The sequence below is a fragment of the Patagioenas fasciata genome, chromosome 20, assembly GCF_037038585.1.
Source record: "Patagioenas fasciata isolate bPatFas1 chromosome 20, bPatFas1.hap1, whole genome shotgun sequence".
NCBI lineage: Eukaryota > Metazoa > Chordata > Aves > Columbiformes > Columbidae > Patagioenas > Patagioenas fasciata.
In genome coordinates, this window is record NC_092539.1 from 11,717,564 (window position 1) to 11,857,746 (window position 140,183).

Sequence of the window (140,183 nt, forward strand, 5' to 3'; positions counted from 1 at the left end):
CTGCCCTCAGCCCCTGGAGAAGGGAAGGGAACCAACACACACGAGGCTTGGGAGGCTCACAGATGGATTTGTGCATTTCTTAGATGTTTATGAATGAAATTTGGTGCTGCACTTTGCTAGACGTTCTTCAGACAGTCATGTCCTCGTATTAATCAATATTCCCGAGGTCAGACGTGCTGTCTGGTATGCTCGCCTGGCAGCGCGCCCGCCCGCCCCCCCTCGCTCACGGCTGCTCCGCTGCCTGTTGGCTGCCGGGTGGGAACAGGCGAGCTCTCCGGCGCAGGACACCAGCGTTCACTGACTCGAGGAGCCTGATGAGGTTTCCAGCAGTGAGAAATCAGCCAGGAAAGGTCACCTTAGAAAGCTGTCCTGCTGCCGGCAGGTCCTGTTGGCCCCAGCACCATTTGCCGAGGCTCTTGCTCGCAGGCAGGGGCCACCCTGGGCACAGCGAGCGGGGCTGCGGGACTGGCCTGGCTGCAGGCTCAGCGGGAGGTGGCACGGGAGTAGCAACCCAAGGAGAAGTGCAAGGTAGCTGGATGAGCCTGATGTGTTCCAGCTCACTTTGCAAAGCCTCTGTTACTAACCTTGTGCCTAAACCAACTGTGTTCTCCATGCAGCTGTTGAGACCAGCAAGCCATGTCCCGTTTTGTGCCACACACCTCTGTTCTTACTGCAAAGCAGTGAAGAACATTGCACTCTGAAGGCTGGAGGTGAAACCCTGTTCACTGCAGCCAGGAGTGCAGGACTGGGCACTCAGCAGGGGATCTGCTCCAGCAAACCCAGATGTATATCTGGTGAAGTGGAGCAGGATGTTGAAGCTGTAACATCTTGTGACCTTAATGCTTTCATCTGCAGCAGCAGTGAAAGAGTTAATGCATTAGTTTAAAAGATTTTTAGCATGGGTCTGAACTGATGCTGACAAACCATTATTCATAACTCCTCAGAAACCTGTGGCCTAATTCTTTTCTCTTGCTTTTGTGATTTACAGAATATTACACCAACTGCAAGCACTTTGCAGTTGGATTTTTATTGCATACTCCAAAGTGAAGAATCATGATTCAGGATTCATGATGAGCAAACGTGTTCTGGTGTCTGTACATCCTTTTCATCTTCTCTGCCCCATCCACGGCTGGTGTCAGCTCGGAGCAGGCGCCGCACCGTGTGCGGGAGCAGGCGCTGCCGAAGCAGCTTTGCCATTGCAAGTGTGTGCTGAGGCACATGCGTTGGGAGGAGCACATTTTGGGGCTATTTGGAGACCAACAAGCTCCCTGTCCTGCGCAGCCCGCGCTGGGGTGTGCGCCAGCATCCCGCCCCGGCTCTGGCCGAGCAGCCGCTCGCTTCTCTGATCAGCTCCTTGTGCAAGGTAACGGGCAGGAAGGTTACTGCAGTTGAAATTCAGAAACACCTCCCTCCAAGGGGGTTTGCAAGGGCTACTGTGGCCAGCATGTTGCGAAGGGGTGGTCCGTCTTCCAAAGAACATTTGGGTGCCTTTGCCGCGGCTCTCCCTGGCTCTGGAAGGACAGCTGCAGCAAGAGAATGTTTTTATTATGGACAGGAGAATTATGAGGTACAAACGAGCGTGCACAAGAAGATTAATACATTACTCAGGATTAGCTGCAGTGATGGGTAGCTGTGCTGTGTGCGGCGTTAGCCTGGCGGGACAGACAGGATCCTGCGCAGTGTTTGTCACAGATCAGAAGCACTAGCCCTTTGACAGATGCCACGTAGATCTTCATTTCCAAATTCACCCATCTGAGAAACATCTGTGTGCTTAGGCTGGCAAATCTCAAGGAATGCTCTGCCAAGCAGTCCGCTTCCGCTTTTATAGCTCCATAATCCCCGCTTGGGACTCCTCCTCTGAACAGAGCAGGAGTGTGTGCAGCTCCTCAGGAGAGCGGCGCAGCTCCAGGATAAGTCTGCGAGGAAAAGATTCACGATCAAAAAGCAGCCAGGCCCTTTACAGACAGGGCTCAATAGGTGCTTTAAACAGTTGTAAATAACAGCGAGGAGGAGGGGAACAGATTAAAGAGCTGAGTGCTGAGGTCTGCGCTGGCCTCGGCGCAGCCACGGTGTTTGCTCAGGCACAGCGAGGTGGCCCCAGCACCTCGGCAGCTCATGCGCACGCAGGAGCATCACCTGGTGCCGGGGCGATGTGGGCTGTGCAGCTGTCCCTGTTTGTCACACTGAATCGCAGAGGGCTTCAGGGCTCGGTTTAGGCACCTGATGTTCAGAGACTGCGGGATTTTCCCTAGAAATCCACCACAAAGTGAGCTCTCTTGCAGAATTGTCGGTGGTTTGCTGATCCCGGGTGTGATACAACTGCTTTGTAAACAGCTGGCAATAAGAGTCTGGCCCCTGGGCTGTTAGCCTGGCCTGCACAAGTAAGCTCTCACCTGAAGTGCTGAAACCATGGGGAGCTCTGCCTTGGGAGTGCTAAATCCTAGTTCCAGCGAGCCCAGGTTGCTCGGCCGGGTTGGGCACCCCAGCCCACTCCAGCGCTGTGCAGCCTCCCTCTGTGCGTGACCCTGCCTGCCAGGCGGCGCCCAGCTCAGGTCCGGTTTTCGCTGTGGCTGGCAGGGTGTGTGCTGCCCTTGCTGTGAGTGCGTTCTGCACAGCACCCAGGGCCCCCAGCCGGGCTGCTGCCATCTGGGCGAGCGCACCCCCACCCTGGCGAGCTGTGCTGCCGCAGCACTCGCTGCCTGCATGGGCTGGGACAGCAGCGCAGGGGCTGCCATCGTTTCTGGCTCTGCCCAGGCTCTGTAGCATCATGAATGATACAAAAGGCTAAAAGCACTGTGAGCGCCACTGCAGGGCAGCCAGCTGCTCTCAGGAAAAGCCGGGATTGGTGGCAGGAGGCTTTGTCCCCAGCACATGTGCTGGGAGCGACCCTGTGCCCTTGCAGGAGGAAGAGATGTAAATGGAAGGAGGGCTCGCTCCTCCACTGCTCAGGCTGTGAGGCAGACACAGACAGCAAAGGAACAGGATGGAAAGGAAGAGGAGCCAAGCTGCCCCCTGCCTGCTCTGTAATGGCGTTCTCTGTGCAGGAGGGGTTTGGAGATCTCGGCAGCTGTTTCGTTAACAGTAGAGCACCCGTCTGTGGAGGCACTGCAGTCCTTACCTGGGCCAGGCTTTGGGCAGAACGGCTGTTCCGGAATGCAGCTGGGTGTGACACGGAGTGAACCCCTCTGACTGCAGTGTGGCTCACACAAAGCGCCCTGGTAGGCAGGACAACACTTGATGGGCTGATCAGTTCTTTGCCAGAAACCTCTTGCTTGTCTCAAAGTGGCAGGGAAGGAGCGCAGCGGGGCCTCGGGCGCTGCCTCCTGCGAGGGAGGCAGGGGCCTGAGCGGAGCCTGCGGGGGTCCCTGCTGGAGCCGCTCCCTGAGCTGCTTTGCCGTGAGAGATGGGCTGGAGCTGGATCTGGGCTGTCGGTGCCAGGGCAGTGGCTGCGTGTCCTGCCGCTGCGGTGGTGGGGACGGGGCAGCTCGGTGTGCAGGGAACAGGCCCCTTTTCCAATGCGGGGCTGATCCTGTGCGTCTGTCCTCACGCACAATGAGGTGTAGCTGCATGAACTGAACCCACATGATAAGCATTGAGAGAGCCTCAAGTTTCCATCGGTACTTTTTGTCAGAAAGGTAATTATGCAGCTCTGCAGGATGCGCAAATAGAGATGAACGTGTCAGCAGAACACAGCCTGGATGCCTGTGAGCAAACTGAGTGCTTGATGGGCACAGGGAGATGGAGGCTTCACCATGCTTGCCAGGGGATCTGTTTATTGAACTGCAGGCATGTTTTTCCAAGCTGCCTCTGATTTTGGCATGTGACGCTTCAGGACTCCAGAAGACTTTCTTGGACCTTAACTCCCCGTGATGCTGGAGCACCACGGCCGTTGTGGCAGAGCACAGACAGCTGTGGACGGGGTGTTTGCGGTTCCTGAAGAGCGAGGGCAGCTCCTGGTCTCTGGCAGCAGGTGCTGGCCCTGCCGGCCGCGGGAAGGCGCAGGTACCGCCGGCCGGCGTCCGGAGCAGCGCTGGGGCGTTCCCCGTGTCCCTGCGTTTGGCCCTGTCCCTCAGCCTGCGGGTGAATTCCCTCGCTACCGCGGCTCTTCCTGTGTCTTTATTCTTGCGTGTGCTCCACCCCTTCTGGAGTTATAAAACAAGGCCCATTTCCCCAGGGGATTTTGAATTTGGAGCAGTTCTGGGAAGTCTCTGGGTTTTCCAGACGCAGTCTGCAGCAGTCACTAGGGGGGTTTTATGCTTTTGGTTTTTGTTTCCTTTTGAAAGAAACCTTTGGAGAAGTATTAATAGCCTGAGGGCTGCCCCAATTTTTTCCATTTGTGCAGGCAAAAGCATATTGATGGGGAGGGGCAGAGGCACCCACAGCACCCTCAGGGCTAAAAATCTTTCATAGGAAATTGTAGTTTTCAGAGAGATGAAAGCAGTTCACTCTCATTTTTCTGCAAGTGCACGCAAGGCAGAAGCTGTTCAGGTGTGCTAGTGCTGTCCCGTTGGACTCAGGCTCTGCCTTTGTGGAGCTGGCTCTCTGGGTTTAAAAATGAGATGCTAAGAAAGAATAGGAAAAGTGGTTTGCTTTAAAAAAGTACCCCTGAAAGCAGGTCCCGACAGGCTGACACACAGCAAGGCCGCAGCTGTCCCGCGGGCTCGGCGCGGCGCGGTGGGGCGGGCGGTGGGGCCGGGCTGCTGTGCCGGGCACCTCGTCCCTGCCCATGTCAGCGCCTCTGCTGCGTGTTCTTGTTTCCCCTCTTGCCAACAAGGCAGGCACCGTGTTTTCTTAACATTTGAGGGCATGGTTTATAAACAAGTATTAATGCGCCTTTTAACCTCTTTTTTCATTGTTTAAATTTCAGTTTTTTTGGATGCAAACTCCTTAAATCAGTTCAGTATGCTTTGAGGAGCTCTGCTAGAATTTGAGTTGAATTGCTTCCAACTGGAAACACAACACACCCCCCACCCCCATCAGTGATTTTAATTGACTATCGACTGTGCATGTACTCTTTAGTAACTGAAGTGTGTTCAATACTCAGAGATGCCTTGATTTGGCAGTGATTTGGGTACAGGCATGAAAAAAGGCAAAATATAGAAGCATTATAGCTATGGCTTCACGAGGATTCCCTCTGGATTTAACTGGGGTTCTTGTAAAGCTATGCAGAACTTTGGCAATGCAACTGGAAACAGGTGAGCTCTTGGTGAACCTGCGTGAGTTTTGGTATGACCTGAGTGGCTTTGGGGCTTTGGATGGAAACCAGGCAAAATTCACTGATTTCACCTGTTTCTTCCTTTGAATGTTGAGGCTTATTTTTAGCTTGATACACAAAACCAAATCTGAGGGCTCTGGGTTTCCCTGTTTGGGGCCTTTTGGAATGTGCAGGTTGAAACCCGGTGACTCGAGGGCTGGGCTCTCCTTCCCGGCGGAGCGGTGATGCTCCCCGGGATGGCGCTGCCGGGCATTGGCCTCCGCCGGGGCACGGCGCCTGGGGACGCGTTCATTCGCCACCACGTGCCCGCCCAGCGCGAGCTTGAGCTCCGGGTGTGAGCACAAAAAACCTTATTGAGAGAATGGAAAGTTCACACCTAGGTACCGTGAAACTGCAAGACTTTCTCTTACGAAGTTTAACTGAAGTGAATTCCTCCTAATCCATCCAATATCAAACTGTATGGGTGTGATTTTTGCAGTTGCAACACCACTGGAATGAGACACACAAGCGTGTGCGTGGCCGTGCTCGTCCGGGCTGTCTCGGCAGCTGTGTCTGCCCCGCGGGACCGGGCACGTCTGGCCTGGCACGGGGGCAGCCGTGCGGCCACCACAGCAGATACCCCGATGGCGCTTTCCTGGTAGCTTGAGCAGTGCAGCTACATACCAGCGGGATGTGAGATGTCTTGCTTTTTTCTGCTTGTGTTTATTAGATATTCCTCTGACCTTTCTTCTTTTCCCCAAAGAAGGAAGCTGTGGTTTAGTAGTACAAACACTGCGAGCATGCTAAAGAAATGCCAAAAACATTCAAAACACATGTATGATCCCATGTTAGTTTAGGCTCAGTTTGAAACATGTCGGGTTGCTGCTCAGGGCAGTATCTGGGCCCACACGTAATCTTCTAGAGTTTTACTCCTGCTCACTAAGTTAAATGAAAACCGCCTGCAGTTCTTGTGCCCACACTCCAGGGATGGGGGATGAGCCCCTTGGGCTTCTCCTCTCTAAGCCCAGCTTGGCACCGTTGGGCACAGCGGGTGCCAGCGGCAGTCCCTGCGGTCCCTCAGGGCAGCCCCTCCGTGGGTGCTGCGGGGCCGGTTCCGCAGCCAGAGGCAGGTCCAGGCGCCCTGGACAGCACCCACAGCATGGAGCCACCCTGTGGGTGTCCTGGCTCTTGTGTTCACTCCATTTGCCCTCGTTAGTCAGCGCTGGAGACGAGCACAGGCCAGCCCCAGCTGCAGGTGCTGGAGTTTGCCAACACAACGTTTCCAATTTTGTGATAATTGGCTGCATTCATGATGCCTCATTTATCGTTATCATGAGAGCAGCTGGAGCTCTTTGATCAGTGCGGGGGCACCTAGTGTGACTGAGCAAAAGTGAGGGACAAAGGGGCCCAGGCCAAGGGGGCAGCTCCTGCTGCATGGTCGGTGAGGTGGCAGCTGAGCTTCCAGGCTGTGCCAAGAAACACAAGTGTGAGGTTTCTGTCTGTGTCACACATAGAGGACATGCGCCTCATGTAATTAATTGTCCCCATGGTGCAAATATCTAAAAGGAAATACATAGTTTTGAAGGTGCAGAATGCCTGGACAGCGTGCACGGTGCTCTGATCTCTGGGGAGCAGCTTGGTTTCCTGAATGCATTTTGAACCTACCACTTCTGAGATCCCACTGTTTCCCTAAGCCATTTGCCCATCAGTTACAGAACCCATTTCATAACCCAAAATAAGGTTACCAATGTTTTCTAGTATTTTTTTATTAACCACCTCCACCATCTTGTAATTTAAAGCACCTGTCCATGTACATTTTCCTTCTGACCTACTAAATAACCCTGCATGATACATATAATGAAACTAATGGCTTTTGGATGATGTTGTTGAAAACTGGCTTATGAGAAGTGAGTTGAACGAACCACACTGCAGGAAATCCTTTTCATACCCCCTGGAAACCCAGGCTGGAGCACCTTTCTGCTACAGTGTACAGGGCTGAATTCTTAAACAATTATCACTCACTTTGCACTTGAAAAATGAGGACTGTCTTGTGATTTCCCAGCGTTGTTGGTGTCGCTGCGCAGCCCTTGCTGTGGCATTTTGAGAAACGCCAGAGGCTTTGTGCACCAAGGCGCACACTGAAACCGGCAGCGCTGCCCACCAAAGACAGCCGTGCGAGACTGCCCGCTGCTCCTGCGGCACCTGCTCCTGTTCTTACACAAATAGAAAGCCTTGGCGCTTGGGTTTGGTTTGGGCTGTTTTTCCAAGGAGCAATGTGTAGATTTTCTCCAGCCAGATGAGAAGTAGCTCTGTACTTTTACTCCAGTTACCACTTCAGTATCTCAAAGCACAAGTTCAGGAGACAGGCAAATACCTTTCCAGGCAAGTTGTATAGATCCCATGTAATCTGACTTTTATTTTATACACCTTTAGAGAAACCCTCACAGGGGCATTTTTCATTGATTCTTGTGCATTTCATTTTCCTATTTGGCCGCTTGTCTCTGCCACCAGCCCCAGAGCGGGTGGGAGCGCGGGGACCCTGGTGCCGGTGTGGTGCCGGTGCAGCCGGAGGTGCCGCGGGAGTCCCGGGGCCAGGCGCGGCGTGGATGCCGCTCCGTCCCGCTCTGGAGAGGAGAGCGCTCTGCTGTCCCGCAGCATCTGCTGTGGAGGGCACGGGAAAAGTGGCTGCGTTACCTCAGAGGGGCGATTTTGAGCGTCCTGCCAGCTCGCCGCGCGGTGACCCCGTGTGTGGGCCAGCTCGCCAGCCCTGTGCCGCTGGCCCCGGTGAGCTCCCAGCTCACCAGCCCGGTGTTCCAGGCTCTGATTTCTCTGGCAGGTCTGTCCCGTGGGCTCACGCAGGCAGCCGCTCGTACCGCGTGTCCGCTGCCCGCGAGAGAGTCCTGTGATTATTTTGCTGGTGCAGATACCAGGAGCGTCTGTTACCCCTGGATCAGCCCTCCACAAGCTCAGGGACAGTCCCCGCGGAGCGGCAGAGCCTGATGCTGTGACAGCTGGGCTGGGAAGATCACCAGTCCTTCCCAGAGGGGGAGGCCCTGGAGTTTGGGGTTTGGTTGTGTATTTAGAAGCTATTCTTAGTAACAGTGTAGGATAACACTATCCATAGTTAGTTACAGATTGAGGTTATGTGGTGCCGTGTGGTGGTGTCTGTGGATCATTAGTGACATCCACTTTTGAATTAAATGCAGCGTGAAATACAAATAAATAAGCCATACATTAAGGTGACCATACACAGTGCACCATGCAGGAAAATGGCTTAAAAGAGAGAATCCTGCGAGAAAAACAATCATGAAAGCACAGGCACTAGTCGGAATAGGCACCCCAGACATTCTCACACTCGAAGAGCTCGAGGGGCCATAAGGAGCACCCTGATCAATACTGGATAATGTTCAGTGGGTTTTTCCCCTTTTATGCAAGGTCTTTGAATCTCTAAAGGCTCCAGCACCAGCCTCGAGTCACATCTTGGGCTCTCCAGCCCGCTGTGTGCGCTGTCCCAGTGCAGTAAAGTGGACCCAACACCCCGGAGTTCGGGGAGCCAAGGGTGGGACCAGGTGCAGGGACGGCACAGCGCCTGGCGGGGGAGCGCGGTCTGTGCTGCGCTCACACCCTGCCTGGCTTGGGCAGAGCGTCGTGCTCAGGCGGCGCCCGGCGGACACCCACGTCCACCACTGAGCTCACGGGAGCTTCTGGTTTTTCATGGGAAGCCACCTTTCCCAGCGGCCGGTCAGGCATCGTTAGCTACATCCTGGCAAGGGCCACGGGCCTCTGAGATTTGTCATAGCGAGCAAGAGAAAGATAGTTCAAGAGTTAGGTAATGATGTGCGGTGAGAATTGGAGACTGCAGAGATAAAAGGCAACTAGTAGCAAAGCAAAAAGACTGACACCACTTAAAAGGGCAGGAGAAGTAAAATGGCTAGACACATCATAGCCTTAATAGGAAACACATGAGAGATGCTGATCAGAGAATGCTGGCAAACAGATGAGGCCTCTGAAAAAAGAAAAAAAAGGAGGAAACAGAAAACAAGATGGAAAGATAAAATTTCAAAGCAAGCCCTAAATGGGTAGCAGTTCCAGCTAATAGGAAGACCTGTAGTGATTTTGCCAAGTAGTACACAGAGAAGCTGATGATCATTAACATCTTGATAAATTTATTATCAGACAATTTGGTCCTGTCAATGTCAATTCCTTCCAAGAGACTAGAGATGGTTTTATAATGTGAGTAAAAGCAAGTGAATCCCTAAAACAACCAGTCCTCGTAGTTTACATCTTCATACACTGAACATTCAGGAGCGAGAGCCACCGCAGCCAGAGCGGGGCCGCGGCCGCATCCCCTTCCTTCACCACTCCCCAGCCGCTCCGTGTTCTGCCGCGGCATCGCCTGCCGGCTGCTGGCACAGCTGGGGACGCGCAGCGAGTCCCGCCCCGTGCCACAGCGGCCTGCCCGCTGCGGCTCAGCACCCGCGCGGTGAAAATGGAGACAGGCAGAGGGGCTCCAGCAGCAAGCCCTGTGTCCGTGGGCCCCGGTACCGCTGTGGGGAGCTCAGGGGCAGGTTCCTGCTGGGGCAAGGCTGGGCTGTGTGTTCTGCTGCCAGCAGGGGTTCGTGCAGCACCAAAGCTGCATCTTGGCCAGCCCAGCCCAGCAGGGACCGGAGCCTCTCTCCGTGCACAGAGCCACTGAGCCCTACAGAGAGAAAATCCCATTTAGACAGTTCTGTCTGCTCCTGCACTCCCCCCACGGCTTTCTGGAGAATTTGCAGGTTCTAAAACCATGCTGAAGTCGGTCACAGGGCAGGGATTCTGTACCTCGCAGCTCCCTGTCAGCGGGACACACAAAGGTACAGAAATGTCGGTGAGCGCTGGAGGGGTGGCGGCCGCGCAGGAGGCGCAGCTGCTGCGCTGAGCTCTGTGTGCAGGATGCGTCCCAGCGCAGGCAGCGCCGCGGGGTGGATTCGCTCGCTTGCTTTATGGAGTTGGATATACCTTGATTTTTTTTGTCTTTAATTATTCATGCCTCACACCATGTTTTGTAGAAAGGCTCTGCCACATTCTAAAACTAAAAATAATCTTCTTACATTTTTAATCGGGCTTCGTTATGAATGGCAGATGCTTGAAACCAAAGTGAAAATCATCATCAGTTGTATATATTGGCTAAATTCCTGCTACACTCAAAGCTTGAGAAAAATCAAACACATTTGACAGCTGGGAGAATGAAAGGAAAGGATAAATCTACTCTGACAACATACACCATATTTACCACGAGCTGTTAAACTCCAAGAAGCATCAGCTTTCCCCCAGAATGCCGTCGCTGCCGCGGCAGGGCCGTGGGACACCGTGCCGGTTTCGGGGGAGGTTTGCTCAGCAGAGCGGGCTGTGCGGGTCCCTGTCTGTGGGGCCGTCCGGGCGTTGCGGGTGGGGGGACAGGCAGATCTGCGTCTCCGCTGCGTGGGGGCTCTGGGCAGCGCTCCCGGTCTCACCCACCCGGTCCTGAGCGAGGCCAGCACTGCACGCACAGCGTGGAGTGTTGGACACGTGGATTGCTCCCGAGCTCCTCATTAGCTGCTTGTTTGGCAAAGAGCTACTCTCGTTATCTATAGATAAATGCCTGATAAGCACAACCACTTAGAAAGGCCTCAAGACCAGAGATGTGTTGCAGTGCTTGCTCCAGCTCCTGCACGTGTGAGACAGAGACCACACGATGCTTACGCTTCCCGGTTGCGGAGCGCGGGCCGTGGCGGCTGAGCCGCCGGGATGGGGCTGCTGCACCGCCCGCTCAGCGACAGCGCCCAGCCCCTGCAGCCCTCTAAACACGGCGCGATCAATATCGCTTCGATCGGGGCAGCGAGATGATTTCCCAGTAATTCAAGTACAGAAAGATTAAGTTTCAGCTAACTTGTTAACCTGATTGGTGAGCACTAACTCCAGTGTCACATTTCACCCCCAAATAATTGGGGAATTATGATTTGCATTCATTCCCTCTTTACCTGTGGGTCAGAGGTCTGCTGCGTGTCCTACGGCGTTTGCACAGCTGGTTTGAGGTAGCGGGAGCGCGTCGTGCTCGGGTCGCCGGCGTGGGTCCCGTCCCGCCGGCGTGGGTCCCGTCCCGCCGGCGTGGGTCCCGTCCCGCCGGCGTGGGTCCCGTCCCGCCGGCGTGGGTCCCGTCCCGCCGGCGTGGGTCCCGTCCCGCCGGCGTGGGTCCCGTCCCGCCTGCAGAGCGCGGTGCGGCCTTGGCTCGCTTCTTATCACTGCTGGTTCTGTCGCTATGAAACGTTTACTAGCTTTCTGTTGATACATATTTTATGGTTTGCATTGCTTACAGACTGTCTGTGAAATACATTCCCAAAGAGAACATGGAATAAGAAAAATATGTCTGAAATAGAAATGCACAAGTTACAGAAAAATCCCATTTTACTACCAGACGTTTACAGATTATTATTTGGGTCTGTTTTCACTTGATCTCGTACTATGCAGATTTATTAGGTTACAATTAAATATTGGGGTAAAAGAATCCTGCAAATTAGTGATATCGGGTGTTTATAACGTGATGGTCTGATCTATAGAAATTCTAAATATCTACATCTATTACAATTCAGGTATTTAGCTTTCTACTGAATATGGTCAACCCAGAATTCCAGCATCTTTCACAAAATAATCTGTCTAGAAAGGGCAATAGAAGTGGCTAACCTTATCTAATTCAAAAATGAAGTACAACTTTACCTTAATAAGAAACAACTTGCAGATCTGACACTTCAGTTTGTGGGTTAGCAGAGGAAATTGGTCTTTGTGTCCCTTTGTGACCAGCAGCGCCAGGCCCGGCAGCATCCTCCTCCCCGGGCTCGCCGGCCTCTGCCTTGTGCGCCTTTTCCCGCCAACTCCATTTCGCCCGTGACCCCCGTGCTCCCGCGGGCGCAGGGAGGGACGCGGCTCCCGGACCGGGCTCAGGGCACGTCGTGGAGCTGCGACAGGACGCGCGAGCAACCGTTCACTTAACACCACCGCGAGAAGTTACCCAGAAACTGGCAGCTTTCTGAAGCCTGAGGTTTTCCCACATCTTTATCTCCCATATATATATATATACATATAGTTCCCACGTTACTCCCTCAGTTTGCTTCTCAATCATATCTGAGCCTCTGCAATTACTAACAGGTTTTGCCGGGGTTTCCTGCTCAGGCCGTCTCTGTGAGGCAGCACTGAAATGGTTCTAAAGCCTGCGTTTTAGCGAAACTCTTGCTTGTACTCCTTTTGGGGTACAGCTGGAGAGTCAGATGAGTTAGACTGATCCTAGTTAAGCAGCGCCATGGGCTAAGGTGGGCTCCCCGCTGGTCCCCGGCTGCTGCTCGGAGGCCGTGACTCCCCGCCTGTCCGGTAGCGCGAGGCCTCGGCGGGAGAGCCCGGGGGGGCCGTTCCGGGCAGCGCGGAGAAGCTGCCCCTGGCGCCTGGGCTGGTGCTGAGTGCTTCAGCTGGTGACTCCAGCAGCTCTGTGGGAGCCCAAACAAGCGGCCTGTGCTGGAAACGGGCTTTTGCCAGATGGAGGGAGATTAGATGGGCAGAAAAACTGTATTTTCTAACTTGGAAGCACATTTTGCCAATTATGCAACCTCTTGAAGTCAGTTGCTCGGGAGTGCGTGCGGTGGGTTTGTGCGGGGCCTCGGCCGTGGCGCGGGCAGGGACGCGGAGCGGCGTCTCCTGCCAGTCTCCTGTTGTTTGCAGAGTGGTGCTTTACACAGAGCCCCAGCGCAGACAATGTGTAAACTGTTGGGAAAGAAGAAAATGATTTTGGGTTGAGCGCTTTGTCTGAACTTTGTCCTTTTCTCAAGCAAAAGAAAATATTATTTCACCCTTTAAAGAGCCACACATAATAAGAGGCAAAATGTCAAGACCAATGTTGATATAAACCCCCAAGGAAAACAAACATCTATGTGGCTTCTCCGAAAGGTCTCACTTCCTCACCCCTCTCCCCTAGTTTAAACAGATTTAGTAACAGAGGAGGAAGGGGGGAGGGAGAGCTGCTCCTCCGCACGGACCCAGGTCTCGGTGTCCTCGGTGCAGGGGTCCAGCCCTGCACACAGCACCGGGCCAGGCGCATGTCTGGGCTGGTGACACCTCCGGCTCTCCTGGGAAAGTCCGGGTGCACGAGGCAGGGCGGGGACAAGGCCACAGACCCGGTTTGGCACCCAGGACAGCGCAGCCTCTGCAACAGAAGTGTCCCATGCAGCGCCGGGGGACGGATCCTGCGCAGCGTCCCCATGGGTCGGGACCTGCCGTGTGGGAGCAGACGGGCGCGCTGGGATGGGCAGGCTGTTACCTGTTTGGGTTTGTCGGCTTTTCAAAGAGTGATGTGGGGCTGGAGCTGTTGGCAAGTGGTACTAAGGAGTAAAACTTTGCTTGTACATAGAGTCATTCTATGCTTGTATTGGCTTTAGTCAGCGGTGTTGTGAAGTCTGGCTGCATGTTTAGAGAGCAAGTCGCGCTTCTGTTCCCACCGTGTATGCTCATGGTTCCTGTTGGCCCATCTTTCCTCTTGAGCTCTGCACCCCTCAGCGTCCTGATGCTGCCAAGGGCCGAGGTTTAAGTGGTGTCTGTTCCGTCGCTGGGGACAGGCTCAAGCTGTTCCAGAGTCATGCAGGAGTCAGCCTGAAATAGGAAATTCTCAATGACAATGCTGTTACCAGAAAGCACAGACACAGTAATTCCCACTCACTGCAGCAGTAACTGTCACATGGTGCCACACAAAGTACAGAAATTAATAATTAAAAGCCTCAAACAGGCTTTGGAAGAACTGTGTTATTATGTGCGTCAGAAACAGGATAAATCACAAGCAATTCAGAAGTATATTCCCAGGTTCACTCATAACCATCATGGTATTTGGAGTCCCTTTGGGAGCAATAAACGACAGAGAGTCCATATTATAAAAATAAACATGAACTTAAGTGGCAAGAATTCATTTAAACCGAAAGGGAAAAAGACTTTACTACTTACACTATCAGTTTAACATAAGTAGAGCAAGTTTTACCTTGGCGTATATGCCCAGTGCTGTTAATAGGAGGGAAATGGTTGACAACGTCTGCTCCTCCTTGAAGCTGTTTGCCCCAGGAACAACTATGGCCTTTCTAACTAAATTCTGCAAAATATGAGCCCTCAAAGTGCTTTTAAAAATGAAAATAAAAGGCAAAACGCAGTTCTTTGTGATTCCACCACTTTTATTCGGCCTTTTCTTAAATAAGTGGCTGTGACCCTCCCTATATACAATATTGGGGTTTTATCATAGGTGCCATGGGATTCAATACTGCCCTTGAAGCCGCAGCTTCAGGAGCCCTTGGGCTATATGGGACTCCTGGTGCTCCCTGTAAGATGTGAGGTTCTGGTCCGCGTGCTCGCGGCGGGGAGCTGACGGGGACTCGTGGTACCGGAGAGCAGGAGGCCGACTCAACCATTAGCTATTGATCTCAATGGCTTTTAGCCACATGAGTGGATTTTAAGAGTCTGATTTTGAAGCTTTTTTCCTGAATAAGGATCTTGGCATTTTGCCCTAAACTGCTCCTTTAAGTTTAAATAATAACATGCTTTTCCAAGTTGATTTTCTTTTCTTCCTTTGGTAAAAATGAGCTTAGAACACGGTGCAGCACAGACCAGTGAGGTAACAATGATCAAACAATATCGCTATCCCAAATGGGAAATGCTCTCACCTGTGTGCCGGGTGGTGCAAGGAGGGGCACACGGCTCCTCTGGGTGGTGGGATCCTTAGCAAAAGGGAGAAGAGACCCAGAAGAGCCCAGAGGCAGCCGGAGTGCCGGCACTTGTGCGGGCGGAGCTGCATCCCAGCCGGAACATCGCCCAGGGCCTGAGCAGACACGCGGCCCCGCTGCCCCCAGCCCCGCGTGCCCCGCGCTGCTGCCAGCGCCGCCCTCCTGCGTCTCGGCTGCGTCTCGGCTGCGTCTCGGCTGCGTCTCGGCTGCGTCTCGGCTGCGTCTCGGCTGCGTCTCGGCTGCATCTCGCCTCTGATGTCGGCTCCTCCTCGCAGGCTCCATTTCAATTGGCTCCCTAAACAAATACAGCTCTGATGTGTGGTCTCATAGTGGGTTATTGAACTGGCTCCAAAACGTTTTTCACCAAGCAGCAGCTAACTTTCCTCTGGGTTATTGTACCCTGTAATTCACTTCACACTTCTGATGTAAAAACCCTGCGGGGTAAACATACACAAGCACTTGTCTTTTGCTTGATAGCAGTTTTTTTTCTAATCTCTTGAAGAATTAACCTTAAAATGATTATTGATGGATGACAGAGCATGTCTGGTATGTGCAGCGCTCTGCAAGCGCCTGCAATCTGCTGTGAGGTCAGTAGATGGAGCTAAGGGAGAAAAGAAAGAGTTGCGTGTTGGAGCGTTTCTCCCGCCCTGCAGGTTTCGCTCTCGTTCTGACCCGGTTAGAAAAGTCTCTCATTGAGTTCCTGGTGCTTTGAGAGCAATACAGGCAATAGTTACGTGTAGCTCTGCCAGCACGATACCCAGTGGAAAACAGTGGCTTTTGGAAAGTAAAGACTGGGAAGCAGTTTAGCCTGGGGAACAAAGGGTACAGGACAGGGGCAGTTGTGTTATTTTTCTGGGAAGTGAGAGATGAGGGGAGTCATCTGTGAGGTGGCAATAGGGTTCTGAGCACTGGAGAGTGATTCAGCTGGGCATTAATTGTCCTCAGCATCTCAGAGGATGCACCCGATGTGACAAGGCCGGGAAGCAGATTCAGAGAGCGAGTGCAGTGCTGGTGCTCACAGGGCTGCCCTGGAGCAGCTGCCTTCTCCATGGCCAAGGCAGGGGGTGTGTGGCAGGTGAAATGCATTTTCTGCAGTGGGCTTGCACAAGCTTTCTCTGGGGACCTGCAGTGTGAACCGCCTGAGGGTGGTGAGTGGGAACGCGTTATCCAGCCGTGGGGATGCCGGCGGTGAGCTCAGCACACCCTGCTGCACCGGGCACGTCAGCCTGAAAACTCCTAGCACTGCTCACATCATTAAAGGTGCTCATATGCAAACTTACAGCCCAAAGTCATCCATCAGTTCTGTCACGTTTTGTGATGTCTGATGATCTTTTCCAACCTCATGATGGTGATTTGATTTTACTATACCTTCCCAACAGCACTGTTGTTTTAACATATTGACCATATGAAAACATCAGACAGGAGCCCAGGGGGAGCCCCTGAGACTGCTGCGCGTGGTGCAATACAGAGAACAGACACCTGCGGGTACCTAAGATCTTTTCATGCAAAGAAGTAAAATTTCTGAAGATGTTCTGTTTCTCTAAAAGTATTCGGAAGGTGAATAAAAAGAGTAGCAGGGGGGTATTAAAAAGCCCTCTGAAACTCCAGCCTTTTTTACAGTCCATCACTGCAAACAGATTATTCCTGCAGCGCTCAGATGTGTCAGTCAATGCAACTGGCAAACAAACCGATGCTTTACAGTTGTAATTATCCAAACGTTCTATACTTAGCATGTAAATATTAAATCCTCATAAATAATGTTGTCAGGTCTGTTTGATTTCAACTGCATTGTGTTGTTGTTAAATGAAACAAACGCTGTATTTAAATTTACTCCCCTTGCAGTTCCATTGTTCAACTTTATTTTGATTCCTTTAAAAGATGAAGAGGGAAGCACATCCATCCTATACAGCTGGCTACAGCCAAAATAAATGCACATCAAATGAGTTTATTTAAACAGACATGCTCATAAAATGTTAACAAGACGCCAAATAATTACAGGAAAAGGCTAAAGTCCAACTCCGTATGGAGTCCAAAGGTCTGACTTGTATTTAAGACAGAGATCAAATGAAATATGCATTGATAGTATAACACCAAGTCTTCTATCGTCAGTGATGCATCCATTTTTTCAAGGTCAATAAACTTTGATGTGCTGGTGGAGGTCTATCCAAATCACATCAAACACGCTGCCACAGAACGTGTAGAATAGACCAAAATGGGGTTGTGAATTCAAAATATTTTCATATTATGGGTTTTTTTCTTTCCACTCCCATTTGGACAGAGGGGCTAAGTTGCTTACTGCATTATGGTGCTTTAGATGTTAGTGTTCCTACTGCGGAGAAAATCACACCCTTATTACTTGCAAACTCATGATCCTTGTGTACTTAAACCAGCCCATAGGTTATGCTCCTCACTTTAGGTCCCACGCAGGATTTCTCAGCAGGCGGCTGATGTCACCTGTGAGGTCCCTTCCATGGGACGCCATCCCCAGCCAAGCAGAGAGAGGGCTGAGGGCTTGAGGAGTGGGTCACTGCAGGATTTTGGCTGCTTGTGCTGCTTGTCGTCCGTGTGCGTGAGTGGCACCAGCGAGCGGTGCTGGTGAGTGGTGCCGGTCATTCTGCTGCTTCTTGGGCATCGGGTACCTAACCTTAGCTTGATAGAAGCCTAAGGGCCAAAGAGTTTCTTTGTGCTTAAGGGCTCTGGGCTCTAAATAAATGGTTTATTTTCTCTTCATTTCCATTTCCTACTTGTGGAAAGGGTCACAGCGCTCTCCCCGCGCAGTCCCCTCCCGCTGTCCCCTCGGCGGTGCCAGGCGCAGGTGCCACGCGGAGCAGCGGCGGCTCTGGCCCGGCGCCGTGGGGACAGGCCCTGCGGTGCGCGCGGTGGGCACAGGGCCGGGCGGTGCCGTGGCTGGGCCGGCGTTCCTGCGGGGCCACGTGTGCCCCGGCTGCTGTGGTGCAGGTGCCGGTGGGGGCTCTGTGTCCTGTCTCAGGCTGTGCTGAATCTGTGGATGTTGGGTTGAGAGAAATTCGGCTTTTCTGTGGGTACAGCCACATCCCCAATAGTGCTTCACCTCTGAGGTTAAGAGAGTTGTTTCTTCTTCTGCCTGCAAAGAAAAACTTACAGATGTGATCAGGCAGGAGCCTCTGCTTTGGCCACTGGGAATAAAAATAAAGGATGGTTTAAGATCCGTGACTTTTAAACTGTTCTTATATTTGTAAAGCCAAGTGATGGATTTTGCACACCCAGGCTTAGGCTCCTGAAATGGGCTGCCCTTCCGTGGTGCTTTATAGGTGCATGGAACCGGAGGCGCTGGCGCTCCCGTCCCCACCTGCTGGGGACCCGCGGGGCTCGGCCGCGGCACCGGAGAAACTCGGTTACCGTTTGAATTTCCATTCCAAGTTATGGATCCAGCAGATATTATTTGCGCGCAGTAGTGTCTGTAAATATTCTAGGTGTAGTGATGTAGAATGAAAACCAGAACACATATGTTGGCAGATGCTCCTTTTTAAGGAAACTAAGGCTGAAATTTTTTTTTTTTTGGTGATGCCTGTATGATTCTATATCATTTTAGAATATTTAAACAAGCTTTAAATTGTTTTCCCTGGGTACTGACAGGATTAGAACAGCAGTTTCAGAGGTGAAAGGCCTGTAATTAATACAGTATGCCAATCAAATCCCATCAGTGAAACATATTTCATTAATATTTGGTTTTTTTACTGTTAAGCCCCGTTATAAACATTTTAGCAGTTCACATCTGTCTCTCATAGAACAATTGTAATTTAAATTAAAATGCTTTTTTTTCAAGGTAATTATATTTTAGAAGCACATATTCTTGCTGATGGACATGCAATGTTTTCAGCCGTGCATCTCAGAGCGCTGAGAACTCTGTTTAGCCACCAATAACAACTGCTTTGTGTGTCTGTCACCTGCCAAAAGGAAACAAAATGTTATCCTGAAAATTCCTCTTCGTCTTTGCCATCTTGTGCCCCTGTACATCCCGTTGTCCGTCTCTCCCCAGCCCTTAGCGCTCCAGCTGGGGCAGTTCCAGCCCATCCCTGCGCCGCAGCCCGTGAGCCACCCTGCCCGGGGACAGGGACAGCGCTGGGGTCCCAGGGTCACCGCGGCCGATGGGGACGGACCGGAGAGGTTTGAAACCAACGGCAGCGAGCGGCGGCTGCTCTGGCAACAGAGGCGCCTTAGGAGTTCACAACAAAACGTTAACGGTGTGCAACGCTTCTCCATCTTTTGTGGCCAGTTCAGCTTGAAACTTTGAAATCTTACAGGTTTCACAACTGCCTTTTCCCATTTTAACAGCAGCGTTTTGATATCTTATCAATATCTTGCATTAATGTATCTTATTAATATCTTAATAGCATATTTTACTAATGAACCACACTTTTTCTTAGAATCTTTGATTGCAGTTCCTTTTTCTCACACAAAGCCAAGGAAAATAACCTCTAGAATAAAAGACATTAGACACAACATTTTAAACATACTGCATGCTGTCCAGTCTATGATGATAGCTTGAAATCAGCTAATTGAGGTTTCTTTCTTATGCTCTGCTGTGAAATTCCTCCAAGTGATACAGGACTCTAAATGTGTATGACCCCTAATCCTATCACTTCACCAACTTTCACAGCTGAGGAAAACGGGACGTGAGAGCCCCTTTAACGTGCTGTATTGGCCTCCTGAGTAATCTTATAACCTGTCATGTAAAAAACCGGTATAACAACACATCAACATTCTCAGTCTTCCCCCACTTTTATGAGCAATGGGTTTATTCCTTGACACTAGTAAAAATTAAGACCTAGGCGCTCGTGTGCTGTTAGTATTTAAGAATCTGAGTCTGAGTGTCTGTCCCAGGCGATCCCGGCTCCGCAGCCGCTGTGGGGCTGAGCCCGGGGCTGCAGAGGTGCGGGGCTGCCGGGGGTCCCGGGAGCTCCGCTGGGAGAGCGCGCAGAGCCCGCACAGGGAGCGAGAGGCGAGGCCGCCGCTCTCTTTCCTTTCTCTACTCTCTTTTCCTTAACTCGCCTTACTGAGCGCAGCTCCGAGCCCGGCTGCGCGGGGCCGGGGTCCTGAGCAGGGGCTCTGGACGGTGCAGAGCTCGCCTACAGCGGGGCTGAGCGACTGCGCTGCTCTAACAGCCCCGCTGCTCTAATCGTACCGTTGCAGTCAAAATCAGACATGGAAATGCATTTATCGATGAGTTTATATGACTAGCTGCTTGAGCCTGGGGGTGGGGGGTGTTCTGTTTCCTTGGGTTCAGGTTTTTTGTTTGTTTGGGGATTTGTTCGTTCGGTTGGTTTTTGTTTGGTTGGGGTTGGTGGTTTGGTTTTTTTCTTTGTTTGTTTGGGTTTTTGGTTTGTTTTTGTTTTTTAAATAGAGCTTAAAAATGCTACGGATTGAATAAGAATTTAACTCTCGGTCTTGTGTGAAGTGCACGAATCAGAATTTATGCTATAGAAGTCGCTGCTTCAAAAGCGTCAGATGGTTGTCGGGGGCGGCATGCTGCCCCCCAAGCTTTTGCGTGACCGAGGCTGCAACCAAACGCGTTTACGTCTGCAGGAGTCCCATTGAAAATCAGACTTTGAAATTCTCCATCCAGTGTTCCAGCTATCTGCTTTATAGCCCCTTTTCACCCGGGTTGAAAGGGTGCTCCAGAGCTGTGGTAAATGTGACTCTTTCGGTTCACGTTTATCGGATTGTTCTTAGGGAACAGTTTTCCTCCCCGCATTATGCAAATATTGAACTTCAGAGATACCCGGGGGATCTCTGCTGGAAGAGTAAAACGGAGGCTGGGGCCAGAAGCGGTCGAACAGTCTCCATCTCCCTCTGACCGTTCTCCTCCGTCCTCCTCATGTGAGGTCCAGGACACCTAAACGTGCAATAGAGGCAAAACCGGGCACCAGGAATCCGGTGAAAATGATGCAGATATCTTATTCTGACCAAAATAAAAATGCTAAAATAATTAGAGGAGCAAATCTGTAGTGCGGGGAGGAGTGCCAACTTGGCTCGTCTGTCACTGTCTAAAGCAGGCTGAGGGTGAAAGTGTTTATTGTTCGTGATAACCTTTGAGCCCCGGGATCAGAGGATTTCTTTAAGGAAAACACCTTTAGAATGGATTCTTCTTCAGTCAGATGCTGCATCTGAGTTTATATAAATTCACGTTGCAAGATAACTAGAAATAGTAAGCTTTGTGCTTATTGATAACGGGAGACAAAAGTAGCGCGTTGTTCCGTGCCGCCGGTGTCCCGCACGGCGGGGGCTGCGGGAGCGGTCGGACAGCCCCACTGCGGGCGATGGAGCCCCCGAGGCCCCCGGGGGCTGCTCCGGGTCGTGTCTTGGCAGCACCCAGCGTGGCAGACAGAAACGCCATGCAAGAGAAGGAGAGAGGGCAAGAAAATGCTGCCAGAAGAGCCTGCAGCTTCGTGTGCATCTTCAGAGCGATCAGTTGGCATCAGGTGAGAATAAGTCATGCTGGGGAATTACATCACGCAGGCACTCTGCATGACAAGCTGCCAGGCGTGTGCGTTAGGGAGCTGGGGAGCAGAGCCTGCAACCGAGATGGATCTGAAGCGGAGACAGGCAGAGCAGCTCCGCAGGGCTGGGGCTCTCGGTGGAGCAGGGAGCGCCGAGTCCTCCCCACACAGCTTCTGCTGCTTTCGGGTATTCTTGCAGTTCGTTGAGCGTTATTCTTTCTATGCCGCACGCACACTTCGGCGTTTTGCTTCCCTCTTGTTGTACCGCGTGAGCTTAAGTCCCGAAGCAAATATTTCCACCCCTGCATTCTTTAATGACAGTGCAATAATCACTAATACAAACCAGAAAGCAGCAATCCGCTCCGCTGTTCAAGTGCTCAGAACGGCGAGGTTAGCAGCACTATCTATTTGAGAGGTTTCTGATTTTCCCCATTTTACGTGGTCGTTTTCTGGTTACAAAGTCACTTCAGCAGAGTCACAGCAGAAAAGCTCAACAAAATAATGTAACACAATTATCTACCAACTGCATTACTGCGTTTATTGCTAACTATTAATATATTTATGTAAAAAGTGATAACGTCTTGCAGGGAAAGCCCTCTCGTCTTTCTCTCCAAATACTTTGGTTTTCCACGCCGGCGGATGCCCCGGGCGGAGAGAGAAGGGACCGGCCCGGTCTCCCCGGGACGGCGGGCAGGACGGGGGAGCCAGGGGCAGCGCCGATGGGGCAGGACGGGCAGCCGGGGGTAGCGCCGATGCGGCGGAGGCTCCTGGCCGCAGCCCATCCGCGGGGAGCGCGGCGCTGCGCGGGCGCGCAAAGACGCTCAAAGGGCGAGCCGGCGGCCCGGTGTCCGTGCGGCCCCGGGCCAGGGCCGCCGCCCTACCTGGCCCACGCACCCGCGCCGGCCCCACCGGGGCTCCGGGCGACCGGGGCCGGTCAGGGACGGGTCGGGACAAACATCGGCCGTTGCGTTGTCCCCGTGCGGATAGCTGCGCGACGAGCGGGCTCAGTTGCGCGAGACGCGGAAGGGCCGCGGGCACAGGCGGGGCTCTCTCCGCCCAGCGGACCCTGCGCCGCCGGCCCAGGCGGTCCTGGGAGCAAGGGATGTGCGGAACCGCGGGCGGGCGATGAAGCCGGTTTTGAGGGGAGCCGGCGCCGTCTTGACCGCTCCCAGCCGGCCGCGGCGCCGCGGAGCACGAAGGAGAACGGCTCGGAGCGGCCGCGGTCCGTGCTGCGATCGGCACGGCGGGGAGAGACGTTAGTCGTAACCGTGAGGTTGCTCAGCCCCCGGGCGAAACGATTTCTCATTGTGGGAATGCTCTTTTTTTTTCCCGAAAAACCAAGGGGTTTACACTCATCAATTAAATGTATAGAAATGATCCCGCAGCGCGTCGTCAAAGCAGAGGAGCGGCCAGCTCCCCCACTCGCGAGGAGCGGGAACCCGCTCCCTGCACAGGCGCTCCCGCGGTCGCCCCGGCCCAACGGGCCGCTCGGCACGGGCAGCCCGGACGCACCGGGAGCTGCGGCTGATGCTCGGGGACGGCGGGACCCGCGGTGACCTGTGGCTGCCCCGCGGGTACCAGGTCCTGCGGGGTAACCTGGAGCGGCTGTCCGCACCGGGTTACCGGTGCCGCTCCGCAGTACCTCTCGCTGGCGGCAGCGTCAAGCGCTCGCCGTGCCCGTGGGGCCGGGCCGGGCCGCTTCTGCCGGTCCCGCTTGCCCCGCTGCGGATGTCCGAGGGCCCGGCCCGGCCCCGCGGTCAGCGCCGGCCCGGTGCCCCCGCCCGGGCCGCCCCACGCACCTGCCATTTCGCGGGGAAAAAAGCGGAAAGTTCGGGGTCGCCTCGTCCATTCCCGTCTCTCCGACGCACCGCCCCGTTCACGCCTGTGCGGGAGAGGCGACTCTCCAGAGCGGGTCTCTGCGGGAAGCGCGTACGGCTGACAGGGACAGCCCTCGGCGAGGAGCGCCTAGCTGGCGCTCCCGGCCTCCGCACCTGCCGTGTCCCGGCGTTGGGGAGGCCACCGACTCGGGCACGGCCTCCGCCGCGCCGGCCCAGCCCGTTCCCCGGGACCGGTGGAGCAGTGGGGCTTCGTCAGAACCCCTGGGTTGCCGCGGCGGGGGCCCCGAAGGACCAGGCGGGAGCGCGGACGCTTCTGGCCCGGCCCGGCAACACGGGGGGGGAGCGCCGCCGCCCCCTCCCGCTGCCGGCCGGCGGGGCCGGTGTGGCGGCCCCGCAGATGAAAGGCTGCGCTCGCAGGCGCGCCCCGCGCCGGCAACCCCCTCCTTGCCCCCCCGTGGGTGCACATGTCAGAGTTCACAGACCTGGCTGCTGCCTTTACAACACTGAGCTGTAAAAGAGCGGATATTAAACCCGTATAATGGATCCAACTCCAAGGAGAGGTTAAATTTCCCAGTGAAACGAAAGTATTTGCCCTGAACTGGGAAAAGACATCTCCCTCCCCCCCAGCCCCCCGGGCTGGGATACCCGCGGAGCCGTCAGAGCCTGGCGGTAAACTCTGCCCCCAGCCCTGCACCTGGCACCGGCCGCCGCGGGGACACATGTGCGCGCCACGCCTCTGCCAGCAGCGCCTCGGCCGCCCCGTCGGGTCTCGGCCCGCGCCTGGCGCACAGGGGCCCCGGGAGGCCAAACCGATTGGGAGCAGGAGCGCTTGAGTTTGGTCCGAACTGGACCCAAGAGGCTGCGCAGGGACCCGAGTCCCTGTCTGCCACTGCTGCCTCTGGGCCTCAGCCGTCTGCGCTGGGCACCTCGCAGCACGGCTGCTGCCGGGCTGGGCCGTGCGGCTCAGGGCAGGGGGGCCTGGCGAAGGACGGGGCTGCGCTGGTAACACGGGCCGTGCCCAGACGCGGGGCCGGAGGGGCTGCGTCTGAGCCGGAAGACGGGGGCGCTCGGTGCCCGCCGCCAGCGGAGCCCTCTTGGCGGGCGCGGCCTCTGCGCGTTGTGCCCGGCGCCGGGCAGAGCCGCTGGGCCGCGGCCAGAGGGAGGGCTGCGCAGAGCCGCGCCTGTCGCCGCAGCAGGGACCGGGCGGCGGAGCGGCACCGCTCCAGGGCCCTGGTGCCGAGACCCGACCCGCGGCTGCCGAGGCCCTCGGGCCGGCGAGGAGTCCAAGACCTCCAGTCCCCGAGGCCACACGGCGGGGCGCTCCTCCGGCGGAGGGGGACGCGGAGCCCAGCTCTGTCTGCTGCGCTGCCCTCAAAAATCCACTTAGGAAAGATGAAGGCGTATGCAAATGTGTGGCGCCTCCTTGCTTGTGCCTTTAATCATGGTAAATTGACTCTAGTTCCTCCAGGCCCCCCAAAAATGCACACAGCGCGCACCGCTCCACAGCAGAGCTGGAACTCCCAGCGCGCCGCACACGCACCCGCCGCTTTCCCCGGGGCTTTCTGGCTGCTCGGAGAGGCTCCGGCACTCCGTGTGATCTAGCTTTCTCAGCAATTTTCTTACCCAAAAGCTGCCGTGAAGGGAACAGCGCGCAGAGATAGCATCAAGCTCCCTATATCAAAGAGACCCTGCTTAATTAAAATACCGGCTCGGTGTTCTCCGCCTTCCACGCGGCACTGCCTCCGACCGTGGTCTGCTGGCCTGTTCCCGCCGGGATAGCGCGGGGTTCCCCTGCTCCCCGGGCGGGCACCAAGCGCGGAGGGACCGGACCGCAGACCCCCCGGCTCCAGCCCACCCACCCACGGGCCATGCCAGCCGGGCACCTTGGCGGCCTCGCTGTGGAGCGGCCGTGCCTGGTCCCTGGTGCGAGTCTACCCCGGCGCGGCCCGGTCACCTGCTCCAGGAGGCTGCCGGGCAAGCAGGAACCGTCCCTGTGGCCGGGGCGCAGCCGGTCCGGCGGACCCCGTGGTGGGCGGCTGCGAGGCGCGGGAAGGCTCCGCGTGGTTCACGGCAAGCGTTTGTTTGTGCTACTGAGCAACAGCCCGGTAATTTATTGTTATTGTTATTAGTAACTACACTTTGCAGCTCGCTTACATTTATCCTTCTGAGGCAGGGAGAGCGGGCAGAATCAGTCATCGCCAAGCGCACCCGGCGGCGGCTCTTCCCGGACAGGAAGCCTCCTCACCGAGGCTTCCGGGCCGTCGGGGCCGGGCGGTGTGACGGCCCCCGCACGACGGCCCGGTCCGCAGGGCGCTGCAGCGGCGGCGGCCCGGGAAGATCAGCGCGGAGGCAGTGTGGGGTGGGCACCGCCGCCGAGCGCTCGGTCAGAGCTGCGGCTGCAGAGCCGTTTGGAGAGCGTCCGGCACACGGAGGGAGCTCCGCGCGTCGCCGGCAGAGAGGTCGCCCGAGGGGCGCGCGCCAGCCTCCATCCCGGAGGCTGCACCCGCGACAGGCTCGGTCCCTGTCCGCCGTGCAGCCGGGCTGGTGCCCCCGCGCTCCCCGAGCAGCGGGCGGGTTCTCAGGCAGCGATGCTTCGGCGACGGCCACTGGCGGGCAGGGAAGACCGGGGTTCCACAAGGAAGCGAGGCGCAGAGTCCAGCTGTGGGTGGAGAAACATAGGACGAATTGAGCTGCTGCCTCCGTGGCTGCCCCGCGGGGGTCCCCCGTGCCCCGCCGCCGGGGCGCCGCAGACCGAGCTGGGGACGGGGGCTGTGCACGGCGAGGCGGCAGGTCGGTCCGCCCCGTCTAGAGGCACGCAGCGCCGCTGGCTCCCCGCGGGGCAACACCCGGGCCGGCCAGGCCCGCTCCCGCTTGCCCCGACCCACGGCGCCGGCCCGGGACCGCCCGGCCCTGCGGGCGCTGCTCTCCCCTGCTGACCCCGGCCCGCTCCCGGCCCGGCCCCGCCGAGCCCGCGGGAGCCCCGGCCGTGCCACCACGCGCCGGCAGGGGGCAGGCTGCGCCTGAGGCCCTGCCGCAGCGGGGCCTAGCTGGGCCGGGGTCAACCGAGCCGGACCTAACTGAGCCGGGCCGGGGTCGGCTGAGCCGAGCTGTGCCGTGCCGTGTGCGCTGCGCGGTCACGACCTCCCGTGGTCGGGGTGCACCCCGGACCCGCGGATTCGGCAGCGCACCCCGCGGGGCTGCACGCAGCGCACGGCTGGACCGTACGGTCCGCACCAGGGCAGCAGATACCGCAGCCTGCGGAACAGCCCGTGCCTCGAGGCGTCTTGTATCCCTGGCATCCCGCAAGGACGCGCCGGCGACAGCCGGGAAGGCGGGCGGGGACGGCGGGACCGCGGGGAGCCCGGCAGGGCTGCTCGCATGCAGGGAGCCGGGATGCGCAGGCAGCCTCGCACCCGAGCGGGGACAGCACGCTTACGCAGGGAAAGCGGGGAGTTCCTCTGTTCTCCTTGTCGAGCAGACCGGAGTCCCCCCCGCTGTCCCGAGCGAACACCGAGCAAGGCGGTTCTGTCCCTCACGCATCTGCAGCCCCACGGAGGAGAGGGGTCTCGCCGCCCACTGTCCGCCGAGCGCCCGCGGTGCTCCCCGGAGCGCCCGGCACGGCCTTGCGAATGCACCGGGCAGGAGAAGGAGCGGGGCGGCTCGTCCCGCCGGAGCGGCACTGCGGGAGAGTTCGCGCGAGCACACAGCGCAGCGGCCGCCGAGGCTCCTCCAGCGGGCTCAGCCCTCTGCTCTTTATTCCGGTGCCTCACTCTTCCCTGTTTTATTTAGGAAACGCGGAATTGTGACTGGCTGCATTTCTTGCTCGAGTCTCAACATTAAAACAAAACACCTCAAAACAAAAAGATTTGCCTTGCAAATAAATAGGGAATTAGAACCAAGCCACGGGGAGGTGGGGTTGCGTTTGTCTTGGTTTGGTTTTATTTCTGTGATGGTTTTGTGCGTGGGTGTTTTAATTGTATTTTGTTTTTCGTTAAAAGCACTATATAAACCGAGTGCAACACCTCATCGAATTGTTCTGGGGGTAAGAGGCAGAGATAATAATTATCCGGTGCAGTGTTCGTACCCACACATGGCAAGAAGCAACAAATATTTGGTGTGATATTTCTGAGTAAAAGCCCACGAACAAAGACTGAGTTATTGCTGTGGGTGCGAGCCTGGGAGGCTCCCGCTCTGCTCTCACTGTCCCGCGCAGCCTTGCTCTCGTTTGGTTTTAATTTATTTATTTTATTTTTTATTATTATTTTAAAATGAGAAGTTATGAAAACTACTGCGGAAAGAGAGACTCTAATTTTCCTTGCAATTGTAGAAGATAATTTGATGGAAGCCCTATGTGACGGAAAACACTGAATCCTTACAAGAAAATATGAAGGGAACATAAAAAATTAATGTAAACGAGAAGCTTTTTCTTCAATGATTGAACTCTGTAATCTAAGCAGCTTTTATCTTGATCTTAGAATTAAATAATCATATATTATTTTTTCAGCATTATCTACAAAGGTTTTCAAATTTGTACTGTCCAGAACAAAAATCAAATAAGCTCTATTACTGAAAACCTTTCCCAAAATATTTAAGTAAAACATAATCATTTATTTCAGCGATGTTTCTGTACGAAAACGGCATAAAAAGAAGGCTTTATCTTAAGACCCAGAAAAAGAAGCATTAAGTAATTCAAGTTAACACTTGTCCTGCTTATTAAATATCAATATTTTGGGAGCATTACCAAATAAACTCCCTTCCTTCGGCAGGGTCACAGCACATCATGGGTCACATTAAGAAACTCCGCGCGGAATCCTTTCCGGATTTTTATTTCCTCGGATTTAGATTTTTTTTTTTTTTAGCGGTATCGGCAGAAAAACAAAAACGAAAGGAAAGCCCGAGACGCGGGATTTCAGGCGCTCTCCCTCTAGCACGGGGAGATCGGCGGGTATCGCTTTTCCCATTTGTTTTGTTTTCTAAGACGGAATAAGAGAGCGCAGTGTGTTCAAATACGGCCGTTTCTGTACACGCACATTGTGTGCAAATACACGCACTGCACACACAAACGGAGCCTCTACGCGTTCAAACGCTTTAGCGATTTAAGCGCGTTAACAGCGCAGCGCAGCCCGAGCACTTTTCGGGAAGCGGGATCGAGGCCGCGCCGATCGCTCCCGGGCTGCCGCGGGAGGGTCCCGTATCCTCGGGCCGCTGCTCGGCCCGGGCCGCCGGCCGCTCCCCCGGGGCCGCTGCCCGCCAAGCGCCGCCGGGCCCTCCCGCCGGAGGCCCCGCCGCGACTGTGTGGAGCCGCCCGGTAGCGAAAGGAGGGCGCGGTGCGACCCCCGCGCCACGTCCCGCATCCCCCGCCGGGGCCAGTCGCACCGCCACTGCCCGCGGGACAGACCCGCGTCCCCGGCGGCGTCGGCTGCCCCGAGGGAAGGTCCCGCCGTCACCTGCCCGCGGCCCAGCGGGGACGCGCGCTGCTACCTACCCCGGGCAGGGCAGGAGCCGGGAGCCGCCGTCGGGCCGGGAGCGGAGCGGAGCTGCCGCGGCCCCGCTTCGCCGCGATCCTCGGCGGCCGCGCTCGCTCTCTCCCCCGGCCACGGCCCGCGAGGACGCGCCCCAGGCCCGCTTTGCCCGCAACCGCTCGGTCGCGCCGGCCGCCCCGGGGTGCGCGGAGCCCGCCCGCCCCGCGCTCTGGGCGCCGCCGCGGTTCGGGGGCCGCGGGGGCCCGGCGGGGCCAGGGCACTATTTGACGTCGAGGAGACGGATCACCGCGGCGCAGCGATACGGCGCGCACCAATGGAGTTCAAATGTCAGCAAGTTTGAGGAGGGGTGAGGCGCCGGGGGGTGTGTTCCTCCGCCGCAGCCCCTGCTCTAAACGGCGCGGCTCCTCGGGACGCCGCATGGCACATGGGCTGCGGAGCGCCGGGGAAGCCCCGCCGCCCCGCCCGGCCCCGCCGCTCCGCCCGGCCCGGCCCCGGGAGGGCCCTCCGCGGAGGGCGTGGGGCTCCGGCGAGCAGGTGACACCGCGGGCTGCCCTGCGCCGTGTGCGCGGCATGTGCGCGCCCGTGTAGCGCGGGCTGCCCCCATGGGCAGCGGCGCCGGCTCCTTCCTCTGCCCCCCGTCTCTGGAAGTCCAGGCAGGAAACGCTCCTCATGTCTCCCAGATAAAAATAAAAGCGACTCCCTCTTCCCGGCCGCAGAGTGTCCCCGAGCTCGGCCAGACGCGGGGCTGAGACGGCCCCGCCGCCCGGCAGCGCCTCTGCCCCGCCGCCCCGGAGCGCCGGGCAGCGCCGCCGCCCGCCCCATGGACATCGCAACAGGTCCCGAGTCCTTGGAACGTTGCTTTACGCGGGGCCAGTCGGACTGCTCAAAGATGCTGGACGGTATTAAAATGGAAGACCACCCTCTGCGCTCGGGTCCGGCCACGTTGGGAGTGCTGCTGGGTGAGTTGCCGCTCGTTTCTCGGCCGCGCCAAAAGCAGCCCCGTGTTCCGCTCGGTACCGGGGCTGCGCTCCGGCGGGGCCCGGCCCGGGCTGCTGCGGGCTGCCGGCGGGCGCGGAACCTTTTCACCGACGTTTGCGGGGCGCGAGCTCAGCGGCGGCCGCCAAGCTCGATGTCGCCGAGCTGCGGGGCTGGCCGGGCCGCGCGCCCGCCGGCTGCCGCGGGGCCGGGGTCGGGCCGGGGGAGCGGGGCCGGGAGCGGGTCGGGCCGGGGGAGCGGGGCCGGGACAGGCGCTTCACGCCGCTCTCTGCCCTTCGCAGGGTCGGACTGCCAGCACCAGGCCGTCTGCGAGGGCTGCCAGCGGCCCATCTCGGACCGGTTTCTGATGCGGGTGAACGAGTCCTCCTGGCACGAGGAGTGCCTGCAGTGCGCGGCGTGTCAGCAAGCGCTCACCACCAGCTGCTACTTCCGGGACCGAAAGCTCTACTGCAAGCAGGACTACCAACAGTAAGAGCGCGGCGGGGCAGCCCCGGCCCGGCCCGGGCTGCGGGCTCGGAGCGTGTTTCCGAGCGGGTCGCCGCCACAGTGCTGCAGCCCGGAGCACGGCAGAGCGGGGAAACGCCGCCCCGGGGCCCGCGGCTGCGCGGGTGGCAGCCCCGGCGAGCGGAGACCCGGGCGGCGGCGGGCGGGACTGGAGAAACTTCGAGGCACAGCGCCCGGCCCGAGCAGAGAGCTGCCCCCGCCTCGGGCTCCGCAGCGCTCGGACCCGCTGCGGTCTGGGACCCTGCGGCGCCGTCGGAGGGCAGCAGGCGGCCTGTTCGGGCTCCGAGCCGCCCCGCGCGGCCCTTGCGCCCGGGGCGAGCCCCGTCCCGCCGCCGCCGGGAGCGCCTGGGCGCAGACCTGCGGCCCGGCGGGCTGCCCGGCGGCGGGGCCGGCACGCCCGAGCGGGGCTCGGCAGCGCCGTCGGTGCCCTCCCGCTGCCACCGATCGCCGTCGGGCGCGGAGGGTGCGCGGGCTGGCGCGGCGGTGCCCGCGGGGCCCAGCCGCGGGGACTGGCGCCGGCCGAGCCTCCGCGGCAGGAGGAGCCCGGCGCTGGCTCCGGCCCTGCCGGCCCGGGCGCTGCCCGCGCTTTATTTTATTTAGGCTTTATCCCCAAATGTCAGGCTTTGTTGGGAGGCGGCCTCCCGCCGCGCCGCGTCCCTGCGCGGAGACAGAGCCCCTGCCCCGCGCCGTGTTTGTCCTCCCCTGCAGAAGCCCACTTCATGCTTGTCACCGAAATTGAGGATCCTTTTTGTGCCGGGAGGGGGGCGAACATGGGCACTTCAATCACTAGGACATAATATGGCTCTGCTAGAAGTCTGGCAACAAACAAAGAACAACAACTATTGGTTTGCATCAACTTTTGTCAGGCATTCAGCAGGCTTCCAGAAAGGCCTGAAGTGGCTTAGTGGCAACAATGTGCATTTCATAGCTACAGCATGAAAATCCATCTCCATGGAAACTGGTAGTAAATGCTAACATGACATGCTGAGTATAAATATTGTTAGGGTTATAACTCTTGTATAAATGGCCCAGATAAATGTCCCCCTGTTCAGGAATTACAACAAAACGTGTTATTTCGTACTGCAGCCCTCACCAGCACGCTACCAAAGACTCTGCCGTGGGCCTGGCGCTTCACATGAAAATAACCCGGAGCTCCCCTCCGCTGGGCCGCTGCGATCCTGCGATCCTGCCCTTGCCGGGGCCAGGGCTTCAGCATTAGCTGTATGTTCTCGTGTCCATGTGTAGGGAGCGTGTCCATGGGCTCTGCCTTCTGCTTCTGCACAAAATAAAACACGCTGTGGTAGCTGTAGTTGTAGATCGATGAAACTTCTGCCTCTGTATGTAGAACTACCTTAGGTATTTTATTAATTAGGAAAGAATTAAGAATAGTCTTTAGGCTGCCTAAAAAAACATTATTTGGCAATGTAAATATTTACTTTAGTTAAAAAAATATATATACCCACTAAGTCCCATCTTCAGTTTTTGTAAAATAAGGGATAACGCTTTGCAGCTTAAACAGCAAGATCCTAGAATATTGCTTTGTGAAAACAAAAATGCTTTTCTGACTGAAAATAGACACGTCACTGCTTCAGAACTTTCCTTATTATCCAAGGTGTCCAATTGTATAGGGGGAAACGGGGTAACCAGGCTGACGAGCAATAAAAAGATATCACCATGTTAGCCTTTGTTGAATCCCAGCACCTCGTGTGACATGACATGGTAACCTGCTGTGTGTGCCCTGCGGACTGACAGCAGCCGCGGCTCCAGGGAAGGGGGGGACACGCTAAATCTAAATTTGCTTCTCTGAAATTTTATTAGCCCCAAAGAGCAAACACGTGAACCTGCGCTGGCATTGTTTGTGTGCTTCCTCTGTCTGCTGCCTTTTAGACGCAGAGAAATACTCTCCTATGGTAGCTGAGGTGTGCGAATGGCCGTTGATCGTGCAGGCGGTTTCCGTGGGCCGTGCGGAGTGGACGGTCGGGTTTATCGGTGGGACAGTGGCAGGAGGGCGAAGGCGCGAGCAGCTGTGCCCGTCCCCTCCAGCGGCCGTGCAGCCGCGGCCCCGCGGTGCGCGGGGGCAGTGCCTGTGGCCGAGCAGCTGGCCGTGCAGCGGGGAGACGGGGCCGGGTCGGTGCAGGGGAACACCGGGATCAGCAAATCACACGCTTTGTCTTATCCCGAGTCCTCTAACAGACCTCTGGGGAGAAAAAACAAAAAAGAGGGAGAATAAAGATTATTTAAATATCTTAGTTACTGAAATTTGCTTTAAATAGATGTTGCTGTCCATAGTAATGTAATTTAAAGGTCAGATTTCTCCAGAACTCCCAGGACTATAATCAAGTGCTGTGTGTGTATCTTTGCAAACCGGTGTCTCGTCTTTCTAATGAAAGCAAGCTCCTGATGGGTCAGATATCAGACCTTAAACCTTTCACTGGGTCAGGAGCGGCTCCTGCCCGGCCGCGGACCAGGGTGTCGCGCGTTAGGGGGAAGGCTGAAAACATTTCTCCTTGTTTTGCTGTTAAAAAGCTGTCTGTTTGAAGCTGCACCTATGCTTGGAGGGCCAGAATAAATCCTGGGGAGGTGGATCAGTGGCCCAAGCACAGTTTGAAGTAGTCAGAGGTGCCCAATAAGTGTGTTTTGTCACAGAAATATCGTTGTACATCAGTGGAACCAGCATCTAAGCTGCGTATGTATTTTAGACTCTTTTAATACAAGTAATTCAACACAATCTTTGCACAAGTACACCCTGATTTAATGCAAAGTACTTATTTTGCTAACATGGAGGGTTTTGAGGGTCGCAGGTACATTCGATGGCAGTTTTCAGGGGAGGAGGAGCAGCAGCGCAGTGGCACGGGCGGCTGGCTCCCGTCAGCCGAGCCCTCTGGCTCCAGCGGGGGCTCGGCCGCGTTGCGGGGTTGTTAAACGTTCAACCTTACACGGACTCTTCTTTTTTCTTGAAAAGAAGTTTTCTTTCTGACAAACTGAAACCTCCAGAATGAACGTTGATCACAAATGGGGGTTGCAGCAGTTACATTCCAGGGCTTTGCTTAAATGAATTTATTTGTTGTTCCACTCATAACAGTGCTTCCTGATATAAAATGTTAATAATTATAAATATTAATTTTTTTTTCTATTTGTATATTTTCAGGTTTTTTGTGATTGTGCTGTTTGGTTTGTTTTTATCTCCCTGCTCAGCGTTACATAACGATTTGCCCTAGTTATCGTTGATGTTAAAAAAAGACATGCTGTGTTTCAGGTTACATATTTCATATGTAAGAAGTACATATAATTTCTAGAAGGATCTGTATTCCTCTTCTAGCTTTGAAAATAAAGGCTGTAAAATGGAGCATTTTTTCAAGGGATAGGACAGCAAACAATCAGAGTTGCTATTTAATAATTTTTCATTAACGTATTCTAAGTTTTGCGTAGGGTAGGAAAGAGCAATATCTGGGGTTTTGTGAGATTCCTCAGGGTAGGTCAGGCTATTGGAAAGGACCCGGTGCGTGTTTCTGGGGTGTCTGTGCGCGGTCGCCCTGCGCGTCCCGGGGCTGCCGGGCTGGTCTGCGCGCAGCAGCGGGGGACGCGGTGCCCTGGCCAGACCCGGGACATTCCTGCACACGAGGATAGCGCTGAGGCTGCTGTTTCCCAGCGTGGCGGCGTTTTATATTTGAAATAAGACAAAAGCTTCCTATTAGTGACTGCCCGGTATTCTGGTGAATGGTATTTTTCTCGCAGCGCGGGCTGTGGAATGCAGGCAGGAGCTGCCGCGCGAGAGGTGACTCGAGCTGCCGCGCGAGAGGTGACTCGAGCTCCCACATCCTGCTACATGCAGAACGGGTAACAACTGTTTGCTAACAGGAAGATTTTACCTGTTTTCTGTTTTATTTTTCTTTCTTTCTTTCTTTTTAAATGTTGGTAACTGAGGCGCCCCAGGCGTGGCGTTGCGCTCACCAGTGCCGTCGTTCGTCATCCGAGCCCAGCAGAGCTGCGAGGAGCGGCAGCGTCCCGCTGCCTGTGCTCCGTGTCAGACCGGCTCTCGTCCTTGCGCAGCGTCGTTAGGAAACAGCCTAAGAACGGATTGAAACTCGGGGATGAGAGGTGGCCTGAGCACATGCCCAGGACGTGGAGTAATGATTAAGGTTATGTCATCCACTAAAAACGCCTTTAAAAGCTGCTGAGATACTCTGGCGTTTTTGCTGAAAATCCGACCAGCCCTGCACTATCAGACACACCAGCCCGGTTAAAAATCCTCTGTGCAACGGGGCTGTTGAGCTCTTCGAAGCAATTCCAAACGCGGGAGTGCGGAGGAGAAGTCGCTGTTATTTCTGCCGATGACGTCAGCAGAGCGGCCATGGGCGGGCAGAGCCCCACGGGTCCCCCTCAGTGGGGACCCCCCGGCACTGCAGGGACCCCCGGCCCCGCGGGCTCCTGGGGACACCGCCCGGCGCTGGGCTGAGCGAACACGAGCGGGACCCGGGGCGGAACGTGCTGGAGAATTTGGGGAGACATTTTGGTTTTCTGCTACATTCACGGTAACCGTATTGGACAAAGTAATTGCAGTGGTAATACGTAATTTGTACTAATCCATAGTAGAAAATGATAGGGAGGATCTTTTTGCGATGTAGGCAATATGCAATTAGATTAATAAGAGGATAATTTATAATGCTAACTACTAACCTAAGAAAACATAACCAATAAATATGGAATACACTGCAAAAATATCTTCACTAAATATATAACAAACAGTAACATTTTGTATTCTGTTTAGAAATCATGTATATTATTTTTTTCTATTATTTTTTGGCCTGAACTTTTGAACTAGTTCAAAAGCATACATCACACCTTTTCAACTCTCAATGATATATAAGGATAAAATACTAGAATTAAAATGTCTCAGAGTAATTATGTTGTTAGTGTATTTCAGCTGTAAACCCGTACCCCTCTTGCTTGCCCCCATTGTGGAGCAACGTCCGAAGCACGGCACATCTAATCAGGCTTTCTGCTCCGGTGAATGGGCAAGGTGGGTGCATAGTCACAACGGGAGGGTGTTTAATTTAGTCAGGTAGCTTGACAGATATTCAGGAGGAAAAGCAGTACGCTTTTCACAATGCAGCTGTGGTTTTTATTTTTCATTCCAGACAGAGTTCAGATTTCTGCTAAATCTGCTGCTCCTCGTTGTAGCAGGAATTAATTCCATGTTGTTGAATGTCTCCTCTGCTGGGAGGAGCGGTGCGGCCGGCCCGGGGGTGGCCGGGGGGCTGGGGTCCGCGTGCCCGCCCGTGGGGGTTCGGGTGCCCGCAGCCCCGGGGCGGCGATGGGGGAACCTGCGTTTGGTGCCTTCTCTGTTTGGTTGGCACGAGACTCCCCGCGCTGGTCCGTCCTTGTGGCAGTTTTGGACAAACGTGGTGTGTGAATACAACAGTAACGTTTCCTTATAGTGTTAGAAAGGGATTTTCTACTGCTTGGGCTGCGCGGGCCGTGTCACGAGTTGCATAAAATGCAGATTCACTGTGAACTTTAAACCCCAGAGAGATGGAAAAAGACCACGACAAGGTCCACTACGAAGGGTGTGCTGGGTCAAACAACATCCTTGCAGAAAAACCAGGGATAAACGCTTCTCTTTGGCTACTCTTTTTGGCCTGCGCGGTGTGTCACGTTATTGCTCAAGTGAGGTAAGACAGCAAGTAAATAAATACAAGTGTGGAGTCAATTGTGCAGTAATCTCCAGCAAAGGTAAACAACGCCGGTATTGCTCTTGGACGGGTTAGTGCAGCGAAGAGGGGTTTGGCACCATTGGGGCTGCTTGCATTACTCACCGGGCAAAGATTGACTCACAATGAAATGACAGTTTCTTGTTCGTTACAAAATGTAAAAACTCCACTTTTGTTCTGAAACAAAGAATAAGGTTTAAGTAACAATGTGATGTGAACCTCGAGAGCTGAGTCTCCAGCAGCCAGATAACGAAGTTGGAGCAGTTACTTTGGGTTTACATGAGTGGAAGTAAGAACAGAAATTTCCTTTCTTTAAGTGAAATAAATATATCAAGTGGGCAGGGAATGATTATTGAATATACACCTTGCAGACTGTGTAATTGTGGCATGCTACATCTAAAGCTATGATTAAAACTGGGTTTTGTTTGATAAAAAAGTATTAGAATTCTTTTGAGAAAGCAGAGGTGTTTTCTGAGTTGAGATACTTTAAAAGGTGGAACAGGGAGATTATTTTGCTGCAGCGGGAGCTTTAACAGCACTGGTGGCACTTTTCTCCTTCAGTAACCGAGTACAAAAATATGTGGACAAATTCATATTTAGCTTAAAATAAATGTGGAAAGTAAAGCTAGATGTCTGAGTTTGAGAATAGAGACCATAAGAGAGAAAAAAGTGATAATACTTGTGAAGTAGAACGAGCTGACTTTTGGTTTTAATGTGTTTGTAACTGCGTGCTGTAGAGATCTAAATCTTGCGTGCCTTGTTTGGGCAAATTACCCCGTTTCTAGAAGCCTCTTTAAATGCAACACAAAAGTGCGGCAGCTCTGCTCTTCGACGCTTTGTTTGCCGCTGGTGTGGCCCGGAGGAGCTGCGGCCCGGCGGCGGCGCTCGGGGCCGGGAGGAGCCCCCGCGGGGGGGGCGGCGGCGCTCGGGGCCGGGAGGAGCCCCCGCGGGGGGGGCGGCGGCGCTCGGGGCCGGGAGGAGCCCCCGCGGGGGGGGCGGCGGCGCTCGGGGCCGGGAGGAGCCCCCGCGGGGGGGGCGGCGGCGCTCGGGGCCGGGAGGAGCCCCCGCGGGGGGGGCGGCGGCGCTCGGGGCCGGGAGGAGCCCCCGCGGGGGGGGCGGCGGCGCTCGGGGCCGGGAGGAGCCCCCGCGGGGGGGGCGGCGGCGCTCGGGGCCGGGAGGAGCCCCCGCGGGGGGGGCGGCGGCGCTCGGGGCCGGGCCCTGCGCGGGCCCCTTGCAGAGCAGCGCGGTGCGCAGCGGGCTCCGCCTGCTCCCCACCAGATCACCGGTAGCAAATGTTTTCTCCTTTTATATGACCAACACATACACAGGATAGATGTGTTGCTGTTGCTCTTTATTGGATGCTAAATATGCCTTATAAGTAGAAAGCACCATGTGTAGCATATTATGCAATTTTAATGTAAAAGAAAACCCCTTAAAATGAAGTATCTTGTATGCAACAGTAAGTATCCACTGTCTCGAGAAGGTGGAACACGCGGATCAGTGCAGCCGGGGCAGGATCTGTGACGGGTGCGTGGCCGGCGCTGGGGACGTGGCGGCCGGCGGCACCAGCTGCGCCGCGCGTGGCCGCGCTCCCGCGGAGCTGGGGGTTTCCTCTCAAAACTGTTTGTCCGTGGGCAGCTGAACAAGTAGACGTTTGTGAGATTGTGTTACGGTGAAGGAATTGTTAATATGATTAATTCCAGTTTGTTATTTTGCTGGGTTTGAAATTTTACAGTGATCTTCTTTATAGATACAGCAGAACCGCTATGGTACAAATTGATGAGATGCCCTTAATGTTGACATAAACAAGGAGTAACATGGTTCTTGGGAACTTTATAAGGGTTTGTACTCCGATGCTCCTGTAACAAGCCCATGCGTTTACAGAGAACACTTGTCGTGGAGGTCATTTGGTTTGCTTCCAAAACATAATATATTTTTAATAAGCACAAAATCTTCCTTTGCAAATGTTGACATGAACTTGTGAACATGCAATTCCTGTTGACTTCAATGAGAGCCATCCTTGCTCATCAAAGGAGAGAATTTGGCTCTTGATTTTACTGCAATCAGTGTATTATTTATAATGTACAAGAGTGCACGTGCACTCTCCCAGTAAGAGCTAATGGAATTTATGTGCACATGCTGAGGACCAAATCCTCCTGGTAGCTGTTAGAAAGTTTGCTTTCACGTGTTTGTTCCTTCATGTGACCTGAATCACCGTTCACTGATTACAAAAACAACCAGCACCAAAACAAAACAAAGAATAACAGTCTATATTTTTCTTGCAGTTGCTACTTTTATGATAGGTTATTGTTATGATAGGAAGTAAGCAAATTTGAACTTGCGGAAGAAATTATTAATGTTGTTTTAAAGCATTTGTAGTCACAGCCAGTGGTTACTCGTTCTCTCAGACTGACAGGGACATCGCTGCTTCTCTCCTCTCCTTGCACGCAGGGCGCGGGGGCGCTTGGCGGGTACCAGCGAGAAAGCGCGTTTGCTGTGGAATGGGGGTGGGATGGGACGGGGTGGGATGACCAGGGATGGCCTTTGCGGTCCGGAGGTGCCAGCCCCAGCGGGAACTGGGGTCACTGGGAGCTCCGTGGGCCTGCAGTGTGATGCCTGCCAACACCCATTAGCGAGCGGGGTTACAGTTCTCACTAACGTCAGCTCCACAGAGCAGTTGTTTTCAGCCTGTGGGATCCTGCCCTTTGGCACACTCGTCCTGCCCACAGCTGGCACTTTTCTGTCACCTGCCAGAGCTGTTCCTGCAGCTTCCTGACACAAGCAGCTTCACTGCTTGCTTGTTTTCTCTCTTGTGTCACAACTTTAACCCGCTTTTATGGGGGGGATGCGGGTATGCTTGCTGAGGTTTCTTTTGATAATGCATGTGAAATGAGACGAGTGTTTAATTCTGTATCGTACAAAGAGGTTTATTAGCAAATCACAATAAAGCACCGTAGGAAGTAATGAAAATAAGACAAAAAATGCAAACTGAAACACTGAAATGACCACGGCAGAGGTGAGTTGCCTTCGGCGGGGGGAAGCTGCGTGTGACAGTCGGGTGGCCCCAGCACCATTGAGGGCTGGAGCTGGCAGGGCACACAGCCCCGTTCCGCCTCAGTTACTTCTTCCAGCAGCTGGGAATCCGGGTCCCCGCTCCGTCCCCTGGCGAGTGCAGGACGGGGCTGCGCTGGCTGCTGAGCCCGCCCAGGGCAGGACCCGCGGGCAGGCGGTGGTGGGTGAGCGGGGGTTCCGTGAGATGGGGTCACCTCTGGTGGGTCTGCCTGGGCAGCCACAGGTTTGCATTTCTGACCTGCAGGGGAGAAAGAGCTGACCCTCCCTCTCTGTCCGTGCTGTTAACAATCGTGGTTTGCAGCCTGAGCGTCCGCTCTGTGGAGGTTTGTGAGTCAGTACCTCTCTGTTAGAACTTCAGAGCGCGATCTGCAGAGCGCCGGTGCGCGCAGTGGGCTGCGGCGCTGGCGGAGGTTGGCAGCACATTCCTCCTGCAGCCGTCACCGGCGCGGGAGCGCTCCCTGCACCCAGCAGCTGACGCCGCCAGTTCCTGGGCCCCGGCGGGCGCCTGAGCCGGCAAATCCCGGCTCCCGAGGCTCCCATGAGTAATGCCAGGGAAGCCAATTGCCCCGACGTGCAGCAGCTTGCCGTGCCGTGCAAGGTCAGGTTCCCTGACAGCAAGTGTCTAGAGAGAGCCCAGTGGAGCCGCTCGCTGAAGGTTTTGGGGATGGGACTCTTCACAGGTGAATCCCCCCAGATAGAAGTCGCAGTTTAACGTTGTGAGTTGGCTTCTCAGTTGGATCTTGGCATGGGCTTCATCTGATGACAAGAGAAGTCTGACATGCGGAGCGTGACCCCGTGGGCCAGGTCCCACGCGCTGCCGCCGGCGAGGGAAGCGTGGTCCTCCCCGAGCTCTGGGACAGCAGCTCCCGCGTGCTGGGCGTCCGTCTGCGCCAGGGTGATGCTGCTCTTCTAATGATTCCCTTTCTTGTCAGCCAGGCGTGCCGAGGCTTTGCAGTGTCTGAAGTCTTTCTCACTTTGGTTTGTTTGCACACACGTATGAGAAATTATTTACTTCACTACTTCATTTACCAACGTTTTCCCAAGCTGCAAGGAAGCTCTCTGTACATTTTCCTGTGGAAGTTGAGTGGTTGACAATAACGGTGTTGTAGCCGTGTGCTGTTTGTTCTTATTGCGGCATTCACGTGAGCGCTGATGCTCATGCTGCGATGTCCAGCATGTGCCTTTTGGTTTGTGTGTGTAGGATGACAAGCAACACTGGTTTTTTACAGATGAGGCAGCGATGGGAGTCCTTGTAGTACAGAAGACAGATCATTGTCAGGAGCCATTTCTGAAATGTTGCAAAAGTATAAAGGGAGTAAAGCTATTTGAGGGAATAAATGGCATGTGAAATGTTGCAGCGATACTATCGTATGTTTGAACGTGCAGGCTTGGTGGTTGGAGCTCCAACAAACAAGGGATTCGGCTGCGGGGAGAAGGCGGCGTCACGACCGACAGCGACTGAGTTAGTGGGGGAACAGGCGGAATCCCCACCGAGGGGGTCCCCGCCACAGCCGCTGCCCCTGGCACGAGCTGCCCTGGGAGAGGGTTCCGTGGAGGGTGCAGCGTTTGTATTCCAGCGTCAGCTTCCCATCCTGGCCCTGGGGGGGTCCCTGGGCCCCGGGTGGGCGTCCGGGGAGGCAGACGGTGCTCGGAGCTGCAGCTCCTGCTCCCATGGGCCTTAGAGCCGCGCTGCGTTGGCCCCGCTGCCCGTGCCAGTTCCCCAGCATCGCTTCGTGGGTGTGGAATAAATTAGCCTTGATGGCGCCTGCATTAATTTTATGTGGGAGAATCCCCGGCGATTCCAGGGCAATTACAGGAGAGCAGCCGTGCCCAGCGCTGTGTCGCCCTGCCGAGGCGATGGGAGGGCACGGGGCAGGGCCGGCGGTGCCGCTCCCCGCGGCCCCTCACGGTGACGGCAGCGCGGGCTGGTCCGCAGCCCCATGGGTTGGTCCGCAGCCCCATGGGTTGGTCTGCAGCCCCATGGCTGGTCCGCAGCCTCATGAGTTGGTCCACAGCCCCATGGCTGGTCCACAGTCCCATGGCTGGTCCGCAGCCCCACGGGTTGGTCCGCAGCCCCATGGCTGGTCCGCAGCCTCATGAGTTGGTCCACAGCCCCATGGCTGGTCCACAGCCCCATGGCTGGTCCGCAGCCCCACGGGTTGGTCTGCAGCCCCATGGCTGGTCCGCAGCCTCATGAGTTGATCCACAGCCCCATGGCTGGTCCGCAGCCCCACGGGTTGGTCCACAGCCCCATGGCTGGTCCGCAGCCTCATGAGTTGGTCCACAGCTCCATGGCTGGTCCGCAGCCCCACGGGTTGGTCCACAGCCCCATGGCTGGTCCGCAGCCTCATGAGTTGGTCCACAGCTCCATGGCTGGTCCACAGCCCCATGGCTGGTCCGCAGCCCCACGGGTTGGTCCGCAGCCCCATGGCTGGTCCGCAGCCCCACGGGTTGGTCCACAGCCCCATGGCTGGTCCGCAGCCTCATGAGTTGGTCCACAGCCCCGTGGCTGGTCCGCAGCCCCGCGAGCAGCCGCACTCCTTGGCTGCCCCGGCGGTGGCCCCGGGTGCCCGGCGGTGGCCAAGCTCGCTGTGCTGATCCGTGTCTCACAGAAAGGCTGGAAACCAAGCCCAAGGCAAGGAGCTCTCTTCGTTTTATACGTGTCCTATGAATAGTGGCTGTCTAGTGTAATTGAAGCCTGTTCCGTTTGTGGCTTTCTTCTTACTTAAAGATTCAGCCCATATTTTGGCAGGGGTTTGTCTGAGTGCGTAGCGGATACATTCAGTGATAAGAGCTATAACGTTCAATTTGTTGGATGCCACAAGTAACCTCAGCTTTTTCACCCAGCCGTCTGAGAGCCGATTGCGAGTTGTCGCTCGAGCATGAATCCACACGAACAGGGGCTGCTCACAGCCCCGGATCCAACAACGCGATTTTCATCGCCGTGCCGGTCTTTGGGGAGTCTTCAGCTTCCATCTGGAAGTACCTTCAACCCTTTCCAGCTACGGATCCTGAAATAGCTAGAACAGAGAGAAAACCAAAATTACATGGAGTTTATTGCCATTTCAGAAGGAAAAAAGTGTTTGAAAAAGTTTATTCAGGAAGCCAGGGGAAGTTAAGTGTGAGACATTTGCCATTTCATCAGTCTGTTGGTGATAGCCATTCATGTCAGAAATGGCTTGTGTCATTTGATGCCAAAAATAACACAATTTTCCTCCCCAAAGGCCTATAGGGTTTTTTTGCAATAAATGTTTATTTGTTAATAATATACTTTAAACAGCCCAGTCTTGACCTCAAGTCTCCAGAAGAATCCATCTTCTCTCTGAAAAATCCTACAAAGTTTGTGTAATTTTTTCTGGGAAGGTGTAATTGATGGCGCAGTGAAGGGTGCTGTGTTTGCTTTAACTACTGCAGCTGCGTGGATTAACTGTTTATAAGGGCCTACTGTGCTTTGAATGGCTACTTTCTTAGGTTTCGAGCTTTAGTTGACAGCACTTCCTCATGGTTTCTTGGATTTGCTGAAGTTCGATCAGTAAAGATACATTTCTGTGCTTAGCTCACCCATTGTTTTCCTCATCGCTGCCGCGAGCGCTCTGAACGTCCGTGGGTGCGAGCTGGGGTCGCGGGTCGGCGCGGTGCGGGGCTGTGGACCAGCATGGTGCTGGGTCCCGGATCAACGTGGTGTGGGGTCGCGGACCGGTGCGGTGCGGGGTTGCGGACCAGCATGGTGCTGGGTCCCGGATCAGCGCGGTGTGGGGTCGCGGATTGGTGCGGTGGGGGGTTGCGGACCGGTGCGGTGTTGCGAGCGGGACGGAGCAGGATGGAGCGGGACGGCGCCCCTGCGGCGCTGAGCCGGGCAGCCCGTGTCCCACAGCTCCCGGTGGCTTCACGGCAAACCCAAGGGGAATTTGGGTGCACAGCGACCAGCTCGTGTGCAAGGGTTTCTGACAGGCTCTCTCCATTTAGCAATTGGAGTCTCCAGAGCCTAGCGCAGAACTGGCAGGTATGAAATATGTGTGATTAAATGTTTGAAAACATAATAAAGATTTGGTAAATATACATAATATGGAAACTGTTGTTTTGAGAGAAAATAGTAAGTCAGGTAATTAATTTATAATGCATTGCACTGTTTTGAAGTTGCCTTCCCGAAAGCTGGAGCTGGGTCTCCACTGGCAGAGCGGTCGGCAGCGCAGTGATGTAGCGATTGTCTTTGCACCCCGTCACCGGTACCGCTGATTTAACCAATGTTTAATCACATTTTTCAGCTGCTTTTGTTCTGCTGTCAACCCTTCTGATCCATCTCTCATGAGTTTTCATGCATATTTCTACTAAAAAGGCAAAGTATTAAGACATTTGTCAGAATTTTTTTTTTTAGTCCTTACTGAAAATGTGGTTTTCTTGAAGAACTTTAGAGGACTTATTTTCTTTAAGATATCTGAGTTATGAGAGAGAATTACGCATTTAATTTCTCAAAGCGTTTCAGCTTAGGGTGCTAATTTGTTCTCAGTCAGACAGGCACTTGGGTAAAATAACGAACAGTATGTGGAACTGAATTATTTGGATAATATGCACACTTTGTGTGATACTTGTTTTAGTGGGACTCTGGCTCTAAATGGCACTGGTTTACTGAGAACGTGTTTGTAGTTTATTAATTATGACAATTATATGATGCTTTAAAACTACATATTTTGAGAAGCACGGCTTCTCGCTCGGGCTGGGACCCCGCATTCATGAGGTGGTTCATTTTACTGAGTGCCTTCAGTAGCTGTTTGCCAGGTGGAGTTACCTGCAGGACGGGTTGCAGCGCCGGAGCCCCGAGGTGATGGAGCCGCATGGCAAGCGCGCCTTCAGTTCTCAGTGGCATTTTCTGGGCAGCCGGGGACGCGGGGACCCCCAGCTCCGCTGTGCCGCCCGTCCCGTCCCCTCCGCTTTGCAGGACATGCTTCTTGACCCTTCTGAGCCCTTGTGGGACGAGGCCGGTTAAAGCGAGGTCCCATCCCAGCTCATTTCCCGAACTGAACGCGTTTGGAGAATGGTTTTAAAACTGCATGGCTTCCTGCTGTTCCCTGCTTGTGGCGCTGCTGGCGAGTTCGAGCCAGACCAGGCGGTCCCGCTGGCACTGGCTGAGCCCACGGCTCCCCCGTGACTGCGGCGGTCCTGGCTGTGCCGTGTTGGTGCTGGGCTGCAAACGTGCCCAGGGAGCCATATGGGCACAGACGGGCACACGCAAGGGAGCACCCGTGCCGTGGGGCCGGGACATGTGATGTGATGTGCTATGCTGTGCCATGACATGCCGTGCCATGCTGTGCTGTGCCATGCTGTGCTGTGCCATGCCGTGCCATGCTGTGCCATGCCGTGCCATGCCGTGCCATGCTGTGCTGTGCCATGCCTTGCCATGCCATGCCATGCTGTGCTGTGCCATGCCTTGCCATGCCATGCCATGCTGTGCTGTGCCATGCCTTGCCATGCCGTGCCACGCTGTGCTGTGCTGTGCCATGCCGTGCCATGCCGTGCCACGCTGTGCGGTGCCGCCTGCCGGGCTGACGGCTGGCCCGGCGGAGCGCCAGCTGCGAGTCATGGTGGCCGCCTTGGGCTCGGGGTGACAGGCGGGGGCTCTGGGGAAGGCTGGGGCCACGGGTGGGACGTGAGCCGCGTGTTTGCCGAGGGCTGTGCCGGGGCTTTTCTCCTGGTTCGCTCCTGGCGGGGTGCAGTGATTCGTGCCATCAGCATCAGCTGCCTGTGTGTGACATGGACGAGAAACAGCCTGAAATGGGCTGAAAGTGGAGCAGTCACTTCAGTAAGGCTAACGTGGATTTGCTCCTGTAAGAGGATATTAAAAATCTCCCTTTGTTGCACAGAGTCTGAGCTTTTCCATTTTTCAGTCTTTTTGTCAGCTTATTTTGGTATTAAAGTAACTGACATAACATTTAACTTTATCCTTGTGCATGAGCACTCCTGCTAATTAATTCAGTAACTCTTTTGACCTCCTGTTGAAAAGATCACAACCGGTGCTGTTTCTGCACGGCACTGCCATCCTTCAGGATCCCTAGCTGTCCATTTGTTACGAGCACGGCTATAGTGCAGATGCTTGCATCTTTGTGCCGTTATATTCTTGTAATAGCTAACATTAACAAAGTTAAATGGACAAATGAACAAGTGAAAGAGAAGAAAAGCACAGGAGCAATTAAATGTAACTTTTCATCATGAAAAGGATTTCACTGGTTTATCTTCTAATAAGATTATGTCACTGACACAAGTACCCAGGAGCCCGTGATTGACAGCCTCCTGTACTTTTATCAGGCAGTGTGACACTAAACCTCAGGGCCTTTTGTCCGATAGAGTGAGCTCACGGAAACTCGCCGTCCTAATCCCCTTATTCATGTCAAGCACAGAAAAGAAGTCCTGATCAGATGGCACCTTACAACAGTGTCACCTCCACCCCCTCGTCACTGGATGGACGTGGGACATCTCCCGCTTTGTCTGCTCCCTGCGCTGTGTTCCGCCGGGGCAAAGCTGCTGCCTGGCGCTGGCACAGCCGCTCCGGCCGCGGGGACGTCACAGGCTCCCCGCAGCTCACCGGGCTCCCTGTGTCCCCCTGGGCTCCCCGCAGCTCGCTGGGCTCCCCGTGTCCCCCCCAGGCTCCCCGTGTCCCCCCCAGGCTCCCCGTGTGCCCCCAGGCTCACTGCAGCTCACCGGGCTCCCTGTGTCCCCCCAGGCTCCCTGTGTCCCCCCCAGGCTCCCCGTGTGCCCCCAGGCTCCCTGCAGCTCACCGGGCTCCCTGTGTCCCCCCCAGGCTCCCTGTGTCCCCCCCAGGCTCCCCGTGTGCCCCCAGGCTCCCTGCAGCTCACCGGGCTCCCTGTGTCCCCCTGGGCTCCCCGTGTCCCACCAAGCGCTGCCCCATGTGCTGAGCGCTCGCTGCCTCCGGGGCCGCTGCGTCTGTGGGGCAGGGGAGTCCCAGGGGGATAGAAGGAGGATTCATGGGCTAATGTTTTTTGTTTGGGTTTTCTTCATGTTTATTTAAAGAAAGTACGGCCTTTAGAGGAAGTATTTCCTTTTGCATGGTGTAAGCCAGAGCAGGTAGTGCAGTGTGCCACTGAGCTTCTTCAAGACTTCCATCAAGAAAAAGGAGTGAGGGGATCTAAAAATCCTCTTTTCAGAAGCACGGGATCAATGCAAAGTGCCAAATATTGCTGTTGCTCAGTGGTAACTGCTATTGGATGTAACACTTCCCAAAGCTCAGAGCAGAGTTTTATGTCCTCCTCGAAGCTTGGGTACCTGTAGAATTCGCTGCTAAGTGCTGTAGGAGCCAGCAGTTCATCCCAGGCGCTGGCGTTATAAGTTCATAGCTCCAGCCCTTTCTTAGCTGTAGGAATTCCTTTGTGCGTATCCCTGCGGTAACCTATTTCAACCAGCGCTTCCCTGTGGTGCTTTATTTACTTGTCCAACTGTTTGGAAGTCTGTTAGTCTAAAGATCAGATGCTCTGAAACAAATCTTATTACTTTAACCAGCTCTGCAAATTCTTCTTTCTCCGTTTTCATTGACTTCTCTTCAGCTAGAACTAATGCACGTGCAGCAGGTGGGCAAGTATGTCCCTCAAAGTTTAGCCTCTCAGATTTAACATGAGAAACTATAAATCTTTTTGTTTTCCTTGGAAAATGTGGGAAACCACAGGTATTTGAAGAGTTGCCTCCTCGGTGGATTTGTGAAGTTTATACTGGTTGCTGTAATTTTTGTAACAGAAGTCTGGGAAATTTTAAAAGAATGATGCATTCTGGGGAATAGACTAATTATTTTGTGTGTGTGTGTGTTAAGTATTTTTTCAAGCTGGAATCAAACGCAAGGGAATGGGAGTGTTTTAAGATTTATTTTCCTTTCATCCAGCCTGGCACCGCTGGTAGGGACACAGCGTGGAGCGTCAGCCGCTCTGCCACACGCTGCTTCGGGCGGCGCTGCTCACCAGCCCTGGTTGAGAAGGTGTGTGCAGCTTCTCTGTGTCTCTCATCTCTATGCATATTTCAAAAGTAATTTTAGACGTTAAAAGTCAGTGCTAATTAAATGTTTTAAGAAATTATCTTTCAGGAATTCCCCTTTCTCCTCCCTGTCCCCCGCCCAGTCTCCTGGCGACCTCGCGCTCCCCGCTTGAGCAGCCACCTCCCCTGGGAGATCCTCGCTCCCGCGGCTCTTTCCTCCGCAGATATCAAAGCCCTTGGCAGAGCCGCTGCCCAGGGCTCCTGCAGGCCGGGGCCTGTCCCGGCGCTCGGCCGCGCCGCGTCTTCCCATGGCGGCAGAGGACCGGGCTGCGCCGGGGGCGGGTGGAAGGGTTCTCGTGTCCGGGCTGTGCAGAGCAGTTCCCTGCCGCTTCACCTGGCTTGGGTTTTCCATCTCAAGCACCAGTGGCTGCTGTCGTACAGCGCAAACAGGGGAACACGCGCACTGTCTTGTTCTTAAAAGAACAGTGCGCAAAGGAACCCCCAAGGCAGCGGCTTTCCCTTAGCAGAGCGTTCGCTTTAAGCACACAGCTCCGCTCGCAGGGTCGGTTCTCAGGTGCGGGTTTGGCAGCAGCGCTGCAGCCAGGACAGGGCTGCAGGGAGCGAGCGGCAGATGGTGAAACACCAGCTCGTGGGTGAGGCTGGCGGCGGAGCCCATCCAGCATCTGTAAACTTTGACGGACAGTTAGCGAGTAGGTGAATTGCAGCCGACAGCGGTGTCAGGGTGTGCTTGGCCACAGGTTCGGGAAAACTGTAAACAGCCGTCAAAACCTCGGGCTGTCAAAGAAAGCCCCACTGAAATGTGAGAACAGGAGCATGTGAACATGTCGGAAGAGTTAAATGCAAAGCAAAGCAGTGTAGTCGAGGGCTGCGTGTATTTCAGAAGAGGTAGCGTCAGGAAGCAATCCAGGATCCCGTTGACCTCATGAGTCCAAACTTGGTGGCTCTTCAGTGCTCGGTTGGTGCAGACGAGGCAGCAGCTGCGGCAGCCGCGGTGCCGGGGGGAGCCCTGCGGAACCAGCTCGGGGTGACGGGGACACGGGCAGCGCGGCACGGTCTGCGGGGGACCGAGCCCCGTCCTGGCAGCTCCTGGTGTGTCACAGCAGCTCCTGGGGACACCTCCTGCCCTCTCTGAGCAAACGAGGGAAAGGCCCGTCCACCCGCGGTGAGTCGGGCGGTGCTCCTCTGTTCGAGTTCTGTGCTGCAGCGTTCGCATTGAAATGAAGTAACTTTTGTTTGGACCAGAAAAAAAAGAAAAAAGAAAAAAGAAGAAACCTTTGGGGATTGAATTTCAGAGGCTTCTGCCTCCCTCTCGGCCCCTCTGAAGGCTGAAATGATTTGTGTGTGAGGGCCTGTGACCCAGGGAGGCATCGAACAGCAGAGAAGGGAAACATTTGGAGTTCAGAGGGACAGTGGCTCTTGATGACCAGCATAAGACAATGCAGATGTTTCAGATCATGAGGTCTCTGATGATGATGAGAAAATGCCCCCAACAGCTTATGGGCTGGGTTCTTCTCTGCAGCCCTGACTTCTTTTCCGTGCTGTAGTGATGCTGCATCACAGGATTAAGTTTTTAGGATTTATTGTGGAAGAATCTCTGTGCTTATTGTATTAGGGAGCTCTGACAAGTAGGGTGGGACTTTAGTTTCTCGCTGGGGAGTCCGTTACGTGTGTGCTGGGGCAGCAGGCAGGGAGCGCGGCGGGCAGGGAGCGCAGTGGGCAGGGAGCACGGCGGGCAGGGAGCGCGGCGGACAGGGAGCGCGGCGGGCAGGGAGCACGGCGGGCAGGGAGCGCGGCGGGCAGGGAGCGCAGGGGACAGGGAGCGCGGCGGGCAGGGAGCGCGGCGGGCAGGGAGCGCGGCGGGCAGGGAGCGCAGGGGGCAGGGAGCGCGGCGGGCAGGGAGCGCGGCGGGCAGGGAGCGCGGGGAGCGGGGAGCGCGCTGCGCCGCGAGTGCCGGAGCCCAGCCTGGCGAGGAGCACCAGCTACATGCACAGAGCCGGAGGAGCGGTCAGATTTGGACAAGAGTCCAACAATAACTGCGTGTCCCATTGCCCTGTCTGATATAAACAGAGATTTCCTGGAAGGAGGACAGGCTCTGGGACAAGGACAGAAAAATGCTGGCTGGGGGGAGAAGGAGGAGAAATCGTTGAGGATCCCGATGGAGCAATGGGTTCCCCGAGTGCCCGTGACGCTGGTGCCCGGTGGGCGCGGAGCCCAGCGCGGCCAAACCCGCCGGCAGCTGGGCAAAGCGTCTCGTGGCACCTTGGCGGCTGTGCCGGGCACTGTGGCTGGAGCGATTCCCGTGGGTGCTGCCAGGCTGGAGCTGGCAGGAGAGCGAGAATCTGCTGACGGTGACAACTGCTGCCTGGAATGACGTGTCTTGAGTGACCATGGTGCGGCTGATATCAGCCTGTGCTTTGGAAAGTTCTCTCGTCCCTTTGACGGTCTCTGCTGGGATTTGTTACGATTTTGGAAAACGTGACGACCGCCTCAGCATCGTTTCTCACCAGTGAGACGGACACGGCTTTGCCTCTTGATTTTGGCATCCAGAGCTGGACTTAAAATGGAAACTGAGCATGGCCTTTGTTATCATTATGGTTGAAAAAGCATTATAAAGGGCACAATTGAAGTTTTGTAAGCATATGCTGGAACATACCCTTAAAATATTTTTGAAACGTTTTCGATAACAGTTGTGTTTAAAACAAGCGATGTTGGTTTCCCGTTGGGGGCCGCTCGTGCGGAGCCGCGGGTCGCTGCAGGGACCCCGTCGTTCTGCGTTACCGCGCTCGGCGTTGCAGGCACCAGAGCAGCCGAGCGCCTGCTTTAAAATGGTGCTGAGCTAGCAACAACGCTTCGCAGTCCAGGACAGCTTCACAGAGTACCAGCTCTGGTAATCAGCTGATTTTTTAGGTCATATTTAAATTAAGAACACATCTGCTTCCCATATGTCCCACATACACAGCTTACACATGTTTTTGGATGTATTATCTTAATCATATTTATTGGCCAAAGCAAAAAAATTGAAGTTTTAAATATTTTTGGACCCGTAATATTATAAACCCAACAACTATAAAGCAAATGAGTCATGTACTACACTCCAGTTACAGTGTACAGTTACAACGTGTATTTAGGGGCTATATTTCTTAGCTGGAGCACAATCTATAGGCAACAATGCTATCTTTCCTGTATTTTTGTCTAACGGAGATCTAAAGAAAAATTAATTACACTTCTTTGACTGATTGTTATTCTGCTGGAGTATGGTTCTAATCCTTATTAACGTTCTCTAAAGTCATGCATGAAATATGACTTTTGCACCACACTCTGTGGCATATGTTTTCTCTTTCCAGCGTATTTTTCAAGCTATCTTCAGCCCTCGCTGCTGTTCATTATTTTAAGCTAGGTTTAGTTTGCCACAGTCTCAAACTGATCCAGTGCAGAGTGCTGCAAGGGAAAAAAATGACACATCATTCTGCTCATGAACACAAATTGCTTCTGATTATTTAGCTTTGAATGTTCTCCTCATACTGTTTTTATTAAAAGCCCCAGTATATTTACTCTTGATAGTGTCTTCAATTAAGTTAAAAAGAGTCCCTTTTCTATAGCAGTATGTAAAGAAAATAGTTGTTACAACCGCAGAATTACCGAAAAAACCTGGTTCTAGTAAAGCACTACTTCAGTTCCACAACCACAGCACGAAGTTTGCTGTTTTCTTGTAAACTTTCCAACCGTTAGATAAACAGTGTGTGTATCTTGGTCCGGAGGAGCCCCTCTCTTTGTCTGAGGACAGTTGCCTTCCTGCCGCCTCTGCAGAGCGAGCGCTCCGGGGATGCGCTGGTGGGGATGGAGAGCCCGTCCCTTCAGGGCTGGCGCGGCTCTCGGGCAGCGCTGCGCCCGCCGCTGCTGCGGAGCAGCTCGGTGACAGCCGCGGGGGGACGTGGGCAGAGCGCTCTGGTTCCGTTCCTTCGCCTCCTCGGGAGCGCAGTGAACTTGGGCCGTGCCAGGGAAGCAGGATCGGTACAGTGGGATCCTGGGACTTCAGCGCACGTTGCACACAGCCAGGAATGTTTTCCTTTCCCTTTTGTAGAGCAGTGATTTAGGCACATGGCCTAAGTTTAGCAGTTTCTGGAGCATCTACTCCGTTGGCTTCACAAGAACTGAGTTTTCTTTTGAAAACGTTGTCTCTTGGTGCTGTGGTGTCACAGTCGAACATTGTACAGAGGCGTTACTGGACCGAACATGTCAGGAACATGTCAGGAACTTTCCATAAATTATTCGGTCTCTTTGGGAAAACCCCTAATTATGTGTTAACTCATTTTCTACTTCAGAGAAGTTTTGTCTTGAGCTTCGGAGTCCAATTGCTGGGGAGCTTTCATTTTTATTTGATTTTATTTTTTACCGATTATTATTTGGGGGTTGCAGTATTTCTGCGTGAAATTCTCTGTGTGTGAGCTCTGGCAGAGATCTGCAGGATCTGGCACAAGTGGGAGGGCAGGAATCAAAGGACGTCCCAGAGCAAGGGGATCAGCGTTAAGCTCGTCCAGAACGCGGGGTCCGGAACGCCGGGCGGCCGCTCGCGCGTCCCGAGGGAAAACTGCACGCGCCGCAGGCTATAAAGCTGCTTGTGCTTTGAAGGCGATGGGGTTCGGAGGAAGGGCTGTTTGAAACGTGTCACTTTGAACTGCGCTGGAGGGTCCCGGGAGCCGCCACCTCCGTCCGCCCGCCCTCCCCGCGCTGGTTCCAGCCCGCCGGCCCTGAGCCAGCCCGTGGTCGGGGCAGGTGGCCCCACTGTGAGATGTCAGCCTGATAAGTGAAAGTAGAGACTTTGGAGTGAAGATCAAGAGTTTGCTGCTTGAACTGCATCTCTTGCTACGTGTAACAGTTCAATCTGGTCACAAAAGGGTTTTCCTGCCTGCAGAGACAGCTGCTGCCTTTTCAAAATGTTGCTTTACGTTTGAAGCTTCAGCAGATGCTGTAATAAAGGCTGTCCTGAAACTTCAATGGGTCGCACCATGAGGAAATTCAGGGAGGAAGGAGCTTTAGGTGGATCTGCAGAATCTTTTACCAACTAATACTCTGTGAAAAAAGCGGGACTATCGAGCAGGGTCAGTCACAGCTCAGGGTCAGCGCTGCCTCGTGTTCTGGCTACTCCAGCGCTCCTGCGCGATGACCGGAGAGAGGAGCGGGGTCGCTGCTGAACACCCAACCGCAGCGTTGCGGAGGGAGAGGAAAGCCGTGGTGCTACGTTTCCTGCCCGAAGGACGCGTCACTGCTGTTGGCTGGGAGGCACCAGCTGCGCCAGTACAGGACCAAGCCACGTTCGGGCAGTTGCTGTGCCAAGAGGTGGAAAATGATCGACTCCTGCTCTCGGAGCAGATCGGTGTGCCTGGCGTCCCCTGCGGCTGTTCTGCCGTGTCCCCTTCGCTGCAGTTTCTCTCTCTTCTCTGGTCTCCCAGACACGTTAACGAGTGCGGCTCAGGCGAGGCAGCACCGCGCCGGACGGTTACCCGGTCCCCGGGCGCTGGCGCCGCGGCGTCGAGCAGGGACGGTGACAAACATTTCACTCGGCTTTTTGCTGTAAACCTGTTGTTTTCAATATGCTTTTGCGTAGCCTTTCTGAAACGGCCTGGCAATGAAGCTTTACTTGTACACGTTCGTGAAAAACAAAACGGAAAACTCTTTATTCTTCAAAATGCATTCACAATATGCATTTAGTAATGCCATGCCGTTGGGAACAGAAGTTGTCCAGAGCAACGTGTGGGTGCAGCATGCTGGGACTTACGGTAGATAATGAACAGACTACAAATGCTGGGGCTAGAATGCAGAAAATATGAAAAAAAAAGGTAGTTGTGATACAGAAGAGAGGTTACAAAGAGGGGTGTTCGCTCTGCTTACCCATGGTGGGTAAATAGCGAACCCTCTGACCTGCGGAAGGGTGTAATGGGCAGATACACTTTGGTTTGGGTGATGCGCTCTGTGGCAGTTCGGAAGGGAGGGCGGGCTGTAAATTTGGGCTGGTTTGGTACTGACAGCAGGGAGCAGTGCGCAGCCGGCTGCCAGCCCGAGTCACATGGGCTGGGATGAATTTGTGCTTAAAAATGCAAGAATTTTTAAGAGAAATATTTTGTGCCTGGTATTTGGATTGAGTTTGTGTTATGCTGGGATTTTGTAGAGGTTAAATTCGTAATCTCACATTTTTAGAGCCAAATTTTTGTCTCACAGCAGTGTAAGTCTCCAGCACTTTCACCGAAGCAGGACAAAGCCGGAGCGAAGCTTACGCAACTTCATCTACTCAGACCTTCCAGAAACGGGCTGTCAGATGAGCGTGAACTCTCAAGCCCCCAGTAAAGATGTTGTTATTAAGTATAAATACAGAGTAGCTTTTAATAGCTGTAATTAATGTGTGCGGTTGTTTTCAGTGCATAGAAGCTGGTTTGTGTTTCCCTGTCGAAGGCGGGGGTTCGCCTGACTCACCCGTGTTCGGCGGGGAGGGCAGCGCGGTGGGTGCGGGCGGGAGGCCGCGCGGGGACGATCCCACCCCCCAGGGCTCTGCGACACGGGGCTTCTGGGGGGCAGCGAGGAGCTTTGGCCTGTACAGTTTTGATATTTAAAGATTTATTCTGAAGGTTGGACTCAAATCCCTTTTTCCATCTCATTCTCATGAAGAATCTGCACAAACGATAGAGTCTGTCTATCGCTGAGATAAATAGTGTAAAGAAACGGAGGTTATGTCCCTGGGTGTTGTTCTGTTGCTCCAGCACAGGACCGAAGGGACGGGGGTTTTGAGCGGTGGTGCTGGGCACATGCCGCCCACGCAGGGCAGGACGCGGGCTGTCCTGGGGCGGCCCTGCCCGCCGTGCTGTGTGGACAGGAGAGCCCGGCAGAGCCGCTGCAGCGCGGCCGCTGCTGAGCTGGGTGGTTTGGACAGTTCGACACCCACCCGGAGGCACGGGGCAGGTCTGGGGGCCGGGGCTCTGCGCAGCCCTCGCTGCTGCCCACGCTCCAGCCACAGCTGCTGCGGGCCCGTGGGCTCGCTGCGGTACCCTTGCTGAGAGCACGCTGGTACCCTTGCTGAGAGCACGCTGGTACCCTTGCTGAGAGCACGCTGGTACCCTTGCTGAGAGCACGCTGGTACGCTTGCCCAGAGCACGCTGGTACCCTTGCTGAGAGCACGCTGGTACACTTGCCCAGAGCACGCTGGTACCCTTGCTGAGAGCACACTGGTACCCTTGCTGAGAGCACACTGGTACCCTTGCTGAGAGCACGCTGGTACACTTGCCCAGAGCACGCTGGTACCCTTGCTGAGAGCACACTGGTACCCTTGCTGAGAGCACACTGGTACCCTTGCTGAGAGCACGCCGGTACACTTGCCCAGAGCACGCTGGTACACTTGCCGAGAGCATGCCGGTACACTTGCCCAGAGCACGCCGGTACACTTGCCCAGGGCACGCCGGTACACTTGCCCAGGGCACACCGGTACACTTGCCCAGGGCACACCATGCACGCTGACATGATCAGGTTTCACACAAAATGCAGCGGCAGCCAAAACCTTCTCTGGAAGCACTGCCAGAGGAGGAGCCGGTGGTGCTGCTGCCTCCCGCTCCCCCAGCAGCCGAGCGCTCGGGGGCAGCACCCTGCGGGCCATGGGCGGCAGCCTGGCGGGTGCTGGCACCTGCTGGCCCTGGCTGGGCAAGTGCCCTCGCTGCTCGTCTGCCCAGGTGACGCTGGTGCCTGGACACACGTCCAGTGACTCCTCTGTGCGGTGGAGCAGGTCTGCAGGAGGGTGGAGATGGGACCTGCCCCAGACACCCTGTAGCTCGCAGGTGAGGGTGTTTTCCAGCACGGTGAAAGGTGTGAACCCCCGCAAGGGGAGGGGAGAGTTGAACTGACATCTCCCGCTTCCTAAACCCGCTTCCTTAACCCACAAACTTGCAGCCCACAATCTCATTTTTGCAGCCTGCAGGTGAAGGCCTCTCCGTACTATCATACAGCTGAGGCCTAATTGCTTTTTGCATTCTTGTAGGATAACATATGTTAATGTGTGTCCCACAAAGGAAGCAGCGATGTCCTGTGCAGCCTCAGCACCTACAGGGACGTCTTCATGCTCCACCAGCAAAGTTGCTCTGTGTGTTTTATTCTGGGCGTCTCGGCTGGGGCAGCTGAGAGCACAGAGAGCACGAGCAGACCCTTTTCCTCTCAGGTCTGCGGTGGAGTTGTCAGCACTTGGAACACAGGCAACATCATCTTGGTAGAGGAAGCGTTAATTTGCTGCATGTTTTAAGATGGTGTGTGCACAGACCACGGGCTTGGCCATGGATGCCCAGAGAAGAGAAGGAATTAGCAACACAGCTTAAACTCTTCCCTTCATGAGGGCTGAGGACATGAGGCTGGGAGGAGGTGACAGGGCAGGCTGGCCTTGTTCATGCTGGGGTGACTCCCCGCTGGCCTCAGCCCTGGCACTGGGGCTGCTCCCACGTGTGGGGTGACGGGAGCTCCCACATGTGGGGTGACGGGATGTTGCTGCTCCTGCTGCGGTCCCAGGGGAAACAACCGGTGTGCACGTGTGAGCCTGCCAGGCTGATCCTGCGCGATACTGAGCACAAAGGCATTCCTGAGGCTTCCTCGGGACAGGTTGAGTGTCAACCAGCCTCTGTCAGCATTTCCCAAGCTGTTTTACCCCCTGTCCCACTTCCAGGTGAACTCGACTTACGCCCCCACGTTTCTCAGCCCGGGCACGGTGCCGTGCTGACGCGGCGGTTCCCGCTCCAGGAGCTCATCCAAAGCCCCCAAGCATTCCTGCATCCTGTCAAGAGGGAGTGCCCACAGGTTGGAAGTATGGGCATGTGTGGAAAACATTGGTGCTGTGGCCTGCAGAGCATCCTGCTGATGCATGCCAGCATCGCCAGCAGCTTAGGAGGGGTCCTGCTTGGGTGACCAGGGACAGCCGTCAGCCCCGTTTGAACCTGCGTGCTGTGTCTGCAAGGCAGCGAGCAGGGCCCTGGCTCGGGGCGCTGTGTCGGCTCAGCCCAGGCTCTGCATCCGCGCAGCTGTGCCCGTCTCGTCCCTGGGTGCTCTGCTCTCGCCAGCTCCTGCTCGCACGGCTGCAGCGGCTGAGGCCACGGAGTCCTCTCGCCCTCCTGATGTTCATAGTTAAATGTCTCAGCATTTAGAGTCACCAAACCCAAACAGCATCTAGCTACGTGTAAGCACTGTAACTAACATCTGTCACATGCTGTTTGCTCTCTCTTGTCCTTCCCACAGGAAGAGGTATGGCCAGGAAAAGGTGTATAATGAGAAAAAGAGGGTTAGGTTTGTCCTTTTTTCTACAGGAGATCATGACCTAGGTTCACTGAGAAAGTTCTTTCTTCTTGCCTCTCTCTTGTTCATTGATATTCAAATATGACGTGACCTGGCTGCTGACTGCCTGTGGACAGACGACACCCGAGCACTGAGTTCCTCTGGACACAACACACATGAAGTTTTAAACTGGCCTCTTTTTTCAGGCCATCTCCTGTATTTCATATAGAGAGGCAATGAAGAGCTGCATGTACCACGTACAGAAGATGTCAGAGAAGGAGCTGATCTTTAAGCAAGGGACCCAGCAGTGTATCATCACTGCATCTTGACATCATCTTGGAGACAGACATCTAAGCCATTTTATTACTGTTCCGAGTCTCTGCTCCTTTAGTCCCAGGAGGCACAGGTGAGGCCCGTAGCCTCTCGTTATCAGCTCCACCTGCTGCTGAGCTCTGCAGAAGTTATAAGAGGAGGACGGTGGTCCTGGGGCCTGGCTGGGCTGCCTGCAGTGGCCGGAGGTGCTGGAGCAGGGTGGCTCTTCAGGGTGCCCAGAGCTTCTGGGCAGGTGAACGTGCTCAACTCTGAGAGTGCGGAGAAGTTACTTTTGTGATTAAGTTGTGAGCATTTCTTAGGGCCTGTGGGCCTGTGGTTGTTTGTCTGCTGTGGCAGCGAGGTGGGTCGCCTGTTCAGACAGCGGCGGGCACGAGCGTCCTCCTGGCAGCTGTGTGGGCAAAGGCCGCTTCGCAGCACGGCCCAGGGTGCGTGCGGGACTGCAGCGGGAGCAGAGCCCTGGGAAGGAGCTGAGCTTCGGGTTGGTGTGCGGTGAAACCTCCCAGGAGAACGAGCTGTGGCATTTCACGACCGTTGCAGACAAGGTACCTGTGAATTTCTTGGTGGATCCTTTAGTCTCTGGTGGTCTGTAAATAAGCATAAAATGCATGTTAGTTTTGGCTCAGGTTTCTATTCTCAGATGAATGAATTTGAATGAACTTGTCTTATCTGTGGAATCTCTCTTGGAACTGATGTTTGCAGAGAAGATAAATGTGCTGCTGCCTGCCTGCTTGTCCTGACTTAATCTGGGATGCACTGAGCGGTGTCCCGGGGGGATGCGAGAGCTGGGAGAGCGCTCGGGATGTGGGGCTGCCGGGCGCTGTGACCCGTATTGGGTTCTCCATCGGCGATAAGGCTGTGGATTGCATGTTAGCACTACAGCGTCGTGGTCGCAATCTTTTCCAACGTGTTTTTTAGTAGGCGTTACACATTGGTCCTGTTATCGCAGCATCCCAGTGGAGATGTGTGCTGGAAAGGGTTGCTCCCCGCTGGTGCGCCGGGCGGGCCGCGTGCAGCGCGTCCCACCGCCCAGTCTGCTTTACTGGCGTGTTTTTCAGGGTGCTTCTAGCAAGTGTTAAACCAGCTCAGGTTGACTGGGCTCCAATTCCCTGCACAAATTTCTGCTTCTAAGAGTTTGTGCAAGTCCTAAGCGAGAGCAAGCTGTGTGCTGCAAGTGTCAGTAAATTACATTTGTGAAATGTAAACTGCAAAGGTACCGCTGAAACTGTCTTGTTAGGGATCCTTAATGTAGGGGTTCAAACTTACCTAGTATCAATGTCCTTAGAAGTATGCAACATGAGCAACATGGTCTCAAAATTTCATTGTCCTATAAATGAAGTATTTTACCAGAGAATTGCTTAAACATCTTTTAGACTGAGGATTCATTCAAGGTGGAAATAAAATGAACTGAAAATGACTGAGGGGTGAGCAATGAGCAGTCCCCATAGGCCAAATCTCAGTAGGAGAAAACACTTAAAGTTTCTTTAGTGCTGGCAGGTTCAAAAGTCAGGGCTGGTTTCAATTAGCCTGGGAGAGTCTCGGTGATAAACAATTCCTGTGGTCTCGAAGCAAAGGGGTGAGCTGCATGCAGCCCTTCTAACTACTTGAGCTGGCCCCGTTCCCCCCGCTCTGGGAGTAACTGTCTCTTTGAATGAAGGATTTGTCATCGTTTGTATATGAATTCTTCTAAGTTTTTGAGAGCAAGGAAAATACAAAGTTTTCTGGTTAAGGCATTTTTGCTCTGAAAATCCCCCAGGGTATCAGCTTAGAATATGCATGACGCTCGTGCGATTTATTTTCTTTAAAGGGCTGGAAAATGTGAGCGTGCGGGGCCGTGCGGGTGCGTTGTGTGCCCGGTCCGGAACGCTCCTGCGCTTCTGCCCGTGTTATTTCCAGAGAGGGGACAGGAATTTCAGGTCATTCCGGCTGCGTGTGTGGCACAGGAGCCTGTTCAGGGCGCCGGGAGCGTCTCCCCGATGTGTGACCGCGCGCGCTGGCGAGGCCCGGTTGCCGCGGCGCTGGCGGCGAGCTGCGGTGTCGCGGGGCCGCTGGTGCTCCCGGCTTGTGAACCAGGAGAAAACACCGGTGTGTCTTGTACACGTTGCATAGGGTAAAGTGAGGAGCTGGGATTAGAAACGTTGTGCCCGTGGTTCCAGAGGCGGGTTTCCCGGTCGGGTCGCTGCGTTCCAGACCCACCAAGCCCGGGGGCACTGGATGTGCCTTGGACTTGCAGTTTATTTTCAGGTGACCAGAACAGCCCTCTTAAAAAATAAAACTAAAGTCAAGCAGCGATATTTCTGCATTCAAATAATCTTAATATAAGGTTATGATACCTCACTGTCTACCAACTCTCATAAAACATGTGGCTGAATAGGTTTGTCTAGAATCACCGTTAGAGCGTTTAAATAGTCAAATCCAGCAGAGAACACAAATAACAGCCTGTAGCCTCTAGTTGGACTTTTTAGCGTGTTTTGGGGTGGCTGTTTTGCTTGCGGACTTGAAAAGTCTGAAGTCTGGCAGAATGGTGCTTGTTCACGGTCCTGTTCAGACTTAGTGCTCGAGATTTATGGTAACATGCTCAGGGATACATTGGAGGATTATGTGTAGTAATTGTAGACCACCACATGCTCTTGCTCTGTGAAACTTTTATTTCTAGCCAAAACACTAAGAATTCTAAGCTCACCTTTTCCATTTGAGAAGGAGATGCTAGTATTTTCCCATAATATGGGAAGCACAGCAGAACTTATTCCAATTAATCTTTGCAAAAGAAAGAGTTTTTTGACAAATGTGATTTCTGTGCACCAAAACAAACCGCACAGGATAGTTCAATAAACCCACTTAAATCATTCGCAGTACAAATCCTTTAGAGCAGGAGGATCTATTTTTATCATGAGAGTTTCCATAGCAAAAGCTGATTTAACTCCTTAGGGTGAAGTTCACTCCAGTGCGTGTCTCTGTGCAAGATCAAACTCCCTTTAACACATGGATCAGGGACCTGCAGGAGTCTCGTGTTTGGAGTGGAGAGCAGATGTCTGGACACAAACATCCCAACGTGCACTGAGGAGCTTTTGTGGTTCCGATATGGCTCCTCAGCCGCGGGATTGTGGAGGACGGCGCTGGGCGGATGCTGTGGTAGCTCAGCTGCGAGCAAAAACCCTTTCCACTGTGCTCTTGAGACAGCTTAGGAGCTCCATTCTGGGGTGAAAAAACGTGCCCCAGTGTCCCAGCTCAGCACAGCCTCTGGACTGCGCGGGCGTGCAGTTGTCACAGAGGGAAGGCGTTTAACAGGGCGGGGAACAGCTGAGCGCCGCAGCGGGCGCTGTGGGGCAGGCCTGGCGGCCATGCTGGCCTGGTGTCCTGTGGCACGTGGGGCTGCTCTGGCTTTCGAGAGCGCGGCCACGGGCCCAGCTCTGCTCCCGCTCTGCGCGTCCAGCCCGTGCGCGCGGAGCAGCGTCGTGTGCGCTGCTTTACGGAAATCCGCGTTTCAGGAAGGTCCTGTGTGCAGCTGGACGTGGTCTGTCTCCATGGCCATGCAGGTGATGTCACAGGTGATGTCACAGGTGATGTCACAGGTGATGTCACAGGTGATGTCACAGGTGATGTCACAGGTGATGTCACAGGTGATGTCACAGGTGATGTCACAGGTGCACCATCGTGTTTTCATGCCAGGAGCAGATGGGCTGGGCGAAGCTCATCGGGGTTAACTGAGCAGAGCTCTTCAGCAGCCGGCTGTGGAAAATGGGTTAGGGGAGGACTTCTGTGCCATCCCCAATCAATGATGGATGTGTTGACCTGGGACTCGCGATACCTGAGTCTTGTTGCCAAATCCATCACAGGCTCAGCTGCGTGCAAGGGAGTGGCAGGATGATTCCCCTGGCAGGTGTGATTTACAGGGTGCAAACTGAAGCAATTAGGCTCACATGGATGTAAATCAGTCAGGATTTGGCCATCCCAGACCTGTCCCTGGCTCTGCTGGGCGGGTGCGGTGGGCTGTGCCGGGGCTCCGGAGGCTGCGGGGCTTGGGGAATTCTGGAGGAAATTCCTCCCAGGCAGAGCTGGAAGAAATTCCGTGTTTATCCCAGGGCTGGATTTTGCACACTGCAGTTTTTCCTACAGCCGTAGCAGCCAAACAGATTCTTTGACACAATTCCTCTTTCTTCTCTTGTTTCTTTCCTCCCAGGAAGCTCCTTGGCAAAGGCTTCTGGCAGCATTAAAAAGTGCAGATAGAGGTGGGTCTGTGGCACTGCCGCGGTGTCTGAGTTGCTGAGAGGTGTTTGCTGAAGGAATCCGACCCGGAAAGCCGTGGTTCAGGTGTTGTACTCTTTCCTTCACGGTTTTAGCACGTGCTGCCAATTCACACTCCAGATACATACTCATATTTAAAATATTTGCTTGAACTCAAAGACTTGGAAAATAACAGAAAAGCTGGGTAGCTTTGTGAACAAATCCAGCCCAAAGTTTGTTGTTGGGTACACGCTATAGCAATGTGGAAATGGAAAGATATCCCTCCAGACTGATCCTTGCTTCTCTCACTAAAATAGGGTTTGGTTCTAAACTTTGTCCATGTTGAAATAAAAATTATCTTTAATCTAAAGAAATTATTTGGGGAGTTCTGCTTACGAACCCTAGAAAACAAGCTGTTTTTAGAAAGGAGTTCCATGGTGTATGATCAGGCAGCATTTCCCCTGAATTCGGAGTCGGGTGTGTTCAGTTTAAAACGCACAGAATTGGTTCCAGCTTCAAAACTGTGACTTGTCGTGTGTAGATAAGGACGCAAAGCAATATGCAAGCTCTGCTGTTAAAATGGCTCGGGGTGTCAGTGTTGAGTTGTTGAGAGTGTATAAATCATATGTGTGTGTGATTCCCGGGCTGGTACCTGGGGATTTACTTGATATGATTATAGCACAGCTCTGCTCACTTAGTTCATTTCACGGCTGCCTCAGGAGCGACCTCAGGAGGCGTTTACATTGATTATTTCCCTCACAACAGCCAACACAGTTCAAATAAAGCAGACTATGCATAATTAAAGGCATCATTGTTTCCTCACTCAAAATAGTAATGGGGCAGTGGATGTAATTTCCTACTTAACACAGAAAGGCTGTGCTTATTAACTATTCCTATGATTATTGTTTACTAAACTGATTTTAATAATGGCCTGGGTGTGTGTTGTGTTGTTTTCTTCCTTCTGGGAGACCCGAGCCGTCGTGCACATCCTGTACGAGGTGACGGGCGACCAGCAATGGAGGGGGCTGCACGGGATCAGGCGTCCGGCAGGATTGGCGCAGGTTCTCCTGCTGCGCTGCACCATGTGCACCAACAAACCCCATCAGTTCAGAGCAGCAAAAAGAAGAGGAGGGGTGGGGAAGCAAAGTTGCTATGGCAGAAACAACCAGGGCGCCCTTCCGCACGTCCGCTGTAGGGAGGCAAGCGGGAGAGCTTGCGCTGGCACCGCTCGGCTCGGCGCCCGGTCCGTGCCCGGCTGCTGCGGCCGGGGAGCAGCGCCCGCCGCGCTGCAGGCTCCGTGCTGTCAGCACGCCCCCGCGCAGCCACACTGGGGCTTGCTCATGTGGTGGACAGCTGTGGTTTCCTGACAATGCCGTGGTTAGTGTAGAAGACGCCCACTTTCAAAGCCAGCCTTGTATCTGTTTTTCCTGTGGGAGAAGTTTTTAGCGCTGCCCTAGACTCTGCCTTGCATGCTTCAGAGGGCTGTTGTGTTCTTATTTCATTAGCATAATAAAATCTGCACCTCCCAGTTCGTTCCCCTGAGAACTGAAGCAAAAGAGGGAAAAAAAGGCGGCTCATGCACCAACAGTGCTTGTGCCACCGAAAGAGGAGCTGGCGGAGGAGCAGCTGGCGGGTGGGCTGGCGGAGGAGCGGCTGGCGGGTGGGCTGGCGGGTGGGCTGGCGGGTGGGCTGGCGGAGGAGCGGCTGGCGGGTGGGCTGGCGGGTGGGCTGGCGGGTGGGCTGGCGGGTGGGCTGGCGGCACAGCCCGTGCGGCCGTGCCAGGCAGCGCCGTGTCGGCCGCAGCCCCATCCAGACACCGTGCCCTCGCAGCAGGAAGCGATTGCACCACGCGGGGCTCCTGCTCGGGCAAGACTCGCGCGTGCTGTCAGGCCCTAAATTATCAGCTCTCCAGAAATAAACTTAGAAAGTTAAGGCATTTTGTAAACTGGTCTTCTCATGATCTGGTGGAGTTGCTAAACCCAGGGGTCTTTGTTAAGCTAAAAATCCGGGGAAGTTTGGGGCCAAATTCTGCGTTAGTTTAGTCAGAGGTGACAGCCAACAAGCTGAGCTTAGGGACTTGTGAGAAGATGTTAATTTGGGCATTGTCTCGTCTTCAGCCCTTGCTGATCCTTTCCGATGCTGCATCTGGCTGGTGGGTGCTCTGAGGCTGCTTTGTGTCTGCAGCGCTCGCCCCGGTGGGGACACAAATAACGGAGTAACTTTGTGGGGGCTTGCACATGCTCCCAAATGTTGAAATTGCTCAGGTTTTGTGGGAAAGATAGACATCCACCCAGACATCTTGCTTCTCATGAGTGGGGGAGCTTGTGTCCTGCAATCCTTGAGAAAAATGCATCAAACCTCATAACTCCCAGGGCCTGAGCACCAGCAGCTCTCCTGGTTCACAGGCCTCTATCAGAGTTAACGGAGTTTCCCGTCATGAGAACACTGCTGGATGCTCCCTCTCCTCTTGTCTTTGGCCGCTCCTACCAGCCTTGTCCACCCAGGTCCGTGCCAGAGCTCTGTGCTGCGTCTCCTGGTGCTGCTGGTGGGCTGGGTGTGTTGGCCGGGCAGCCCGTGCCCTCTCCTGCCCTGGCTCCAGGAGCGGTCGTCCTGCTGCCCCTCGGGACGCTTCGGAGCGCTCCTGGGGGCTGCTGGCGTGGGGCTGGGGGCCCGAGGGGCCAGGCCGGTGTCCTCGCCACAGGGGCTGTGGTGCCTGGGCACTTTGTGCGGTGCTGAGTCCCCGCAGCGCTCGCCTGGCTCTGCCGCGCCCGCTGTGGTTTGGTGACCTGCACCGGGACGTGTCCGGCCCGTGCTGGATACAGACGAAGTGGAACACTTTGTATAAATGCACCAAAAATAAAAAGCCCCTTAGCAGTTGGCCTCATGTTTTTCTTAAGTTTAGCAAACTGAGTTAGAACAAAAGCTGGTGATTGGGAGAAATAACGGAGCAAACTTCTGTGAAACAAGTCACAAAGTCAGCCTGCTCCACGGACTGTTAAATGTCTGACAAACTTCTGGTTAACTTTAGCGAAGACCAACGACAAGTGGGTTAATTGCCATTGTAAATTGTATCTAACAGTTTAATAGCTGTAATACCTGGTATGTTCTTTTTAATCATACGTGTCTGGAGTGTTGCAGAGCAGAGAGAGCATCTGGACCTATAGCAGCTGAAGTAGAAAGTTGTTTTTCTGTTTACAATATAACCCTCTGCTCATAATAATGTTCTTTAAGTGTGCATCTTGTGTGTGTGTAGACTGTATATTTAGTGTGTGAAATAAGTATATTTTCGTGTTTGAAAGTTTAGATTCTAGTGGATTTACTTTTTTAGGATTGGAAATGAGGAAACAGACACAGTGGGCACAGCCACCGTGTTTCCCCGCAGAGGGTCTGTCAGCGGCCGTGGCGCTGCCGGCGAGCTGGGCTGCCCGGCCGGGCCGTGTCGCGGCCGCAGACCCCGTGTGCTGTGCCCGGCTGCGGCGGCCCCGGCGCGTCCGCTCCGCACGTGCCCCGCGGAGAGCTCGGGAGCTGGAGCCTGCCCAGGCTGCCCCTGTGTGCCTGTTGAGACTCTCCCAGTTGAGTGGTTTGTGTGTGGCTGAGTGGAAAGGGGCTGCAGATATGGCCATATCATTCCTGAATTTATTGTGGAGACTCAACCTAACGGCTTCTTTCACAGGCAGGAAACATTAGTTTTAACTGATAGATAACTGGGAGGCAATAAAGGGGACTTTGCAGAACTCTGTGTTGTGGTTCTGCTGTTTCTCTGTGCAAGATCAGCTTTGGAATAGGTGGAAAGGGTTCTGTGTGTCTTATCCTGATGAAGAGCAAAAGCCATGGGGTATAAAGGGAAGGATGGCGCTTTTCGACACAACCGGAGCAAGCCAGGGTGGACCTGCGGGATGTGTCAGACAAGGCACTGAAGCAGAGCAAAAAGAATCTGCTAGAAATGAGCTATCAGTGAAATAAATTAAAACTTATTAAATATCTTCAGTGTAATCTGCCTTAGATGTGGTTTTAGTTCAGTGATCCGGAGTCCAGCCCCAGCACGCAGCTTTCCCGTAGAAGAGGCTGCCGGGGGAGTTGGGCAGCGTGGCCACGTCCCGTGGGGACGCGTTTGGGCCCAAGCGCCCCAGGAGCCCCCGGTGCCCCTCACCTCAGGGCAGCCCCTCTCACTGCGCTGCCTTCGCTCCCTGCTCGGGGCTGGGGGCAGGAGGGCGTGCTGCAGGCCGTCCCCCGCAGGTCCCCCGCTGCCCATCGTATGTGATGTGGAGCTGGGAACAAAACCACCAGGACAGGGCTGTTCTCAGGTGGAAATGAAGTACAATAACTCCTGTGTTGAGGCTGCTTTGCTCCCTTCCCTCTTCCATGAGCAGATTTTGAAAGTATCCCGTTTCCAAAATGCGGGTCTCTGAGGGTCAGGAGCGGTGGGTGCCGCGGTGGGTGCCGCGGTGGGTGCCGCGGTGGGTGCCGCGCTGCCGCAGGCACGGGAGCGGTGCCGGTGGAGCACAGCGCGGTGCCCGGGCAGCCCTGTGCAGGGAGGACCCGGTCGGTCCTTTGCAGAAAACTCAGGGCTGAGATAACATCTTAATCCCTCTGAAACTCCAGCAATGGCTTCCGCTAGCTCTGCTGTAAACGGGGGATTTGGGGAGCAGACGTGGCAATGGATGTTTCAGTGAAACCTGGGAACATAAGAGCATTTATTAAAGCAAGTTGCCTCCTGTAGCCCAGCATTATCCCATCCAGCTGCCAGTGCTCAGTCTCGCCAGATTTCTTCCTCTTGCTTCAAAAGGGAACAGGGTAGAAGTATTTTTAATCACAAACAAATGTTTGAGAAATTTATGGGGTGAGGGAGGAAGGCCCCCATGTCATCTCTCTGTGGATGGGTAGGATGGAGTCAGTCAGCCCCAGTTCCACACTGGGAGAGCTTTTTTTTTCCTCATTGTAATGCATGATCTGCTTGACAGTTACGCTCCAGTAAAGGGCCTGGACATGTGGTTACATGAATGCTGACACCTGCACCTCTGATTTCATGCAATTAATTGAAGCTAAAAATATTGTGGTGGGAAGGCAGAAGACGTCTGTGCCTGTTGTCACCCTGTCACCCCTTCACAGCGATGGAGCTTGGGCAGGACGCGCGGGAGATGCAGCTCGGGGGCTGCAGGCCAGCAATGCCTGAGGTCGGTGGGATTGTCCGCAGCGTTTCAGGCTGCTCCTCCGCGTCCCTGGCCAGGAAGGGCTGATGCACCCTTGTGAAGGGGTTTATGGCGATGCTGCACGCTTGCTTTGCTGTGGGCTGTTGTTTTCCAGCTGGTAGTCTGACTGTGGCACACTGTTCTCTGTGCATGTGGAGTATTGCTTCCAGCGCGGTGGGAAGCGGTGCCCTGTTTTACTGGTCTCCAGTGCGGGTCGAGATCCTCTCTCAGTGTTCACGCTGCTGAGGTGCTGGGAAACCTTGGCTGACTTTTTAAAAGCACATTTACTGGGCAAAGTTTAAGATGTGTTCTGTCACCTGATCCTTGCGCTGCCTTCGACTATGCAGAGCTGACCAGAGTGTGTCATTGGTCAAAAATTTTAGGCCAAACAGTACCAGCAGTGTCGAACCTCAGGGACCCGCTCAGGTAGGGTGAGGTGTGGTTATTGAGCCTGATCTGCCCAGTCCTGAAATTATTTCAGGGATCAAACAAGTGGAATTGACTCACAATAGTAAAGGTCCCAGCAGGCCTCAATGGAAGTGGGTTTTCTCAGGTTCTTGGTTTGTGTTGGTGTTAACTACAGTCAGACACGTTGTGTGCGTGCGGCTGTTGTCGCGGTACCCGGGAAGCGCGGCGGTGCGGGCAGCCCGCCGCTGTTGCGGCTTTGTGCTCTCCTGCATCTCCAGCTCACAAAAGAAGAAATAGCTGAGATTTGTCTTGTCTTGGGCTGACAGTACAGCCAAGTGATTGCCAGTCCAATTTGGCAGTTTTTAATCATTTTATCTCTGTTCTGCGCTCTCTGGGGAGACAGGCGGTGTTTAGCAGTCTGCTCAGAAAGACCTTGGGGCTACTTTCAGCGCGGTGGCTCAGAGCTCCGATTATTAGCTCTGCTCTTAGGAGCACACTGCGATCTTTCCCGAGGGAGTGGTGTGAAAAATTAACACAGGCTTAGAGCAGCAGTGCAGCAGCAAGCTATGTAACTGTAATTACTCCATTGATATTCCTCACACAATAACACTGTCATCAGTCATTTACATAAACTTTTTCTCCATGAAGAGGGAATGGCTGCTTATAACCCTATTGGGTGCTTCCAGAGCATGCATTATACATTTTATTTGTTCTAATTTCAGACTCAAGGCCTGTAGGAACAGAGAGAGGAAATGTGCAGTCTTTTTGTCGCTGTGTTTTCTATTGCAGCAGTAAGTGTGCCCCTCCGCACGCGCGGTTGTGCGCGCAGGGTGAAGCGTGCCGTGACAGGATACTGGGAACCACTGCCGGCATCTGAAACGTTCCGTGTCGTTCTAAGACATATGCTGGTATATTTTAAACAGTTTGGTACCGAAACTCTGTCCCAGGTCTCGGTCTCTTGTCCTTTGGTCAGGCCGGGTCCATGAGCAGCAGGTGTTGTCCTGCTTGCGGAACTCTTGGGACATACTGCCTCCTCTTAGATGTCTTTTTCTTCTGCAAGCCATGTAGCTCTGTGCCCTCTGCCTGTAGCGGGCTCTCCTGTAGTTCTGTTGTCTCACCCTGACCAAAAAGAACGGCTGCATGACCCGCAGACCCGCTCTTCCTGGCAGCAGGTAATGCAAGGCAGTAACAAGAAATAAGTAGCTAAGAAGGTTCAGTATTAGCACCGTCCTGTTTTCTGCCAGGGACACTTATTCCCTTTGTGGCCCTTTTACAGTGTAAAAGCCAGAGCTTGTATAAAGCAAACTGCCCTCGCTCCAGGTCGGGCAGTGATGAGCGTCCTGGAGCCCGCAGGAGCTCAGCCGTGGTGTGGGCCGAGCACCGTGGGGCCGAGCACCGCGCCACCGCAGGTCCGCGGTGCAGGTGTCCGGCGCAGCTCTGGCGGCTCCGCAGCAGCTCGACCCGCTCCATCTCGGGGTGTGCAGGGTCACCAGCTGCTGCGTCGCCCGGCAGCAGGAGGGAGAGCGGGGTCACCTCCCGCTCGGCTCCTCGAGAGCGCTTTGGGAGGGACGAGAGGTCCCTGTCCCCATGGGAGAAGCATTAAACTTTTGCAGATATTACAGTTCCTCTAATTAAAGTGTTTGGAGCCCGATGCTCCTGTGGCTGAGGCTAATAATGCATTCAGGAGAATAATAACCCTGTCTGAGCCGCAGTGGGTTATTGATGGTGCGGTACCTGGCGGCACCGGCCGCGTCCTGGCGCGGCGCAGGCCTGCGGGGCACGGCTCCAGTTGCCGGCACGCGCAGACCCCGTGCTGCAGCACGACACATCTAGTGGGAAAAAAGGCACATGATAGTCAAATTTCAGTTGCTGAATATTTAATGAAGCCTGCAGTGTTTATTTGGTTAGGCTGTCGATTTTTATCGTTCTGTCAATAGCTTCTCATATGTGGCACGGTGATGATCTTTAGCAGCCTGTCCCCTGGGAGCCAAAGCGCTAAATGCAATTATGGATTTTATACCGCAATGTGTTTGATATTTCCACTGATCTAATTTGCAGTCTGGTAGTTTATTGTTTGGCATTTTAATGGCGTTCAAATGCTATGGAAAATTTGATTTCTCTTTATAATTCACCCTAATGTCATTAATGCTGGTAGCCGAATGGCGTGGATTTTAGAGGGCTAAATATATAGGAAAATCATTTTTTTAATATGGACCAAAACAATCAGAGTTTTAACTAAAAGGAAAACCATGTTCTATTTTTTCACACTTTCCTCCGTGTCACGTTACATTAAACATTGAGATTACTTTGAGGAAATGGTGAAACGAATGCTGGACCATGGCAGACGAAATACAAATGCAATGTGTCCTGCGATGGAGGCTGCACTGGAGAGCTCAAAGATCCTCAGGAGTCTTTTGAGAGAGAAGCACAATGAGAACCATCTCTTGAAAAGTCTTGTCGGGCTGTTTCTCTTCTGTTCCAGACCACTTTTGTTTGGTAATTAATCCTCCACGTATTATTTTTTCCTCTGTAGCGGGCAGGAGCCCTGAGCCAACCCCTTCATCCGGCGCATCCATTGCACTGGAAACCAGGACGCCCCACGCTAAACAGACTCCCACGCCAGCAGAGCCCCGCGCCGCGGGTGGTGGGGGTTCTCCAGTGCTGGGCTGGGGCTGCTGGCACGAAGCAGGGGCGCACGGAGCTGCGTGGGGGAGTTAATCGTGGTGTTACTTTACACATCTACAACACTTTTATTGTGCAGTAACTTGTGAGTTATGGGTCCTCTGCAATTGCAAAATAAATCCTTTAATTAACCACCTAGTCAGAAACAATTTAACCTCCTCAGTGTATCTCATAAACTACATTAGCCCCAGATTTATATAGAATAGTGTTGTGCAAGTGCGATCTATTTACGTTTGGAAGTACGTGCCCTTTGTTATGTCAAGTATACTGGGATGAGGAAACACAAATCTATTTTATATGGTTTCATCCGTGGCTTTTGATGATTTTACTGAGTGTTTCCCAAATAGAAGCAAATGCATTTTCCACGGGGTGTTACGTGAAAGCCGGCGGGATGGTAACTGTTTCACATGTACAGGTGGCTTCAAGTTTGTGTATTGGTTGCCGCTTGTTAAGGACCGTTTCACAGACAGCATTCAAAACCTCGCCCGTGAGGGCGAACATGCAGCGGCACGGTGACAAGCAGCGGTTCTTTCTCGAGTGCCGAAGAGTTTGTTTCTGTCTTTCAACAGAGGTGTGAACACAAGGCCGGTGAGTGCAACGCATCTTACGGCTGCCAGAAGCAGAACACGCTTTGTGGTTTGTGAGTTTAAGAGCATTAAAGAGGTCCAAGAGAGTTCCTCATTTAACGTAACCAAGTAGAAAAGCTGACAGAAATAAGAAGTCATAAAGGAGGCTGAACAAGGTGCCAAAAGCACTAATTAATGGCTATAGAATGTTGGACAGTTTGCTTTGGATGAGGTTGATGCTGACCCACGGTTGTTGGTGCTGAGGGTGCTCCTGCTGCTGCCCTGGATCTGGCAGCAGCAACAAACATCAGCTGCAGTCGTAACTCATCTCAGTTCTTTCCCCACAACAAATTTTCCTTAAAGAAAATATCTTTCTGTGAACTTGTTAGATGACAAGAGCAACAGTGATCATGTCGAGAATAAACTGTTTGCTGCCATATTTCCTTCCATGGGGAAAGTCTTTCTCAGGGTCCTTGTTGTGTCCCATACTGATGTGCAATGCTCTTGGGCTTTGGCAGTGCCACCAGAGGTGCGCAGGAGGTCACCTGCATAGGGAGATCCTCAGCCAGACCCTTCTGCAAAGCTGCTGTTCAGGAGGCCTGGGCAGGGCTTGGGCAGGATGGGGCCATGGGCAGCGATTATTCTTGGAGCATCTCAGCCTTCAGCTGCAGGACCTGGGGGGCGCTGGGGACAGGGGGCGGCTGCAGGACCTGGGGGCACTGGGGCAGGGGGCGCTCGCTGAGTCCCTGTGCTGCAGTGGCTGGGACTCGGGGCTGCATTTGTGTCCCGCTGAGTTATTCCTGTGTCTGAGCTGGTGCCCGTTGTGCGTTGGACCCCAAGGTGACCCTTCCTTCTCTGAGACCTGCCAGCCTGGCCCTCGGCCGGCGGCACCGCGGGCTCAGGGGAGCCCCTCTCCTGCCTCGGGAGGGGCCGGGCGGGCACAGCAGGGCAGGAGGTGGGGTGATGGTTTCCTAGTCCTGCTGCCGTGGAAAAACGAGGCGTTTGAAGACCAGTCAGCAATGCAGAGGCTGTGCAGCGGCAGTGCTGGCGGGAAGTCGGGCAGAACATCGCACGGCTGAGTCGTTGCCAGGAAACTTATCAAAAAACTGCTGTATTATTCAAGCTCTGGCCTGTGATGTTTTCAGCCGATGTTTTAGTTTGCAGGAACAAAAGCTGACAGGCTGTCACAAAATTGTCAAGAAACCCAGTTAGCAGGAATTTAAAATAAAGACACCGAGTTTGGAGCGTGTCGGGCGGCCGAGGCCGGGCCGGCCCGCCCAGCGCCTGTTAGCGGTGATGGATGAGCGCGCACCGCACGGCAGCGCCACCGGCCCGGCTCCACCAGCCCTGCTCCGCGCCCGGGCATCTGTCAAGATGTTAAGTGGACGACTGCAATCAGCAGTGAAATAAGACCTGTGTAATCTGATGTTCCACTTAGGAAAGAAAACAAAATTCCTACCACCTCACATGAAACTGCACCAGCCAGCACACAAAGGCCTTTCAAGCGGGCTGGGTATCTGATAAAATCTTTACACCTCATTATCATTTGTAATTTAGAGATATGGGTACAGCTGTATCCACAAACAGTGCATGATGACACTTCCAGGGATTTTGAATCCGTGGCTGTTTCCATCGAACAGCTTTACATTCATACATGTACTTCTATATTCTTCTTAATGTATTCTTCTATTCAAACTTTATCTTGATTAAAAGGATAGGCTGCCTGCTAAAAGTGTCCCTTCAGTAAGAGTTTACGTAGACTGGCAAAAGAGGCAGCCTTCCAGTTCTCCGCAGTGGAAGTCTGGTTTTGGTTAATGCCGTTTAGTCCAGGTGTTTTCTGGAAGGTGTCAAGAAATAGAGAATTTGTGGTCTTTAGATGCAGAGAAGCTCTACCTCTTAGGGAGAATCAGACATTAAAAACATTATGGTAAGCGAAGTGCAGTATTGAGTGAACACCTAGGACAGGACAGCCCCGAGACAGCACCAAGCGTCGTTGCTGTTTGAGCTGAGCCTTCCTGGCTGCGTTCACCCAGGTGTTTTGGATGGCAGAGGACGTTGGCAGATGCAGTTGGGTGCGCAGCAGTGTGCTGTGAGAAGGCAATCGGCTGTCTAAGCACCTCGACCTCCTCAGCACCGGAGGGTGCGGGGTGGGTGCTGGGGCTGGACAAGGGCATCAGCGGAGCAGGTCAGCCCTTCCACGGAAAACGCTGACATAGCGGTGTCCGTACGGCTCGGCCCTGACCAGGTGTCCCTGGTGACTCTGCCAGCCCAGCTCCCTGCTCGGTGCGTCCCGGGGTGCAGCGAGGGACCCCCCGCAGCCGCGTGTCGCAGTGCGCCGGGCCGGCCGTGTCGTGTCCCCGGGGCAGCCTGGCTGCGTCTCCTGTGTCTGGACGCCTGTCCAGAGGAGATGCAGAGGAGGAGGAGGAGGAGGCTTTGTTTCCAGGTCCAGCCCCAGGAGTGAGCTGGGAGCCGGAGTCAGTCGGGCTGAGGAGGGCACAGGCAGACCCCTCAGCAGTGTGTCGGAGGGTGCTGAGCACCTCCGTTGTGCTTTATTTTGTGGATGGTTTGAAAAACTGCACGTAGTTTGATCTATGAAGTTTAATATAGTAGTTGAGAAATATTCCAGTGACAAATATGACCATAATTTCTAATAATATTCATGAAATTTTAAGTGAGATAGAACTCCCTGTAAAAGATGAGATCTCTCCTTTTTTTCGAGCTGTCTTTACAGCATTTTGCTTATTTACTCTCCCAATGTGAGCTGGCTGTGGTTTTAGGATTATAGCTGTAAATAAAAAGAAGAGATTGCAGAACAGTTTATGGAATTCCTCCTTGCCAAAGACATTGATTCCAACCTGATTCAAATGCTGGAAATCAAGCAACAATAACAAAGATTATTATTGTTACTACTAGAAATGTTACATGATTCTGAAAGGCAAGATATTAAAGAATAAAGACCCCAAAAGCCATGCAGTCCTCCCCATCTCCCTCCGAGCTCCAGACACTCCCAAGCTCTTCTCCACGTCTTGTGCTCAGCAGGTGCAGCGCGGTTCCTGTGTCGATGTGACCCTTGGTGTGACACCGTTCGAGGACCCTGCTGGGTCGTGTGTGCTGCACGGGGTCACTTGTACTCGAGTGTTGTGTTTTTAATACGCCACAACGGCCGCGGTCCCGTTTGTTTCCTGGAAGGTGAGGGTGCTGCTTATGCTGTACAGTGGGTCGATCATCTAGCGCTGCCGTCCCGGCGAGGAGGACCCGCTGTGTTGCACTGGAAAGCTTACGGTGGGTCGCCACGCGGATGTTGCCAGTCTCTGCCTAGCGTGGTACTTAAAGACTCAAATCCTTCAGCTTTCTGGGCTGAAAATAGTCTGTACATCATTTCAGGCAACACAGTACAATGTACCATGAAATGCTTAATGCTGTAGAAAATTGCTAATGCAACAAAGCAGAGCCCCTTGAAAAATCAGCTAATGCTTCATTATGCCATCCTGGGTCCCTTTTGACCCCGTCCACAAGAGCATCGCTTCCCCGGCGCTGCCTGGGTGCCGGCCGCTCCCGCGGCAGCGGTGCTGGAGCGCTGCTCTGCCGCTGCTCTGCCGCCGCTCCACAGAGCGCTGCGCTGGGGCCGCAGCTCTCCAGCAAAGCCCGGCCTAGTGTGGTGGTCGGGGAAGCCTGGAGGAAGGAGACGGAGGGATCTTTGATGCCCCGTTGTTCCCCTGGCCGCTGTTCCCGGGCCGAGCGGGTCCTGCGCAGGTGCCGGCACCAGCGCGCTCTGGGGCATGGTCAGGCCGGTCGGTGCTCGGGGGTCACCTGAGCTGCTGCAGTAGGAGAAGAGTCTGTGGCTGGAGCAGTTGTACTCTTTGTCCTATGATAGATGATGTAGCTTTATGCTGGGTTGGCGTATTATTTGTATGATGGCAGTTTCTGAGGGCCCTCTCTAGATGACGGTTGGGTGTTCTGATGACAAAAGCTTCAGCATGGACCCTGAAGCACCTGATGGCTCCAAGTTACTCTGCTTCTGGTTGAATACAGATTAAAAACCCCATATGTAAGGTCTCCCTGATTTAGCAATGAGAAAGAGTAAGATAGTATGTGCATCATATCGTTCATCAGGACATAAATATTAGATTAACAAAGATTACTGGGTAAAGGAACTATATATGCAAATGGAAATAAAAGAGCATAGTCAGTGTGTGCATAAATATGTTCCAGGCAAAGAGTCCAGGGGCTTCTATAAGAAGAGACAATTACGGAATTTCATGCTTTTTGGGAGAATAAAAGCTCATTGAGACATGTTTGCCTTTCTCAGGGGTACAGGAGAATTAGAGCAGCAGAAACAACTGCTGTGGCGATTCCATGTGCTTTGTATGTGTTTGATGAACTACCTAAGCAGGAATACCTGGGTTATCATGGGTAACCTAGAGAAACAGGATGAGGTAGAGGAGGTGAGGTGCATGGTTGCAGTTCCCATCACTGCTTTAGCTACAGGAGCATAGCAATACTCTCACTTGAAGGGAGCATCCAAGTGCTGGAAGCCAGCGTGCCGCCTCCCGCGTTTCTGCAGCGCTGCGGGGGCTCCCAGCGCTGCGAGTGGGCAGCACAAGGTGCTCCGGCCTTTCCGAAAGAAGGGGGAGCCTGCGGTTGTGTTGATGGACCAGAGCCCCCTCCAGCCCTCTGCAGCTGGGTAAATCTCCCTGGGATCGGGCCGGCTAACAGAAATATTGGCATTCCTCAGTGCTGGGTGAGCGGCTACCACTGATTCATTTCTTTGCTCTGCAGAGTAATTCTAAGCAGCTTCTTTTTAACTGAAAGGATCAAAGTCCCCAAATGAGAATGTAGTGAACTTGATACTTCTCCACAAGCCCAATAGGCATGGACAATATACGTTCTGTAACCGAAACCTTTTGGGGCTTGTGTAATACAATACCCTTTCTGTAACCCCCACCCTGCTCTCCATCCTCATGACCCTGCTGCAGCTAAGGGACCGGACAGTAGAAAAACATGTCAAGCATGAAAAGCAGCAACTTGAGGGCAAACATGACCCCTCCACCGCTAGTTACTGAACTTCTGAAAGTACGTCAAGCAAGCAGAATCAGCTCAGAAGGGAGGCCGGGACACCTCATGGTGTGCGAGATGGGAGGCGAGGTCTCTGCTCTTTAGAACTGAAGTGTTTTGTTTTAATCATGGGGAGAGCTGCTGGCTTGGCACTGTGTGAGAGAGATTCAGAAATCCTGAGGAAGGAGGAATTTCTCAAAACAGTAAGGAAAACAAAAGTCAGCAACAGGGAAGAATTGGCCAGCATTTTTACAGCAGGAAATGTGGAGGATACTGAAAAGAGAAAATTAATGGCATTGGGAGTATGATCCTGCTAGTTGTTGTTGTTGACACCTCATCATTTCCAGATCAAAAATGCCAGCTAAGGCCGTGTTTCACTTGACACTAACTCAGGTCACCTTAGCCTTGCCCAGAGAAAGAGAAGTGTCAAGCGAGAGATTGAAGCTCTGGAATGAAAATGAAGAGCACCGCGAGAAACTGCTTTGTGTTTGCAGCCGCAGCCGCAGCCTGGCTGCTGCGAAACCTCTGCGGCGGGTGCACCAAATGTTTTGCTGCATTTTGTTTTCTGAGGTAGAAGAAATGTTCCATTTTGAGCAGTGGAAAATGCTAGCTATACCTATTATAAACACAAGTGTAATGTTTTATAGCCCATAGAGGGATAATTACAAAGTACAAAATCACAGATTTTATAGCAGATTTTCCCAGGAGTGCAGTTAGGAAAACGGTATGTGTCATGTAGCCAATTTAGATAATGATTCTGATAAAGATAAACTGAATTGTTTATAATAAGTAATTGGGCCTAGAAAGGCCCAAATGAGACAGACGAGTACACGAGCTGAGAGGAGCAGGAGCTGCAGCCCGGCTTGTGCAGCAGCTCCTGCCGGGCCGGGCTCTGCCGGGCCGGGCTCTGCCAGGCCAGGCTCTGCTGGGCCAGGCTCTGCCGCTGGCTGGGCTTTCTGAGGAACAGTAAAGACTGAAAGCAGTTCAAGAGTTTTCCGTCGCTGAGGCTCCCAGGTGGAGGCTCTTGCGAGGGTCGGTGCTGGGGGCAGACGGACAGCTGATTCCCATCTGGGGGCTGAACTGGGAGAGACACCCAGGAGGCTGAAAATGGGAGAGAAAAGTCCCCGCTTGCTGGCTGCTGAGGAAGGTCCTGGGGCTGGGTCAGAGCTGAGCGTGAAGAGTAGTGGCCTGGTAAATACACAGTGGCGTTTTACCACAGGCGGGAGATTACTTGTTGAGTAGATTATCTCTCTTGAGATAAGACAAAATCCTTCAGACTCAGTGGAGTATCTCCCCTAGCCTGTTAGTAGATGACAAGATGCAGTTTGGGCCCAGTAAGCCTCTATCAATCACAAGATGAAGTAAAGCCCTAATTATCATTTAATTGCCGCCTTCAGCTTGAGCTGCCCTTCTTCACAGCTTTCTGCATCCATTTGAGATTAGGTTGCACTAAAATGAGAACCGTAAAGGGCCTGGCCAAGGTGTGAAATTCCCTGGGTAACTGAATTAATGGCAGCGTGTTCCTGCTGCTGGGGCTTCTGGTCTCTGAGAAGACAGAATGAGTGAGGGCAAAGGGACATAATGGGGAATTGGCAGCGATAGCTCTCAGCCATTTGTTCACAAAAAGAATGACTTAGAACATGCTGGTTTGGCCAAACTCGAGGGAGACAAAGGAAATACCACTCACAAACATTTGATTTTATGATAATTTTGTGGAATTATATTGTGAACTATTTTATTGAATAAAGAAGTAGTAATATGTGCACACAGGCCTGTGCAGTTGAGCACGAGCTGCAGAATGAGCATTGGTAACTGGAGTTCTCATTTTCTACGGTTTTCTTCTAGAGCATTTGAAACTGATTGCCACACAGTTTCTGGGGGTCGTTGGGGTTGGCTTTGCAGGGGAGCTTGTTGATCTGTTTTCATGTGCTCTGCATGGCGGGTGTGTTCTCTACGTCAGTTGCAGCAGCAGAACAGTGTTTCTCATGATGAAACCCTTGATGCAGCCCTGACACTGACATTCATCATTAGGACACTTGTCTACACTGTGTAACTTTGCAACATCAAATCCAGTTTCAAAGATAATTACAGGCCATTAGTACCTGACACATGGAGTTTAATAACAGAGTAAATGTTGTGGTGATCTTTGGAAATGCATAAATAAGTAGATAAATACACAAAATAGAGTTGTCTGGCTTTAAAAACGAGCTCTTAAAACTGGTATTGCCTGAGAAACAGGCATTGTTGGAACTGGTCACTGAACCTCTTCGGATGAAAGACACGGTGTTATGGAGCCGTCGCTTCGCTGTCTGCCGGGGCTGCCGGTCCGGAGCGGGGCCGCCCGGGGCCGGTCTGCCGGGGCTGCCGGTCCGGAGCGGGGCCGCCCGGGGTCGGTCTGCCGGGGCTGCCGGTCCGGAGCGGGGCCGCCCGGGGCCGGTCTGCCGGTGCTGCCGGTCCGGAGCGGGGCCGCCCGGGGCCGGTCTGCCGGTGCTGCCGGTCCGGAGCGGGGCCGCCCGGGGTCGGTCTGCCGGTGCTGCCGGTCCGGAGCGGGGCCGCCCGAGGTCGGTCTGCCGGGGCTGCCGGTCCGGAGCGGGGCCGCCCGAGGTCGGTCTGCCGGTGCTGCCGGTCCCCAGCGGAGCTGCCCGGGGCCGGTCTGCCGGGGCTGCCGGTCCGGAGCGGGGCCGCCCGAGGTCGGTCTGCCGGGTGCTGCCGGTCCGGAGCGGGGCCGCCCGGGGCCGGTCTGCCGGTGCTGCCGGTCCGGAGCGGGGCCGCCGGGGCCGGTCTGCCGGTGCTGCCGGTCCGGAGCGGGGCCGCCCGGGGCCGGTCTGCCGGTGCTGCCCTGGCCCGAAGGCAGAGCAGAGCCAACGCGGCTGGATAATCGCCTGACCTCAGGGTGGATTTTGTACTCATATGTTCGCTTTGGTTCTAGTGGGGAAAACTGCACTTAGAAGAGCAAAATGTGATTAAAATGTAGCTTTTCTGTTTGATTTGCAGCTACTTTTTTTATCCATCCATCCCTTGTGCTATTTTTTCCATTCCAGGTTCTTGATTTTTTTTTTTTTAATAATTGTTTATTTCTCAAGAATTGATGGAGATTTTTCTTAACTCACAGGATTTTTTCATTTAATCAAAAGTGATTTCTTTCACTTGGAGCCCGATTTGCTTACAACAACAACGATTTCTAGTAGTTTTCCTAAATAATAAATTAAATAGCCCGTAGTGGTGAATAAGGAGTTTACATTCCCGATGGAAAGAATACATCTGTGGAGATGAGTTTCATCAGACTGTTGACTGAAACAGAGACTCAAAATTGATTCCATCTTTCGCCAGCGTAGCCAGCGCTCTCCTGAATGCAGTATTTATGGAGCATTCTTTATTTAAGATAAGCAAAACAACAAAAAAAGACCATAAAAGGAGGCCTCCTCATCCTCTTTTGCTGTCTCTGGGTCAACATCTCAACCTCTTGATTAGATTTGGAACCTACTAATTAGATATAATTCATTACCTGCAAAAATGAGATCAGAAATCAAGAGCTGCTTTTCAGAATAAGGCGATCTTTCCCCTCATCCATCATGGCTGTAAGTAACCAATTTAAAGTCAGACAAATGCATAACCAGCATTATTACCTTGTCATAACTAGTTAGGGAGAAAGACCTGGAATAAGCTGGCATTATAAATGGTTTTTATCACATTATTTTTTAGTTATTTGTCAGCTACTTTGCTTAAGATAAATGCGGAACAATAATCAGATTCTGCAACTGAACTGTGGACAAGATTTTGTTAATTGCAAAGCCGCTTCTGTCAGCAGACCTTCTGTAGTGGGGCCCAGCTAATCAATTTCTTTATGGAAAAATTGTACTGAGCGCATTGTCACGTTTGGACTTGAGGGTCTAGAAGGACAACATCTAGGAACTGGCCATGGGAGCAGGGAGGGCTCGCAGCTCTTGGTGTCCTTGAGGTTCCCATCTCAGTGCAGAATCCACCATGAGCCATTGCAGCTGAAAGGAAAATGGAGTGGGAGTAGGGACACTGGAAAATGATGGGCCTCTAGAACTTGGCTTATTCTTCTGTCGTCTCCAAGCTTTAGCTGTCACTGGGCAAGGCAGAGAGGGTGTACTTTCCTTTGTGTTTCGGTGAGCGTTTCGTGCCCGCCGGTGTCAGCACACTGGTTGTGTTGGTGGAATCCGCTACAGAGGCGACGGTGCGGGCCCAGATGTGGGTCTGGCTGCAGCCCTGGGAGCGCAGCAGCGGCGCGGCCGTTCGGGTGCGACCCGCTCCGTGCGGCGCTGCCCGCGCGCCCTGGTGCTTCCACATCAACACGTTCTGCCAGGCACAGGAATGGTTCCACCCGGTCTTTGCAGTCCAGGTTCACTTTAAAGGGCTGATCGAGTGGCAGGCTTTAGACACATTTGCTTTTTTTCCCTGGTTAATGCAGTTTAGGTGGCTGTAGCATGAAAAGGCTTGACAAAGTGTTAGCATTAATGTACTGAGCATAATGAACACCAACCATAGAGCACATGGTGCTTGTCGGCTTATTGGTGAATTTAACTCACTTTAATTGCAGTGTTACTTATGTGATGGAGATGTAGCCCTCAGAGGGATCATTTGAAGGACAAATAATGTATTTGTGTAAAATTAAAAAAAAAAACACCACCAAACTACTAGCAGATAGTACTACCAGCTGTAGTAAATTATAGTTTAATAATTATTATCTAGATAGCACTTGGCTTAAGGTTAAAAAAGAGGCACTTCTGGAAAATAGGATCAGCGCTTGCCTGCAGCACGGCCGCGGGGAGCGGCTTCTGCAGGCGGCTCTGGTGGCTGGAGCACCTGGGGATGAATGGAGTCTGCTGGGAGCAGAGCGTCCGCCCCGGGGCACGTCAATGGGAATGGGAGGTGACAATGGGCCCCGTCCCGGGTGTCCTGGGCCCAGGGAGGTGCCGCAGCCGTCCGGGTTCGCAGTCGGGGGCGCGGGACCTTCCCCGGCGCTGGTGCCGCGGGCGGCGGGACGCTGCTGGTGTTCGGGCCTCCTGATGGCTGTCATTTGTACCCTGAACATTGAATATCTTCCTCATTATTCATCCTACCGCACCAGAAACAGCTGGTCTTCAAGGGAAATTACCTAATGAATCAACAATAAGGCTATTGTGTAGGCGTGACATTTCTGATAATAAATTATTGCTTTCAGGAGGCTGACCACACTTGTCAGGGTTTTGCGAGTTACAAATTCAGCTGCCTTGTCTTCTGCTGTTTTACATAAGCGTCAGTGTGAAATCTTGGCATTTGACTGTCAGTTATTCCCTCAACTTCTTGATCTATATCGTAAAATTTCTTTCTTTCTTCATTTGTTCAGAATAATCTTTGGGCATTTCCAACCCATACTTTGAAGTGATATTTGCTTGTTTTGAATTGATTATATTTATTGTGCCATATCTATCTTAGAATTAAATATGAATATAAATATTAGTTACTAGAAATGTAAGCAGGCTAAAAATGTAAGGGCTACATTTTAATTTCACTTAAATAAACGTCGTGTTTGCATATTTCTCGTGTGCTTACACTTGGCCGAGTAGTTTTTCAGAAACCCACGGTATGGAGAAGGAGCCAAATATTCCCTTCCTAGCTTTCAAACATATCTGGATGTAACTAAAAGTGCTTGACCCATATAAAATATGCTTCAAGGATTATTATTTTAAAACACATTTCTTTTTCACATGCAAGTGTTATTTGCCTTTTATTTTGTATATACAGGCATGTGACTAGTTAGTGATTATAAACCAAAGTCCTTACTCCCTCTTAGCTGAATGAAAATGATACTGAAATTCAGTCAGTATCTGCAGCAAATTGTGTGCTTTATCTGTGTGGAATTCTGTGGAACCAGTTCTTTAGCTTTGAATACTGTAGGTCTTTTCATAAGTAGCCAAGAAGTAGAAAAGGACAGCACTTTAGTTTTCTGCCAGATTTCTCGGGGCAGGACGCGTGCTCGCAGGCCTGGATGAGGCCGCGGAGGTGAGTCGGGCTGGGGAGGAAGTCGGTGTTCTTAGGCGAGTTGTTGTGGAAGTTAAAGATGAGATCTAAGGCAGGGGATACGTGTTCTAGCAAGCACGCTGGGTTTGAGGCGCTCCCGGTGACTGTGGTTGCACCCTTCTTTTCGCAGGTAGTTGACATCCAACGCCTGGACATTGCTGTTGCTTCTGCCCTGTACAGAATGCGTTGTTAGTTTCAGGCGGTAGGGCATTTACAGGCTTACTCTCACTCAAGCGTTTGGGTTTTTTTTAATAACAATTCAGATTTTCATCAGGAAAAAGCTACCTGAAACCCAGTGTGTCTAAGAGGTATCTGAGACCTGGAGCACAGCTCTGCTCAGCGCCACCAGCGCCCTCCAGACTGGCCCCGTGTCTGCCGTGGCACCCGGATCCCCCTGCCCAGGGTGTTCTAGGAAGACCAGTTGTAAGTGGAGCAAAACTCATTATTATTGCCCTCAGCCCACCCCCCGAGGCCCGAAAAACCAGCGAATCCCCAGGGAACTTGTGAGGTAAAGTGTCTTCCAGGAGGATTGCCCATAGTTGGGCTCAGAGGTGCCCGGGCAGGATCCTCGGGCGGAGCAGAGCGAGCGCCCTGGTCCCGCTGGCCCCGGGGCCCTGCAGCCCGCCTGTCCCACACCTTTGGTTTCCTTCGTGCCCTGCGTCCCGCGCAGGTGCTCCCAGGCACCCTGAGCACCCCGTGCTCCCCGGCTGAGAGGTTGCTCACAGGTGGCAGCCGTGGCCTCCCCGGGGAGTCCAAACCCACAGAAAATCAGCAGCCTCTGCTGTTCCTTCGCTGCCTGCTCATCGTGCAAGGTGACCTGGCTGGGCCGCGGTCTGGCCAGCTCGGTGCTGGTGGTGCTGGGGGTGCTGGTGGTGCTGGTGATGAGGGTCTGTGGCCTCGGAGCTGGCTGTGCCACAACAGCCGCGGTTTGCAGGCAGCTCCCCGGCCACAGGCCCGCCATGGGCCCTGGTGAGCGAATGCGCAGCGGGGCAGAGGAAACTGTGAGATATTGTGACCTTTAAGTTAATATCTTGGCATCAGTTAATTAATAGTGTGTTCAAGGTGTGCTGATGGCGGTGAGTTAGTGGTAGGCTGACTGGTTGGTTGTGGGGGTGTTCTGTTTTTGAAACAATCCCTGTAAGCAGGGCCGGGTGCGCTGGGCAGCCGAGGGCGGGCACGGGTGGGCAGGAGGAGCCAGTCCCGCGGGAGAGGGCCCGTGTCGCCACCGCTGCTCTCCGGTTCCCTCCTGCCTGGAGAGGGACCCATCTCCGTCCCCCCGGGGTCGTTTCGGCTGCTCGTGGTGCCCGGGGTGGTGTGTGGAGAGCGGCTGCAGCGGGCACGGGCAGCGCAGGGCTCTGCTTGGAGGGGCTGGGGACAGGGGCTGTGACACGGAGCGTGGTGACCAAGGGCACCGAGAACCAGGCAGTGTGCTCTGCAAACTGGGCTTGGGTTTGGCTGAAGATCGTGGGGAACTAATGGGGGCCCAGCGATTCATGTGAGTGCTGTTCAGTTACGATGCAGAGATGAAATGGCTGAAAAAAGTGGAAAAGGAATTTGAAAACATAGAGCCGAAGAGTGACCCTACGCAATTATTGTGCAGGACCATATTGGCCCGAAAATTTAGCTGCATGTTCATGATGATCGAGATCTTCTGGAGCATTTAAATTTTTCTCCAAATTAATGTCATTTCTGGGGACTCGCTATTGAAAGCAAGGGCCTGCCGGGCTCTTTCTCAGATACGCGAAATTCAGCTGAAACAAACAAAGGTGTTGTAATGGTGTCACATTGTCATTTAACTTTCCCCACCAATCTTCTGATAAAGACACGTTGTATTCAGCAGCATACAGACATAAGAGCAGTTCTGTCTCCAAAATCTGGCTTTACAGCGTAGGGCCTGTTGAGTTTCCATGGCAATAGCCACAAATTCCTCCCCAGCTCTTCAAAGTGAAAGACATATTTGTTTTGCTCGTGCAACTTTGTAGCACAAAAGCTCTCTCTCTTTTTTCACGTAACACCTGCTAATCTGCACTTGGTCCTTTTGAAGCCTCCTGCTGATCAGAAATTCAAATACATTTTTGCATGCTAATCTTAGTGGTAATCTAGAGCTTGTGTCTTTCATGTTCTGTCTGCAAAAACAGTTTTCTTTATAAATCACCAAAAATATTGGCCCCGGTCGCTCTCCATGGAAGGATGAACCGATAGGGAAATCACGCTGTCAACAGCTTGGATGTTGATTCTCTCAAGGTGCAACACAGCTCCCACGAAGCTATCAGATCAGGGCTTTTAACCACCCCTTTGCTCTTTGTGAAGAGAAGGAGAAAGGAGAGAGAGAGGAAAAGGGGGGAAGGGCTTTCATTAGCTCCTGTTGAACACGGGCGCTGTGCACGGAGGGGCAGGGCCCGCGGCCTGGCTGCCTTCAGCTGTCATGTCCCTGTGCCTGTTGGCTCAACAAAGGAGTGAATGTGGCTGCGGAGCCAGACAAATGAGCGTTGGCTGCAGTGCTTTCTGGTCATCGGGTGAATAACCACGCAGCCACAGTGCTGAATTTGCAGCCTGTGCTTCGGTCCACAGCCGAGGCGGCTGTGCCGCGGTGCTGGGTGGATGCTGGCACCGCGCAGGTGCCGGTGTGAATGGGGCTGCCCACGGCGCCAGAGCGTGCACGGGGAACCTGCCCAGATGGGGCAGGACGGCCCGAAACTGCAAAGGGTCCTGATGCTGCCCGTGCCATGGAGGCATTTCCAGGGCGGCTGTAAGGTCGGATGCGCGGCTGGCGGGCAGCTGGAGATGTAGCTGTAGTGCTTCACAGGCACCCAGGGGTATCTTTGTTTGCATCGGCAGTAAAGGATTCACATGGTTTGCCCTTGGGGTGCTGCTGTGTGTCCGTGATCTGTCTGCCAAATCACACCAAAACCCCATGTCCCACATCTATCCCAGCCCCGAATCTGCTCTTAATTCACCTTCCAGTGGTGCTGAGCCGGGTGGGTGCGTGTGCTGGCAACGCAGCGTCAGCTGCTGCGTGCTCACAGCCCGTGCTGCGTTCCTGCAGAGCTCCTGGCTGCTTCCGAGTTTGAAAACAGAGGGGTTGAGCTTCGCTGCAGCTTGGGCATAGGAAAACCTCTGTGGCACAGTTATTTTAAATGACCCAGTCCTCATGGAAATTTACCTTGTTTAAAGTTATTCGTTTTTTTCCATTACTTTAATAAAAGAGAAATCTTCATGGTTAATTTCTTAACCGATAATTCAGTGAACATACAGCATTTTCCTCTTGGAGGATATGAAGAGTTTCCCACTTTCACAGGACATGTTACGTGTGCAGCCCTGGCTGAGCGGTGCAGGAAGCCGTTCAGCCCAGACGCTTCTCCCCGAAGCCCGAGCGCAGTTTGCCGGAGCTGGGGACCGGCCCTGCAGCCGCGGAGCTGGATCGGGGCCCTGGGAGCGCAGGGCAGGCGCCCGGGGTTCCAGTCTGAGCTGAGCCGTGCAGCTCTTCCTCCGTGCTCCGAACTTCGTAAAATCTTGACTTTCAGAAAAAGCTTTATTTGTGAAAGCTCACAGTGCATTGCAGAGAGGAATGCACACTTGCCATTTCATACAGGATCCCTAGCAAAATATTTGAAAGAGGATTTTCTGTTTGTTTGTCTGCATCTTGCTGCTATCCAAATTCTCTTCCTTTCTTTAGGGAGAAGAGTCTGAATGCACGAGGAGGGCTGTGGTTTCTGCAAGCAGATGATACAGCCATGTACTATAAACATGGCAATAATTTCCTTGGGCCCTGCGATCCACCGGGCATGTTGCGAGCAGTTGGCAGAGGCCTGGGGGTGCCCAGCGCGACGCAGCAGCTGCAGTACGACGCTGCTCTGCCGTGCTCGGCGCGGGATGCGCAGCCCGGCGCTGAGCGTCCGTCCTGCCGCCGCTCTGGTGCGGTAACCTCTGCCTTTGAAGTCGTGTGCCCACGGCTCGCAGAGCTGGCTAATACATCAACATCAGCAACTTACCAAAGGGGGGTGAGGGTGGAAGAAAGCTGCAGCATAAATCTCAGTCTGGCTTTATTCTTTTACTTAAGGTTTTATGTCTTTAAAGGAAAAATGCTGACAACGTGCTTGCTCACAAAAAGCCTTTTGAGCCAATGCCAGGACTTTGCTCAAAACTGCTAAAAAGTCAGAGCTGGGGTCTAAGAGCAGTGCTGAATTTTCCTCTGATTCCTTGCTTTACTTTGATTTTGCAGCAGTTGAGGTGTTCAGTATGTCTGCTGCGTTGGGTGTTGGGGTGTGGGTCAGAGTGCGTTTCTGTCTTCGGAAGCGTGTGGGTGCTGCTGTGGGACTGGTGAGGATCTGCCGGAGTTTGCGTGTTTGCTTTCTCTGTATCTGTTACACTTCAGTCTGGCAAGAGTGACTTTAAAACAATATTATTGGACTTGAAATAGTGCAGCCCGGCAACAAGGGGCCTTGTGCTCCCGGGAAGGGCTTTTCCCCTCCGCAGAGAGCGGCTTCAGGAGTGGTGACATCTGCAGCCCACCGCGGCAGAGCTCCCGTCCCCGCGGGCAGGGCCAGGCTCGTGCCATAGTAACCAGCGCAGCCGACGCGGCGGCCGCCTCGCCGTAAGCGTCCTTCTCCGCGGCAGCAGTCTGCCGGCTCCTGTGCCCTCTCGGCTGTCGGCGGGGTGTTCTGCAGCCGTGCTCTCGGGCTTGCTGAGTGTTGGAGGCACAAGGTCCTGCGGCTACCTCTGCCTTATCATAAAGATTTCCAGCCTAATAAATCACAGGGAGTAATTTTTGATCAAGATTGTGCCTGGCTAAGGGGAGCTGACCCCACACATTTTTCTCGTCTCTATAACAGTCTCAGTGCCACCTCCAATACACTGGGCAATGACCACGTGTGTCTGCAGGCGGCTATCCAAGATTTTGGTAGAGATGCTCCTACATGAAAATGTGTGTTCTGGGGCCTGTGCGGTTGTTGGCATTGGGATGTGAATCCCAGGGAATCTCCTGCCGGAGGAGGCCCAACAGCGGACGTGCTTGCTCGGAGAGATGCTCTTATCCTACTGCAGAACGGTTTCCTTGCTTTCCCCCATTCTTGATTGCGTCTCCAGCTTCTGCTTCCAGCCACCTTACTTGTATCTAGAAACAGCAAGGTTTTCTTCTCCTTTGAAGCTGATGGGTCCAAATTTCATGTCCAAATCTTGACGCTCTAATTTAGAAAATAAATATGAATTAGATATTCGAATCCTAAGCTTTTATATTATAAAAAATTGATGTATATGGAATGACTGGATCCTTATAACTGTAGTGGTGATAACAACGTCCCTTTTATTGCTGCTTGTGCCGTGCCATGCCCTGCCCTAGTGTTGTAGCTGTGCTCCCCAAGAGAATGCAGTAAGTTCTCCTTAAACCTCAAGGGCTTTTGTGATCTTCTCACTTGCTATTTATAGCTGATTAAAGCTCAATGATAGTTGCCCCCGTGCTATATTGGTCCCAGTGGGAACGAAGGGCACTCGGCAGCTCACGTGAGCAGACCCTTCACAGCCGCGGCTCGCAGCTCGTTACAGAATATGAGCGCTAAGACTGAACACTGCTAGATTTTCTTATTCAGACTCATTTCGAGCTCCGGCTCAGACTGGAGATTTGCTGAGTAAATAGTCTCAACAATAATCTCAGCCTGATTCCAACTAATTAAATCCTGTACAAACATCCCTCTCTGGGCCAATATAGCGAAAGACAACGAAAACACAGAAAACCAGACATAGCTTTCCTCCAGATTTTGCTCGGCCCTTTAATCCTGTATCTTTTGAAAGATAGTAACGTCCATAAGATGAGGGGTCAGCCTTCCTGCCCTCAGCATCAAGCAGTGGAATTTTTCAATAATGAACAGCTGGGTCACCAGCGACACAAAAGCTGCTGTAATATCCTGTAGGCTTACGGGGCACAAGAGAAATCCCAAAGCAAATCATGATGTACACAGAAAGGGACCGTCCTTTTCTATTAAGGAGGCCACTTCAAACCAGTCTCGACACCACCTTTTCTCCAGCTTTTGGAGGCGAGATTATCCCCTGCGTGTATTTGATCGCGCATTGGGGGGTGGCTCTGATTGCCGTTTTGGAGTCAGAGGAGTTAAAGGAGCGCCGGGAGGGCTCTGGTTATGGGGCTCCCTCGCGTGCCCCGCCGGGCCGCTCACCAGCAGCGCTGCCTGCGCCGGGCCTGCACCGCGAGGCGGAACCGCTGGTACCAGCCCGGACCGCAGCCGGCGCCCGGAGCCCGCGGGAGCGGCGCTGGGGCTGCAGCTCTGCGTTTGTTTTTATGAAACCCCGTGGAATTCACGGCCTTTTCCAGGGAAAGAAAACGTTACCTTGCAGGATTTTTTGCTAAGTACCCAGTAAAGCAAAAAGCAAACCAGGGTAGCATGGCCAAAAAAGAAGTACTACAAAAACTTTTTAACGTATCGCAAAAGCCAGTCTGAGATGTATGCAAGATATGTTAGAGATTCGTGATTAAAAGCAGTTTGTGTCAAGGAAGTTCCCACTTGCAACATGTAGAACATCTGACAGTGATTAAATGGAGCTAGCTATTAGATTTTCCTAAAGAAACAATAGTTAAACATATCTCCACAAGTATGAAACACTTTATGTACTGTATCTGGTACACCTCATTTAAATTGACTTAGATGGAACAGACACACTAAGTCTAACTAGTAGGTTATTAAGAATATAAACCTGGTGCCCAAGAATTTACAATCAGTTATATGGGAGGTATCCTGACTTTCCTCCTTTTCCCAGGGCTTTTATTTACTAAGCATATGCTGTAAAGATGTCACATTTACAGCAGGGGACATATTTAGGATGTTTCTTACAAACAGTTTTAAGTTATATACCTGTAGCAAATGCATCTTGCTATTCTGTATCTTGCCGTATAGAAAATCTGCCCCGGGCTCCAGAAAACGTGTGTTAAAGAGGAGTGTATGTGTTGGGAAGAACACATTCATAATCTGAGTTTTTAAGTTTGCTTATTATATTTTATGAATTTTGGATAGAAATATGACAGAATTGTTTTCCACAGGGTGACGAGCTTTTCAGCTCTGTTAAACCACTCAGAGGTTTGAGAAATGTGGTTTAAATTAAGTATATCATGCTTCTAATTCTGGTGGGTGACAAAAAGAAGAGCTTGGAGATCCATCCCTCCTGTGGTGTTTGGTGGTCGCAGATGAGCTGTGTGCTGGGGGTATTAATCATTTGGTTTCCCTAGGACGTACCTTTCTGTCTCCCCTGCCCGGAGCAGGGGTGCGTCTGGGTGGTCGCCCCGGGGCCGTGCCTGTGCGTAGGTGCTCCCGTTCGTGTTTGTGCGCTGCAGGGGAGGAACAGGCGAGTTGGACTTGAGTTGAGCATTTCAAGCTGCCTTTAATTCTGATTGTCCCTCTTATTTTGTGAGAATGGGCCGAACTGCGGAAGTGAACAGCTACAGCGCTGCAAGCCCGATCAAACCAACTGCTTCCGAGTGTGGAAATCATATAAGCAGTGCTCATACCCCTTTCCTGTGTGTCGCTTCCACTGAAAGGTTGTTCCAGATGCTCCTGCTCCCACCAGCGCTGCCGGGGCCGCTCTGGGCGCTCGGTCCTGGCCCGGCTCCCTCACGCTGCACGGGGTCGCGTCGGGAGTCGTTCAGCTCTCCCAGGCTGAGGATGCTGAGGGTCAGTGCTCAGTAGGTGGGAAAGCAGGAGAGCAGTCCGCTGGGGCTGAGAGGTAATGATGGTTAAGTCCAGACTTCTCTAATTTGCATAATGCCAAGTCTAATAAAATATTAATGGTAGCTTATCTCACTTTCAGATAATTAAAGATAGGCAAAAATTAAATTGGAAAATATTGCTTCAAAAATACAAGAGAAAAAAATGAAGACAATGTCTTGAGAGCAGGAAACATAATTATCTCTTTCAGGTTTACAGAATTGTTTGCTGAGGTGCTGTCAGGTACAAGCCTGCCTGCTGCGCAAAGCTGTGCAGAGCTTGGTCTTTCTAATGGGAATCGCAAACCCAGTGGAATTCGGGGGCTGATGCGGGTCAGCCGGAGGATGGACGTGGAGGACGTGGCGTGTCTGCTTCATGGGGTGGCAGGAACGGTCGCTATAAGAAATGACAGCTTTAAAGGTGGTTGTTTTCTTGCAGTTGGATTCAGTTGAAATAATTAGGCCTTGAAGCTTTGCCAAGAGTTCGCTCTTAACCAAGAGATCATTACTGCAATTAGGTGATAGTTTTGACCAATACATTCTGTGAAATGTCAAATACTAGAGCGTGTGTGGGAGCAAAGAAAAACCCCACAGGGCTACGTGGCACTTCTGGGCCTGGTGCTGAGCTCTGTACATTGTCTGTGGTTTTTCTGCCGCTGGCAGCTGATGACCCCGTCAGCTTACACGACAGTGAAGCGCAGGAGCCGGCTCTGCGTGTACCGGCTGGGCTGGGGCCTCGGGCCCGATCCTGCCGGCTGCTCCGGCGCCGTCCCGGTGTCGTGAGCGGGATCCCGGCCGGCTGGGCCCGCGCCGTGCCGCACGCCGAAGCAGAAACCCCGGGCACGTGTGGAAACGCCAGGCAGAGGCCAGGAGCGTGCAGCGAACCGGAGGTAACTGCTGCGTTAGCGTCCCCCGCCTTACGGGCATGAGAGAGTCTGATGTGGCGATAAGGAGTTAAAGATTCTTCTGAATTTGAAATTTGTAGTCACACCTTTGCCCTGTGCCGGCCGGGAGCGTGGCAGACGGTGCTGAAATCGAGGGCATCTTCTCTCAGCAATTATTCTTTTCCTATTGAGCAACCAGCAAGTCCAGCTTTGTTATGAGACAAAGGACGGTGTGAGCTTTCAACAGGCAGTGGTTGGATACCCTTCATCCAAAAGAAACCGTACTACACTTCGCCAGTATAAAACACGCTCCCACCAAGGGGACATCACACAAGAGCACCCATCTGGGGGCAGGGGGAGGCTGAAGCTGCCGGCCATGATCGGATGACAGATATTTTTGTTAGGAAATAATACATTTCTCTGATTTCCTGAGAGGTTGAATATAAAGCATAAAACAAGGGACGGTGATGAAATCCAGAAGAATGACCTCCGTGTATTCTGCTGGAGGAGGGTAAACAAGTACCTGCGTGCTGCCCAGGTCCAGCAGGCGCTGTTTGGACAGCTGCGTTGCCCGTTGAAAGGTGCTGCCTGAGAGCGCTGGGTGATAATAGTGCTGGTTCCATATAAGGTTCATATAAGATTGAACATCTCTATAGAGAGTGCTGCGTAGGGTTTATTAAAACAGCTGAGAAGCTGGATTTTCTGGTGCATACCGACTACTAATGTAAAACACGCTCCAGTGAGAATTCCTCGAAAAACTGCATTTACTGCTGCAATAATAATAAAAGGTCACCTTGGATCACATTTGCAAAAGGTCAGACGCGGGTGGAGATAACGGCCTGTGCACACAGCGCAGAAGTTGGTAGGTTCACTGTAGTTCCATTTGCAGCCACAGCTGAACACCAATCAGGATTAGACATGGAAAAGCGTTTCTTCCAGTTTGGTGGATTGTGTGGTGGGAGGGGGGTTATTCGTACAGCGAGGAATGTCTCTGGGCCTGGTAAGAACTGTCAAATAAGGCAGAAGTATTTTTACATGCACCATTGTGCTGAGCTCCTCTTGTGTGTCTATGTTCTTGAGATGCACTGGGATGAATATGTCTCTCCAAAACGGTTCGCTAGCACAGTTTCATAGAATGGCTTGTTTAATGTGCATGGCACAAGGTATGTGATGCAAAATGTATCTACGTGCACCTTCCAGCTTGACCCCTGCAGTCTACCTCTCGTGGGCACGGGGAATTGTGATCCTCGGTCTGGTGGGAAGTTTTGGTATGGAGCGGTTGGAGTTCCGTCGTTTGCTGCTGGAGGCTCTGTGTTCTCCACAGCCGGTTCTGCGGAGTTCGCGAAACGCCTGCTCGCAGGGCGCTGGGCTCGGCGCAGCCCCGGAGCCCCACCAAGAGCTGGCAAACCTGGAGCACAGGGATAAAGGAGGCTGTACTGAATACGGCCTCTCCAGCTGTTCTCAGCCAGATGTGCTGAACACGTTGCAAGCCTGTTCTCAATATTGCAGCTCTTTGCTTTAAAGAAAGTGTATTCCTGGAGAAGTCCCCGTAACGGAACTGTTCCCAGGAGGAATGAGCGCTTCCGTGGACGTGAGCTGTCTGTGAGGAGAGGGCTCGTGGGACCCAGGATCCCACCCAACGAACTCCAAGCCGACTTCACCATCCCACAGCCCGGCCCCTCTAGCTCTTACATAAATGGTGTGATCTGCTTCAGGGTAGCTCAGGGGAAGTTAATTCGGTTGTGATAGATTAATGTTGTTTTGAGTGATTCTGCTGGCATTAGTTATTTCGACAGAGCATGGTCCAGAGAAGTCCAGTGGAGTTTGTGATGCTTGTCCCTGCACTGAGAGTAAATGAATGTCTTTACCTAATTAATTTGTATTGCATTATAAGCACAGTGCACCTTCTTTCTCCAAATTATCTGGTATCAGTTAAGAGGCACAGGAAATGTCATATATCTTTGAAACAGAAACGTTAGGACACGTGCCACAGGCTCCCAAATGCTTCAGTGAAAGAAGGCAGCATATATTCATGGCTGGAGTCTGCCCTTAAATCCGATCACATTCTCTGTCGGCCTCTAATTCCATCATGGTGACCCTTGCGGTATAAGGTGTAATATAAAGCAGCAAGTGACTGTACTTACTGCAGCTGCCTAAGACCTGACAGGCTTTTACTGAGTACACAAGAGCATTTGGTACCATTTATTGCGAGTCTCTGAAGGATGCAGAGTGATCAGTGTGCTTGGAAATGAATGGTCTTTTCATGTTGCTGATTTCATTTCTGGGATGGACACCGCGCTCCTCAGCGCGAGGGATTAATGCTCCTGGCTGGATGCAAGTGGAGCGCAGCCAGCGCTTCACACTGCGCCGCCTGCATCAGGCGCGGGAAATAAAGTGTGGGACCTGGAAAGTGGTTTCCAAATATTTGACAGACCCACCAGTGAAAGTCGGTGCTATTCCTATTTCTAGGCTGCCAGCAATTTCTAGTAAATTTTCCCAGGGAATCGCTGCTGTCCTCGAAAAGGCTTCGACATTGCTCTTTCTTAACCTCCTGTTCTGCTGAAGATTTACCTTCGCCTCTGGGCACTTCGATGTTGCTAAGCAAAGAAAGAATAGCTGTGTCTCCGGCATGTTTGGGGCGCTGGCGCTGCTAGGCAGACACTGCAAACAAGCCTCGGGGGCTGAAATGCCGACCAGGGTTGCTGCCTCCGGCATCCAGTTAATGTTTTCTGTACGAAATGCAGCAGAGGCTCCAAGGAGGCATCGCCAAACAGTGAGCGCTGAGTTAGAGAGAGGGGTGCCCTTTGTGTGAGCCCCCAGGCAGCTGCCGGGGCACCGGCCGGGGAAGCAGCGGCCCGGAGGAGGCCGGTGCCGGGGGGCTGCGGGTCCGGCCCGGGGGCTGCGGATTGGGGCCGGGGTTCTGCTCCCCCGCCCGCGGACATGGGTCGGCCCCGCCGGAGTCCGGCGATGTCGTCACAGTGACGTCGTCACCGTGACGTCACCGTGATGTCACCCGGCGCGTGGCGAGCCCGGCCCCGTGGCGCTGCCCACGCGTGTCCAGCAGCCGCTGTCCCGGGCCGTGTCCGCCGGGAGCCGCTGCCCCGCTCATCCCGGGGCGGATGGAGTCTTGATGGATGTGGGCCTGAGAGTGACTAATTAGCATGCGAGCTTCCTCGGAAGGGTTAACATGGGATCTTTTTAATTGTCAAAAGAGTTTCAGGCTATTAGTGTTGGCATATTCTTCAATAATCTGTTTTATTTTTACCTGCTGGGAGCTTAATTAAAAAACAAAGAGGCTCAATTTAAAGCCCATTACTATGCTAATTTTGTAAGAACTGGGCGGTGATTAAGAAGCTTTAAAAAGAGGAGTTTAGTTTGCTCTAGGGAATGGGTTGGAGGCAGGTTTTATTTCGTTTCATTAGCTAGCTACAATTATTTATAAACTAAATGGAAATGATATTAAAGAGTAATGAAAAAAACAGCATCTATGTATTATTGAACAGCAGAACTTTTTTTAATTTAGTATTGAAGTGTGCAGAGCCTTTATTACTGCAACTCGCAGTTAACGCAGCTAAATGCAGTTGTTAAATATAGGCGGCTTTTTAAATATGCCCATAAATACAGAGCTGTCCAGTTTGCTTTTCCTATAGATCACTAGAGTAAGTTTATGAAGATATCAGTGTAACAATGAAGATGTACTACTATCTCCTTCAGAAAGGTCTTATGAAGTTTATGCAAGAAAACTTTGTAACAGAATATATTGTAATGTCCAGTCTAACAGCACCGCAAACTTCCTGCTGTCTTTGGTCTGTCGTGCGGTTCCGGCGGCGTGGGATGGATGTCCAGAAGCCGAACACCAGGCAGGTGCCGGCGCGGCCACGGCTGCAGGTGTTCCCCTGGGCACGGTCTGGGGGCGGCAGCACCAGCAGGAAAGCCCAGCTCCCGGTTCGGGTGTGTGAGCGGGCAGTGGGAGGAGGGCGCTGGCACAGGTCTGGCCAGGGACAGACTGCGCTTGGCAAAGAGCCTGGGTGAGAGCTCCGAGCCCGGGCAGCAATTTTGAGCTGAATCCCCAAAACAAGGGTATCTGTTTGTGGTATCTGTGAGGATGTGGGCAGGGATATGTGCCCTGTATCTGCCAGAGGAACTGGTAAAACTGGTGTTCCCAGCCATGGGAGGAGGAGGACTTGCTGAGCCTGTGTCTGGAGGAGCGACATCTCTGGTAGCACCAGGGCCTTCTACAGTAACACCACTTTCCTATAAACTATGTAGCTCATGTGGCATGAATGAGATCTGGTTAACCTGGCCCACCTGGCAGCTAAGTCAACATTTGAATTCGCACTGAACCGTTGCTCTGGTCTTCTCAAGGAGCACAAGCGCGCGAGCCAGTGAGCAGCGCTGCCGTTCGGAGCTGGAACCTTCGCGGTGCTGCCGGGTGTGCTGGTTTGTCTGTGCTCCAGAATCCCCCGAGCCTGGGGTCCTGAGACCAGCCCGGGGGACGTCCGTACTCTGCAGATCCCTGCCCAGGTGTCACCGCTGTTGCTGATGCTTGCTTTGCCCTTCCTCAGCCTCCCCTCCACATTTCTTCAGTCCTTTAGTCCCTGCTGGATAGGATGTGCTTCTCATACGTGGTCCCTTGCTGTGGAGGCCGAACCTGAAATACGACACAGGTTTACAGATGGTTTCAGATCGTACTGGGGATGGGCTGGCAGAGAACATCTCTACTTCGGTGTTATAAGAGGGTCCTTTGGGAGTGTAAGAGGGAGGTTTCCATGAAGAAGGTCTCAGATTGGCCTCAGTATTTAATTGCACGTACAGTGGGGTTCCCTGTCCGACTCCCAGCCAGCGACACGAGGTGTCCGGCTCACCCCAGGAACCCCGACGCCAGTGACGGGGCACGGGTGCTGCGTCCCCTCACAGGGCACGGGCTGTCACCGGGGGCCGGTTCCCCGAGTCCTGGGGAGCAGTGGATGCATGTCCTGAGGTCTGGGCTTTTTGCTGGTATCTATCTGATTACAACAGGAGTTATAACCGTAGAGACATGTTTTGTGACAGAGCTATTGCTGTTGGTTCTCAGACTTATTTTTAATTAAATATTTTATCTTCCTGCCATTTCATCATTAATTCTATAACAACTTTATACTTCTCACACCAAAAGGCTGGTGGGGCATCTCTAACTTAAATAGTTGTTGCAGCCACTAAGGTGATTCTTGATGAAAGAAATAAGTTATGAGAAAGGTCAGTACAAGAATTAAAATTACTTAGAGCGCCTTTCACATCCGTGTCTCAAATATCTATAGAAGCAAACACGATTTCTGCTGTCAAAGCCTTCTGCGTGGATCTGAGTTCGTCTTGCGGTGCAGCTCTCTGGAGCCGTCTGGGTCTGTCAAATCTCAGTTCGCCGCGTGGCTTCCACAGGCACCTCGGGGAGAAAAGCCCGGCACTGCCAGTCTGCTCTTGTGTGGGTGAACTCGGGGCTGAGCCCAGCGCCAGAGCTGCCTCCGGAGACAAAGGGATAGCTTAAAATCCCCTTTTGATTCTAAAGGCAAACCGGGCTATCCAGGATCCCTGAGGTCTTAAATGTCCCTTGGCCTTCTTTTGACCCTGTATACACCTTACATTCTTCCTTTAATGACTGACACTCAGTGGGTGTGTGCCTTCGGGCATGCTGGAGCTGGAGCTGCTGCTTCATCAAAGCAACTGTTTACAGCTGGTTTGAGTTGGATGCCAATAAACAGTATTCTTTTTGTCTCAAAATAAAAAGCAGCTTAAGTCCCTAATGATAAGGATTTTGTGCTTTGTAGAGGAAAAATTCGGCGAGGTTGGGACAGCCAGCCGCTCAGCTTAGCAAGTCAGAGTACTTTATACTTCCAGCTAAACCACTTTTATCTCCTCAAGTGAGTGGGCTATAGATTCTTATCATTGTGGCAGAAGTGATGAGGGTAACATCTTTAGTTGGAAATCATTGGCAACATGTGGAGAAAGCTTAAGATGTTGTCACACTTTAACTTGGTCCTAATCTGTTCAAAGGCAGTTCATACTTTCTAACTGTGCCAGCAGGTAGTGAGAGAGAGTCAAAGACCGTCAGGGTGAAATAGCTTGTGCTTTTCTTTGGAGAGTTTATGACTTTCATAAAGTGGGTACAAAGAAACTGCAGCAGTAACTGTTATTGTCTAAATGAAGAGCTTATGTTCACCCAACCATATTTCATTAACTTGTACACCCAAGCTTCTACATTTCCTGCCTGCTCGGTGCAGTGCTAGCAGCAAATCTTGGACGTTTTAGTGCCCGTTGTCAGTGAAGTGAGGACAAGACAAACGTGCAGATCGGCCGTGCCCTGTGCGTGGCCATCGGACGCGTCCGCTGCGCGCAGCGGGTCACACGTGTCGCCCGGCGCTCACAGCGCCACCCGTGCGAGCTGCTCTGTGACTTGTGACACGAGCGGACGCGAGATCCAGCAGAGGAAGAGTTTTCCTTCCAACAGCAGTGACACTGCAAACACCGCAGTGTTGGAGCGGGGGTCCTGCGAGGGGCAGAGAGCAGGTTTGGGACCGAACCCTCGGTGGAGTTAAATGTCCCAGTGTCCCACCCGTGAGTGGGAGCTGGTCCAGTCCTGTCCTGTCCTGTCCTGCCCTGCCCTGTCCTGTCCTGTCCTGCCCTGTCCTGCCCTGTCCTGCCCTGTCCTGCCCTGCCCTACCAGTCCTGCCCTGCCCTGCCCTGCCCTGCCCTGCCCTGCCCTGCCCTGTCCTGTCCTGTCCTGTCCTGCCCTGCCCTGCCCTGTCCTGTCCTGCCCTGCCCTGTCCTGCCCTGCCCTGTCCTGTCCTGTCCTGTCTTGCCCTGTCCTGTCCTGCCCTGTCCTGTCCTGTCCTGTCCTGTCCTGTCCTGTCCTGTCCTGCCCTGTCCTGTCCTGCCCTGCCCTGCCCTGTCCTGTCCTGTCCTGCCCTGCCCTGTCCTGTCCTGTCCTGTCCTGTCCTGCCCTGTCCTGTCCTGCCCTGTCCTGTCCTGCCCTGCCCTGTCCTGTCCTGTCCTGTCCTGCCCTGTCCTGTCCTGCCCTGTCCTGCCCTGTCCTGTCCTGTCCTACCAGTCCTGCCCTGCCCTGCCCTGCCCTGTCCTGCCCTGTCCTGCCCTGCCCTGCCCTGCCCTGCCCTGCCCTGTCCTGTCCTGTCCTGTCCTGTCCTGTCCTGTCCTGTCCTGTCCTGCCCTGCCCTGTCCTGTCCTGCCCTGCCCTGCCCTGTCCTGTCCTGCCCTGTCCTATCCTGTCCTACCAGTCCTGCCCTGCCCTGTCCTGCCCTGTCCTGCCCTGTCCCGGGCTGCCAGGGCAGTTCCTCATTTCTCTTACTGGAGGTTAAACTGACACAGCTGCCTCTTCATTTGTATTCAGCAGATGGTATTAAGAACCTCAGAATTTCTGGTAAGCAAACTTCATTCTATTTCAGCAAATATTCTGAAAACAAAAAAGCCAAGGGCTTTGTCAGCTTCATAGAAAGGACAGTACAGGCAGAGCAGGATTTTTTTCAGCCAGATATTCAACAAAGCACCTGATTTTTGGAAACATTCATGTCACCCTCAGGAGCACCGTGGGACGTTTCTGTGTGTGTGCAGAGCAGCTCCAAGCCATACCCGTTTTCTCACCCGGAGAAAGCGATGCTGTACTGCTATGGCGTGCTGGGGACTTTGTGCACTTTCTCTCTAACAGGCCTCTCTGTTTTTTCCATGTGTGTATGATAGATATACGTAGACATAACTAAAAGTTAAGCAATATTTTCCAGCTTTGACCTCCTTGCAAGTTTTCATTTAATTAAAAAAAAAAAATCTGAAAAAGTTAATAAAATGTTTAGACAAACCTTTCAGTCTTGTGGGCTTAAGGGAATAATCCTCTTTGCATGCCTAATAATGTTGTTGGTGTCTAATGGGATTTCATTCTCACACATGTGGAAGTGTCCTCTCTGATATGTGTTTAACTGCTGGAATAACTTAAAACCCCTGTGCTGACGTTGCAGGCAAAACCGGGTCTGGGCACGCTCTGTGCCTTGCTCGTGGTCAGCCCGGTGTGGCTCCGGAGCCTGCCTTGCCCGGGCCCGGCTGCAGGCACAGGTGCCGGTAGCCACGTCCCTGAGACTCTGCCAGCCACGTGTGGCCTTGCACAAGCCACGAGGTGTTGGTGGTTCTGTGTAATCTAAAAATTCGGTTGGTAGAGCAACTGTAGTAATGGTCCATACTGGAATAGCGAGGCCAGTCTGCTCCTTAATGTAAAAGAGGTGAATCAGATCTTTGGAGTCTCTGCAAAAGCCTGTATTGAGAACATATTTATTTTCCATTGTAATATTAATAACAAGTATTTGACGTGATGTTAGGAGGAGTGACTCCACGTTACAAGAACAAACTGTAACTCCTGGACGCTGCGGGACACGCTCTGGGTGCCCGAGTTGGGTTGGTTTGTGGGGTTTCGTGTGGTGTGTTGTTTTGTTTCAGTGTTTCTTTCCTTTTGTTAGTGGCATTTTTGCGGGGTTTCTCCCCAAGTTCTGTGCCTCTGATGAGACCCCTCTGTCTTATCAGAACAGGGTTTGGGAAAGAAGGGCGGTAAAGAGAAACAGTGTGAGATGACTGGGGAAAACGTCATCCACCGAGGGTCAGACCAATAGAGCACGGTTTAGAGCAGAATATAGTGGGGACTTTTGTAAGACAAGCAGCAACTTTTCATGCTTGGATGGGGATTCTTGGGTTAAATTGCTATCTTTGAGTTCTGAACTTGGAAAGGTATTAAAGTGGAATTAAACCTTTACACAATCCGGCTCTTGTGTCATTCAGGATTTTTTGGGTCCTGTTTAATTGTACATCACAGCAGGGTTCTGAGTGACTGGTGCTCTAAAGAAATGAGGGTAGGGTTAAGTCTGCAGCCCACTGCTCTCTGCTAATCCTTCTTGTTCCTTGAAGGAGGATTTACTCTTGCTGCCAGCCTGTGAAAGGCTTTCCTCCTCCCGAAGAGATTGCTGTGGCTTTCCTGGGGAGGTGTGGTTGCTATAGCAGGGAGTCACGCCTGGGTATTCTCTCAGACCCCACTGAGAATGGGCCAAAAAAGAGCTGAAGAAGAGTAAAACTGGGGATTAAAAAATGGAACAATGGCAGACAGGAAGATAGGAGTGGGAACAAATGGGAATTACAGCACCAAAAATAATGCAAAGTGACAAAAAGAGGAAATAGAAAAATAATAGCTGACAGTTGGACTGAAAAGAGAAACGCTACAAAAGAACGATTTATTTGCAGCAGGCAAAGAAAATAAAAGGGCATCTGGGAAATAAGACACAGGCCTGTGCTGAGGGCTGCTTTGGTTCTTACTGTACTGCAAACACACATGCACCAAGTACCCAAAACTTCCTCCGTACCCCTCTCCGTCCCGTCTTTGCCACAATCTGTTTGTTCAAATGAAATCTTCTTGGGTTTTAAATTGTGTGTTTGCTGTTAGATGACATTTCTGGTTGTGTCTGTTCCTAGGGACGAACTGGAGGGCAGTTCTGGGCTTTTCGTGTAAAACATTGACATGTAGATCAATAACAGAAGAAAAGATCCAGCTCTGCTCCGGTTCTGTTCTTGAACGCTTTCCGAAGCAGTAGGTGCCCCCCGAACGTGCCCGTGGGCGCTCAGTGCTGCTGGAGACGCGTTCCCCAGCGCTCGCTGTGGCGGCGCCCAGGGCGGAGCGGGTGCTGCCAGCCGTGCTGCGTCCCAGCGCCCTGCTGCGCCCCAGCGCCGTACTGCGCCCCAGCGCCGTGCTGCGCCCCAGCGCCGTACTGCGCCCCAGCGCCCTGCTGCGCCCCAGCGCCCTGCTGCGCCCCAGCGCCATGCTGCGCCCCAGCGCCGTGCTGCGCCCCAGCGCCCTGCTGCGCCCCAGCGCCATGCTGCGCCCCAGCGCCGTGCTGCGCCCTAGCGCCCTGCTGCGCCCCGGCGCCCTGCTGCGCCCCAGCGCCGTGCTGCGCCCCAGCGCCCTGCTGCGCCCCAGCGCCGTGCTGCGCCCCAGCGCCCTGCTGCGCCCCAGCGCCCTGCTGCGCCCCAGCGCCCTGCTGCACCCTCGCTGGAGCGCGGACATCTCACCCCCAGGGTTTTCAGATGCCTCCTTTTGCTCCGAAACCTCTGCTCTACAAATGAAATGCAGCCTGACTTGCAAAGACTCAAGGATTTTCATCCCAGTGAAGGAAGCAGGAATTTTCATTCGATTTAGATTTTGTCACATTTCAAGTAACATTTTAGAAGCCGGTCCCACGTCTCACAGCAAATCTCTCTGAATGCCTTTCCTGCACCCTACTGCTTTATATATAGGAGAGGCAGAGAGATGTAACAGATGAAACATTTTGTTTATGAAGTGTCTATGTTTTGTTTTATTTCCCATGTTTTTGCAATATAGATAACAGATTACACCACAGAGCTTTCATTGCCTTGTGCTATAAAGATACTATAAAGCCTTTCTGGGTATTAATAATAGATTGTGTTGATGAGTTTGGAGAAGCTGGCAATAGACCCCCCGCTGGAAAGACGTTAACACCACAGGACTAAGGTATCTTTCCCTTGCAAATCAGTTGCTAAATTGGCTGTGCTGATGCTTGGGCACAAGCTCTCGCACAGCGTCGGTGCAGCCGGCACAGGAAGTGATTTTGTTTTATACTGGCAAATAACGTTTCTTCCTGTTAATGTTCTTACTTGAGAGGAAAGGCCCTGTGTAAATTCTTTCCTTAAGTCATTCCTGCCAGCCAAGAAATAACTTAGAAATTACATTTGGATTGCTTTGACACATGATTATTTTTTTCTGTAAAAGTGAAGGCCGGGGTAGTGAATCACCACCAGTGCAATTTCCCTGCTTATAGGGCCTTTAGGGTGAATTTTCATATAGAAATTGCGTTAGAAGAATTTCCCTGTGTTGTTTGTGATGTACATTCAAAGGCGGCTGTCAATCCAGGATGGCACTTGGCGAGCAAGAAGGACAAGAGGTCTCGTCAGAGTGTCCGCCCGCCGAAGTGGGCCAGGATGAGGCCTCTGAGCGCGGGGGGGCCCGAGGGCCGTGCAGGTGGGGCCGGCGGTGCTTTAGTTCAATATGTGCGAGTAACCGAACCAAAATCCGGAGGAAGAAAGATGAAGAGGTTGGTTTGGCAGGGGCCGAGCTCCGCAGCGTACGGCAGGAGCGCCAGCTCCCCAGCACACACTACGCTTTTATAGTGCTTCACAGTAATTTGAAGCAATACAAAACACACAGCAGCAGAAGCCCATTGAACCTTTTTTAAACTCGTAGACAAAAATAACACTGTTTCCCAAATGTTTGCACTGCCTAAAATTATGATTTTAACAAAATAATTGTATTTTGTTAATCCATTAGGCTTCTTAATTGCAGCCTTGGCTTTATCAATTCAATTGGCACCCTTAACTTTTATAACAGTTTCTGTTCTACAGAACAGATTAGGAGAAAATTGCAGCTATAATCTGTACAGTGCAATTGCTGTGCTATAAAGAGGAATGGGAGTAGCTGAGAAGAGCAATTGGATTCCCAAAGGTGGAGCACAGTAGAGCAATATCAGTGACTTTGTAAATGAAAAATTGTTTTAATTCCCTTCTAACAGCAATAATTCGATTCTTCATAAATTTTTCCATCAAAGCATTGTAAGGAAAAATGCTATAAACCAGAACTGCATGGCAGTGATGGAAGACAGTTGAACAAAGTGGTCAATTAGGAGATGAAAATTAAGCAAAGAGAAGAATCTGTTCTGTCACATTCTGCTTGAAGCAAGGAACTCCTCTGCACTTTACATTTTATGTTTTAGTTTCTAGTTAAGGAAGATGTAACTTTTTAGGTCATTCTGGCCCCACTTGAGCAAGTTACATTAGGACGGCAGCTTTGAATTCCGTGTGACTTTATGCATTTTAGCGCATCCATTGTTGTGTCTGTGCAGTTGTCTCAGGGTTGTGGTTCCAGCCCACGCTGAGCTTTGCTGCGGGGCTGGTGGCCGAGGAGCTCTCGAGAGGGTGCTGAGCAGGTGCTGTGCCAGCCCTGCCCTGCAGACACCACCGGGGCTGCCGTGGCGTGTCAGGGGGAGCCGGGACAAAGGGCCCCAGGCTGGTGGAGCGGGTGCGGGTCCTGCGCCCTGCCCAGGAGGGGCCACCAGCTCACTGTCCACAGAGGACCTTTGCCTTTGTTAAAGCCACATCAAGAGAGAATGACCCTCATGGTAGGTGTCGGGGCTGCTGCGGCACAGGCCTGTGGCGGGCCAGGCAGCGCCGCCGTCCCTGGCGCGGGTGGGAAGCGCTGAACACCAACCAAACCCCGCTCTGGTGAGGACTTTTTGCTCTTATGGGAAGGAAATCAAGCAAAGGGTGACGTTTGTGTGGCCGTTGTGACACCAGCCGTCTCCGGGCACGGCCGCGGGGTTCCCGCCACCACTGCCTGGGCACGGCAGCTCCGCTTCCCGTGACACCAGGGAACGTGTCCCCCGAGAAAGAAAGTGAGCGGGTACCGGGGTGCACGGCACCTCAGCCCTGAACCCGCGCCGTGTCACGGGCGCAGCTCTGGGCGCGGTTTGCGCCGATGGTGCTCTCACTGCAGCACCCGTGCGCAGGGGGCTCAGAAACGTTTTCTTCTCCCCCCTGAAAAGAAAAAGGTTTCTTTGTTTCCATTTCTAGAAACTTTTAATTCTTGCATGTTTTATTACGAGGCGGTGAAAGGGAATTAGCTTTCTCTTACTGGAGTTTCAGCTATGAAATTGGCTTTAATAAACTATGTAATTATTTTTTCTGCCGGGAAAATCTTTTAAATGGATTGTTTCTTTTTTTAGGGTTTCTTTCTTTTTTGTTGTTTTTGTTTCCCTGCCCCCATGGTAAAGTTACGATATTTCTGGGTTGCTTTAGTGCATCTGAGATGTTTTGAATGTTCAGAATTCAGCGTAACCAAGCAACAGTTTATCTTTCTTTATTTCTAATAAGCACCCATGAGCCGTCAGACACCGCACGAGTGTCCAAGTACTATGCTGGGAAAAAACCCCATCCATGGTATTTTCCCCATTCTATGTCATCTGAAGACGATGGAAGTATCAAAATTTCTCCCAAAGAACAAGTAACAGATGTCATTTGTTAGTAATTTAATTTCTTCTCTTAATAAAACTCAGTTGTGTGAAAAACATAATATATCTTACTTCAGCTCTAACGTATTTCGTACTGCGCGAGTGCCAAGCGAACTCCCAGCTGGTATGTGGGCAGGATAGAGATGTCATACACAGGCTGTTTTCCGAATGAAAAGCACCAGAGCTAGAGCCTATACCTACAATATTTACAGAAGCTTGTGATCACCATCTTTGTATATTTATTAAATCAAGAAAAGCCAGGTATCCGCTTTCGTTTCTTGCAACACTTAATGTCAGAATAGCACAGCAAGCAAACGGATTTGGCAGCTCTGACGGGCAGGCACAGCATCTGTCCCCTCGCGTGGATCAGACCGGGCGTACTGTCCTCCTGTTCACTGCGTCATGGCAGAGGTGCAGGAAATGAACAACCTGGCTGAATCAGGCTGTTCATATCCCCCTATCCTGTATGACAAACCCCTTGAACCACACTTAATATGAACAGCAAATTTTGCACTGCACACGGAGATCTCTCAGCACAGATTAAATTGGTTATCGTAAAACAATTAAAATCTGTTTGCCCCCAGACAGGAGGAGATGAAGGACCTGGGTGAGCAGTGGGAAGGTAGCGGTGGTTGTCAGGACATCGGAAGAGCAAACAGCGGAGCCGTGGTCCTCGGGAGCACGGCAGGGTCAGCCGTGCCGCAGGATAGCGCCAGGGCAATGAATGGCGGGGCGGGCGGACACCAGATGGCTCTGCCCGTGCGGGAGGCACAATGCATGGTGCAGCGGTGCTTGTTTCTGAGGATTACTGATCCGGCCGGACTTCTGAGCGATAGCCTAACAAATAAAATCTTTATGGCCTCTTCCGCTGCTGAACATTTTCATCTACTGTTTAAACACAGGACCGCATGTCTTAGCGTTTTCATTGCTTCTAAAAGATATGCAAAATTAATGCGCTACGTTCACCCAGCTTTAGCTAGTGAAGACTTTTTGACTATCTAGTAATGTAAAGTTGCTCCACAGCAATTATGACAAATACTCAGATGGACAGACAGACCATTGTTCCAAGCTTTAGCTCAGCTGAATCCCCCAAGTGTTTCAGGCATAGAGGCAAACACACTTAAAAACTGCTAAACCTATTGAGTTGTCTTTCAGAATTGTCCAGGCAACAGAATTTATTTATAAAACTCTTGCAATCAGTGATTCAAAACAAGGTTTTCTTGTTCTGCTTTTCTCCTTTGTCCTCATTGAACAATTTTCTTTGGAATGTTTTCGTTGTGCTTTGGAGTCGGGAGATTTCCTGGGGCTTCTCATAAAGGCATTTGATTTCCACTCTCCACATACTTTAACAAGTCCAAGGATTTTGAGGTTTGACATGAACTTAAGAGAGCTGGAGATAATCAGCCATGGGGGTAAAAAGGCAGAGTTATGCAAATTATTTGTAAAATGTATAGAAAGCAAAAGGAATATTTCTTTAAATGTGGTTGCTGTGGGACTGACTCTTTGTCTCAGCACAGAATATCTGCATTCTCCCCTTCAAATTTATGGCTTTGATTGAAACCTGTAAAGGGGTGATCTGTAAAGTATTCCTGCTATCCTACACTTCTCAACAGGTTTATTACCGTTCGTTTATAAAATGAACAGTCTAATGAGCAGTGGTTTAGATCACAGATATCAAAGTCTGGTCATTTGTCAAGATTAGTTTCCTGTTGTGCGATTGCCTTGTGCAAAAAGAGTGCATAACCTTGGGTTACTCTCTGAAAGCTGAAAAAATACCTATAAACACTTTATAAGATAGATGTAATGAAGATTTTATAACGTCGGGATTGGACCCAGCGCAGCGCGGTCTGTGTGTGTGCGTGCGGGTGTTGTCATGCAGAGGGTACCTGAATTCTCTGATGTTGTACAACAGGCAAGCGACAGACACGGAGTCCGTGCAGGGGTGTCAGTCCGATTAATGTCTGGAGGGGTTAATGGCACATTGGCAGCAATGTAGTTTGTTATAACGGAAAGACTGCCTTTGAAACAGTGCTGCGAAAGCACCATTGCCAGTAAATAACAAAAATATTTTCTGTTTATTTGTTTGTTAGAAATCTTTTGTTTTGGAGAGAAAGAAAAAAACCAAAGCACTCTGTAAAGCAGAACGACAGGGAAGATGCTGCTCAGACCATTTAATACAAATACACTTCCAGCGCAGGCTGAGGAAAAACGTGGTGGTTTTTATGCCCCAAATAGAAGAAATGTGCAGGGGCTCTGTGCTTTCCTACTTAAAATAATTTGTGAAGTGTTTTACATCGGTGTTTTTGCTGGCACGTTTCGTGGGGCAGCTCCGGCCGTACCCGCGGGATGAGCCGGCCCCGCTGCTGCTGCTGCTGCTGCCGGAGCCCGCGGGGCTGTGCGGGGCTGTGCCTGAGCCCGCGGGGCTGTGCGGGGCTGTGCCGAGCTGTGTCGGAGCCCGCAGTGCTGTGCGGGGCTGTGCGGAGCTGTGCCGAGCTGTGCCGGAGCCCGCAGTGCTGTGCCGGAGCCCACAGTGCTGTGCCGAGCTGTGCCGAGCTGTGCGGAGCTGTGCGGAGCTGTGCCGGAGCCCGCAGTGCTGTGCGGAGCTGTGCGGAGCTGTGCCGGAGCCCGCAGTGCTGTGCGGAGCTGTGCGGAGCTGTGCCGGAGCCCGCAGTGCTGTGCGGAGCTGTGCGGAGCTGTGCCGGAGCCCGCAGTGCTGTGCCGAGCTGTGCCGAGCTGTGCCGGAGCCCGCAGTGCTGTGCCGAGCTGTGCGGAGCTGTGCGGAGCTGTGCCGAGCTGTGCGGAGCTGTGCGGAGCTGTGCGGAGCTGTGCCGAGCTGTGCGGAGCTGTGCGGAGCTGTGCCGAGCTGTGCGGAGCTGTGCCGAGCTGTGCCGAGCTGTGCGGAGCTGTGCCGAGCTGTGCCGAGCTGTGCCGAGCTGTGCGGAGCTGTGCGGAGCTGTGCGGAGCTGTGCCGAGCTGTGCCGAGCTGTGCCGAGCTGTGCCGGAGCCCGCAGCTCCGCGGGTCCCTGTACGAAGGGCAGGAGCCCGGGGCCGCCGCCCTGCCCGCTCTCGTTCCGCGCGGCGCTGGGCGCTGCCACCGGGGCCGCAGCAGCGCTGCCGAGGTCCCCAGGCGGGTCGCAGCACCCGGCAGGATCGCGCTCATTGCTGCGGTTTCCTGTTAAAGATTTCTCAGACCACTGGTGAAAGCAGCCGAGGCTGCAGCACAGCAGCAGCGGCTTCTCCCGCGCTGGCAGGTCCCGGCACAGCCCGTCAGAGCTGGTCCCGCTCCGGCGCTGCCCCATCCCTCCCACGGTGGGGTTTTCCTGCAGGGTGCCCGTGGGACAGGTGAGCTGTGCCGGTCGGGGGACAGGTACCTGCACACAGAGCTGCTGAGCTTCGAGCCTTTCAGTGTGCTCCGCTGTACCAACAGCCTCCAGACAAAAGATCCAAGCTTAATTCAGCCGAGTCGAGCAGCTTTAAGCAGTTAAACAGAAACAACTTTTTAAAGTGCTTAAAATCTGCTTGCTCTTTTTTCCCCTTTGTGTTTTAATCCTTTCAGAGATGTTATTGTATATAGATAAAAATGTTTCCCGCTGAGGAATTTGCTAGCTAAAGCATTGTCATATTTTTGTGATGTTTACCAGTCAGAACGTAAAATCTCATTTCTCTCTCTCTATTAAAGTTTGCACCCAGCAGAGGAAAAGCTTTGCAGACAAACCCAACAGACCTGTGAAATAAGGGCACCTTTTTACCGGCACTGACCACGAGTCCTATGTGGCATCAATCCCTTTAACAGATTTAATTCATTATGTACCCAGAACAGAGCCGCTCGGCGCATCTGGTGTGGGCGTCCGGCACACCACCGTTACCTCGTGGTCGTGCACAGGTCCATGCTGAGCCAGCAAGGTGAACAGTGGAGATCTCTACTGCTAGATCAAAAGATACAGATGGGGAAAACCCACAGGTTCTTGGGCACTCAGCCTTTCCTTGGCCGCCCTGTGCAGGTGTATTTACATTTCCCGTTCGCTCTGCCCGCCGCGTGAGCCCGCGCTTCGCGGGGATCCCGGCTGCCATTTCGCTGTGCTGCCCGGCTCAACAAAATGGAGGAGTCGGTAACTGCCACAGCCGTGCCTTCTGACATCAGAGAGTCGCCTCTTCTGAACCAGGGGGTAACTCTGAGGGCGAAAATAACCATCGGCACACCCCTCCTAAGAGGCAGAATGTCCTTTTTTCCTGTGCAGTTGTGCTGATTTTGTTGCTGAAATGTAAATATTAATGCACCTTGCACTTTGATGTATTGCCGTAAGAGACGCTGAATTTCAAATCGCCAAGGCCACTGTGTGATACAGGGATGTAACTTAGCTATTCATCTTTATTTGGAGCAGCCCTCTTCCTAAAAGCTCGCTTAGGGAGACTCCCAGTTGCCATTAGAAAAGCAAAATAAAATTAATCTAAATCATTCTAACTTTATCTTAGAAAATTAATGATGGATGAAAGAGGGGGTTTAGAGAGGTTTCAGAAGAACTAGTCTGGAATACGGTGTATGTTCTAGAGCTTGTCATTCTAGTGGTAATGTAGCAGATTGTATCACAGCCCATCTCTGCCAAAGGATGTTTCACACCATTTAAAATGCACAGCACTCCCCTCAGGGACAGGTTGTTCTGGAATAACTCAACATCCAAGGAAAAGCCATGTTATTTCACTCCTCTCTTTATCAGTTGCATGTGTGCGGTTGCGTGTGTGCCGTCTTCTCCCCAGCAATAGCCCAGAGTTTTCATGCTTCCTGTGTTCGTTTCTGGGCCTCCTCGCAGACAGACAGCACCAAAAATGGAGTCGTGAAGTCTGCTCAGAACGGGGTTCAAGTGCTGAAACTGCAGAGCCCGTGTAAAAAAAAGTCTGAATTGGCCCTTCCTCTAAAAGGTGAATTAAGACTAATTTGGTTTTGAACAAGTTATCCAAACCCCAAGAGCTCCTTTTTGTTTCTCTCTTTGAAGAGAAACAAAACGGTGAGATAAGGACCAATCTGAGTGTTTTTCATCCAGCAAAGGTGATCTGGGAACCCCTAGACCAAAGGGGTCTGAAGGAGCTGCACGCCTGTGGCGTTTCCAAGGCCGGGGTGCAGGTCTCCCAGCGTGCAGAAGCCTGCGCCAAGCTGATCTGTAGTTAAAGAGTTGCTGTTTAAATCCGTGCAGTGACGTTCCTGCCTCTCTCTTACAGGCTCTTTGCCGCGAAGTGCAGTGGCTGCATGGAAAAAATCGCCCCGACAGAATTCGTGATGCGAGCCCTGGAGTGTGTTTACCACTTAAGCTGCTTCTGCTGCTGCGTTTGTGAACGACAGCTGAGGAAAGGGGACGAATTTGTGCTCAAGGAAGGGCAACTGCTCTGCAAAAGTGACTATGAAAAAGAGAAAGACTTGTTGAGCTCAGTCAGCCCCGACGACTCAGACTCAGGTGAGTTTTCCCACACCTGCTCCGACTGGAAAAGCCGCAAGGGTTTGTAGAGCTTTCTTATAGAGAAGTATATCCAATTACACATCCACTTTGTCCATATGCACACGCCGCCCATGCAAATGAGCAGGAACAGCTAAAGCAATCCCTGACTCCATCCTTAACTGGCTGTTTAGTAAAGGACAGAAAAGCTCCCGGAGGGAGGGAATGGCACGTGTGCTCAGGGGGACCGGGGACCCCTGTGCCGGTGTGCCGGGCTGCTCCGTGTGTGCTCAGGGGGACCGGGGACCCCTGTGCCGGTGTGCCGGGCTGCTCCATGTGTGCTCATGGGGACTGGGGACCCCCGTACCGGTGTGCCGGGCTGCTCCGTGTGTGCTCAGGGGGACCAGGGACCCCCATGCCCGTGTGCCGGGCTGCTCCGTGTGTGCTCATGGGGACCGGGGACCCCCATGCCCGTGTGCCGGGCTGCTCCGTGTGTGCTCAGGGGGACCGGGGACCCCCGTGCCGGTGTGCCGGGCTGCTCCGTGTGTGCTCAGGGGAACCGGGGACCCCCGTGCCGGTGTGCCGGGCTGCTCCATGTGTGCTCATGGGGACTGGGGACCCCCGTACCGGTGTGCCGGGCTGCTCCATGTGTGCTCATGGGGACCGGGGACCCCCGTACCGGTGTGCCGGGCTGCTCCATGTGTGCTCATGGGGACCGGGGACCCCCGTACCGGTGTGCTGGGCTGCTCCGTGTGCGCTCAGAGGGACCAGGGACCCCCATGCCCGTGTGCCAGGCTGCTCCGTGTGCACTCAGAGGGACCGGGGACCCCCATGCCCGTGTGCCAGGCTGCTCCCGGGACAGCGTGTACACAAACTGCTGCCAGCCATCGAAATCGAGCACTTGTTTCCCAAGAAAAAGCCTACGAAAATCAACAATTGCATTCCATTAGGTGTGCAAATGACATGAACGTTTACCTCTCCTTTATAGGAAAATGCATTATTCCAGCTTAGCTAGGAGCAGTCATTATCCATAATCTCTAATCTGAGAGCCGTATTTTCCACATGGCTGAGAGTTATATTTTCATGTCAGGAATGCTGCAGGACAGAGGTCACTGCTGACTCAGCGGGACGTGCAGGCCCGGGGCCTTTCTTGGAGCAGCACGTTATTTATTGCCATACTGTATCTGCAGGACCCCGAGCGCTCTGCTCTGTGAAGCTCATGTCACGGGGTTTGGGCTCTCTGTGAGTTTGCCCTTCAGCACGTCGTTCTCATCGCCAGCTCGGGCACCGCGCTGTCCGCCGGTCTGTCCAGACACGGCCGGGTGCGGGCGGGGAGCGGGGACACGGGACGGCCGAGCGTGGTCTGCGCCCAGCACCGCGCTGCCGCAGCCGCTCCGGCCGCCTTGGCTGCTGCTCCGCCTCCCCTTGGCACAAGGGGCAGTTTCTTGCTCCCGGAGATGCCTTTTTGCCCTCGCTGTTCTCTGTTAGCCAAACCCAAACCTGAAGAACAAGCTGACAAATGCAGTGGGATGTTTTGTCTCCCATTGTCTAATACGCTGAAAACGCAGCTGCCCCAGACGCCGTGTGAGAGCAGATGACTTCACGAGCCCCGGCTGAGCGTGCGTCCTTCTCCAATCAAATGTTTGTCCACTGGACACAAAAGTAACTCTCCAATGAGCAATATTAATCCTCACAAACCTTTCTTTAGAAATGGCATGCTGGAAAGTTAATAATGTCATGGTTATTAAAATGGCTGAACTTCTCTTTAATCATTAGGCAAAAGATGCTTATTAAAGTAAAAGGTGATTAGATTGCTAGGTGCATAATAATCAGACTCTAAAATGAATTAAAGTCTAATTTGTTAATTCCCTAAGCGTAATCTTTGAGTATGTAAAAATTGCATTGTGCTTCTTCACACTGAAGTCCCTGTAATAGTGTATTAACATTTACTCGAAGAAAAATCAGTAGTCTGGTGAGACGTGCTGAGTTAAAGTTGTTTTTCACAGTGAAATTCGTGCTTACACTTCAACCTTTGCCACTGGGATTGAGATTTCTAAGTACAATATACTAACACATGCATTATCACCAGATCCTACGAATGCTCGTCATTTACCTACAGAAAATACAAATAATCTGTTTGGTCTACACAAGCACGTATATATTTGTATATATTTACCAAGAAAAATACATTTGTGCACGCATACATAGACACGTGGAAAAAACCAGACGAAGAATAGTGGTGTGTTCTGTGGGATGCAGAAATGAGATGGCAAAGATGATATTCAGTGTTATCTCTGGAGTGTCGCATATTCAGCAATAACTGGAGTCTGCACTAGGTTTAGCTGAACGGGCTTTGTGGTCAGTTCGGGTGTTTGTTTGGTCGGTTTGGGTGTTTGTTTGGTCGGTTCGGGTGTTTGTTTGGTCGGTTCGGGTGTTTGTTTGGCGCGGTTGTGCCGCGACGCGCCGGGCAGCGGCAGCCGCTGCTCTGGGGCTGGGGGCCGGCACACGCGACCCGGCGACACCGGGAGGGCACAAAGTCCCTCTGTGCCCCGTTCCGGGAACTACCGAAGCGTATTCTGAATTTCCATCCCCTGATCGGTTCCATGCCCTCAATTACAAATTCAACACATTTTTATGCTTTCATGGCATCTGATTTTATATCCTGTCTGGTTTTCACCAGTTAAAAGTGATGATGAGGATGGAGATGTTAAGCCCACCAAAGGACAAGTAAGCCAAGGAAAAGGAAGCGATGATGGGAAGGACCCAAGACGACCTAAACGACCAAGGACAATACTTACTACACAGCAGAGACGAGCATTCAAAGCGTCCTTTGAAGTGTCTTCCAAGCCCTGTAGGAAGGTAAACGCTTCATCAGGGACCCGAAGTCAGCTCTGACACCAGAGCACGGGGGTGACGGGGTCAGGCCACACCTCCCGAGAGCCCCTGCCCCTTCCCGGGACAGCAGCAGCCGCCTCGAGCGCAGCGCGCAGCGATGCAACCCAAACCGCTTCAGCCTGGGGCGACCAGCAGCTCCTGCTCGGTCCTGGTGTTCGCCCCCAGTGTGCAGAGCGGCTCTGGGGCCGGGGCTGCTGCACAGCCGCGTTTGGTTCCTACGAACTGCGAGGTGGTCCTTGACTGCCAGAGCCCGGTGAACAAGTGTGGTCTGCCCTCCCCGCACAGCGGGACCCGCTGTCCCGTGACACGGGCGCTGGCGCTGGTCCCGTCGCTGGTCCCGCTGCTGGCCCTGCCGCTGGTCCCGCTGCTGGCCCTGCCGCTGGTCCTGCCGCTGGTCCCGCTGCTGGCCCTGCCGCTGGTCCCGCTGCTGGCCCTGCCGCTGGCCCTGCCGCTGGCCCTGCCGCTGGTCCTGCCGCTGGTCCCGCTGCTGGCCCTGCCGCTGGTCCCGCTGCTGGCCCTGCCGCTGGTCCCGCTGCTGGCCCTGCCGCTGGTCCTGCCGCTGGCCCTGCCGCTGGTCCCGCTGCTGGCCCTGCCGCTGGTCCTGCCGCTGGCCCTGCCGCTGGCCCTGCCGCTGGTCCCGCTGCTGGCCCTGCCGCTGGCCCTGCCGCTGGCCCTGCCGCTGGCCCTGCCGCTGGTCTTGTTTGGAGCAGCCAGGGAAAGGTGCAATGTGCTGCTTCGCTGATAGCAGCAAATCTTTGGGCAAAGCAGCCCGGGTAATTGCTTCCTCCTAAGTTTGACTGGAAAATAAACGGAGGTGCATCCTGAAAGCTGCCGTTTTTCAAACGTGACATTCTCCCGCTGACATGCTAAGTACGTTTTTGGGACAGGGCATTGTGCCTTCTTGCCATATTAAAGTAGGAAATTGTTCCTCAGAAATATTTAAAGTGTTCATAGCCAGATTGGTACCATTTGTGTAGAACTGTTTTGTGGGTAAAATAAAAATCAGGAAATAACTGAGAGTCGTTTTACACAGCTCAGGCTACTTGTTCAGTGCTTAGGAAACCGGTAGTGGCATGAAGGGCAGAACCTGAACAAACGGCAAAAATAGGAGGAATTTTTAAAGTAATTTTGGCCCTGCATTTTTATTGTAAGTAGAGGCGTCTTTCTCCTAACGTAACTGATTAGGTTTTTAAATATTTAAAATGATGTCATGAAACGTTTCCTCTTGTAGGTCAGAGAAACACTGGCAGCTGAAACAGGACTCAGCGTGCGAGTCGTCCAGGTCTGGTTTCAAAACCAAAGAGCAAAGGTGGGTTGTTTGTCAGGTTCTCAGAAGTAAAACGCAGAGTGTCCTCCAGCACGGGTTTCCCTCCCCTTACCCGCAGTGCATGCTGCAGAGGTCCCAGCGACCGGACTGTCCGCTTTCCGCATGCACTGCTGTCCGCAGCTTTCGACACAGACGTGAAGTTCTTACGCTCAAAGCAATGTGAGGTTGGCAGTAAATTTTGCATGCAAATATGAGCTGGAAACTGAAATGTTCAAGCTTAGAAATGAAACTGAACCCAGAGTGGTGTGTGCATCAATATAAATAAATGGTCTGAATTAATTGATTTAGTGTTTGCAGAGTTTTGCAAGGAAACAAAATTGTTGCGTTCAGAGCCATGAGATTCTTCTGTTCTTCCTCTTTTATTCAGATGAAGAAACTTGCACGAAGGCATCAGCAGCAGCAAGAGCAACAGAACTCGCAGCGGCTGGGGCAAGGTATGGGACCTGTGTGTGGGAGTCTGTGAGGTGTCTTGGAGCGCCGTTCTCACACGAGGTCTTAGGTACAGCCGCACAGGGCGGCCCCGGCCGGGCTGCGCAGCCCCTGCCCCGCGGCTGCTCTCGAGGTTCTCCGGCCCCCAAGGCCTCACAGCCTCCGGTCGCCTCTTTATGCAGAGCAGAAACACTGGTACCAGCTGAAGGCAGAGAATAAAGGGCCATGTCAGGCACTGTAGCTCCAGATGGTCTGTAACAGGGAACTTGGGGAAGATACGGTCTAGCCCCCAGGAGCTCCAGAAATTATATAGTCAGAAATCACAAGTCCTTCAGCTTACTGCTCAGGACGGTGCTCTCAGACACATCTGGGGGGCTGCTCCGAAGGACAGGACACGGCTCGCGGCGCTCGCTCTGCGCTCGGGTTCCGGCGCTCCTGGCTGCTGTGGCTTTGCCCCTAAGCAGTGACTGTGCTCTCGTTTGCTTTGCAGAAGTGATGTCCAACCGAATGGAAGGGATGATGACATCTTACACGCCACTGGCACCACCACAGCAGCAGATTGTAGCAATGGATCAAAGCAGTTATGGCACGGACCCGTTTCAGCAGGGTCTTACCCCGCCACAAATGCCGGGCGACCACATGAACCCTTATGGTAAGGCTTGCATCATTCTGCCGCATCAGAAGTAGCAGGGGTCGGATGCTGGTTGGCACGCGGCAGGTTCAGTAGAGCTGGTCGCTTTTACTGTGCTCTTTCTGGGATTCGTCTCGGGGAATTCGTACCAGTCAGCCTGGTGTGTCTGTTGTCGTGTGCACACAGGGGTAGAGGAGAGCTCATCCCAGGCTCTGAGCACCCGCCAGAGGTGTTTCACAGTACAGTTCTGGTAACTGATAAACCAAGCAACATCGCCTCTCCAGATCCACTTTTTTAAACCACTATCCAAGACATTGAAAAATAAACAGTACCAAATTCTAGCTCCCTCACAAGTTTTTCCTTTTCCTTAGAAACTTTGGGAAAAAAGTGCCTTGAAAAGTGGTCTAATAAAGAGAAATAAGCTGTTCATTCCAAAAGGAATAAGCACCCGTCTAAGATCCCTCAGACTGCTGCACGGATTTGTTAAAGAACAGTCCATGAGCTGTGTCACCACAGGACATTTCTCCTGCGTAATTTTATTCTCTGCCCAAAATCAAGATGATGGTTTGCTTTCCTGATTTCCTGACACACACCCTCAGGTGGACAGGTACACCCATGCACCAGCAGCATTAAATGCCTAGTAATTTATTCTGGACAATTGACGGTGGCATTTAAATAAAACGTAAGTGTATTTGTGAGCCTGTGGTTGTTGGCCTTGCTGTAGCCCACAAGGGCCTGTTTCGTCAGCCTGTCTGCTGGCCAGGAGCGGATCCCTTCGTGCACAGGGCCCAACAACAAAGCTGCGTGGGGGCTGTGTCACTACTTTTCCCACTGAGACAAGTCCAGGGTGCACACCAGGCAGTTTGGTAAATCCCGTGAGGAACTGAGGACATCTGAAGTGCAAATGAGCGTCAGGTGGCTTCTCGTTTTGTTGCTAGGAACTTGCTTGGCTCTCTAAGCAAAACTCCTCGAGAGGCAGGTTCTGTGCTCCCAAGCCAGTGCAGGAGACAGCACAAACCACTGCAAATGAGCGCGTGGGGAAAAGAGCCGGACTAACGCTTCTTAGTGCTTACAGGACTTGAGCTAGAGCTCGTACCTTGAGAGCGGAGAAAGCCGAAATCTCGGTTGCTAAGGGAAAGAGAAGGTGCTGTGTGTATGTAAGTGTTTCCAACCGTAGATCACTGGAGGACAGGGGAGCGGGGTCTCCTCCTCGGTCCTGTGGCATTTGTAGATCTGTTACCTTGTGTGTAACAGAGGCCGCTGCTGTCACGGCTCAGGCGCTTTTCCCTCCGCGGGCATGCGGGGTCTGCTCCACCTGCCTCGGTGGCACCGGTGCCGCCGTGAGCACACATCTGGGCTCACGGGGGCCAGGACTCGCTGCCCCGCTGCCGTTTGCTCACACCGGCAGCCGAGACCCCTTCGCGCTGCTGGCCGCTGTAAACGGAGCCGGGGCAGCGCGGAGGCACCGCCGCCGGCCCACCCGCGCCACTTGGTTTCTGCCCTTCTTTGTAGGTCAGACCCTTAGAGCAAAGCTACGGTAGCACGAGCAGACAAACGCAGGAGCTGCCGCGCGCAGCACGCGAGCGTCCGTGTGTACTGTGTCCGCCTGGCTGCGCAGAACCCCGCTTAACATATACGTTTCATTTGCAGGAAACGACTCCATTTTTCATGATATCGACAGTGATACCTCTTTAACTAGCTTGAGCGACTGTTTTCTTGCCTCTTCCGAAGTTAACTCCATGCAGGCTAGAGTAGGAAACCCCATTGACAGGCTGTACTCTATGCAGAGCTCCTATTTCGCCTCATGAAAATAAAGAAAACAAACAGCTGGCGTCTGTTTAGCCAGTGACTTTTTCCAGTGCAGACTCTACAGCCATATGTTGCCCAGCTCTTCCTTCACAGTGACTCCTGCTGCCTCTGGACTGCAAAGAGCATTTTTAGGAAGACTGTATCTGTGTGCATATATATGTATGTATGTATATATATATATAAATACCTACCTACATACATATATATATAGCCAAAACATGTCCGCCAGTCCCATACCCTTGATTCCCAGCTTGCACCAGACCACGAGACAAGCACGGAAGGAACACAAGACCCTGCTCGTCAGCAGCCTCTGGTTTGGTTTGGCTTGAGCCCATCGTGTAACGGAGACGGATTTTGCGGAAAGCCAGACCTTTTCCACCTTTTCCTCCTTTCTCTCTTGTTTTGGATGGTAAAACCCTTTTATTTTTTTCTTTTTAAAGCCACTGATCTGACATCAGTCGACCATATGACAAATAAATCACAGAAACTGGAGATTCCTCCCTTTTCTTACTGCATGATTCATACTATGTTGTGGATAAATTGCCATTTGAACTGTGAGAAGTTAATGTAAATGTGACGTTCAACATTTGTTTCCTTTCTACACTTTTTCTACATAACTTAGATCTGCTCATTAGTTTATAGCCCTTACGCATATGATACTGAGGAGACTGGTGAACAGCGATATTTGTGAAGAAAGCCAGTGATCCCATGGTAAGAAAGGTCTATGGCCCTGGCGAGGAGATGCATGTTAGGGACAGAGGCATTTAGGCTAGTATTGATCTTAAATAATTAAAACTAAAGGTTTTCACAAGACAGAGTTTTATTTAAGTTTTTTGCAGTGTGAGAATAAAACATTTACATTTGTTTGTAGGTGCTGCAATGTCAAATTTCAAGTCTAGACCGTGACTGGCAAACATGTTGTTCATTCTGTTCTGTTTATGTTTTGCATGAGGCATAAATGTGCTGTGCTCCATTGTCCATCTGGAATAAGTAAGCGCTCCTTTAGTTAATCTCACCTTGGCGAGAACGTGTTCTACGTGGTTCCAGCCTGAACCATTAAAAGGCCTAAGATGTGGACCAACCAGGGGAAAAAGTACGAGCGAGCTCACAAGGGGAGGTTGGGGTGCGAGGAGCGCAGCGCCGCCCCAGTCCCGCGCTGCAGCGCACGCTGCGCCTGCCCTCCTAGTGCCGGCGTTCGAACACGGGCGCAAACTGATGTCCCAGCCAAAGTCCGAGTGTCCCAGATGCTGAAGTTTGAGCATATGTCATATAGGTTTTTGTAGGGCATAAAATATCATAAGTAATAATAGTATAGTTATAAATATTGCCTGGTGATAATTATAATGTAGAGAGGCAGACAAGTATGGTCATGGCTCTTTGTGGAGAAAACTTCACGGGGAAAATTTGCCAGGGTAATATCGATAATTATAGGGTGTGTTCAAAATAGAGCTCATGGGGAAAGATTGGCAGGATAGGCACTTTCTTAAGTAAATACCTTTAATATATTGACCATAATAGCTGAAAACAAGTCCAAAGCACTGGTTTATCCCAGTGCTGCAGGCTGGGGACGGGTCCCCGCCCGCGCTGCAGCGTCTCCGTGGGGCTCGGCAGCGCCTGCAGGAGCGCGGGCGGCGCTGGGGCTCCCGCCGTGGCGGGGACGCCGGAGCGGGACCCGCGGCGCCGGCACAGAGCGGCCTCCCGAGCCGGCACCGGTGACGCTGCCGTCCCGGCCGCCCCTGGCCAGGCCCGGGTCACGGGGCCATCGCCCCGCGCGCTTTCGCTGGCGACCGCGCTCTCGCGTTCGGACAGCGATGGGGGTTTCGGCTGGAAGTCGCGAGGCCCTGGATGTGTTTTGAATTTGGGAGAATTTTCTTTTCCTTAGCCAGCCCCTTCAATTATTTTTCCTTGTATTTCAAAATAACCATTTCCTTTCTCTCTGCACGATAGCAAACATCTGTAACGAACTCAGGTGATCCTCACTGCCTGCAGGCAGAAGGCAAGTGAACTTCATGTGGCACATTACAAACATTTGTCACCTCCCGTCTCAATGGATTCATCGGGTTTCCCTCCGCCCCTCTGCCGCGCTGCTTTACAGAGAAAAGCATCCTCCCTCTCAGACACGGCAGGTTTGTAGACTCTGCACAAACGCAGAACCTTCCTTCGCCCCTCATTACCGGCAGGATCAAAATGGCGTTTTTAGTGTTTACAGGGACTTATATGAGAACTATAATGTGACCTACAGTTTGGAGAACTGTCTTGTCCCAATTCTACCTCTGCTTCTGGGCTGGATGTTTGACAAACAATCCATTTCCAAGGTTATCCCATTTTATAGCTGAAATAATGATAACATTTCGCCGGTTTCTTGGATGACCGTTTGCCACCTTTTCCTTCTTCCTTTCCATTGCTCGTGCTCGCCATCTCCCCTTCCCCTGGTGTGCTGATGCCTCAGCTCTTTGTTCCACGTTGTCCCGTTGCTGGTGCCAGGTGCCACAGGCGAGGCCTCTGGCCTGGGGACGCTTCCCGTGCTGCCGGAGCCGGGGCTTCAGCAGAGCCCTCGTACCTGGCAAAGGCCAAAGCTCATTAAAGCAAAATAAATGTCACTTTTTGGGGGGGAATGAATTATCCTACCGGAGTGTGATCATTGTGGTTTTAACCTGGGACCTGCAGTAAAAGATTATATAGCAACCCCTGACCTTTTTGATTTTTGCTTTACTCTTCTATTGTCAAGGGAAATGTCACTGATCAGGTGAAAGTAAAATGTGTAATGGGCCATATCACGGTAATATCTTACACCGAGTCAAACTGATAAACTTGCCAAAAATTCTTAGCATCTGGCCCTTCCACAGAAACCACTAACAATGATTGCACATATGGGAGCTCGAAGGCCAGAGGTCACGACAGCAGTTTATTACCTGCACCTTGCAGTGATCATTTTCCCTGGGAAATTAACCCCTCTCTAATATAAGTGCATCAAGTGAGCTCTTCACGGCGTTTCAATCATGTTGCTTTGGCTAAGCAAGGAATACATGTTAAGATAAGTGGTGACAAGATGCAATTAACTAAAAGATGATTGATTAGGTTTCAGTGTTTGCTCAATGATGTTTAAAAAAGATGACTGTGAGATCAGGACGAACATGCCGGGTACCGGCTTCCTCAGGTCCCTCCTGTGCCGCTACCCGACCTGTGATGGTTGCAGGGGGAGGTTTGCTGGGCGGCGCTGCCCTCCACCCCTCCATCCCTCCACCCCTCCATGGCGCTGCCCTCCACCCCTCCATCCCTCCACCCCTCGATGGCGCTGCCCTCCACCCCTCCATCCCTCCACCCCTCCATGGCGCTGCCCTCCACCCCTCCATCCCTCCACCCCTCGATGGCGCTGCCCTCCACCCCTCCATCCCTCCACCCCTCCATGGCGCTGCCCTCCACCCCTCCATCCCTCCACCCCTCCATGGCGCTGCCCTCCACCCCTCCATCCCTCCACCCCTCGATGGCGCTGCCCTCGACCCCTCCATCCCTCCACCCCTCCATGGCGCTGCCCTCGACCCCTCCATCCCTCCACCCCTCCATGGCGCTGCCCTCCACCCCTCCATCCCTCCACCCCTCGATGGCGCTGCCCTCCACCCCTCCATCCCTCCACCCCTCCATCCCTCCACCCCTCCACGGCGCTGCCCTCCACCCCTCCATCCCTCCACCCCTCCATGGCGCTGCCCTCCACCCCTCCATCCCTCCACCCCTCCATGGCGCTGCCCTCCACCCCTCCATCCCTCCACCCCTCCATGGCGCTGCCCTCCACCCCTCCATCCCTCCACCCCTCGATGGCGCTGCCCTCGACCCCTCCATCCCTCCACCCCTCCATGGCGCTGCCCTCGACCCCTCCATCCCTCCACCCCTCCATGGCGCTGCCCTCCACCCCTCCATCCCTCCACCCCTCCATGGCGCTGCCCTCCACCCCTCCATCCCTCCACCCCTCCATGGCGCTGCCCTCCACCCCTCCATCCCTCCACCCCTCCATCCCTCCACCCCTCCATGGCGCTGCCCTCCACCCCTCCATCCTCCGGGCGCTGCCGGGCTCCGGCGCGCAGCAGCATCCCCATTGCGCAGTGGCTGTCGCGGGTGGGCCCCACCGCACCGGCTGTTCTCAGCCGCTGTCCACCACAGCGCCATGGACTAAACCTGTAGTGTGAGCAGCTGGGGCTGGTGGTAAACGTGCGTCACTGTCACAACATGGAAGACAATTATGTTGCTGGGAGCACAGAGTGGTGGTTGCAGTCACAAAGATCGAAACACCATCCTAGGCATTGTGATCTTTTTTCTTCCTTCAACTCTGTCGTCAAACCCTGCAGATCACCTGGCTCAGTTGCTGCTAACGGTGCCTCAGATGTGACCCGGGCTGGTGCGGGCGCTGCGGTGGGTGCTCAGACCCTCGCACAGGTCAATGGATGTTGCCGGCTCCTTCCAAGGGGTCATTGCCGCTCTGTCAGCAGCAACTCAGCCACTCGCTGTGCTGTCGTCGCATGGGGAAGGTCCTTCATGCTGGGTGGTGTGAACCTTCTTACCTCTTCCTACTGTGCTCAGGACTCCCTTCCAGTTTCCATAAGAATCAGAGGTATGTCCCAAGTCGTCACCCCAGGGAACCCGGCTCTGTGAGCCCGCGAGGAACGCTGCGGGCTGGGCTTTGCGAGAGCGCCGCTGAACCGTGTCATCTAATTCTGGTTGTCCCCAAAAGTCACTAGAAATGAACAGCAGGATCCAGCGGGATGGGAAGGGTTCTTAACAAGCCTTACGGTGAAAACACGCAGGTGACTGAAGCCCACCAAAGCTGTGGGAGCTGGAGCCGCAGTCCTCACGGTCTCAAGTGCTCAGGGCAGTGCTTTCCTGCCCGTGCCCAAACCACTGCGGGTGTTTCTGAACCGCAGCTGCTCCCCGGGCGTGCGGGGCCGTGTCAGCCGAGCACCGCGCGGCCGGGGCTCCGGCGCCTGGCCATGCGGTTACGGCGCGTTTGGGCACTTGTAGCTGCCGGAAGTCTTTAGGCTTTGGTGGGGTTTAAGCACCGTCTTGCCGCTTTGAGGCCGCTCTGAATAAAGGAACAACCATTTCCCACGAGGAGCCCGCCCGGGTGCCCCCGGTCCCGCACACCCGGTTCTGCTCAGCAGGGACTGGGAGGGACTGCCAGGTACTTTGCTTTGGGAACTCTGTTTTTAAGTGAACACCCTCTTTTTTAGCTGTGTATGGCTGTATTACTTGTATATTTATATATTCTGTATTTATGTTATCAAAATGTAGTATTTTGTAGCTGTCTGTTACAATTTGTTTAACTTGTAAAAAACATGACTATGCTCTCTCGTACTTAACCAGCTGCCTCTCACCGTAGATTCTCTGCTCCTTTCCCTCTGTTGGTAACACCCAACCATAATGTATGTAGATCGGACTTTTTTTTAATTTAATTACTTGTCATTGTTAAATTATTTATTAGTGTTTTTAAATTTCATTTCACTGCATTTCTTTTCCTGCCACCACTGCCGGGCAGCTCAGACACAAGCGTTTCTCACACATTATGCTCCTCCCCATGTGCGCGTGTGCACACACCCCTACAAAAAAACAGAAAAGAAAAATTAAGAGAAAGATTACACTTCAGTATATTTGTAAATAAAAGCAACCTGTAAACGAAGCAGGAACCCCTTCCAGCGTGCAGTTCTTTCCTCGCTCTGGCAGCCGGCGCGCGGCGCGTTCGGTGTGCGGGGGCGGCCCCGCCGGTCTCTGCGCAGCCAAACGGGGCCGCGCTGGCCGAGCGGCCACCAACGTCCTCCCGGTGCCGGCGCAGCCACCGCGGCAACAGCCGGGGACGCAGACCCGGTCGGGCCTGTCGCTCCGGTTTCGTTGTCAGGCAGGCTGGACACCGGGCAAGGGCGCCCTTGAGGGTTTGCCATTAGGATTTCCAGCTAAAAGCTCGTTTTCACCTACAGAAAGCATATGCTTTGAGTTTTTGAATAACAGAAATAAAACGTCTCAAATGGAAAATTTCTGACCAAAACCCGCTAGGTTTTCACCAGACATTTTCTGAAGGAGATGCTCTTTTAATGGAAGCAAAGCAGAGCAAATGCAGGTGCGGAAAGTGAAGCAGCTCCAGGCCTGGGCAGCCAGAGAAGCTGCGCCAAGGTGTTTAACCACTTCTGCTCTGCTTAAGTGACAGAGAAGTGGCCATGTGGATATTATTTTGTTATCCTGACCAACGCCATTTAAGCCGAAGCGCCAGCGGAACGGGCGCCCTGGAGCGGCAGCACGCGGTGCGGAGCAGCGGGATCCCCCGCGTGGCGCCGGCGCCAATGCAACCGCGGAGGAGCTGAGCAGGCACGTGGTGGAGAACAGGGCACCGGGACCAGCGCGTTTGGGCTCAGAGTCCTCGCTCCCGCCAGCGGTTCCTTGCGCGGACCGAGCCAGCGGCACTGCCTGACCGAGGCTAAGGTAGACTAATGGGGATAAGTACCACCGATGCATTATAAAGCACTCGTCTAGTAATGGCAAATTCGAGACCCATATAAAATGATAGATACGCACTTGTGTCTCTTGAGCCGTGTAGACATGAACTTGAACTCCAGCTGAGGTTCGATCTGGTCATATCTGACTGCTCAGTGCCATGCCCCATGTCCAGAGACGACACATTTCTGTGCCTCAGGCATAAAGTCACAATTTCTTTTTTTCATTAAAAATCAAAACATAGAGTTTTAGCGCAAAGCAGAGAGCACCAAAAGGGGCAGCCCCGCTTGCACCCGCACTGCTGGTCACACCATCTCTGCACATGTTGGCAGCCCCGCTGCAGCAGGGTGAGTTCATCTGCCTTGACAAACTGTCCACCAGGGACCAAAGTGACAGCACTTCCCCCAACGGCTGCTCAGCCCGACCGGCGCTGCAACCACAGCGCTGCGGGAGTCAGTGGGGGAAGGGGCCGCGGGGGAGCTGGGCCGGGCCACGGAGCCGCCCGGCCCCACGGCCAGCGCGGTGTCACCGCGGGGACGCAGGATGCCGGGGACCCGCCTGGTCCTTCCTGCTGCAGGTTGCACATCACACAGGGCACAACACATCAAGAGGCAGGAGCTCAATGACATAATAAAAATCAGCAGTAAGTCTTCAAAACTTGTTTCACTCTTTGGTTCCTGAGGCTGCGCACACAGCTGTGCGCACGACTCTGCCAGCGCCCCTCCGCCGTACGGCGGGGACGGCCCCCACTTCCACCCGCGGGCCTGATCAATAAAGCATCTTTGTTCCCAGCTGACACCTTCTTTCCCTTTTTCTGTCCAGCTCCAAATCGCATCATCCTGTCCCCCTCGTGCTTGTTATTGGTGGAATGTCACCGAGGAAAAATGAATTGCCATTAGCAATTGGTTTCACCTAAGTCAGAGTTAGCTACTCAAATATTCATGCTCTGCGTGCATCTAATATTTATGAAGGAAGAATTACTGAGTTGCCTATAGCTATTTCTGAATCTCCCAAAAAAAGATAGGTGAAAGGGATCAGAAAAAAAAAAGATGATTAATACGTTTGGGGCTCGGTGTTCTGCATTGTTTGTGCTGCGTTTCTCTTTGGTGTCAGAGAGACAGAATGAAGACTGATTTATACGGCACAGCTGTAGCAAACAAAAGCAGCAGCATCCAGGGAAATGGCCAGAGGTAAAAATGCCGGTGCAAAGGGCTGAGGGCCTGCACCTGGGTGCTGCTCCCCATGCAGCTCTCCCTCCCAGCACCTTGCACAATCAGATTATCTGCTGGACACGGGAGTTCAAACAGCCCTTCAAAAGATTTGTCTTAATAATTGCTGCCTTATCTTAACTTCTGGTTTTTTATCAGCCAAACTGCTGCTGGGAGGCAGATCCCGGGGATAAGGTGCTGTCACTCTTAATTATTATTACCTCTTATAATGAAAACACATTTGTTCAGCCTTCTGTGCACTTGGAAATGGTGTAACTAATGAACATCTAGGGCTTTATCAATATTTTCAATAACATAAAAGAAACATGATGAGTATAGCCCCACTGTATAAAATGATTGTTCCTTAAATGCTATTCAATAAAAAGCATACTTGCTTCTCATTTGTTTATATTCAAATAGAAAACCAATTAGTAAGAATGAAACACACTTTTGCATCCTCAGAAAACTGTTCTTTCCTGAACACCACATTTTGCAGTTAAGCTGCTGCGGGCTGTTTTCTGTCACAGAAGGAACAGGGCGATTAGCACCAGAACCAGCAGCTGCGTTCTGAAACGAGAGAGGTGCTGGAGTACGCGGTCCCTCTGTTTGCTGATGGGGGGAGAACAAAACAACTCTATTGGAAAGCCCACTAACAAACCGGGCCTGCAGTTTTATCAAAGCAGCCGACACCCCTTGCATTCTCAACCCGCTGGAGCGCTCGGGGCAGCGGGAGCAGCGCGGCGGTACCCGCGGAGAACCGGGAGCACCGGCCACCCGCACGCCCGCTCCCAGCGACGGCGCCGCCGGCCCGGCCCGACCCGCGGCACACAAGCCGGGACGCGCGCCCAGCGGCACAGGGAAGCAAGGCTGAGCAGGGAGCCATGGCAAACACAGCGGGAGTTACAGTAATGCTCGTTTTACTGGCGCTTGATAGAGAATTTGCTTTTCTCTGCCCTCTGCATCTACATTAACTGACAATCTTTTGACCTTTGGTTAACAAGAGGGCATCACATTCTCTTTTCTTTAACCAAAAAATGGAAACGGAGCGGTATTTTTGTGTGCCTTTGGGACGGTGTGTCCACGAGGAACGACGCAGGGACAGCATCTGCCCACTCAGAACTCTGCTCAGCCCTTGTGCCAGCTGCTCACCTCACTGGTTGCGGATTCGAGATCCGTTCGTAGTGGCAACGGATAACGAGGGTTTAATTAGACTGGTGTAGTCAGATGATGTCCCGAGGAAGAGAGATTTTGGAAGACGGGCAGATAAAGGCAATGCTTTTACGACAAGCGTTTACTAGAGGCACCAAGCGCCGCAGCTGGAGCTGCGGGCAGAGCTCCAGCGCTCAAACCGCTCCTGTCGTCTCCCAGCAGCACACGCATTCTTCTCATTGTCCTGTGCTTGTGTGTCCTTCTCCTTCCCAAAAAAACCTTTCAGTTTGCCGCGATATTTTACTTCTATGAAAGCTTATTCAGAATTCAAGTGGTTTTGTCAGAGTTGAGACTTTTTTCATACAACTACTGTAGAAAAGGGTAATGCTCTGGAGGATTCCTTACAGCTTTCTACCTCAGATATTTCCTGCATAAACAATCAACCTCCTTTTGGAGCATCGGGACTATGACACATTCCCCCAAAACACTTTCAGCTGCTTCAGTTAGTGTTCAAGACTTGGTTTTGGGAACTGTGCAGAGACAGAGGTGACAAATGGAAGCTGGGAAGCAAGGTACCGTTACTGGCCAAGGGACACGGAGTGACACGGGTGGTGAGCGGGACGCTGCAGGTCTGAAGCTGTTCTTCCCCGGCCAGGGGACGGGACCTTGCCCGCGCTGGCTCAGCGAGGCCACGGGTCACGCACTGATGCTCTTCCAGGGAAGGTGTTTCACAACGCAGTCGTCTGCATTATTAAAATGAGGAACACGGGATACGAAATGCCTTTTCCTTCTAAACAGCCCTTCTGTAATTACCATGCCCTCCCCCCGGGGAGCGTGTCTGTGGGGGTTGTGTAATGGTTTTAGCTGCACACCCACAGACAGCCAGGACACGCAGCTCCCTCCTTACTGCACTGCCTCGTCAGGCTTGCTTAATTTGTTCCTTTGTTCAGCTGGTAACGAGTAAACTGGTGTCCAGCGAAACACAAAGAGCTCCTGCTGATCAGATTACGGGTGATGTGTCCCAGCTGGGGCATCCCCTCACACCTGTGTTGTCAGATTAACCCGATAAGGAGCTGCTGATAAGCACCGCACACAAGTGCTCCCTGTGATCTGGTGCATTCCCTTGATTTTTCTTTACACCTTGGTGCTATGTGAAAACCTTCTGCTTCAGGACTGAGAGGAGGAACCAGGTAATTATGCTCCCAGTGGCCAGAGCCTTTCACGCAGGACACAGCAATGGAAACCTGCTGCTTACTGAAGCAGGCAAAATACGTGTAACTAATAACAATCAATCACAAAGACCTGGATAACCTGATCTCTTTTTTTCATTACTGTGAAGAGGGAGAAGCCCTGAGATCTGTACACTACATAGAATGAAACACAAGTGTTTGAAGGCAGGTTGTTAACAGGGACGCTCCAGAGAGGCAGCCTGAATGTGAAGCCATCTGCCCAAGCAGGACCGATTCTGGCTCTCGACGCTTGGCACCAGCTGGCTGAGGCAGAAACCGGCCACCAGCACCCCACCGCGGTCCACGGGCTCGTCGGGTCCACGGGCTCGTCGGGTCCACGGGCTCGTCGGGTTCACGGGCTCGTCGGGTCCATGGGCTCGTCGGGTTCACGGGCTCGTCGGGTCCACGGGCTCGTCGGGTCCACGGGCTCGTCGGGTTCAAGGGCTGGTCGGGTCCACGGGCTCGTCGGGTTCAAGGGCTCGTCGGGTCCATGGGCTCGTCGGGTTCACGGGCTCGTCGGGTCCACGGGCTCGTCGGGTTCAAGGGCTGGTCGGGTCCACGGGCTCGTCGGGTTCACGGGCTCGTCGGGTCCACGGGCTCGTCGGGTTCACAGGCTCGTCGGGTCCACGGGCTCGTCGGGTTCAAGGGCTGGTCGGGTCCACGGGCTCGTCGGGTTCACGGGCTCGTCGGGTCCACGGGCTCGTCGGGTTCACGGGCTCGTCGGGTCCACGGGCTCGTCGGGTTCAAGGGCTCGTCGGGTCCACGGGCTCGTCGGGTTCACGCGCTCGTCGGGTCCACGGGCTCGTCGGGTTCAAGGGCTCGTCGGGTTCACGGGCTCGTCGGGTCCACGGGCTCGTCGGGTTCAAGGGCTCGTCAGGTTCACGGGCTCGTCGGGTTCACGGGCTCGTCGGGTTCACAGGCTCGTCGGGTTCACGGGCTCGTCGGGTCCACGGGCTCGTCGGGTCCACTCCGTAAGTCAAAGAACGAGCCTCAAACGCTCTCTGGACTGCAACTGCTCCTGAGGAGCCAGCACGGTCGGCTCCGCGTCCCGGCTCACTCCAGATGCTTCTGGATGGGTTGAGTGGTGGCAATTAATGTCCCATTCTTAAAAAATAATCTTTTCCTCACTGATATATCATTCATTAGTTAGCAAAATGCTTAGAAAATGAAAATGCCAGGCAAGTGTGAAATGTGATCCTCTCCAGAAGGACTGAAGCAGCAGTGACCCCTCTGCTGCAGCAGCTCGGACAGACAGAGGCTGCGGCTGCCCCAGGACAGACGGACACAGGGTGAGTTTCACTTGCTGCCATCTGCAGCTCCTGAGATTGCAGCTTGGCACAGGGAGACCAACTCCTCGAGTTCCCAGCAAATCTGCGTTTGAACTGCATTTCTGTGAGACTGATGCATTCAATGACATTGGTGGCAGACATTGCTGGTTTCTTCACTTGGCTCTGAAACCTCCGCAAGGTCTCCCAAGCACGGAAGGTTCCGGTGAGACAACCAGAACACGCGTGAAAAGAACAGGCTTTTGAAACCTAATCTTCCGCAGGCTGCAGCAGAGGCAGCGCCAGGCTGCCGACAGGAGGTCTCTGAAGACTCTCAATATACTTTTTATTCCATGGCTCTGGCACCACATAGGAAATTAATTCAGCGACAATATTTTCATTAGATTATAACCCAAGTTCTCAATCTTAGGCACATTTGTATGCTTGTAGTACATTCTAATTACTTGTAAAGAATAAGTCTGTGTGCCGGTTGGTTTATTGAATATATTAAGTTAATGAATAAATAAATTTGTCTCCACGCCGGGAACGCCGCTCGACGTCCGAGCGTGCGGCAGACGGGGCCAGGACGCACCCGCTTGTGCTTCTGGTCAGCGACACCACTTCTATTGCAGACGGACTTGAGAAAAGCACTTTCTTCCCTCAATAACAGAAATCAACGGTGTGAAGAGCCTTTCTTCCTCTTTGCTTTCTTTTTTTCCTTTCTTGTTTCTAAGACGCCTTACTACGAACTGGTCGGAAGAGGGACCGTTCCTGCCCGAGCCCGGCACCTCGCGTGGTTCTCCGGGACGGGGCTCTCGGACCTGCACTCGCTCTCCATGGATTTCCAAGTTATGCAGAGTACCAAGGAAACAGAAGATACACGGATTAAAATAGTGATAGTGCTGCAATAAAGTTTTGGATTTCAGTACTGTGTTGTTTCTGCCCATATTACGGGGTTTTCTGTTTATCTTGTCATATTTCAGAAAAAAAAACCAATAGTTTTTTTAGCCCGGAACGCAGTCACCGAAGTGGGAAATGCACCGGGTTTAAGAGAGCTCTTGAACTTCCAGCCTTCTGTGCTCCCTCAAACGCAGAATTCCCGGAGGCTCATCCTACTCCTTCTCCACCGGTTTGTTCCGTGAGCTGCTGCTGCTGAGCGCTCCTCTCACGGAGTGGTTTTTCGGCTCTGGCGCGCGGGAGCGCGGGCGCAGGCCCTGGCACGCAGGGCGGCCGGCCCGGGGAACGCTGCTCGTCCCAGAGCCACCGCGTCCCGCCAGGGCACGTTTCTGATAAGGCCCCTTCCAAACCCACCGCGCTGCTGGCTCGGGATCCCGTCCTGCGACATCAAGAACGACGTCCTCGAAAGTGCCCACCAAGAACAGAGGAAGGAGCACACGGCACCTTACACAGGAAAGATCATTTCTGTTGCCTCTCAAAGACAATGTAAGCGAGATCCGAGAGGTAGAAGAAAACAGCTTCTGGTGCTGGAAAGCGGTTGTACCAGGCAAGGGGCCTGACAGGAAGACTGGGGCAAAGAATGAAAATTTCTGTTCCAGGCTGTTGAAATAAGAATCAGTGGAACAAGATGATGTGGTTTCTGTGTTGTTGGGGCTGCGATGCTTTGTTAGAGAACTGTTCACCCATGTGAGAATGCATAACCTGTCAACCTGCCAAGTGAAACTTCGGGTGATCGGCTGCGTAAGTGCTGGTAGCGCAGGATAAAGCTGCCTTCGGCTACTTTCAATTACACGCCCAATTCTTTTAAGACTTCTGAATATTTGGGAAAGGAGAATATGCAGAACTTGTTTGTTTACATCAGATTGTCCTGTGTTTTCAGGTTTCTCAACTGCTTTCGGAGCATGTGAGCACAGCCCCAGCCCTTCCCCTTCCACATACCTGGCAATTTTGTCAATACAGCAAATGACTCCTCTCCAGGAGAAAGGAGCCGTGTCAGGCTGGTGGTGTCGGGGTTTCGTCATTTCAGCGAGGTGGGAACTGGAGCAGAGACAGGCATTAAACACCGAACGCTTCGCAAAGCGCCAGATGCTGGTGCAGCAGCGATGATTCAGGCAGCCCCAGGGGCATCGCTAGTGCTGGGCTGGGTGGGAGGGAAGTGTCGTAACCGGGGCAGATCTCAGCCTTTCATCGTGCGGCTCTGCTGCCAGCGCGGCCGAGCGCTGCCGGCCCTGGGTGCCGGGCAGAGCAGATGAGGTGTGAACCGGCTTCTCTCGGCTCCGCTGCGACCAGGCAGCCGTGCCAGGGCTCCACAGCTCCCGGTGCCCACGCCGCCGGTTCTGTGGGGCTGCCGCCGGTTCCGTGGGGCTGCCGCCGGTTCCGTGGGGCTGCCGCCGGTTCCGTGGGGCTGCCGGCAGCCTGCGTGCCCCGCAAGCACCGCTGGGGAGTTCTGGCACCAAGCTCTAAACATCTCACCTCCTTCAGAACTGAAGTATTCTCTGCGGATCTGGATGCTTTCGGGACGGCCTGCCTGTGCAAGTACCTGGTTTCCATGGGTGATTGCGAGTGAGGTCTTCTGGGTGAGGAACTCACTGAAGTTGACAGCTTTGTTCCTTTGAATTTCTGTGCAGGTTTCTGTTCTGCGTCAGGGTGGTGCTGAGCCTGCCCTAATTACCCAAATTACCGTACCTACAAAAAGCACAAATTCATTTTCATGGTACCTTGCTTATCTATCTCTACCCAGAGCTACTGCAAAGACAGGCCCCTGAGGGCATCACAGAACATTTCTGGACCTCAATTCACATGTTCAAACTATTATGCAAACTTGCACACCAAACCTATTAACTGCTTTCAGCAATTTTCAGCTTCCATTAAAGAATGCTGTACTTTTTTCTTTCCTACTCTGCTCAAAACATGCAGCAGCATCCAGATGTTTGATGGGGACCCTGAAGAGCCACCCCCAGACAGGCAGGACCAAACGGTTCACAGCTGTTGCATCCCCATCGCCAGCCCTCGCTCCACCGGGTTCTGCTTTTCCTCACGTTGTTCCTGTGTAACCTCATCCGGGTGTTCCTGCTCCGGGGTTGGACGGATGGGCTCCCAGGTCCCTCCCCGCCCCTGGTGTCCCGCGATCCCGTTCTCCTCGCCCGCTCCAAACGGAACCACGGCCCAGGTCAGACGGCTCTGCTCCTGCTCCTGCTGCTAATGAAGCAATGCCCAATTAGCTGCCAGACGGGAGCTCCTGAAAGCTGGAGCTGCTATCTGCAAGTCCAGAATATTTGTGTTTCTGTACCAAAAGCAACAATTACACCACAGGAAGAAAAACAAATCTCTGCAGACTGAGTAGATAAAAACGAACAGGCTTAATCAAGGCTACGGAGTAATATTTTATCAATCATCATTAATTTCCTTTGCCAAACTTTACCATATAACACCGGTGGAAAATGGACTTTTCTATTCTGGTGAAAAACCTGACAGGCCGGAACGAAAAGCTAATTTCCAAAGGCTGGGAAAAACCCTTCAACGGTTGGTTTGGAAGCAAATGTATATGAGTGATTAAATTTTTTACTAACGATGGTCCCTGGCGATGCCGGTGCTGGTGGCACCCGGGCTGTCCCATGTGGGGGTCAGACAGGGACCCCGCATTTGGGGGGCTGAGCGTGGCCGGGACCCCCCGTGTCCTCCCGGATCAGAGCCAGGAGAGGAGCAGAGCAAACCGCAGAGCACCTAAAACCACCTGCACCTAAACCCACGACCGGCCCTCCTGACACACCACACAACGCCCTGAGAACAACCTGGAAGCGTTTAGAGGGCCGGCGTGTGTGGCAGAGAAAGAATTAGAGCAAATATCTTCAGCACATTCTCCCAAAGCCTCCGTAAGGAGCTGAGTCCTGCAGCCATGCCGGAGGAGCCGTGTCTGCCCGTGGGAGAAGGCGCTTACAGGCACCACGATTCGGGGAATAGTTTTATTTTCAGAAAGGCTGCCAAAGAGCAGAGGCAGTTATTCCAATCAGATAGAAAGGGCAGGGAAATGTTTAATGAATTAAAGATACCCTTTTGTTGAAAAGGAGTTTATATGTAAGGACTGTATGGGTGGCTGGGGGGCGGGGAATGGAAGCACCAATTTAAAAAGAAAACAGCATGTTTCATCTCTCCGAGACTGGCGTGGCTGTGACATGAACAGCACCTTATCTATGTGAGAATCAAAAGCTGTTTGTGGTGTTCCTTTTCCAGTTTTGCAGGAGAATCAAACAATCTTGTCCTCTATACTTGAGGCTTCACATCATTTGCTTTTCAGACTTGTTATGGCTGCTAAAGCATTAAAACTGAAACCTGAAGGAAAGCACGGGGTTATGTGAAGTGATGAGCACCATCACCGTTCACCAGCACGTCCCTCTGAGCGCTGCGAGCTGGCAGGAGCTGGCTCCCAACAGCGCAGGAACCAGTGGATTATGAATCCAGGATACACACTGCGACCGATGAAAAGATGAGATAACATAGATGCACAGTGCACACACATGTTCATAGAGTGAAACAGTTTTCCACGTAAGACATACTCGAAAAAAGTGCCCCATGTGCTCCATCTGTAGGACATGATGAAACCAACATCTCCACAGCTACACGCAGAGAGAGGGCCCGTGGTGAGGAAAGGCCAGAGCACCAGCGACAGAACCTGCTGTGTCCCCTGCCAGAAAACCGCCTGCTCCTGTTGTCAGGTGCCCGAGCCACACGCTGCACGGCAAGAGGCCGGCACTGGCACGGCAGAGACCAACACAGCCGCTGCTCCCGGCAGCGCCTCAGAGCAAGATCTTCACCAGGACAATTGTTCTTGAACAATTTCTCCAATATGCGGGATACAATTATTCTTTTATACTCAGTCAGACATGTAGGTCTTTCTTGTACAAACCTGTGGGCAGCAAAGGGAAAATCATGCCCTCCAGCTACGCCAAATGGCTCTGACGGCCGCGCGGTGGGCCCGGCGGGTCCTGCCGGGGCGGGGGGGGTCCGCAGCGCCGCTCGCCACGACACCCCACGCAAACTTGTTCTCACACACAGAAGTATTTTCCTTCCTTCTACAACTCCCATGGACTAACACTTTCTTCCTTGAATCCTGGTGAAGCTTTGAATGGTTTTCAGCCAGTCTTCAGTCCTAGTTATTCGTGAATTCAGTGCAAGGCCGGGGGAGAACTGACATTATTGGGACAATGAGAGACCGCACACTGAGAAGAGGGTGGTTCTTACAATAACTGCCTGCTCAGTGCTTCAATGAAAACTGAGATTACAGCCACAAACTCCGTCTCCAAACCTTTCCTCCTCTCCTGCCACTATCAGAACGCCCAGAGCAGACCCACAGAACCACCCCCGGGAACGGGCCCTGCCTGCGGCGCCCTCCCCCCCGGCTGCGCCAGCGGCCGCGCAGCAGAGCCGGTGAGCAACACGGCTCCTGGGGCGCTGGTCGCCCTCTGCGCGCCAGGGGTGCCACTGGACTCGTCAGTCTGTCCAGTCAGTCCCATTATCACTGTTTCATACCTCGGCTGCTGTAACAGTGTTATGATCAAAGTCTACAGGATTTTCAATGTCATCACCATCCAAAAGCTGAAAGAAATGTTTGGGGAAGGATTAGTTGACTTTCAAGGAATTGTATTAGAAACACAATTTCAACTGATATTCAGTAGCATTCTGTCTGGCACGCAGGTCCTAGCAGCCCTCTGGAAATCCTCGACCAGGCCAGTGGGTGATCCACCATCTCAGCACTGTGCTCGGTAATCTTATCCTCAGACAGTTCTAGTTAGGGACACTCCCAACATCTATCTCACAAATTACCTATGGAGTCACATCCCCTGCAGCGCTGGTAGGATATTGTATCATGCATCTTTTTTAGCTTATGACTGGAAAAGATAAGATCTGAAAAGAATTTAGTGGTGAGGTAGGTGATGAAATTCTGCTGCTGTGTTTGAATACATCAGGCAAGAATTGTTTTGAGTCCTGAATATGTATTCAATTTCCATAGGCTTCTAGGTGAGCATCTTTTGGAGGGAGTACAAGCATTGATATGCAGATAGAACACAATAACTATCAATAATCCAATGACACCCGCAAAATCAGGAAATACATTATCCGAAAATAGTAAATGGACTAAGAACCATTCCTATCTTTAACATTAGATACCAGAGAACGTGATGTTGCCTGTCTTGTCTCAAGTTTTATTTGTGTGCATAGGTAAATACAACTTAAATGATCTCTTTAAAGATGCTTATCAGCCCCTGCTACCCTGCACTGAAGGCATGAAACAGTTATTCAGCAGCAGGAGCAAGGAGACCGCTGCAGCTCTGACCCCTCTCCAGGCCCCCGGGTATGATCCGGAAACGCACACACTCCTCAGGCCACAGCACTGGGCATCGTCCCCTAGGGGCTCAGTGGATGGTGGACACAGCTTCTCAGCCTGACAAGCATATTAAACGAAACTCAGCCACCGCATACACTGACCTGCGGGCAAGGTAGCGAGGTGCTGGGATGCTCTTGTAGCAGTTCAGTTTATGAGACGACGATCCTGTGTGGTGATTTCCTCTAAGGCACAGCTGGTCAAGAGGTGGGGAGGCTCCCAGTGAGGCAGCCGTGGCGCGCACAGCTGGCTCTATCTCTTGCTGAGCGCAAGTGGGTAGAAAATGGACATGCTAGGATCTGCCTGCTGGCTCCCAAGCTGGGAGAAAGGTAACCGCAAAAATACAGAAACAGAGAGTGGAAAAAATTATCCTGTACTTTTGATGCACCTACATCAAACACACTGGGGAAGCAGAGTTCCAATACCAGAAAACAGACAGCTCTATTTTCTGATCATTGCTGACGGCTTGCCGGCGCGGCTGCGCCAGCCCTGCCAGAGGAGGAACCGGCACATCGCCCCGACACCGTGCACCGGGCAGCCCCTCATCGGACCGGGGACCGGGGAACGGATCCTGCCCCAGGAAATCTTGCGTGGGGCAGCACAGCTCCCTCCCTCACCACCCCCAAAGAGAGCGGGTCCAGGTCTCATGTCTGAAATGTTCCTTTCTCGTCACTTTTAGGTCACTGTGCATCTCTATTTCTAAGCAGGGGCGTTATCCCCTCTTCCGTTTTACCTTTTAATAAAGCAAACCAAACAAAGAGGTACCAAGCCCCTGAACATCAATGGAGAGAATACACGTATTCTCGGGCTGTGCAAACTATAGACCCGACACCCTGAGCTGCGGAAAACGCAGCCCCCCCATTGTCCGGGCTGCCCCAGCTGAGCTGAGAGGAATGGCTGGGGGGGGGGGAGAGGAGCATCAGCTGTGGGCCTGATCCCAGCTGCATCCAACCAGCTTTCTTACCGCCAACAAAGAGCAGCAGAAAAGACTTTTGTCCTTTATTGCAAGAGCAACCAACCTCCGTCCCATTGGCAGGGGTGACGATTAACCGGAGAGGATTCATTTATCGTCTGGCACTCCGATCCCCCAGCAGCAGCCCAGGCCAGCGTGTACAATCATGGGCGGCGCCTTGTTTTCCTCGCTGACTCAGTCGGCTTTGTCTCCCCGTGCCAGGCTGCACAGCCTGGAAGAGGCTGGCAGTGGAGCGATCTCACTGAGAGATGGCTATGGAAAAAAGATAGAGAAAATGTGTGAGAAGAATTGCTGCGACAGGCCGAAGAGTGACGCAGGTCCCCTGCCAGTGAACCTGGAATAAGCAAACAGTGCTGGGTTGACAGGCGCTCCACAGGGGCTCCAGCACCCCGTCTGTAAAATCCCTTCTGGGAGGAGAGGCAACATAGGCTGCTCATGCTGGGAGCGACAGCCCCGAGTGAGCTCTGTGCAAGAACTCCTGACCCCTGCTAAAGGGCAAAACATGAGAGCAAAACCAACACCACGCAGCGCTCTGAGCACTTTCCTGTAGGAGCAAGGACTTCCCAGCGGTTCGGGCGGGAAGAGCGAGTCCCGCTGCGGCGCCCCGCCACCAGACACCCCTCACGCGATGACCCTGTTCTGCTGCTGCCGATCCAGACGGTTTTGTGTGAGTATTCTTCCTCGGCTAAAGAAAAAAGATATTTAACCACAACAAACCTGCTGCCAGCAAATGGCAATCTTAGTTTCTTGAGTCTATACTATAAGCACCAGCTACCAGTTTCCGACTGTCATCGCTCCTTCCTGCAGAGGCACCTGCCGCAGTGACACGGATCTCCCGCAGCGCCGCTCCGCATCCTCCGAGACGCGAGAGAGCTCATGGGTTTAGTGCCAGGAGGCACTGGCAGCGATGTTTTAAAGATTCTCTGCAACGTTTGCTTGGGAGTGCAGGAAAATCCTCCTCCCAAATAAATACTTTCAATAGTTTGGAGAGCAGAGAAATCCAGCCTTGTAAGATTTAAACCTCGCTCGTTTCCCAGCCCCTACTCTGAACACTTCAAAACGCCTCTGCCAGGTAACTCAGTCATTCTAACAGGGGCTGGAGAGGGACGGCATCCTCATTTAATCCTGTTAAACCAGTGAAGAAAGGCAAGACCGCTATGCACCCTTATTAAGCAGAGCTTTGAAATACGCTTCTAAAAATCCTTTTGCAACACTTACAATGAATTGTTTTATGGTTTTTCATTCATTTTTCTTAAGCGGAGACTCATAAGAACTGAGCTGGGCCTGACCTTCCGCAGCAGCAGACAACAGCCCAGACCTGGGTTCATCCCGACACGGCACCTCGGCCCGCAGCGAGTGCCCACGCTCGGCCTGGGACCCACGGCCCGCAGCGCCCACCCGCTCCAGTGGGGTGTCCCCACCACACGGGGTGTCCTCACCACACCACGTCCCTCAACACAGGGTGTCCCCACAACATGGGGTGTCCTCACCACACCATGTCCCTCAACACAGGGTGTCCCCACAACATGGGGTGTCCTCACCACACCATGTCCCTCAACACAGGGTGTCCCCACCACACGGGGTGTCCTCACCACACCACGTCCCTCAACACAGGGTGTCCCCACAACATGGGGTGTCCTCACCACACCATGTCCCTCAACACAGGGTGTCCCCACAACATGGGGTGTCCTCACCACACCATGTCCCTCAACACAGGGTGTCCCCACAACACGGGGTGTCCTCACCACACCATGTCCCTCAACACAGGGTGTCCCCACAACACGGGGTGTCCTCACCACACCATGTCCCTCAACACGGGGTGTCCCCACAACACGGGGTGTCCCCACCACACGGGGTGTCCTCACAACACGGGGTGTCCCCACCACACCATGTCCCTCAACACAGGGTGTCCCCACAACATGGGGTGTCCTCACCACACCATGTCCCTCAACACAGGGTGTCCCCACAACACGGGGTGTCCTCACCACACCATGTCCCTCAACACAGGGTGTCCCCACAACACGGGGTGTCCTCACCACACCATGTCCCTCAACACAGGGTGTCCCCACAACACGGGGTGTCCCCACCACACGGGGTGTCCCTGCCACACCGGGTGTCCTCGCCGCACCGGGTGTCCCCGCCGCGCAGGCTGGCGCTGCGCAGGGACCCGAGCGGCTCCAGCGTGTGCAGCTCCACAGCCACGCACGTCTGATCAGTATCAGTTTGATTGAACCAAGGCTGGGAAGCGCAGTCGCTGTTGCTTATCCCTGGAAATATCGCTGGTTGTTCCATCATCCGTTTCCTCCACAATTCTGCTTTGCATTTTTTCACAAAGATGTTCCATTTTTTCAATAGCTCTCTGATCCCTAATCTCCTACTTAGTAGCTCATAATTTGAAAATACTACACTGAAGCAAAACTGATCACGAAAAAAAGTAAGAGAAAAATACAGCGCTGATACTGAAAAGGAAAAAAAATACCCTGGTGTTTCCACCGCTCTTGTGCTATTCAGTGGTGCTGATAACTCAGAAACAGCAGAGCGCTGTGAATTCACTCTGCTGAACAAGAAGAGGGCAAAAGTTATAAGACCCAATAATATAAAGAATAACGTATCAGAAAAGCGTGCCATCTCCGAATGGGCGCCGCCACTTCAGCACCCAGGCAGCTCCCGCGGCGGCGCGCGCTCCCCGCTCCTGCCAAGGAAAACGGCGCTTCACCAGCTTTCTGAGCCTTGTTTTATTTGTGCTCGGAGTGTCCTCAGCACACTCGTTAGTTCAAGTCTTAGAATGAGCTGAAAATGAATCACAGATGGGCACTGAGCATGACAGAATGCTACTATTTGTTCAAGACACTTTGCGTACGTCTCTCACCCAAAACACAAAACACAGCAAGGGCTGGCAAGAGACGGGCACTGTGCACGGCGTCCCTCAAGAACAGAACGAGACATACACGGCCAGAATCAGCTGTGTATGTTACTATGATGTGATTGTTAGAAAACCCGTTGCGAACGGGGAGATGCCAAGTGCAGAAACAAATCAAGCGGCAGAGAGGAGGGGCCAGGTTTGCGGCACACACCGAAACATCCGACCGTCCGCCCCAAAGCTGCGTCCCAGCCGCGGCCCCCAGCCCCTCGCGGCGCCGCACCACGGGCTCCCGCTGCGGCCCAAAGCAGCGCTGGGGCCTGCGCCCCGGCACCGCCAGCACCCGCGCACCGGCACCACCAGGATCCACGCACCGGCACCGCCAGGATCCATGCACAGGTACCACCAGCACCCACGCACCGGCACCGCCAGGATCCGTGCACCGGCACCGCCAGCACCTGCGCACCGGCACCGCCAGGATCCACACACCGGCACTGGCAGCACGTGCGCCACCACCACCCGCACAGCATCACCTCCCACTGGAAACGCGCTTGCTGGGTTCCGCAGCCATGGTGTCCCCAGCCATGGTGTCCCCAGCCATGGTGTCCCCAGCCGTGGTGTCCCCGGCCGTGGTGTCCCTACCCCTGGTGTCCCCCGCACGGGCAGGACGTTCCTTCTGCAGCCTTGTCTTGCTCACAAGGTCTCTTCTACAGGTATTGGCAAGAATCATTTGTTGCTGTTATAAACGGGTGGGTGTGACTAAAGATTTCTCTACCCAACATATCTTTAAGAGCTGGTATCAGAATTCAAAGCACTGGGGGAAGCACACAGCCTGGTGCACTCAGGCGGCCGTCCCGTGCGCACACAGCGCTCACGAAACACACGGGGTTGTGTTCTCCGCAGCTGCAGACACTAACGTGTAGATAGCAGCCCAGCAAACCGATTTTGCAGCTTGTCTTTTCCACGACACTTTGTTAAATACATTATTGCTTCATCATCACTTGCAGTTTACTTTGGCAAGGCCACAACATCGCGTTTCTCAAAGTCTTCTGTACCTTAATAAATCCAAGCCCGTTTGGACAGAGCAGGGAAGAGACTGGATGCACAGGGCACAACTGGGAACAGTTCCTGCCACGCCTGATTAACGGAGCAAAAACAAAGCGCAGCGCCTGCTGGAAGAGGTCCCAGCCAAGGCACAGGTTGTGTAAATTGCCCTTAAGGAAAAGAGGGAAAAGGACACTTCCTTTGGGAACCGTTGCAGGTTTTTTCAGTTTTTTTGGTGCTATTGTTTGTTGGGGGTTTTTGTTTGTTTGGCTTTTTTTTTTCCCCAACAGTGTGACCACGAGGGAGGGGAGGGGGAGTCCCGCTGGTACTGCTGCCGGCACGACCGCGGGGCAGAGCCCAGCAGGGGCCGTGCACCGACACGGGGCTGCGCACCGACATGGGGCTGCACACCGACACATGGCCGTGCACCGACACGGGGCTGCGCACCGACACATGGCCGTGCACCGACACGGGGCTGCACACCGACACATGGCCGTGCACCGACACGGGGCTGCACACCGACACGGGGCTGCACACCGACACGGGGCTGCACACCGACACATGGCCGTGCACCGACACGGGGCTGCACACCGACACGGGGCTGCACACCGACACATGGCCGCGCACCGACACGGGGCTGCACACCGACACAGGGCTGCACACCGACACATGGCCGTGCACCAACACGGGGCTGCGCACCGACACGGGGCTGCACACCGACACATGGCCGTGCACCGACACGGGGCTGCACACCGACACGGGGCTGCACACCGACACATGGCCGTGCACCGACACGGGGCTGCACACCGACACGGGGCTGCACACCGACACGGGGCTGCACACCGACACATGGCCGTGCACCAACACGGGGCTGCACACCGACACGGGGCTGCACACCGACACGGGGCCGCGCACCGACACGCGGCTGCACACCGACACATGGCCATGCACTGACATGGGGCTGCACACCAACACGGGGCTGCACACCGACACGGGGCCGCGCACCGACACGGGGCTGCACACCGACACATGGCCGCGCACCGACACGTGGCCGCACACACACGCGTGGCCGCACACCGACACGTGGCCGCACACCCACGTGTGGCCGCACACCGACACGTGGCCGCGCACCGACACGTGGCCGCGCACCGACGCGTGGCCGCACACCGACACGTGGCCGCACACCCATGTGTGGCCGCACACCGACACGTGGCCGCGCACCGACACGTGGCCGCGCACCGACGCGTGGCCGCGCACCGACGCGTGGCCGCACACCGACACGTGGCCGCACACCCACGCATGGCCGCGCACCGACACGTGGCCGCACACCGACACGTGGCCGCGCACCGACGCATGGCCGCGCACCGACACGTGGCCGCACACCGACACGTGGCCGCACACCCACGCATGGCCGCGCACCGACACGTGGCCGCACACCGACACGTGGCCGCGCACCGACGCGTGGCCGCACACCGACACATGGCCGCACACCGACGCGTGGCCGCGCACCTCAGCACTGTGGAGGATGGGTGGTAAGATGTGGTGTTTAGAGACAGAAGAGCTACCTCCCTACCAGTCTAAACATGACTCCAGACAGGAAAATTCCCACCTCCTACCTCCTTCCATTTCATCACGCTTGGTTAAGCGATGTCATGAAACCCAGCCACACAACTGTGCCCATTGATGTGTCAACCACTGCCTCTGCTCTACACATGCATTTCAAATAAAAACTCTTTGAGTTAAAGTATCTAATTCTGTCTTGTTTCCCCCCCTTTTTTTTAGAACAGAGGAAAAACCGATTATTCATGCAGCAGGTTACTTTCTGTTCACTCTGGCAGCTGCTCCATACTGCTCTGCTCCTAAAATAGTGCATTGCAAAACATCTTTAAATCTTGCAGAGCACAGTGTTAACAACGGCAATTGGCACCCGTGCCATTTTGCATAAGGTTGTCATCCTCTCTCATTGCTGTCTGTAAACACTTCCTTGCCTACCAAGGCAGCTTCAATTTGCCACCACTGTCAGAGCCAAATACAGCCAGAGGAATTGGTACCTTCGTGTTCATTTGTGACTGTTCTTTTGAGTCCCATTGTAAGATGTACTTGAAAATCCAAGAAACTAAGTGGTTTCCTATAGATTTCTTTTGCTGTCTGCTGTTCCCGCACTCTCCATTCTTCACCGCAGTTGCTCCAGACGCTCACGGAATGGCTGTGCAGGTTTGCTGCTCCAGCTGACTGGGCAGGGATGTTCGCCAGCACAGCCCATTCCAAGAAGCACCGCTGACTGCAGCTGAACCCTGAATGCTTGTGAGGCTGACGAGGTAGCAATGCACACAAGTGCCCTACCTGTCTCTGTTTTACCATCGGAAGACACGCTCAGCTCACTCACGAAGGAACCCGTCCTGGTGTTGTGGGTGGGAAGGGATTGCAAACTGCATTCCAGATGAGGAGGTGCAGAACTTGCAACATTAATATACAAATAATTAAAGAAAAGCAGGAAAGGACAACCCTACTTTGTTTCTAGCCGTATAATAACATTATGCAATTTCCATAGCACTCGGACAGATCTCCGTATTGCCCTTCCCATGGCACTCACGTACAGCTGGAAGCGGCAGGCCAGAGCAATACAGTCGGAGACACTCTCACAGGTT

General features: G+C 53.3%; 3 protein-coding genes across 7 annotated transcripts in view; 1 reads left to right on the top strand and 2 right to left on the bottom strand.

The window, feature by feature from the left end:
- Positions 1–24,685: 24,685 nt before the first annotated feature.
- Positions 24,686–29,426, bottom strand: LOC139829511 (uncharacterized). Its single transcript, XM_071817373.1, has 4 exons — positions 29,297–29,426; positions 28,758–29,014; positions 26,709–27,048; positions 24,686–25,931 (listed from the first exon to the last, which is right to left on the bottom strand). Exons 1-4 carry the CDS (start codon positions 29,424–29,426, stop codon positions 25,657–25,659), a joined length of 1,002 nt encoding a protein of 333 aa, XP_071673474.1. The 3' UTR covers positions 24,686–25,656.
- Positions 29,253–115,491, top strand: LMX1B (LIM homeobox transcription factor 1 beta). 5 transcript variants are annotated; one of them, XM_071817328.1, is made up of 8 exons: positions 29,253–29,714; positions 30,033–30,219; positions 107,697–107,929; positions 110,589–110,767; positions 112,035–112,112; positions 112,498–112,564; positions 113,050–113,211; positions 115,250–115,491. In XM_071817328.1, the coding sequence occupies exons 1-8, from the start codon at positions 29,576–29,578 to the stop codon at positions 115,339–115,341; spliced, it is 1,137 nt and encodes a 378-aa protein (XP_071673429.1). In that variant the 5' UTR covers positions 29,253–29,575; the 3' UTR covers positions 115,342–115,491. The 5 variants fall into 5 exon arrangements, with proteins under 5 accessions (XP_071673429.1, XP_071673430.1, XP_065710071.1 ...); XM_071817329.1 differs by lacking the exon at positions 115,250–115,491 and adding an exon at positions 113,562–114,833; XM_065853999.2 differs by having other exon boundaries at positions 29,255–29,714; positions 114,841–115,491.
- Positions 115,492–119,175: 3,684 nt separating this feature from the next.
- Positions 119,176–140,183, bottom strand: part of LOC136110365 (uncharacterized) — a 23,197-nt gene continuing 2,189 nt past the window's right edge. The window contains exons 3-5 of the mRNA XM_071817374.1: positions 140,129–140,183; positions 133,678–133,883; positions 119,176–120,584 (exon numbers count right to left, since the gene is read on the bottom strand). The exon at positions 140,129–140,183 is cut by the window's right edge and continues 50 nt beyond it. Coding sequence (XP_071673475.1) covers positions 133,775–133,883; positions 140,129–140,183 — 164 coding nt within the window. The 3' untranslated portion in view covers positions 119,176–120,584; positions 133,678–133,774. The remainder of the gene's footprint in view (positions 120,585–133,677; positions 133,884–140,128) is intronic.

Excerpts from the sequence above, each read along its gene's own strand:
- LMX1B (XM_065853999.2), top strand. The coding sequence starts at position 29,576 with ATGGACATCGCAACAGGTCCCGAGTCCTTGGAACGTTGCTTTACGCGG. Across the intron at positions 112,565-113,049 it reads CTCGCAGCGGCTGGGGCAAG|AAGTGATGTCCAACCGAATG; the intron begins GTATGGGACCTG and ends TTTGCTTTGCAG. Across the intron at positions 113,212-114,840 it reads CGACCACATGAACCCTTATG|GAAACGACTCCATTTTTCAT; the intron begins GTAAGGCTTGCA and ends TTTCATTTGCAG.
- LOC139829511 (XM_071817373.1), bottom strand. The coding sequence starts at position 29,426 with ATGAGGAGCGTTTCCTGCCTGGACTTCCAGAGACGGGGGGCAGAGGAA. Across the intron at positions 27,049-28,757 it reads CGGCTCCTGCCCTGCCCGGG|GGAAGAGTGAGGCACCGGAA; the intron begins GTAGGTAGCAGC and ends TAAATAAAACAG. Across the intron at positions 25,932-26,708 it reads GAACTCCCCGCTTTCCCTGC|CTGGACTCTGCGCCTCGCTT; the intron begins GTAAGCGTGCTG and ends CTCCACCCACAG.